This window comes from Aplidium turbinatum, chromosome 10, assembly GCF_918807975.1.
Source record: "Aplidium turbinatum chromosome 10, kaAplTurb1.1, whole genome shotgun sequence".
Taxonomy (NCBI): domain Eukaryota; kingdom Metazoa; phylum Chordata; class Ascidiacea; order Aplousobranchia; family Polyclinidae; genus Aplidium; species Aplidium turbinatum.
This window is the reverse complement of record NC_137481.1, coordinates 22,889,161-23,009,539: the sequence shown is the minus strand read 5'-3', so window position 1 is coordinate 23,009,539 and position 120,379 is coordinate 22,889,161. Positions and strand designations below refer to the sequence as shown.

Here is a 120,379-nt window from a genome sequence, read left to right as displayed (position 1 = left end):
GAATAGGCTACAAACAAGACAAACATTTTTATGGCCTACATCTAAAGGCAGGTGAATTGATTGTTACACTACTCAATGTCCGCTGTCCGCTTATTACTTGCTGACCTTTGAGGTCAGTTTTTGAATTGTTTGCCTTACTTTTGGTGGTTGTTCTTCAGCTTGTGGCCTGCTGGTCACTATCTGGTTCTTACCACAGCAATTAAAGACATGGGTAAAGATCGCATTAAATGCTTCATGGTTTCTGGTACATTCAAGGTTTAACATTTGGCTCAACATAACTTTTGAAAAAAAAACTATGCAAAGAGCTTTGAGAAAAACATTCCCTTGTTGGAACATCTGCAAAACTTTTGCAGCACGTCTGCACCATTGGTAATCATAGTAAACGACTGTACTTCAATGGCAATAATGGCAAAGCAAAGTTTGCTTGGTTCTGACAAACCTCCATGGTCAGCCATTTCAAAGAATTCCTCTTTGAGAGTTTTGTTTATAAATCTGAAATGTTCAAAGCAAGAATGTCGCTAATTCAAACAAGACATCTTCTTTATGAAATGCTGAATGAAATCTTGGTACATAGCAATGTTACACCATTCTAGAACTAGACTACCAGTTGTAAACCAGTAACATTCACTTTGAAGTTAAGCTTAAGAAAACAAAACACCCTGTAAAACTAAAACGTTAAGCTAAAAGTGCAACAGCCTTAATGCAGCTTATGACACTTCAAAAAAGACTTTTACCTTGCAAGTTATACCAGTAGATGTAGAAAAATACTTTATTGTTAAAAGGGATATCAATAGACCAACCAAACTTTCAGCTAGTCCAGTATTACAAAAAGTATTTAATGTGTCTTGTTTAGTTATTGGCAGACTTCAAAATCAATCGTACCTCACTCTTAAAGTTTATGCTAAAGAGAAGCTAACCTACAAAACATGAAAGCTTTCACCTTACCCGGTATGCTAAAGAAAGGTTTCAATCTATGCTTTTGCAAAATTTAGACAAGGCATTGCAATAAAGTTACGCAAATGTCTTACATAATTTTCCCATTTATGACAATCAATTTAAAATGAGCTGTCTACTTTGTGGTTTAACAGTAGCTTACAAAGTATGGTGATCCTACCAGTGTATAAAGTGGTTTCAGTTCAACAGTTGCCAATTCCAAAGTTCTACCACAAAATACGAAAAAATAAACAACCAAAATAATTAAAACACATTTATCTTAAACACACCTTTGTGGGAATTGGGCCCGTCTTGACTTCAAGTATTCAATTGCAACCAACCTGTTGTATTTCAAATACAGGTAATTTTACTAATGTTGTCATATTTTAACTTTTCTTTAAGATAATGTGGTGTTTTTAGAGATGTTTTGGTATAAGGGCCCAGCATCTCATTGGTACCGGGCCTAAATTATCTTTTTAATGGACAAGTAGGCTACACGCAGTAAACTTTAACAACTAAAAAACACATTGTTACTGAAACGCAAAAGTCTATTACCTGTGGGCCCCCTGAAATTCCATCACAAAATAACTACAACACATTTATTTTAAACACACCTTTGTGGGAATTGGGCCCTTCTTGATTTCAAGTATTCAATTGCAACCAACCTGTTTTGTTTCAAATACAAATGATTTTACTAATGTTGTCGCAGCCTATTTTAACTTTGATTCAAGATAATATGGTGATTTTTGAGATATTTTGGTACAAGGGCCCAGGCCCGGCATCTCATTGGTATCGGACCTAAATTATCTTCTCAATGGAAGTACACGCAGTAAACTTTAGCAGCTAAAAAACATGACACTGACGCGCAAAAGTCTATTACTTGTGGGCCCCTTAAGATGGTGGGCCCGGGGGCCGGGCCCCCCTTGGCCCCCCCCTTGACACAGCACTGACTCAAGACACAATTTCAACGTTTCTGTAACGTCATTGACAGAAAGTTTTGTGCGTTCATGTAAAGACTTATTTTGCGAAAGTAATTTAGAGATGATCTGCAACATTGTTTGAGAGGAACGGAAGTAACTAGGCTTACAACATCAAAAGAAACAAAGTAAATATTGCAATCAACAAAGGTATTTTTCATTAATTGTACGTAGACTACTCAGAAGAATTTTTTACAGTGTAATCTTGCTGTAACAATGGCGATAAAATATCAATTAAAAGCTTTAATAGATGATAAGAGGACGAACCGACAAAGGACACGATAAGTCGAAGAAGGGTGAGGTTTTTATGAATTTTAGGCAATCCATAAATTTTCGGAGTTACGCTCTTATTACACAGAGTAGCCTACGTGTGTTCTCATCAGGAATTAACTTACTTAAATCTGCAATATACGTGAAATGCAATTATAAGATAAATCTGACTATGCACTAATCCACTATAATCAGGATTGCCATACCGTCCTTATTTCTAAGATTTGTCCTTATGTTGAAGAGCCAGGTCTTAGAAAACTTAAATGTCCTAATTTCTAAGAAATGTTTTTGTTTTCGACTTGCGTCCTTATTTTGTCTTATTTTCAACAATTACAGAACTTCGATCGTATTCCTCTGGTATCCGGTGTTGCATAATATTCTAACATTATGCTTTTGCTCTGAGATTTTATGACACCAAATGAAAAGTAGCCTACTCCCGTGGCGTACACGTCACAGGATTTGACTTCTCTTGCTCTTCAATAAACCAATGTTACTCCTGCAAAAGTCAACAGCATTGTTTCCAGAACTGGCAGAGATAATTAAATCTTTCAAGATCAAAATATTGCAACGCCAGTGTTCAGGGTTTTTCGGAGCAACAACAGACGAACTACTAAGAACAGTCGATGAAGAGCATGTTAAGGTTCTCAAAGCCAGCTTCCAGGAGTTTTACCCCATTACCTTGGAATATATCAACAAGCGGTATCGATTTGAGAAGCATCCAACGCACATCAACTGGACCTTGGTGAAAGATCAAGCAATCGAGTACGAGGAAGTCAAGGGGTTGGCGAAGCAAGTTGATCCACTAATGGCAATTAAAAATGAGCTGTTGGATGAGGTCTCGGCTGTTAACGCTCTGCTCAAGAAAATTCCAGATGATGTGTTCCGCAAGGATGAACGTGAGGCCAAGTGGTGAAGATCTTTACCGGAAACAACTCTTTTCCGCTGCTCTACAAGCTGGTTAGCATCTCCCTTCCGGTCAGCAATACGTTTGTGGAAAGAGTGTTCTCTCTTGTTTTGGCGCAATGGACCAAGGAAAAGAACAGACTTAGTGAAATGACAGTTAAATCCCAGCTACAAATAAAGGTAAACCTAGACCTGAGCTGCCGTGAGATTCACGAAGCACTTTCTAATAACAAGGAGTTGCTGGTTTGGCAGCAGTGGCCGAGTGGTTAGCGCGTTGGGCTCGCAGTCGAGAGCCTGCATGTTCGACTCCAGCCACCCGCACTTCCTGTTGTTTCTCTGGGCAAGAAACTTTACGATAATTGCCTCCACCCAGTGATCGATTTCGAGTAATAGGCAGTACCAAATTTAAGTCATAAGCAGGGCTTCTGAGAGAAATTTTCACTAGGGGTACGAAGAGTCATTCCGGGCCCCCCTCTCACTCCGGGTCCCCTTTGTCTTGGGCAAAAAGTGTGATGTTTGTTTAGGCGTATTGCACACCACACAACATTTTACTGCAGAATTGGACATCTGTGCGCAATAATAGTATCAGGCTGGGAGGCTGCAATAAAACTATTATTATGTGTTGTGCATATCATGTGATCTGACCCTCGCCAATTTCTGTATTCTGCATTGAATTCGTGTGTAAGTTATTGATGGTGCTGTACTGCTGTTGAGAGGTGTCACTTATTGTACATCTTTAATGTAAAAATTTTAAATTCATTTGTTTATTTCTCTTAGATGTAGCTTATAATTATTTCTGAAGAGGACACTACCGGTATGTCATGTCGAAAACGTTGGATTTAGTAGTTCTTTCATGTTTTTTTTTGTGTGTTTAATGTTAAATCCATTAACGTTACTGAGTGTTATATGTATCTGGTACAAAGCCAAGCTCTCTACCAACGCTCAAACATAACATGTTATTAAAACATAATCAAGCTAATCATCTGACCAATCCTAACCTTTCTTCATTAACTTTTGCATTCACCACATGCCCAGCACTAGCAGAGGTGAACGAGAGAAGTCACTTTTTATGACTCCGGCTCCGGTCCTGCTCCGAAAGTATTCTCCGGCTTATGCTCTAACTCCAAAATTCATTTTGTAGTGAAATAAGCGTAAAACTACCTTTGTCAAATAGCTTTAAAAAAAACAAAAAAGCACCCGGGCTTTTTGCCTGGGTTTTTCTCAAACCTGCTTTTGCTACACTATGCCCCTCCCCCTCTCCCAGGACAAGAGAATAACTAACTCTTATGATTTAATTTAGGATGCTTTTGGCAGAACATTTTTGCACGTGAAGCATTAAGTTACCACTTTGGGCCCCTAATTTCCTCAAAAGGCACTCGATTAGGCTACCTTTCTGGCCCTTTTGCTAGATTACGGATTCCCCAGGACTAAAGAATAACAACTTTTATGCTTGAAATCAGTCGTTTAAAATGGTTTTAACCAAACATTTTTGCGCGTAAACTATAAAATCACAATTTCGGGCCCTCCAACAAACACAGGCCTGGGCCCTCAAGGGTACGCCGTACCCTCCGTACCCCCTCTCATAGGCCCTGGTCATAAGTAGAGTAGACAACCGGAAACAGACATTGCCGTCGGCTGCAGTGTGGGTCAGGTGTACGTCGGAAGGCGTACACCGATGCATAGCGCTCAAGTCCGCTTTCCCGCAATGCAGGATAAATATATGAAAAACAAACAAATGGAGCAGATTGTTTCTGTCAAAAGTATGGAATGTTATATGACACGGCTCGTATAAATACAAAGTATGTCCAAAAACGTTTTTTAAATGTTAATCTATTTTTCGGTAGTCCTTATTTTTGGGTCCATCTCGATGGCAACCCTGACTATAACTTAACTGTAACGACCCTCCGGACTGAAAAACACAAACTGAACAAGGCCTACAAGAATGATTACGAATAAATTATACGGCGGGGACAGATCACCTTAGGTGTAGGTAGGCTAAACTACAGGCATTGAGCAAACAATTAGAACACACACAAAAGGAACAATGAGCCACAGGCGAATAATTGGCTGTTGAGAGACGGATTATTACGTTTGATTCTTAAGGCTTCCATGATCTTAGTCTGAAATTCAGATCTGCCTCGAGAGATGATTTTAAATTGTTCGATCGAGACATTGTAGCCTGAGTGCACGTTACTCAAGGCAATGTGCTTTTTCTTAATTGCCCTTTTGGTTTTGTTAAGTTTGGGTTCTCCCCGGCGTGTCCTTTGGTTTCCCAGCGTGTTCTTTGGCTGATAAACCAAAGAACACGCCTGAGGAAGTAGATTTTAGTTATTTTATAAGCCTACTCTTTTTAGGAAAAGTTTCAACAAGTTTTGCAAAAAGTCTAGCTAAACTTATAAAAAGAAATTTTTATTTGACGCTGACTTTCATCCTGTACCGGTATTAGTAGGCTATATAAAACATTTAAAGTGCACCAATATTTTCAACTGAAGTCGTCTACCCTCTTTTCTCTCTCTTCGAATGTTGTGTATAAGTTTAGTTGTTTGCGTGACGCAAACCAGACATAAGTTACATTGGTATGTCAACTAGACATTAGTTGACAAGGGCTGGGGAGCATTTAAACCCAAACTTAACAACCAAAAGTGCATTTAAAGAGCACATCGCCTCTTGTGTAACGTGCACCATTTGCCCCAACTTTTTACAAGAAAGCCTAACTTTTTTTTACTGGTGAGGTTAGCTTAGAAAATAACTATTCCAAAATTTTGAGTTGATCAGACAAGGTTTGACCCCCCCAGCCGGCCATTATTTAAGGCCACCTACAACACTTTTTGGCGATTTTTACCACTAGAGGGCGATGTGTAAAATACACAACTAACAATTTAATTTCAACAGATGCCTCTCTTCTTACTAAATCATTTAAAAAAAGGGTTGGTTAAAATTGGATGAGAGGATGCAGAAATATAGGCAACTTTTATATATTCTTATGCTTAAGAGCACCTCTAGTGGTGATAATACATTACCAAATATCTTGCTTCTTTCTTATCCAAATCAAATGAAACTGGTGTCTAATCCCCCATTTTTGAGGGTGGAGAATTCATTTTTGATGCTTATTTTACAAATTAGTAACTATAGGGCACTATATCTTCATTCACTCATATATCACTATATCCTCCATCACCTTCAGATCTTGGTGGAATCTTTCTCCTTACTCATCGCTGACCACACCAATGTTTTCCAGGAAATTAGCAAGATGGTAATGCAAAAAATGCGTCTTGATGCTCATGTTGCAGCCGAGTTCTTTGTAGCTTTCCAATAGCCACTGAACAATTTCAATATAATTTTCTGCCCGTGTATTCCCAAGAAATCCCTTAATGATAACCACGCATTTTTTTTCACTTCTGACATTGAACCACAGAATCGTTCATCTTTGATGAGTTGCCGAATTTGTGGACCATCAAATACACCAGCCTTAACTTTTTGTATTGACAGGCCAGGAAAAGCCAAAACGAGGTGATTGAAACAGTTGCTTTCAGTTGACAATGCTTTAACGAATTGCTTCATTAGGCCGAGTTTTATATGCAGAGGTGGGAAAATAATTTTCTCTTCGTCAACAAGGGGCTCATGTAGAATTTTGGGATCACCAGGTTTGAGGTCAGATCTCGGAGGCCAATTCCTCTCCATCCAGATCTGATCTCTGCTGTTCCACAAATAGCGGGGGTACTTTGTGTATCTGTGTTGCTGACCAAGAAGAAAACATACCAATACCATTTTAAAGTCAACACATATGATCCAATTGTGCTTGTAATATTGCAACGATTCCATAACTCTTTTTATGTTTCCGTATTCGTCACTGAATGTGCAATTGGTACTGCACCGTATAAATTGACATTATGGAGAAGGACGTACTAAGCTCCTGTTTGAGCTGTCAATGAACATTCGCCATTCAGTTGAGTTGTAGATCGGAATTCCTAACTCTTCTAGTAAACCTTTTACATCATGGCAATACACAAAGCCACTGTCACTTTGAAAGTACGGTAAAAACACACTTTCTCTTGATCGAAAGTACGATACCTTCGCTTCTTTTCCAAGTAAATTTTTCTCATTTAGTCTGGATGCTAAGTTCCGAAGCTTTTTTCCTAGTCTCAAATCATTCAACTCATGCTGATGGAATACTCCAAGTTCTGAATCATCTTCAATTTCAAAATCTTCATCATTAGGCCTGCCATCAATAAGACATTCATCATGATCCAAATCTTCGAGTGTAGGTGTTTTGAATACCAATTTGTCACGTGTTCCCTTGGTACACATCTGCAAACTCTCGATACACTGCTTGCATACCTTGTGGGGTGCTCAAGACTTATCTTTATCACCAAGTTTTATTTTAAAATATGCAAAGTAGGCTTATTTGACAGATGTACTGACGTCCTTTCTTTGGCTAGGAATAGTAAAACTGCCGCAAATATATATAACAAAAGGAAACCAGGTTATTTAGACACTGACGACGAGAAACAGCAGACGCAGTAGCAGACATGATAGTATTCTAACAAACAAACGGCCTACATACATGGTAGAAAGTGAAAAGCAAATAACTTCAATTTTACCATTCTAATCTAGTTACGTTGGATGATTGCATCCTCCAACCAAAAATGTGGGGGAAAGCATCGACCTAAATCGATGCCTGTGCCTTTGTTGCTTAATAATTCAGTTGACCCTTTTTGTATATAACTTATTATATGATTTGCTTGTGCATTCCTATTACGTATGGAAAAGCTATAAGTCGTGAAAAGTTGCATATTTTGGATGTATGCTGTCGAGCAAAAACTTGGCGTGATAGAAAAAAACTGGCCACAGTTTTGAAATCAGCACACCGGAATTAGCCTAAATCAAGTGTGAAATCAAAGCCAACAAAAGTTTGTTTCAAAATTGTTCCCCAGTGTAATTTGCCTCAATTGAAGTGACAATGATATAGGCAAATTCTTTTGTATATTTATTAGGCTAGTTTATTGCAATAACCAGAGGTTCTTAAACGTTTTTTAACGCGGACCCATTAAAACAAAATTGGTTTGCGTGGACCCCCTTTATGGCCTAGTCCGAGAAACTTTTTTGATCAGCATGAATTGGACATAACGCAATAAAATTGAAATGAATTGGTAACAAAATTTATTTGTATTGAACTTTTAGGATTGGTCCCTCTTGTAGAAACAACAGCAGAGGCAACATTTCAAGCCATTCAAGGTAAGCTGTCATCTTTTGGATTGGATATTAAAAAATGCATAGGATTTTCTTGTGATGGTGCATCTGTGATGCTGGGATCTAACAATTCTGTTTGGACCCGTCTGCAGGAAGTGGCACCACATTGTGCATTGATCAAATGTGTGTGTCATTCTGTAACTTTGTGTGTGCAACATGCTGTAGAAAAACTTCCTTCCAATATCAGTTTCTTGTTAGCAGAAATACCTAAGTGGTTTGCAAAAAGTTCCATTCGACGAGAGTTATTCAAAGATTGGTTCAATGTACGTAATGAACATCGCTGAAGATGAAAACATCAGAGCAGCTCCACTTCCCTTTCAGAAGTATTCTTCTACAAGATGACTTGTCAGGGGTAAAGTGATGTTCAACATTCTAGTACCGTAATCTGGGATGAATTGCTTGCATACTTCGTGGCTGCTGAGTTCTCTGGTTCTATTCGTGGAGATGCCAGATACAAACTAAGGATGCTTAAGGAAATATCAATCTAAATCTAAAAGAGCCTAAATCAAGTGTGAAATCAAAGCCAACAAAAGTTTGTTTCAAAATTGTTCCCCAGTGTAATTTGCCTCAATTGAAGTGACAATGATATAGGCAAATTCTTTTGTATATTTATTAGGCTAGTTTATTGCAATAACCAGAGGTTCTTAAACGTTTTTTAACGCGGATCCATTAAAACAAAATTGGTTTGCGTGGACCCCCTTTATGGCCTAGACCGAGAAACTTTTTTGATCAGCATGAATTGGACATAACGCAATAAAATTGAAATGAATTGGTAACAAAATTTATTTGTATTTGAATTAGGACCTTCTGATCATCCTCCTTTTAGGGTGAAGAGAGTACAGAGTAGTAACTATCTTTGATTTGAGGTAACAAAATTTATGTTTCACTAAATTTAAGAAATAGCGAATGCAGATTGTTTTTCAATATCTTTGATTTAATTTCTTTAATGTGAAGGATGCAGCTGTTCGTCTTCAACAAAAACATGAAATTGTGCCTTCGTCTTTGATAGGGCAACACGCATGTCATTCTTTGCATCCAATCGGTTTCGACTCTTTATTTTGATAGTATTAGGCCTAGTTACCAAGGATGAAAATCCAGACTCACATAAACATGTAGTCGCAAAAGGGATTATAGCAGTCATGGCTCTCTTTACCAAAAACCTTTCACAATCTTAACCGAGCCTAGCTGACGTCTAGCTTAGCTGCAACTGATAAAATTTTGCAATGTTGAAATAACGGTAAAAACAACAATGTGGCAAAGACATCAAAACAACAATTCATTTTTGAAATTATACACTAAGATTTCCATTTGCCTTCATGGACCCCCTAAAACTAGTCCGCGTACCCCTTGGGGGTCCACGGACCCCAGTTGAAGAACCCCTGCAATAAGCCATTGCTTTAGTTCTCCATTAAACATCTCATTTTGTGTAAGCTAATATAAAAAACCGCAACTCTCCGTAATAACACAATTTCATCTTTTGCATACACTAGTGTAAAATAAAAAATATGATGTTTTTGTCATTCAGTACCAAATCTGTTAAAACCAAGCATCAAAAATGAAATCTCCACCCTCGAAAATGGAGGGTTAGACACCAGTTTCGTTTGATTTGGATAACAAACAAGCTACCGGTAGTTATTTGATAATGTAGTATTACCACTAGAGGCGCTCTTAAGCATAAAATTATATAAAATTCCCTATATTTCTGCATCCTCTCATCCAATTTTGACTAATTTTTTTTTTAATGAATAAGTAAGAAGAGAGGCATCTGCTGAAACTAAACTGTTAGTTGATTATTATCCACAGCGCGCTCTAGTGGCAAAAATCATCAAAATGTGTTGTAGGTGGCCTTAAATAATGGCCGGCTGGGGGAGTCAAACTTTATCCAAACGACACAAAATTTTGAAGTAGTCTTTTACTAAGATAACCTCACAAGTAAAAAAAAGTTAGGATGAAATGACAGAAGTTTTAAAATTTTTGGGGCAATGGTGTATCCTAACTCGTGCACTGACAATGTGTTGAAAACATTTGAGTCAATTTTTTAACTATGTTATACTGTATATCTCTTTGTAATAAAACATATATTAAACCCGCTAAAGTTACTTTGTTTTGTTTGTCTAAGATAGGCCTACAATAGGATGAGGTCTATACGTTGTAAAATTTTATGGAGCTGGTTTACAAGCAGTGCTTCCACTTTTACAAAGCTAGATTACCACTTGTATTACCACATTTGTCCTCAGATTACCACATTTTTTACTGTGATTTTTTACCCGATCTTAACCGTATTTCGACTTACTTTTACATTAACACAGTGGCTATTTTTACCCACTTGTTGCCATAGTTAATATCAGGTGTTGTCAGAGTTAGGATTAAAGTTCGTAAGGGTTAAGGTAAGACTTAGGAATAAGGTTAGGGTTTTGATCTTTACCCAGAACTAAATATTTTTCTAAAATGCAAGTTTTTGTTTTCAACAGCTTTAAACTTTTCTCAAATTACGACAGAATTCCTTATCCGGCAACGCTATTATTCGGTTATATTTACACTATATAGTGTAAAATAAGGCCTAAAACAACTACTCAGTTTATTAACAGAACGTCCGAAATAAGAAAGCAAAGTACCGGTACCAGTAGCTTAGCCAGGAATTTTGAAAGGGGGGGTTAGGGTTAGGGTTAGGGCTTCGCCCGCCGGCCTCTTCGCCAAAGGCGACACCCAGCGGCGGAGGTCTGGGGGCCTCCCCAGAAAATTTTGAAAAATTACTTTAAATTTGGTGCATTCTGAAAGCATTTTTAACAAAAATGTGGGTATAAATATTTCTGTAAAATGGTGCTGTCTGGTGGCATAGCAAAAGAATAAGATCATGTTTTCTTGGGCATTTTTCGGTAATAAAGCTAAGTCTCTATGTTTTCTTGTTGCTAATTCCTGGCTGAGATATTTGAATGTTTAGTATTCGCAAAACTCGCTCTTTTAATGCAGTTTCGTTTAAAATTAGGCAAATTTTGTTTTAGAGACATAGAGACTGAAAGCATCTTCTCAATATTGTGACGTCACACGCGTGCCAAAGGGGGGGTTGTAACCCCCAACCCCCCTCCTGGCTACGCCACTGCAAAGTACTGTATTTGACACCGCAGCTAGAATCTGAAAGACATCTTGACTATGAATATGATCACATGGTCAGTGGTCACCCTACCTTCAAAGTCAAAAGTCAGGACGCATTCCAAAATCAAACCGAAAACGGCGGAACATGCTAGTCACATATGCTGTTATAAGTAGTTTTTTGCATATCTGTTCGATTTTGGAGGACAACAGTTTAAATGCTCTTATTTATTGATAATATTTTATGTCAAATTTTCAAAATTTATAATTTCCACATTTTGAAAACATTTCCACACAAAATTTCCATATTACCACAGTTTTACCACAAATTTTTCATTACCACATTTTTACCACAAGCATGATGAAAATTCCACAATTGTGGTAATTACCACAAAAGTGGAAGCGCTGTTTACAAGCTTCCCACTTGGTTAAAAAGGCGATGACGTCACGGAGAAGGTATCCACCAAAAAAATAATACAAAAGTGGGGTGAAATCAGTCAACCATGCGAATAAAACGCATGCAAGTGACCGCCTTTAGTAAATTAGTTGTAATTTGCTTGTTTCTGCTTCAATTTTTACAATTGAACCAGCCCTGCAAAGAAGAAGATCTCACCTATGCTAAGCAATGCAACACAGGCCCGAAAAACACCACATATCTCAATAGAAAAGAGTTAAACTTGACCAAGTTTACCTATTTATCCGAAGATACTTCTAAAGATACCAGCATTTAATCAAGAACATATTGTTACAGACGGTTGTTCGCCTGGTCAAACGTCATGTAGAAACCGTTCGGGTCTACTGAATATTACGTCATGGAAATTCCTAAAACATGAGCCAAAATTGCACCATCGTCCGTAAGACTCGTGTCAGACCGGTTTAAACCTGTTTGGACATGTTGTTGCGTCGCGCTACTGCTCTCGTGCCTTTGAGTTATCACAAATTTTTCTGATTCATTCTTGAAGTTGTTTGTTGGAAGTCGGTCGCACATTTAACTGGTTTATTTGGTGCTTGCTAAAAAAAAATAAGTCCTGGAGAAAAGCTAATTTTAGAAGAACCAAGAAGAAAATTTAATTGTAGTCATATCAAAATCAAAATTTTCAAAATCCATCAGAAAGTTGCAGAGATAATACAATTTGAAGAAACCTTGAGTTAGACTAGCCAACAAGTCAACAGTCATTTTCTGCATTTAAGAAATTAAATCACTGCTGCTAGACAAATCATCAAGTTTTGAAGACAAAGAAAAGTAAGTCAAAAGGACTCATTTTGGCATCCTTTACATTTTCTCAACCGAGCCATTATTTTTTACCCAACTGTAAGTAGCCTAACCTTCAACCCAATCAAGACCAAGTTCAACCATCGACACCAAAGAGGTTCATTTATTGGAAGCTAAACAGTTCAAATTCAGAAGAAAAAAGATTAAATCTGGACAGTTCATCGTACGATACCACTCCATTTTTTTGTTTAATTTTAGCTTGTTATCCTATTAATTTGTACTTCTGCACAATATTGGAGTGATTAGCTAGGCTACTAGGTCAAGACTGACTGCTAATTTTTTTCCCTAAGTTTCATAGTTTGTGACGTAATAATAGTATTTTTGAAATTTTTACCATACATTTCGTTTTCCGACATTGATTGGTATCTTAAACCGACTAAATTAAATATTTCATAACGCAATAATATAGTGTTTATTTTTCAAAGTTTTTCGTCTATCAACTGAAAGTCACTCCGTAGCCTAATCAGTCATATTGTCATTATTCATTGCACATGTATATGTCAGTCATTTTTATTGTGTTTGTTGTAATGTCCACTACTAACATCAATTTCGATTCCAAAAACTACCTCTCTACATCTGATACTAAAAAATTCTTTCAAGAAAGTAAAAAAACAAAGCTCTCCTTGTTCCACTTCAATACCCGCAGTCTAAGTAAAAATAAAGACAAACTCGAAGAGTTTTTGGCCGAAATTAATCACCAACCTGATATTATTGCAATTTCTGAAACTAAAATAAAACCCAATTGTGTTGATAACTTTAACCTCATCGAATACAAATTTTTACACAAAAACTCTCCTACAAATGCTGGTGGCGTTGCACTTTACATTAAAAATAATATTGCATATTCTATACGTAATGATATTAGCTTAAATGTACCAAATTGTGAAGACCTCTGGATCGAGATAAAAAATAATTCTCAAGACAGCGCAGTCGTGGGTGTCATCTACAGGCATCCTGGACCAAATATTGATAGTTTTCAAAACAGGATAATATCAACTATTGCGGAAATTGAGAAGACGAAATCACAATACATCATTTGCGGAGACATCAACATCAACCTTATGCATGAAAATAAAACCCCTAAAGTAAAAGAATATTTGAACTCACTTGTGGCCATAGGTTGTAATTCCGTGATAAGCCATCCAACTAGATTTTCTAAAATTAGTGAACCATCTTTATTGGACCATATTTATACAAACATTGAAAAACAACACAAAACCAGCGGTATCTGTTTATATGATGTTTCTGATCATTTACCAGTGTTCTTGAGCGTAACTAATTTGAATTTCCTTAAAACCAAAGTTCCGAAATTGACACGATGTATGCGGCATTTTGACAATGAAAACTTTTTATCTGAAATGCATGTTGCTATGAACTCCCTTGATTTTACAAAAAACAACGTCAACACACAATTCTGTGAATTCATAGACACGTTCCAAAAAACACTCAATAAACACGCACCTGTAAGGAAATTATCCCGTAAAGAAGTCAAATTGCAAAACAAACCCTGGATCACAAAAGGAATTCTTAAATCCATAAAGACAAAAAATAGACTATATCGAGCGTGCTATAAGCACAGAGACGACATGAAAGTAAAGAAATATAAAGCTTACAATAACCGCTTGGTGCATATAAAAAGATTAGCTAAAAGACAACACTACACTCATTTATTTGAAGCAAACAAAGCTGATGCATCGAAGACATGGAAAGTAATTAACGAATTGATCACTAGCAAATCCAAGTCAACATCATCGCTTCCCACCAATATGGAAATAAATAACATTTTACACAAAACTGAATCAACCCACTTTGCAAACATAATGAATGAGCACTTCACCAATATTGGTACTAATATGGCAAGTAAAATTAAACCAACTGGCGTATCCTCTTCAGATTTTTTAACAACAACATGCCAATCCAGTTTTTTACTTGAAGACATCATTCCCAGTGAGGTTTCAAACATCATAATGACATTGAAAACAAAAACTTCTCCTGGAATACACGATATCCCGACAAAATTCATCAAACTTGCAAACTGTATTATTTCACCCATCCTTGCTCGATTATACAACAACTGCTTTGCTCAAGAGACCTATCCAGATCCACTGAAGCTGTCTAAAATCATCCCAATACCAAAGGTATCCAATCCCACCGCTTTAACCGATCTCAGGCCAATATCTCTTTTGCCCACTTTCTCCAAAATTCTTGAAAAGCTTTTGTACGAACGAATGATCAAATTTCTGGATAAAAATAATATATTAACTCCCAGTCAACACGGCTTTAGGACAAACGATTCGACAGAACTCAGTATAACTCACATATATGATCATTTACTCAAAAACTTAAATAACAATAACTATACGTGCTCCATTTTTCTTGACTTGAGTAAAGCATTTGACACTGTTGATCATGGAATTTTATTGAACAAATTGTATTGTTATGGTTTGCGTGGAAAAATATGGAACTTGATGAAGTCTTATTTAACCAACAGACAACAATGCACCAAACTTAACTCATTATCATCAAACTTTTCGACGGTCAAATGCGGCATCCCCCAAGGGTCAGTCCTTGGTCCTTTGCTATTTTTATTATATGTAAACGATCTACCTACTGCGTCCTCTTTCATGACCACTCTTTTTGCGGATGACACCAGCCTAAACATGACACACCATAATTTGACTTGCCTAGAACAACAAGCCAATGAAGAAATAAAAAAGATTGATGTATGGATGAGAACTAATAAATTATCGATTAATTACACTAAAACTAATTTTATGATCATTTGTAGAAATCCTCCTGTTGCAAAATCGTTCTCTCTCACCTTAAACGGCCAAAGCATTAACAAAACTGATCAAGTAAAATATCTTGGAGTAACGATGGACCACAGATTGAACTGGAACGCCCATATATCTGACCTTTGCACAAAATTGAGTAAAGTATGTGGCATTGCTTACAAAATCAGATACTATGTCCCAATATCCACATTACGGTTAATTTACTTTTCATTATTTCAATCAAATCTTCAATATTCAATAATTAATTGGGGTAGGGCCAACAAAACGTTAATACACAAGGTAGAAGTGATTCAGAACAAATTTATTAGAGCCTGTTTGTTTGGTGACAGGAAAACCTCGACGACCTACATGTACAGCAAATTTCAGGTATTAAAAGTGTGTGACCTTGCAAAGCTGGCATATGCACAGTTCATGTTCAAGTACGAAAATAATTTTTTGCCAGCATGTTTCTCTGGCTACTTTGTTAAACTAGACGACATACATCAACATGATACAAGACATAAGGCTAAAACCAGATTTTTTCTTCCCAGGTTTGAAACAAACTTTGGCAAAAAAACACTCCATTTCTTGTGTGTGCAAGTGTGGAGTGAAATTTCACACGATATAAAAGATTTACCGTTCCAATGCTTTAAAAAAAATGTCAAAAACCAACTGTTACATGAATATACATGCGTACCTTAAGTGCTCAATACAAAGGATAACTTACCTTTACAGTATATCATCATATCGTACTTATTAATCTTTGTTCTCTATAGTTAGTATCAAATTGCCCTGTTTTTGTATGCTTTACATAAAAATTGTTGCAATTCGGTGGTGGTATTCACGTTTTTCCCCGTTATTTCAAGAAAACTTTCGCAAGTGCTGTAGCCTATTATAGCACACAATCACTTATTGGTCGTTGGTTAATTCTTGGTCGCTGGTTTGAATCTTCATCCTCGGCTTACTCAGTTTGAGGATGCAGATTCAAACCAACAGCAGTTGTTTTTCAATCTCAGTGGCGAACCTTTTTATTCAATGAAGTAGTGTGCCTGCCTCTGCACACTATTGTGTATGAATGTGTAGTTAGATTTACTGTGACGGGGTGGTGGCTGACTAGATGACTGCTTATGGTCTTTCGCTACCATCCTGATTGCGCCATAATCTAACCAACAGTTGTACAATGCATTGTTTTGACAACTACATTTTACTCTGATTGTTTGTTAATATATGGCGCTGTTAAAACAAAATAAATTGACTTGACTTGACTTGACTTGCTAGCTGGACAAACTCTCCGTCTTTTATCCAAGTAATCTGTATCGTAGTGACAGTTTTATAGGTGTAGGCATTGCATACCCATTTCGATAGCCGCGGGCTAATTTTACAGAAATACACTGTTTGAAAAGAAGTTCAAGTGTATGTTTCTTCGGTCATTATATACAGACGAACGGATTCGGGAACTTTATGTTAAAATTTTCCCACGAAGAGATTATGGTTTACCGCTGTGACCACATATCTCTGTCGTTTCTGCTTCGATTTATACAATTGAACCATTGCTGGAAAGCACAAGCTATCGTCTACCCAAATAAAGCTAAGCCAGACCCTAAAAGTTAAAAATATTTCCTAAGTAATGAGTTGAACTTGTCCGAGTTTAACCATTTATACGAAAAATTCCTTCAAAGATACCAGCATTTAATCAATGCTAATTTAAAGAACATATCTCTGTCTATTTACAAGCAAAAGTTGAGGTTGAAAGCTTTTTCACAAAGCGAGCAACCGGGCTTCAAACACAAGCAAAAAGCGCCCAATGACTCGTTGCATAGGCCTATCCGAATCGAAGCAAGTATACAAGTCTCCCCAGGTCTGCGATCATTATATGTCTTTATTAAATTAATTGTAACTTGCTTGTTTCTGCTTTGATTTTTACAATTGAACCACTGCTGGAAAGCACAAGCTATCGTCTACCCAAATAAAGCTAAGCCAGACCCTAAAAGTTAAAAATATTTCCTAGGTAAAGAATTGAACTTGACCGAGTTTAACCATTTATACGAAAAATAACTTTAAAGATACAAGCATTTAATAAACTGTAATTTAAAGAACATATCTCTGTCTATTGACAAGCAAAAGTTGAGGTTGATAGCTTTTTCACAAAGCGAGCAACTGGGCTTCAAACACAAGCAAAAAGCGCCCGATGACTCGTTGCATATCCGAATCGAAGCAAGTATAAGTCTCCCCAGGTCTGCGATCATTATATGTCTTTATTAAATTAGTTGTAACTTGCTTGTTTCTGCTTCGATTTTAACAATCGAACCATTGCTAGAAAGCACAAGCTATCGTCTATATAAATGAAGGTAAGCCAGACATTAAAATTTAAAAATATTTCCTAGGTAATGAGTTGAACTTGACCGATTTTAACCATTTATACGAAAAATAACTTCAAAAATACCAGGAATTAATCAATCCTAATTTAAAGAACATATCTCTGTCTATTTACAAGCAAAAGTTGAGGTTGATAGCTTTTTCACAAAGCGAGCAACTGGGCTTCAAACACAAGCAAATAGCGCCCGATGACTCGTTGCATATCCGAATCGAAGCAAGTATACAAGTCTCCCCAGGTCAGCGATCATTATATGTCTTTATTAAATTAGTTGTAACTTGCTTGTTTCTGCTTCGATTTTAACAATCGAACCATTGCTGGAAAGCACAAGCTATCGTCTACCCAAATAAAGGTGAGCCAGACTCTAAAAATTAAAATATTTCCTAGGTAATGAGTTGAACTTGTCCGAGTTTAACCATTTATACGAAAAATACCTTCAAAGATACCAGCATTTAATGAATAATAATTTAAAGAACATATCTCTGTCTATTTACAAGCAAAAGTTGAGGTTGATAGCTTTTTCACAAAGCAAGCAACTGGGCTTCAAACACAAGCAAAAAGCGCCCGATGACTCGTTGCATATCCGAATCGAAGCAAGTATACAAGTCTCCCCTGGTCTGCGATCATTATATGTCTTTATTAAATTAGTTGTAAGTTGCTTGTTTCTGCTTCGATTTTAACAATCGAACCATTGCTAGAAAGCACAAGCAATAGTCTACCCAAATAAAGCTAAGCCAGACCCTAAAAGTTAAAATATTTTCTAGGTAAAGAGTTGAACTTGTCCGAGTTTAACCATTTATACGAAAAATGCCTTCAAAGATACCAGCATTTAATCAATGCTAATTTAAAGAACATATCTCTGTCTATTTACAAGCAAAAGTTGAGGTTGATAGCTTTTTCACAAAGCGAGCAACTGGGCTTCAAACACAAGCAAAAAGCGCCCGATGACTCGTTGCATATCCGAATCGAAGCAAGTATACAAGTCTCCCCAGGTCTACGATCATTATATGTCTTTATTAAATTAGTTGTAACATGGCCACCTGGAGATGCGGCCTGATTTGTCACATTTTGCAGATTTTGATTACAGCTACTGCTAGTGCTTGACTGACATATTTTGAGATGTTTTTATTTTTTGAGGTTTCCTAATGACAAAAAACTTTTTTGTTGCCTTGGGAAAGCAGTAGCAAATGAGAAAAAGTAAGTTGAAAAACGCAAAATCAGACTGTTATTTAAAATTAACAGTCTGACTAAAATTTACAAAATCAAATTTTCTTTGTTTTTCAACGTGTGAGGATGTTAAAACCTATTGTGTCATCTGGGGAAAAGAATAAAGAAAGCGTAAAAATCTAATTTTTAGAAAAAATTACTTAAACGTTCGCCCAAAGTTAGAAAAACCTGTAAATTTCTGCAAAATGTGACAAATCAGGCCGTATCTTTAGGTGGCCATGGTTGTAAGTTGCTTGTTTCTGCTTTGATTTTTACAATTGAACCATTGCTGGAAAGCAGAAGCTATCGTCTACCCAAATAAAGCTAAGCCAGACCCTAAAAGTTAAAAATATTTCCTAGGTAATGAGTTGAACTTGTCCGAGTTTAACCAATTATACGAAAAATGCCTTCAAAGATACCAGCATTTAATCAATGCTAGTTTAAAGAACATATCTCTGTCTATTTACAAGCAAAAGTTGAGGTTGATAGCTTTTTCACAAAGCGAGCAACTGGACTTCAAACACATGCAACGAGTCATCGGGCGATATTTGCTTGTGTTTGAAGCCCAGTTGCTTGCTTTGTGAAAAAGCTATCAACCTCAACTTTTGCTTGTAAATAGACAGAGATATGTTCTTTAAATTATTATTCATTAAATGCTGGTATCTTTGAAGGCATTTTTCGTATAAATGGTTAAAATCGGTCAAGTTCAACTCATTACCTAGGAAATATTTTAACTTTTAGTGTCTGGCTTACCTTCATTTGGATAGACGATAGCTTGTGCTTTCCAGCAATGGTTCGATTGTTAAAATCGAAGCAGAAACAAGCAAGTTACAACTAATTTAATAAAGACATATAATGATCGCAGACCTGGGGAGACTTGTATACTTGCTTCGATTCGGATATGCAACGAGTCATCGGGCGCTTTTTGCTTGTGTTTGAAGCCCAGTTGCTCGCTTTGTGAAAAAGCTATCAACCTCAACTTTTGCTTGTAAATAGACAGAGATATGTTCTTTAAACTAGCATTGATTAAATGCTGGTATCTTTGAAGGCATTTTTCGTATAATTGGTTAAACTCGGACAAGTTCAACTCATTACCTAGGAAATATTTTTAACTTTTAGGGTCTGGCTTAGCTTTATTTGGGTAGACGATAGCTTCTGCTTTCCAGCAATGGTTCAATTGTAAAAATCAAAGCAGAAACAAGCAACTTACTACTAATTTAATAAAGACATATAATGATCGTAGACCTGGGGAGACTTGTATACTTGCTTCGATTCGGATATGCAACGAGTCATCGGGCGCTTTTTGCTTGTGTTTGAAGCCCAGTTGCTCGCTTTGTGAAAAAGCTATCAACCTCAACTTTTGCTTGTAAATAGACAGAGATATGTTCTTTAAATTAGCATTGATTAAATGCTGGTATCTTTGAAGGCATTTTTCGTATAAATGGTTAAACTCGGACAAGTTCAACTCTTTACCTAGAAAATATTTTAACTTTTAGGGTCTGGCTTAGCTTTATTTGGGTAGACTATTGCTTGTGCTTTCTAGCAATGGTTCGATTGTTAAAATCGAAGCAGAAACAAGCAACTTACAACTAATTTAATAAAGACATATAATGATCGCAGACCAGGGGAGACTTGTATACTTGCTTCGATTCGGATATGCAACGAGTCATCGGGCGCTTTTTGCTTGTGTTTGAAGCCCAGTTGCTTGCTTTGTGAAAAAGCTATCAACCTCAACTTTTGCTTGTAAATAGACAGAGATATGTTCTTTAAATTATTATTCATTAAATGCTGGTATCTTTGAAGGTATTTTTCGTATAAATGGTTAAACTCGGACAAGTTCAACTCATTACCTAGGAAATATTTTAATTTTTAGAGTCTGGCTCACCTTTATTTGGGTAGACGATAGCTTGTGCTTTCCAGCAATGGTTCGATTGTTAAAATCGAAGCAGAAACAAGCAAGTTACAACTAATTTAATAAAGACATATAATGATCGCTGACCTGGGGAGACTTGTATACTTGCTTCGATTCGGATATGCAACGAGTCATCGGGCGCTATTTGCTTGTGTTTGAAGCCCAGTTGCTCGCTTTGTGAAAAAGCTATCAACCTCAACTTTTGCTTGTAAATAGACAGAGATATGTTCTTTAAATTAGGATTGATTAATTCCTGGTATTTTTGAAGTTATTTTTCGTATAAATGGTTAAAATCGGTCAAGTTCAACTCATTACCTAGGAAATATTTTTAAATTTTAATGTCTGGCTTACCTTCATTTATATAGACGATAGCTTGTGCTTTCTAGCAATGGTTCGATTGTTAAAATCGAAGCAGAAACAAGCAAGTTACAACTAATTTAATAAAGACATATAATGATCGCAGACCTGGGGAGACTTGTATACTTGCTTCGATTCGGATATGCAACGAGTCATCGGGCGCTTTTTGCTTGTGTTTGAAGCCCAGTTGCTCGCTTTGTGAAAAAGCTATCAACCTCAACTTTTGCTTGTCAATAGACAGAGATATGTTCTTTAAATTACAGTTTATTAAATGCTTGTATCTTTAAAGTTATTTTTCGTATAAATGGTTAAACTCGGTCAAGTTCAATTCTTTACCTAGGAAATATTTTTAACTTTTAGGGTCTGGCTTAGCTTTATTTGGGTAGACGATAGCTTGTGCTTTCCAGCAGTGGTTCAATTGTAAAAATCAAAGCAGAAACAAGCAAGTTACAATTAATTTAATAAAGACATATAATGATCGCAGACCTGGGGAGACTTGTATACTTGCTTCGATTCGGATAGGCCTATGCAACGAGTCATCGGGCGCTTTTTGCTTGTGTTTGAAGCCCGGTTGCTCGCTTTGTGAAAAAGCTTTCAACCTCAACTTTTGCTTGTAAATAGACAGAGATATGTTCTTTAAATTAGCATTGATTAAATGCTGGTATCTTTGAAGGAATTTTTCGTATAAATGGTTAAACTCGGACAAGTTCAACTCATTACTTAGGAAATATTTTTAACTTTTAGGGTCTGGCTTAGCTTTATTTGGGTAGACGATAGCTTGTGCTTTCCAGCAATGGTTCAATTGTATAAATCGAAGCAGAAACGACAGAGATATGTGGTCACAGCGGTAAACCATAATCTCTTCGTGGGAAAATTTTAACATAAAGTTCCCGAATCCGTTCGTCTGTATATAATGACCGAAGAAACACACACTTGAACTTCTTTTCAAACAGTGTATTTCTGTAAAATTAGCCCGCGGCTATCGAAATGGGTATGCAATGCCTACACCTATAAAACTGTCACTACGATACAGATTACTTGGATAAAAGACGGAGAGTTTGTCCAGCTAGCAAGCACCAAATAAACCAGTTAAATGTGCGACCGACTTCCAACAAACAACTTCAAGAATGAATCAGAAAAATTTGTGATAACTCAAAGGCACGAGAGCAGTAGCGCGACGCAACAACATGTCCAAACAGGTTTAAACCGGTCTGACACGAGTCTTACGGACGATGGTGCAATTTTGGCTCATGTTTTAGGAATTTCCATGACGTAATATTCAGTAGACCCGAACGGTTTCTACATGACGTTTGACCAGGCGAACAACCGTCTGTAACAATATGTTCTTGATTAAATGCTGGTATCTTTAAAAGTATTCTTCGGATAAATAGGTAAACTTGGTCAAGTTTAACTCTTTTTTAAGGAGATATGTGGTGTTTTTCGGGCCTGTGTTGCATTGCTTTGCATAGGTGAGATCTTCTTCTTTGCAGGGCTGGTTCAATTGTAAAAATTGAAGCAGAAACAAGCAAATTACAACTAATTTACTAAAGGCGGTCACTTGCATGCGTTTTATTCGCATGGTTGACTGATTTCACCCCACTTTTGTACTATTTTTTTGGTGGATACCTTCTCCGTGACGTCATCGCTTTTTTAACCAAGTGGGAAGCTTGTAAACCAGCTCCAATTTTATTTGTAAATTGTCATTAAAAAATTCCGAAAGTTTGTTTTGATACTCAGAACTGTCCATAATTACTGTAGCGTTCCCTTTATCAGTTTTCATTAGTTTGATGAAGCTGTCAGATTTCAGTTCTTTTAAAGCTAATATTTCTCCTGGAATAAGATTGGGTGGAGGGGGTCTTGCAGAAGTCAGAATTTGAATAATTTTTGACTTGGCTATTGCAATTTTTTCAACATTTTTCTCCACCTATCTGCACATCTCGTCGTTTTCAATTAGCGTTTAAACACGGTTTTGAATTTTTGAAATTGCGCATACCGTAACGGAATATCATATTCAAATTAAAAAGAAAAAAACAGTTTATAATCAACTTTATGATTTCTTAAAGAGCAAGCTATAAAGGTCAGGCCATGTTCAAGATTTACTTCACTACCGCACTCCACAAAAACGCAACTTTCTTCAAATAACTGAACAAAACAAATTTATGAAAAAAGTTAGACACTTTGCGACAATCACAGCTCTCAGAAAGAAATAACACATCGTCTTTGACAAACTTTTGATTAAAAAATTTCAGCCAGAAGTACCTTACTGAAGCTCAAATCAAAGTGTTGAACAAAAGGTCTCAATTCTGCTATTGCGCCCAAGTCAATCCCGAAGTTCGACATTGTAGCGGCAACAGCGTAAGGCCACAGAGGTTTGAGTGGCTGTCTTTAAATGTAGCAAACCTCGCAAACCTAGCAAACGTCGCAAATCACAAGGTTGCCAGATGGTATTTTTTTAATTTTATTTTTTTTTATTTCTTGGCGTTTTATTTATCGAGTGCATTTTTTTTAAAACCCTTTTGATTATGTTATTTGTTTAGTGTTGATGTCTTATTTTTATCAGTAAAAAGATATCAAAATCTCTGCTTTGTTGGTTATGGTTAGTTTTGATATAAATACGTTTAAAGCAATGCCTTTGCGATCAACATTTGTGAGATGTTGAAACTTGAAAGGTAATATTAACGCAATATTTGGTAGTCAGACATTCGAGAATCAGTACTTAATCCCTTGCTTAGACCATGGTTGGGTGAGTTCACTAATCAGTGGTTCTCTAAAAACCGGGCTGCAGACGATAAATAAAACTTAACTTTTGCAGGTGACCGTAGTTCCTGGGCTACGCCGTGTGACACAAAAGGAAGAAGTTCCTAATGACAAGTTTTTGTGTGTGTTTAGAATGTAAGGAATATTTTGTAAACGAAACCGGTTTTTCCAAAAGTTTTGGTCATTTGAAGTGTGTTTAAAATGCCTATATGCTTTGGCTCCTTTTTGGGCTACGGTACTTGCAAAAAAAATTGGTTTAAAATGTGTTTTTAGCTGGGTAATTTTGTGGAATCTGGCAACTTTACAAAGTTTGCTTCTTTAAATATAGCAAACCCGCAAATCTTGAGAAAGGTTTCTACAATTGATGGCCGATGAGGTTTTCAACTGTTCATAGTTTGCACCAAATAGATAGGCCTAGACTACAGACAACCTTATCATTACTTGCTGCTAGTCTAAATCTATCTTCTTTAGGGAGACTATGAAAACCTACTGCGGTAGGCTTTCAAATGCAGAAACCTTCTCAAGCTTTGCGAGGAATTCGGAGTTCGCGACATTTAAAGACGCCCGCTGAGAAAACCTTATAACACAAAAAATATTTTCCCGTAATTGTACAAATGTACATTGTACAAACCTTGTGAGGTTTGCTAGGTTTGCTACATTTAAAGAAGCAAACCTTGCAGAGTTGCCAGATTCCACAAAATTACCCAACCAAAACACGTTTCAAACCAATCCCAAAAACAAACCATTTTTTTGCAAGTAGCCCAAAAAAGAGCCAAAGCATATAGGTATTTTAAACACACTTCAAATGACCAAACCTTGGAAAAACCGGTTTCGTTCACAAAATATCCTTTACTTTCTAAACACACAAAAACTTGTCATTAGGCACTTATTCGTTTTGTGTCACACTGCGTAGCCCAGGGCTGGAACTACGGTCGTCTGCAAAAGTTAAGTTTTATTTATCGTCTGCAGCCCGGTTTTTAGAAAACCAGTAATTAGTGAACTCACCCAACCATGGTCTAACTAAGGGATGGAGTACTGATTCCCGAATGTCTGACTACCAAATATTGCGTTAATATTAACTTGCAATAGGCTATCTCACAAATGTTGATCGCAAAGGCATTGCTTTAAATGTATTTATATCAAAACTAACCATAACCAACAAAGCAGAGATTTTGATATCTTTTTATAGATGAGAATAGAACTTCTGCAACATCAACACTAAACAAGTAACTTGTTCAAAAGGGTTTTAAAAAACATGCACCCGATAAATAAAAAGCCAAGACATTTAAAAGAATACAATAAAAAATACCATCTGGCAACCTTGTGGTTTGCGAGGTTTGCTACGTTTGCTAGGTTTGCGACGTTTGCTACGTTTGCTAGGTTTGCGAGGTTTGCTAGGTTTGCTACATTTAAAGACAGCCGTTTGAGTGATGCAGCTAGTGTTGGAATGGCCAGTTCTGAATATCATAACAAACTTTCGGGACTTTTGAATGGCAATAATATATATAATATTTTACGAGGTAGACCTAATCCTGTTGTATCTAGATTTACATTTTGTAAAAAATTTACAGAAACACAAATCAACACAAAATTTACAGAAACAGTAGGCTATATCAAGGTTGCCAGATTGGCCTTTTACGGCCAAATTTCAGAAATTTGGCCTTTTTGAAAAGTGTTTGGCCGGACAATTTTTGTTTGGCCGCTTGGCCTTTTTTTGGCCTTTTTTATTTTCCCGATTGGCATTTTTTTGGCCTTTTTTTCTTTTGGTTTTTATAGTTTAAGTCCTTGCGACCTTGCCGCTTTCTACTGTAGATACTGTAACTGTATAGCCTACTGTATCAAAGTTTTCAGTCAGATTTCGGCATTGGCGATGTCACCTAACTATGATGTCACAGAGCACCAGGGATCTTTCGGTTGGGTGGTCGGTAATCTAATCCTATTTCAGCTGATCAGGTGTAAACTTTAAGCAGGTATTTGTTGTATTGCATTGAAAAAGCTGTAGCCTAACTGGTTTTGAATGTTTAACATGGCATCTTCAAAGAAGTGGAAGCCTGCTTACGACAGTCAGCGAAAATATAATACTGAGTGGGAAAAACAGTTTCCATGGTTGAAAAAAGCACCCACTGGACTTGATGAAGCCTACTGCAAGCTGTGCCATTGCACTTTGAGACCTAAGCACAGTAGTTTGAAAGATCATCAAGAAACAAGCAAGCATAAAAAGCGCCAACCTAAAGAAGGACAGCAGGTGATAAATCCTATCAGAACACAAAGGGCATGGGTAACACTAAAAGGCGGAAATGCGGAAACGCAGAATAAGCCGAAGTAACTTTAGAATTAAAACAGTCATAGTATTTAATGATCTCACAATTGCTTCTAAATAATATCTTTCAATGATATTTCAACATAAGAAAATGTTCGGTATTGAGTTGTGGCTAAAAATCGCATTTCCGCCTTTTTCTTATTTCAATAAATTCCATTAAATTTCGAAATTTACTCCAATAACTGTGGAGTTAAAACAGTCAAAGTATTTAATGACCTCACAATTGCTTCTAAACAATATCTTTCAATGATATTTCAACATAAAAGTAGGTTCGGTGATGAGTTGTTGCTAAAAATCGCATTTCCGCCTTTTTCCATGTTGCAACATTTCATTCTTTTATGATGAAGTTATCGCTATGTTAAACAATATGGACGCCAAGATCGTACTTCCGCGTTTTCTACATCGGCATTAAATCGCTACTTCTGCGGACAATACGCCATTTCATGCCCGGCTTATTTCCGCCTTCCGCATTTCCGCCTTTTAGTGTTGCTCAAAGGGCATCAAACATAGTGAGTGATGAGCTGAAAAAAGTAGAACTGCAGTTGGCAGCTGCAATGGCTTGTCACTGCTCCATATCATGCATCGACCATGTAGGAGAAATCATTGTAGAACATGGAAAAGGCAGCATCCTTCATAAGATTAAGCTTCATAGGACAAAGTGTTTAGGGCCTATAAAAAATGTAATTGCTCCTGCATTGAAAGAAGAACTTGCTGAAGATGTTAAAGAGAAGAATTTTTCCCTCCTGGTAGATGAACCTACAGATATATCTGTACAGAAATACTTGTGTGTTTTGGTTCGATTTTTTAGTGATCAAAAAATGGCAATACGTACTGAACTTTTAGGATTGGTCCCTCTTGTAGAAACAACAGCAGAGGCAACATTTCAAGCCATTCAAGGTAAGCTGTCATCTTTTGGATTGGATATTAAAAAATGCATAGGATTTTCTTGTGATGGTGCATCTGTGATGCTGGGATCTAACAATTCTGTTTGGACCCGTCTGCAGGAAGTGGCACCACATTGTGCATTGATCAAATGTGTGTGTCATTCTGTAGCTTTGTGTGTGCAACATGCTGTAGAAAAACTTCTTTCCAATATCAGTTTCTTGTTAGCAGAAATACCTAAGTGGTTTGCAAAAAGTTCCATTCGACGAGAGTCATTCAAAGATTTGTTCAATGTACGTAATGAACATCGCTGAAGATGAAAACATCAGAGCAGCTCCACTTCCCTTTTAGAAGTATTCTTCTACAAGATGACTTGTCAGGGGTAAAGTGATGTTCAACATTCTAGTAATCTGGGATGAATTGCTTGCATACTTCGTGGCTGCTGAGTTCTCTGGTTCTATTCGTGGAGATGCCAGATACAAACTAAGGATGCTTAAGGAAATGCTGCTAGACAAATCAAATTATCTCTGCTTTGTGTTCGCAACACCAGTGGTTCAGGAGTTTGAAAAGATCAACTCATTGTTTCAACAAACTCACGCTGATCCAAACTCTCAAATGCTCTCTCTATACATTATCAGAGTTTATGCGATAGGCTTTTCTATTCCAATGGACATGCAAAAGACATTGAAAATGTGGACTTTGGCATGAAATTTATTGACAAATGTCAAAAAATTGTTCAATCAAATGACACAGAGCAAACTCACAACACTGTTAAAGCAGTTATGCACAGATGCCAATTGGTACTGCAAGAAGCAGTTGAGCAGATAAAAAAGAGACTCTCTTCTGCACAAGATGTCTACAAAAATTTGGCAAAGCTTAACCCTCAGGTAATCTTGAGTCAAACCAGTAGAAGTACATTCAGAGATTTGCCATTCTTAAAACTGTTTAATGCTCAGCTACATGTCATTGAAGATCAGTATCGGAAAATCCATCTTGTGGACTGGTAAAATGAAGCAGCTTTTAAAGAAGGCATCCCCAGCAACAGTGAAAAGTTTTTGAGTAGTGTTTTACATCATGCTCATTTCAAAGACCTTGCTAGCTATGCTTTAACATGTCTCGGCATCCCTGTCAGTAATGCAGTAGTACAGAGGATTTTTTCATTACTTACTGCAGTGAAAACAAACCACGAAACAAAATGCAGACTGAGCTTTTGGAAGCGATTTTGCGAATACAAACGGACATGCTGCTGAATGGAAAATGTTGCACAAACTTTGATGCCAGTGCCATAATATAAGGCGTTTCACATCTGATATTGTTTATGGTGAAACTAGCAGTAACAAAATGGCAGAGGCGCTAGCATTCCTAGAATAAGGAGTGTTCATTGTGGAAGGATGTTGGACATAAATGCAATTGATTTCTCTGGTTTTGCAGTGTTGAGTGTTTAATGTAGCCTACAAGTAATTGTATTGGGTATAAATATTGTTTATACTATTTCATATTGCAATAAGTGATATGCCAATATTAACTCTTTTTACCACTTCCTTTGCTCACTAGTCACCAGGGTCTCACTGGTGGACGTTAATGGTTTTTTAGTCTACAGGATGATGCTTAGCCTAATGTTATATATATACATATTTCAATTGTATTGCAATTGTTTCCATACCTATCTGTTTGTATTTTATGGATTGCATTTTTTCTGGAGTTTTACTAAAGCAATTCTTCTTTAACAGATAACATGTAGAACAATAGAAACTGGGTAAATATTATCTAATTTGTTGTTGAAAGTAAGTGCAAAAACACCACTGATTTCAACAAAGAGAACAGAACCTCAGGTTTGGCCTTTTTTTTCTATAATTTGGCCTTTTTTGGGGATGCATTTGGCCTTTTTTGTTTTATCAATCTGGCAACCCTGAGGCTAATCAGATTTACAGAAACATAAAACTATGCAACAAATTAAATATCGAACGTTTTCGACGCCACAAGATGTCCTCTTCAGGAATTACATGATGATGTCGAAAACGTTCAATAGCCTATTTAATTTGTTGCTTAGCTTTGTGTTTCTGTAAATGTACGATAGTAAACTTGAATATGTTAAACTTGATCACGTTGGCTTCGTAAGTTCATATGCCTATGGTTCAACAAGATAAACTCTCTACCGAAGCTCTAACACTTGCAAAAGTAAACAGCTAATGTTATCTGTTCTGTGATGATATTGGTGGCATTCATGTGATATCAGTGAGGGTAGGTAAAAAGACACACAAGAACAATACCAAAAATTATGTTATCGGATTAAAGCAATATTGGTAGGCCTATGCATCAATTCAAAGTGGTAATGAATTTTATTTTTGCTTGGCTGTTACTGTTAGCACAAGAATGGATTTGTGCTAATAACATGTTTAGCTGTATTTATGTGTGACTTGGCTAAGTACTGACACTTTGCTTTGTGAATAAGTGTATAATTTATTTATACATTGCTCTATAAAAACACATTGCACTGGTCAACAGCAAGTTTTATTCAGAGACCTGATTGGGCAAATTTGGAAGGGTTTTTGATACTGATTCCGAAAGTAACCTTAGTTTTTCTCCAGTACTATTTTTGTCTGCTGCGTAGCCGAGTGGTAAGAACGTCTGCGCGACGTTTGAAAGGACGTGGGTTCGACACCGCTCCAGAGCACGCGGCTGTGTCTCGGCTAAGACACTTAATGGCAAGCCAAAATAAGGAGAGCAGCTGACTCGAAGACTATATGTCACTTCCCTGCTTCCTGTCGTCTGTTGTATCGCATCTGTTATCGCAGTGTACCGTACTGTATGACTGTACGCTATGTTATCGCAATGGGCGCAAATAAAAACACGATTGTTGTTGTTGTACACCAGGTTTTTAAGATATTTGAATTTTTATTGTTTAAGTTTTTCTTATATCGACACAAATGTGACACAGTTTGTCATAAAAGTGACAATTTTAATCTCAAGCTTGCACAAAGAGAATTTCACAATGCATTGTGATTACGGTACCGTACCAGTTTGCATTTTAAAAACATTTTTTTATATACAGTAACTAAATACGTAAAAATATCCAGTGCAGTACCTAAAATATTAAAATGCAACTATTTTAAAAATCTGATGTGTTAGAGAAAAACAAACTGGCTATTTTTACCCACTTGTTGCCATGGTTACAATCAGGTGTTTCCAGAGCTACGATTAAAGTTAGGAATGGTTAAGGTAAGGGTCAGAGTTAGGAATAAGGTTAGGGTTTTGATCTTTGCCCAGGACTGAAAACAATTTCCAAAATAAAAGTTTTGTTTTCAACAGCTTTAAACTTTTCTCAAATTAGGGCAAAACTCCTTATCTGGCAATGTTGTTGATGCTATATTTACACTATATAGCCATAATAAAGTAAACATAGCCACAGCCAAAAAAAAAAAACGAGCACAGATTCTAAATCAGCACTGAAAAATTTAGTTAAAATTTGTTGGCCAACGGTGTTATTATTTACAGTATGGTACGCCGGTATGGGTACATAAATTTTCTTATTAGATGGGTTTTATTGCTTTAGTTTACTTTAAAATGGTTAAATATTGATTATTTTCTATGGTAAGTTTTAATGTTACACATTTAACCTTTTTTAAATGTTTGTTTTCGATATTAGGCTTATGTAGCCAAGCCTTGGATACATTAAGCGAATTCAATATCATCTGAGAAAGACAAGTTACAGTTGTTTTTAAATTTTTATTCTGTCTTGTTTGAAGTATGATGATTTAAAGGAATATTAAAAGTGTCATCTTTGCCCACTGCAGCAATGTATCCACACCAGCAGCCTGTTACACCAGGTAAAACAAGTGATTTTTTATTTTTATAATTATATGTGTAATTGTGTATTTTATATCCACTAGCGTGGGTGTTGATCAGTTTGATTGGCTCAATTTGATTGTGTTGATCAATTGGTGTTGATCAGTTTGATTTGATGTTGGGAGCAGCTGACTAGACGACCAAATGGTCTTTCGCTGCTCCTGGTTAATCAGATTGAATTCGTTAACACTGAGCGTACTTATGCTTTCCTCTATGTTCATGAACTGTTTGTTATTGTGATGTAAGCTTGTTGTGTATCGTACTATTATAGAATCTGATTGGCAAATAAAGTTATTTCTCTCTCTCTCTCACAATGCATAAAATGTACAAGTATTGATACTTTTGGTCATTTGTTTTGAAATATCTTGTAGGCTACAAGTAGGCTAATTCTTATAATGAATTTTAAGAGTTTTCTTATCCTATTTCAATTGCTGATAACCAAAGATGTTTAAAAATAGGAAGTGGCTATTTTTACACACTTGTTGCCCTGGTTAAAATCTGGTGTTGCCAGAATTAGGATTAAAGTTAGGAAGGGTTAAGGTAAGGGTTATAGTTAGGAATAAGGTTAGGGTTTTGATCTGTGCCCAGGGCTCAAAAAATTTTCAAAATACAAGTTTTTGTTTTCAACAGCTTTAAACGTTTCTCAAATTAGGGCAGAATTCCTTATCTGGCAACGCTAAATATAGACACAGCCTTGAAAATATTTAGATGAATTTATGTTGGTATTTTGCTTAAACCTGGATACCACACACAGCACCAGATCACTTGATGACTTTGTTTATTCTTTGTCTTGCTATGAGCACTCTTAGACAATGTGCTTGTAAGCTTTTTGCTTAAACCAAACCAACCTATTATACCAACTGTAAACTATTCTATGTGTTTTCTTTTGTGTGCAGGTATTGAATACAGAATGGTGGCAGACTATACGCCACAGGATTTGACAAGGTGTATTTTCTGCAAAGAAAATGATGTAATCTTTGTTCAAAAGCCTTTTCGCTTTCAGTTTATGGTTTGTATTTGTTTTACGTTTTGAATGGCATAATATAGAATGAAATATTTTGTAGAAGTCACGTAAGCCTACAATGGAATTTGCCTAATTTGTAACTTTTATTGAATGAAGGAAAAATGACCAATTTTAGGTAAACTTAGCAGTTAGTATGCAAGCAGATAAAAACTGTAACGAGTCCTGAGTGTGTGCTTTCTTCAAACTCTTGTATATATATAGAGTTATAAGAGAAGCCTTTCTAGTTTGAACAATCAACGGAGAAGGTTTTTCATAACTACGAATGTTTTTTATCTGCCCCGGCAGCCATGCAGTCGACAGTAGGCTACTAGTATTTAAAATATTTTCTTTGGTTTAGGGCACAGAGCATCGACCGGAAGGGTGGCTATATGGTACAAACACAAAATCTAATGAAACCGGTTATATACCAGCAGAGTTTGTTGAATATATTCAAGAAATTATTCCACGGCGACCACCTCCTCCACCAAGTCCAGACATACTAGCCCCAGTCCCAGAAGAGCCCACCAATGATAATGATTCAGCTCCACCGGTTGTTCCCCCAAGAATAGTAAACAACATCAGGTTTGTCCTGTACTTTTGATTGAAGAAAATTCATAAATAAATTATAGTTGTTTTTTTCTAAAACGGCAAGCAGCTAATTATCACAAAACTGCATCATGTCAAAAGCATGAAAGTTATCCTCATTGTAATTTTTATGATTTTGGAAAAATTGTAGTTTGTGTGATTTTGGAAAATGTTACCCATTTAAAATATTAAATATAATCACTAGCATAGGCTTTAGTTTTGTTTTCAATGTGCTAAAGGTTTTAAAAGTAGACCTATGCTTTTTTGCAATGGAAGCACCATTGCCTTGCAAACATTATGCAAGGATTTCTGCACATTGCTCTCTATTATTGGAAAAAATATTAATAGAACCAATACTACACAAATTTGAGCATATATCTTTACAGTCCTGCACTTAAAAAAACATAAAAAACGCTTTTTAAAATCTTAAGTCAGTGGTTCCCAAACTTTTTTGAGCGCGACCCAAATATGAGTTTGGTGAACATCTCGCGACCCAAGACGCAGAAAATCTGTATAAACAATTTCAGCAGTCTATACTGTTTTCGCAATGTTTGCCTGCTTCTTTTTCTTCTCTCGTTTGACTTGTAGTAGCTTAGATTGGCAATGCCTCATCGTGTAGCCATGATACGGTAGTTGGGTCCGGTTGTCAAATACGGTACCGATGTTTCCACTTGGGGGTCGTAAGATGGGACATTCGTGGAATATGTGTAGCATTGTTTGTTCTACCGCTCCGCAGACACATATCGGCGTATTGTGCAACCCCCACCTAAACAGATTAGCTCCAGTGCAGCCAACGTCACATCTGATCCTGTTCAAGGTGACCCATGCCTTTCTTGAGAGGTCTGCTCCAGGAGGGATGGAAAGTGCTGGTATAACTGAAAACTGGGGAGGGATATGTGGCAGCTCGTTCCATTCCTGGGCCCATGTCTCCATGCAGCTAAAGTTCTTATCCACAAGCGGTGTAGCATATCGATGAAATGGTTGATGACAGGCGTTGAAGCCTGACTGGTCCATATCTTTGGGAGTGACTGTGGAGAAGGTGTTGAGGATCGAGTCTTGCATGCAAAGCCAGTTTGTGAGAGGCTTCTTCCCTACGGACATGAGCAGGAGCAATGGCAGCCAAAGTTGGTAGATAAGCAGTAGGTGTGGGGCGGAGACAGCCAGTGATGATGCGCAAGGTGTCGTTAATGCATACATCCATCTTTTTTGTGTTTCTGCTACGGTTCCACACAGCTGTGGCATATTTGGCTGAGCTGTAGACCAAGGCTAGTGCACTTGTACGCAAGGTTGATGCTCGGGCTCCCCATCCTGTTCCTGCAAGGCTTCTCAAGAAGTTATTTCTCAAGGTAACCTTGGCACGGAGTGACTCCATGTGGGGTCTGTAGGCCAACTGCCGGTCAAGTTTTACTCCAAGGTAAGTTGGGTTTGCAGTATAATATGGTAAAGGATTTCCGTTTAGCGAGACAGACATTTGACGCTGGGATTCCCGATTATTTAAATGCCTGCTATAAACAAGATACAGACAACCAGTTGTAGAGTGGTGTAGCCTACTGTAGCTCGTCTTGCTCAGAGAGTAAGTAAAAGTGCTGGATTCGTTGTAGAGTCAAACCGGTTTGGCTTCAGTGCCTCTTCTTGGTGCTTAAAAATAGCCTACGCACATTTTTTTGCACATGTCGGATGTCTCTTCTTGTTCTTCTTTGTATTCGTTTGACAACATTTTATAACACAGCCTACGTAGCGGCTTCCCTGCAACCAGGGTCGCAGATAAAAATTAACTTCAAATTAAAAAAATAGTTCAGAAATCTTAAATTGTCAACTCAGAGAGTAATCTACGTGGTACCCGGTCAATTGGTCGAAAGACATTTGGTCGACAGTCATTTGGTCGACAGACATTTGGTCGACAGGACGTTTGGTCGACAGACAATTGGTCGACAAGACATTTGGTCGACAGGACATTTGGTCGACAGACATTTGGTCGACAAGACATTTGGTCGACAGACATTTGGTCGACAGGACGTTTGGTCGACAGACATTTGGTCGACAAGACATTTGGTCGACAAGACATTTGGTCGACAGGACATTTGGTCGAAAGAACGATTTATTTTAGGGTTAACTAACCCTAACCTAATCCTAATCCTAACCCTAATCCTAACCCTAACCCTAACCCTAACCTTAACCCTAACCTAACCCTAACTCTAACCCAAATGTCCTGTCGACCAAATGTCTTGTCGACCAAATGTCTTGTCGACCAAATGTCTGTCGACCAAATGTCTTGTCGACCAAATGTCTGTCGACCAAATGTCTTGTCGACCAAATGTCTTGTCGACCAAATGTCCTGTCGACCAAATGTCTGTCGACCAATTGTCTGTCGACCAAACGTCCTGTCGACCAAATGTCTGTCGACCAATTGACTGTCGACCAAATGTCTTTCGACCAATCGACCGGCCACCATCTACGTTTAACGTGATTTGTTGAAGGAAGTGACTTGAATGCCGGTAAAACTGTTGGCCATAATTGATTGATAGAAGAGAAGCCAAATAAAAGTGTAGGATGCAATGATACTGTCGATGTTGGGATTAAAATAACTCAATAGAAGAAAAAAAAGTTTCTTTATAAATTAATTTACAACAGTCCTATTTTGGCAGATTTAGATCGTCTCTGCACGACCCATTTTCTGACCCTTCACGACCCATGTTTGGGTCGCGACCCATACTTTGGGAACCACTGTCTTAAGTAAAATATATCATATGTAGAAATGGCTTGTTATTTGTTAATAAATTCCAAGCTACCATATTTTTTGTGGCACCTGGATAACATATCTTGTGAGTTGGTAGGTTTAGATTAAAGCAGCTTATCAATTGAATTCAATTGTATTGGTATTTTTGTTTGACACACCCGATGCTGTTTTTGGTGATCCTCATAGTCTACCTATGACTGTCATATTGTTATCATAAATAGACTGGTGAATTCGTTGTGTTCACAGTGAAGCAGTGCATAACTTGAGACGTGAGCCCAGCTATGTTCATGTGCAACCAACCTTGAGTCCTCAGTCGTCTCCCCATCACAACCATGCTGGATCTCAATTGCTTCAGGTAGTTTTAAGATTATCACTTTCGTTGGAATATTTTCTTCTCATAGTTCATCATTTTTCAACAATTTACAGCGTGCATGAATATATCTGAACAAATGAAAAGCACTATTTTGCAAGAACTTTATCGTCCACTTTCGATTTGGTCCTCACAATGAAAAGAACACGCCTGCTCCTGCTAGTTGAACATTTAGATTAAGTGGGCGGGAAGACGTGGAAGCCAATCTTTATGTTCAACTTTCATCATCATCATCCGTTCGGGCATGCCCAGACAATATCAACGCAGTTTCTCCAACCAATCCTGTCCATCATCAAATTAGAAAGTTTGTGTTTCTGTACTCCGATGTCTTGTTTTAAGTGATGAAGAAAGGTTTTTGCCTGTCGACCCCTTTTCTTTACAAGTGCCGTAGTTTGGTTCCCAAAAAAGAAAATCACTAATTTTCTGTTGGTTTCTAAAGCAGTGACCTCCCAGCTGTAGTCTTCGTCTTCCGATTGTCTCAATGAGAGGTGGAAGGTCATCATTTGGTCATCATTGATTTTTATTTGTGACGTGTTTCCAGCTAATGTTCATCTTTAGACACGGCTTTAATTAATCGTTTTCTTCAAAAACACAGCCACATGCTCTTGAGCGGTGTGAAACCGGGGCTCCACTACCCGGTTATGCAAGCGTTTAACTGCATTTTTATACATCCACTTCACACTTAGCATTGACTTGTTGCGTTGAAAAGGATTTGTAGTTTTCGTTTTTTTACTTTTATATTTTACTGAATATTATTGCGACTGTTTTACCTTTCTAAATCTTTGCAGTGTTACGAAGTTTACAATGATAAATAACATCTAACCATATCATTGACATCGAATACTTGTAAGCGTGTTTGTCAACACTCAACAAGTTAAGGTTTTAGTCATGTCTCTGGGAGAAGGATGAACTTGTTTCCAAATGGAAATTCTGCATTATTATTGATGGGATTAATTTTACAGTCAGGTGTTGTTGGGAATTGCTGCTTCTGCTTCTTCTTCTGGTTGTCGTCATTAGCATGAAAAAGTTTCCAGTTACCAGGATTCACCACGCGGAGCTGTTGCATCACTTTCGGGCTGATGTGAAAAAGATGAAAGCAATGGAAACCTTAACGTTGCAATGTCTATTTGCATTCATCACTTTAATTTTACATCGACTATGTTGCCAGGAGTCATAATTGGAAGGGCATCGGTTTGACACTGCTTAAAAGCATGCTCTTTGGCTAGGCAAGGGCATGCCTGAATGTGTACATGAAGATTGGCTTCCATGCCTTCCCGTCCACTGCACCATCTCTTCAACCACCGGGTTTAAGCCTGGATGCAACAAAGCCAAAAACGTCAGCTTCAACTACCGCCACTTGCACAATACACAACAATAATTTATGATCTCTTAACATTATTTGTTATCTAAAAAAAATTTTCGCTATTGTATTCTTCAGCCAGCACATGTAATACAACACTTAACAATCATAACGAAAACTAAAACATACTGTAGGTCATACAACTCTAAACGTTGGGTAGCAATTCATTAATGAAGTACTTACAGTTGTTGAGAATCAAAAGTTTATTTTTGCAGTCATCAAACAGTGTAAACCGAAAGTGCGTTGCCTGAATTCTAGGAAACAAGTCACGAACTTTTTGCATTGGCAAAGGTCAATCTCTGTTTGCTGCTTTCGATTTAGATTCTGTGCATTGATATACTTAATCCGTCCGCCGAATCGATGGTTGATCCATCCACGACCTAACATCAACTTACAATTGATTGCACAGTGCACACGACTAATCTATTGAAGCATTGAGGCTGCTAGATGGAAACCGCTACAAACAGATCAATATTAACACAATTTGTGGTCGGCGTAAAATGGGCATGTTTGGTTTTCGCCAACTACGTAAGCTTTTCGGTATAGTAGCGGTTACCAACTATCTAGATATGCATTTTGTGGGCATTTAGCTATTTTTGGGGGATCTCGTGACTTCATAATGTATTTTTTATTTGAAATTACTCCCACCATGGCCCCTCTCATAAATTGAATTTCAATTTTTTAAAACGGGCTAGACCGTATTCAATCCGTGGTGAGAAACTTTACTAATATACCGGTAGGTATAAATTCTAATGATTGGTAGTTACTAAGCACTCGATATTCATACTTCAATGTTAATTATGATTATTTCGTTGTTTAGGATCAAGAATGGTATTGGGGCAATGTGTCGAGGGAAGAAGTCAAAGCGCGACTTGTTGACGAACCAGACGGCACCTTCCTTGTTAGGAACTCGACCAACAACCCCAACGAATACACTCTCACATTGTGTAAAGGTAGAACAAGTTATCGAATGACGGTTGATCACATCGGTTTAAATGCACGTGTTATAAATTGTTCATTGTTTCAAATCACAGATTCCTTTCGGCCTTGTCTAGTTTTTCAGGCCTGGTAGGCTTGTTAGAATGCCAAATCCAAATATACCAAGCAAGATTTCAATACCGGTATTGGTTTATTTTCTAGTCTTTTAAAAAGCGCTAGAATACTAGTTGTTCTTATTTTGAATAACAACTAACTTGTTGTTGTTCGAAATACCACAGACATGACAGTGACCTCTTTACCAAAATTGTGTTCCAAATAGGCCAATAAAAAAACGTATATATTGCATATTGTTTTGTCTTGTTCAAATTCACATAGTACAGTAGTATATACATATTTCTAGTTTTTCTGTCACGCCTAATGTCAGCTGATGTGCTAACTAAATATTAAGTAAGTTGATTCGCCTTTTCGACTTCGGGAGGAAAGTGTCTTGACCACATTTATGGATGCTATAAAATTTACTTTTTATTCTAAATTGCGCTAAAACCTTGCGAACCAGTTTTGTAGCAACTGCCTGATCAACGGCAATGCTTTTACAGTACCTGTACCACTTTCTTACGTAGGGTGAATATAAAAGTTGATTTTGGATAAGCCAACTTACCGTAATACTTCTAATGTTTCTCAAAACTAACGTTTTATTTTGTAAACTAAGTTAATTTAATACTTAAGTTAGATATTAAACGTTAACTTGTGTTAGATATTGGCACAGATAGAACACTAGTTCTTACTGGCCCTGCGTACCGTTGGTATGATTATTTTTGTTCTTTTTGTTGAATCATCGTTGTAAGACGTTGAGAATATGTCAAGCAACATCGCTTGTTGTCTGCAAGTGTCACTTCCGTTTCTTGCTAGCTCTGGTGTTCTACTGATCTTATGTTTTGCGAGTTGCCTAAATAAAACAGTGGCCACGGCGACACACATTCCAGGTCGTAGCTAAACACCCAACCAGCAAATAAGATCTTTTTTACATTGATTCAACGTTGAATCAATGTAAAAAAGAACTTATTTGCTTCCTGGAAATGTCTGCCAGAATGAACACGTTGTTTCGTCGTAATCTAACGAGCGACATGGCGAAAACAAGTTGTTTTTCACAGGTGGAAACATAAAGTTGATACGGATCTGTCATCGAAATGGAATGTACGGCTTCTCCGAACCTTTTGGTTTCACATCTGTAGTGCAGTTGGTCAACCATTATCGCCGTGAAACCCTAATACGTTACAATCCTGATCTTGACATCACTCTCAAATACCCAGCTTCCACTGCTGTTCCAGTACGTTCTGTGCTGTTCTGTTACTTTGAAAATCACCTGTAGTTACTTAATGTTAGTAATAAGACTAAAAACTACTTTATTGTTGGAGATGTGGTGCGATGACTAAGTTGGTGAGGCACTTAATAGAAAGATAAGTTCTTGTTTAGTGTTTACATTTATTGAACGTTTGCAGACGTGGAATCAATGTAAAAAAATTAGCCCTAGATGTAAGTCCTTCTTCAAAGTTTGAGAATCATTTTCATAATTTATATTTTCGGATTGGTGGAAACATCAGGTGCAATGGTTCAGGTGACCTGTTTACGTTTTCATGATTGTGTCCTCAGGCAAACTCGTCGATTATAATTTGCCTTTGAAAACCGTTTATTGTAGGCAAACAATATGCAACACTGTGACTGTGTAGTGGCGTTATGGTAAGTCGCTTGGCTTCCAACTACACGATCTCGGTTCGACACTTGGTTAAGGTAGATGTTAAAAACTTGTCTCACCTCTATCCATGGTGTAATCATGCATTGGGTGGTCGTAGTTGCTGAAGGGCAGGCTGCCGCAAGGAGCTGGTCACTCTAATGGTTAGCCTTATTTAATGTAAACCTTCGACCCTTGCACCTGCCTAGTGTGGTTGCTCTGTTGTATGCGAGTATGGAATCGCACCTACTTTTCAGTTGTACTTTGTACTGTATACAGCAAATCAGTCGCGTTTTACATTGAATCAACGTCTATAGACGCTGAATCAATGTAAATCGTGACTGATTGCTGTCGGGGTGTTTTTAGCCTTTAGAAATGTCAATTGTCAATTCTAGACTTAAATCACGTTTTGTTTGTTCAATGTATGTAAATGAAGTGGCGGTCACACCACGAACCTGCAGTGATATCAAGAAAGACTATGCTAAACAAGAGAAGACATCTTTGAATCTATTTTAAACTTTCTGCACTTCTACCTTGCCCCTGTTTTGGAGTGCTTGCCCAGTGTATGTTGGACAGTTGGAGTGCTTAAAAGCATAGGCATAAAAACAAAGTTAAACCTTTAAGGCTTTAACTAGAAAGTTGGAAGCACACCAAAGGCCGGCTATTGTCAACATATGTTGAGTGACAACGCCAAACACTTGTCAACTAAAAGCATTTTAAGGAACCTAAAAGAAAATTCCCAAGAGTTTTCACCTGTTCGAACTTATCCCTATCCCATGAAACCGTTTGTAAAAATCGACAAGTACTTACTTTCTTGAGAGTAAAGATTTCCCTTTGTTTTAACAAGTTTGTACCTTGACACTGGCTTTGATTGCGCAAGACTTGGGTGCAGGCAAAACGTTATTTGCGTTGAAAGCTGACCATCACTTGTCATTTCTGTACCAGGAGATTTTTTTTTCTAAATCAATAAATGACACTTTTCAATAACTTAACTTTGTGTTGATTGGCAGTCAAAAATTTTGTTTTCAAAATTCGTTTGCCTTAATAACGTGCCTCGAGCTTAAAATTCGTTTGCCTTAATAACGTGCCTCGAGCTTTTGATTTTTTTTCATCTGTTTTTGTTTAGTTTTTTTTAGTATGATAGTGGTGTTTTGTAAATATTAAGGAGTGTCATTATTGTCATTATGATTATGTAAAGGAACAAGAGTTGTCAGCGGAAACAATGGATGAGTTGTGGAGATCGTTGCGAGAAGCTGACCAGAGATTCGTCGAGACAAGCAATATTTATCAAGAAGTTTTTAACGATTTCACTGCGAGACAACAGGTAGGCGAGAATTTTTCTCTTTGTAGATTTAAAATCTGTGTTACATTGGCAAATCGATATGATTTTCATTGCTGTTTTCAAAACGATTTGTGATTTAATAAATAACCAAAGGGTACTTTTTTGATTTTAACTAGTTGAACTCCAAGCTTGCGAAGATTTGGATCATGTTATCAATCCATCACCTCACACCATGGACTCTGCTCACGCGAAGCATCGCTTTGAATTTATCTATTTTTATGATTCCTTGTGTCCCATTACTACAGAATATATCATGAACGTTTGGGCCATCCTTTGTAACTAGCCAATTCGAACACAAGACTTACGTGTCATCAGGGGCTCCGGACACTTCCTGAGAGTGGGGGGGTAATTTAAGCAGGGGCGGAAACGATGTTTTGACATCGACAGGGGGCTTATTGGATTATCGCATCACATATACTTCTGGGAGGTCGCCCCCCAGACCCTCCTTTGCATTACTGAAAGCTTCAGTTTCTTATACAGCGTCTTGGGCGGCATGTTTCACGCCGAAGGCGCAAAATTTTGCCTTTCAGCACGATTTAAAATCGAAAAATTATTTCAACGAATCTGAAATCGCGAGCAATGGCTCTTTAACATTTGCCACATTTTTTGAGGTTTTTAGACAATTTTGACTGGAAGAGGGGACGTACGCAAAAACTCCTCTCTGTATTCTTTCTTGGCTCAAGTCCTCCAAATTTTGCACTTCAGACGCTAAATGGTTAGATTTAAAAGATCAAAAGCGTCTAGGTCAAAGCTTTCTATAACTTAATTTATAACCTGTGCCATAAAATCCGCAGTGAAAGAAAAAGTTTTTGCATCTAGTTCTATGGTCTAGGAATACATTCAATTCAGAAAAAAATCAAATAAAAGCTAAAATGCATTAACTTTTACAACAACCGAAAATATAAAGGCATTGAAACAGTGTAACTGTAGTGGGTTTCGTCCGTGAGTGGTAAAAGCAAAATGAAACAGTTTGTAGCAGTGAAAAACTATGACGTCACACATAGCGCATTGTGATACGTATATTTTTGACAGGATACATAGCTTGGCAAAATATGACTTGGCGTTGTCTTGCGAGTTTCCAAGCTAAAACCTCAAAAGTTGTGCAACAAAATAAAAACATGAAAATAAAACACAAAAGTAAAAAATATATTAAAAATGAAATTTTCATCTCTACATTAGTGGGGGGGGGGGGGTGGGGGGTAATTTTGCATTAGTTACCCCCCCCCCCCCCCACTCCAATTGGTGGGGGGTAATCACCCCCGCGGCCCCCCTCAAACGGACCCCATGCGTGTCATTATAAGACTAAAGCTTGACAAGTAATAATACCCTCCCAGTGTAGTTTAACACATACAAACTGTAGTCATGAAGGATAAAGCCTCGACCCCAGAAGCTCAAACGACCGGACCATAGAAAGTGCCTTGTGGCCCACAGATTGTGAAAGTTATTTGGTTATCGTAATCATAATCATTTCACCTTAAGATGAAATAAGATATGAATTAAGATTCACCTTAACTAAGATGAAAGTCACAACAAGTCATTGTATTGGAAATCCGCTTGTTATTTGTAACGTTATGATCAGGTTAAGTGCCTTCACTTCCACTTGTTTCATACAATGTCTTATCTCGTGCAGATAATTGGTATCGCTTTGGAAGGGCAAGGAAAAGGCAGATGTAGAAACATTGAAATTATATCATCCTGGTTCAGCAACTCTGGTATGAATAAAATTGTCTGTCAAACGAAGTCCATCAGACAGCCGTGCCACTGGTGTTGAGCGCCATGGCGCAGACATGTTACGTTAGGGCTTGGCAGAGAGTGCTGCCTGTGAGTGGTGAAGTGCAGACGGCAGACCGCATGAACAAGGATTGCCCGCTGTACAGACCACCTCATGGTATGGAAGGCCTAGTCTCCCTTGACGATGACACCAGGCAGTGGCTAACGGCCGGGGCCCTGATATATAACATAAATACGAGAGAGGAAAAGAGGTGGTGGTCAATTAAACTTGGAGATTGGCAACGTTATAAGGGCGGCCAGCCGAGTAGACAAATTTGATGAGTAGATCTGTAGGATGGTTCATAATGCCTAACTCTGGACGTTCATGGGCAAAACCATGAAATACGCAACATTGTAATTTCACTAGAGATGAACCTTTTTCCACCAAGTTGTGCGTAGAAAACTAACATTAAATCTTAAATGTTGATGTTGACTCGTAAGGTCACAGTTTATTAGATATCTATTTTGTATTTAAAAAAATCAAGTCAGGCCGTAGGAAGCCAAATGAGGGAAGTTTTATCCACTACTTGCTGCACCATGCATTTGTTCAGTGTTGTATAGATGGGGCGCTCGACAGTGAACTGGTCAGTAGTTTGTTCCTTCCTCGCCGTATTTGCAATCTGCCGAGGGATCCAAACCACACTTCTACAATGGATGTCTCATTTGCTAGGATTAACCTCAACATTATGACGCATGACAATTTCTGATGTTACGTAAGAATTCAAGACTTTATTTGTTCATTGCAATCAACATGGGAACCTAAACATTGCAAACAAGCCTATTGCCTTTCTGTTTGGGCTGTGTTCAAAGTATCTCATATTCAAATAAACTGAAATGTTAGTTTGTTTCAACAACATCGAAAGTTCAATTGTCGAGCTCAAAGGCTTTGCTCTGACATTCATCAACTTTCTCATGTTCCCAACAGTCCACATCCCACCAAGGGAATTCAGTTTGATCAATTGAATTACACTAATGAGCAGTGGGACCGCTGTGTTATTTCGCCATTGATAAAGGGCAGTTATTCACCGCATTGCTGTTGACTATTTACAATACGAAAACTTTTTTTCACGCATGGCTCAAACACTTAAGACTTACATAACCAAATGGCAACCTGATACATGAGTTGTTCTGGTAAACAAAAGTGTGACAGTCACAAAAAATTATTATGACGTTGTTCGAAACCTACTGCGAGCACCCGGATGTGTCTTTGGCAAGACACAATAATGCCGTGTGCAAAGATGGACACGATGATGGACTTTCTTTCCGTCGACTTAATTTAAATCTTCAGCCATCGGGTGTTAGCCTGGATACAACAAACAAACTAACAATAACAAGTTCAATTTTTTTAAATATTTTGCCTAATGTGTTTTTGTAACTGTGCTGTAACAAGCATAAGATCCAAACTTAATAGAGAACCGTTGCATACATTATAAGCATAAATAAGAAACAAAGAAAAGCAGTTTCCCTGCATCCCGCCCTGGTTTCTGTGATCGTTTTGTTTCGTGACATAAATATCTTGGAAGTTTTTGCTGACTAAAGCTGCTTGTAAACTCACGACTCTTACATGGTGGGCGCATGCAGTGTGAAAATATGTGAAGAGATAAATAATTGTCTTCGTGTGGGAAACTAAAAAAAAAACAGCAACAAATAGAGGCTTATGTAACATTCTGTGGAGTGTATCATATGGTTGTTGTGATACCAACCAGAAGTGAGACGCTTTGTGTAACTCAAATAAATTTGCATAAACGGATTTTGTATCAACACAAACAGTTGAAAAGTCATCAAAAACAACCAAGCTAATGAAACCCGTGCTTTCAACATCGGTTCAACGTCTAAAGACATAAACTTAATGCAACAACTAAATTAAAGTGAATTTATTTTTTGTTGTCTGCGATTATGTATTATGCCGACAGTCAGCGTTTCGATGTTATTGCACGATCCCATTCAAGGCATGGCCGTTGGAAATGGGAACTTTGTTGCAAAAGAGTTAAAAAACTCTTCTAAATTAGGTTTTACCTGAACGAGGGGAGGAATGCAAAATATTTTGTAAATGTCAGTAGTTGTTTTTTTCAAATCTGTGTACAGTTAAAAAAATCAAACTTGAAAACTGTTACACTTTCAGGACATACATAACAACAAAACCGCCATCATCGGTTACGAAGAAACCATCCAGATGTTCAACGACCAATGTGGGAAGTTGAACAGTTACCTCGACGACGCGAGAGGAAAGCACGACGAACAGAGGTTGTTTGTCTTTATGGGATTCTAGAATGAAGTCGCGTATCGCTCCCCAAGCGTTGGGGCGCCAATGGTTTGTAGGCGGTGTAATGTAGCAGAGTGTGTTTGTGCGAGCTTTGGACATTTGTGTGCGCGTTCCTTGAAATCAAATGCAAATTTTAATTGGTGTGGTACCGCATTATGTTGTCATGTGCTGTATTGGATTTGTGTGTTGCAGCTCTAAGCTTAGGACTGTTACATGAGCCTTCTCGTGTCTGATGATTGCGGCCGTATGTTGCAATGTTTCACTTTTTCGTGGTGTGATTTTGTAGGATACGGTAACATTTCAAAGTATAGTTAGTGGGAAAACTCCAGTTTGGATATTTGGGGGTGTGTGAAGTTGTAAGCAGTTGTAATTTTCATGTTTTTCTATCATGCCAACTGTTTTGCCATGATAAGTTAGTATTCTTTTTGTCTAGTTTATTAATAGTTTGATCGACCTGTTTTAATTGTGTGATTATCACATGAAGTAAGGTTCTATTTGATCCTTAACATTTCTGCAATCTCAGACTCCTGGAAAACTTTCGTCGCATGCAGACCAGACTCAAGTCCATCGTCGGCCAGTGCAAGGAGCTCAAGGCTCAGCTTAACGACGACACAACCCAGAATAGAATTCTCGACCAAGAGCTAAATGCCAGGAAAGCTGAAATGATTAGGCTGAAGAAACTCCGCGACGACAAGATATCGTGAGTTCTTTCCCGACCACGAAATCAGTTTCGTTTTTGTATTGAATCATTCTACAAACCATGAATCAATGAAAAAAGGACTGTTCACCAAATTACCAGTATTGATAACAGTTTTATTTTCGTTCCTTGTGACAACAGACAGCTGGAAACAGAGCCAGACAGTTATCGAATCAGATGCTCCCATGTCGGTATGGCATAAAGTTTCACAGCCCTGTGCTCTCGAACGGTGTCGAACCGACGTCCCGTCGAGGGTAGTGCAGGTATTCTCACGGCTTGGCCACGCAGCTGACAATGAAAGTCGCCTTCAGCTGATGGAAGAAGACCTGGGAAATTGTTTCTTGATATTTCCACATCGGGTTTTAAGCTTTTTTATCAAAACAAACTAAACTTACTGAGTGTTTGGGGTTTGTTTTAACTTCAGTTTGCGCCATGGAACTGGAAAGTGCGATGTTTTTAACTGATTTTGTTCACGCGGCTTTATTGTGACCAAATATAAATCAACCAAATCGCTTTACTTCAGCAAGTAAACGGAAGTTCTCGAAGAAGTCCAGTGACTGACCATACTTGTTCTTCAGTTTCATGAAATCCAATAACGTTCCTGATGAATTGATCAACCAACATCTACAGTTAGACGACGAAGACACAGAGGATGTCTATCATCTTCCAGACTCCGTAGATCTTCGTGAACGCTATCCCGATCATTGTGTAGTGGAGAATTGGTATTTTCCTCATTACGGAAGGTAGGCGCCTCGTCTGACCAACGTCGCTGTTGTTGCATCGTTGCAACGACAACAACCCAGACAGCAAATCAACCGTTTTTTTACATTGATTCAACGTCTCCAAACGTTGAATTCAACACTCAGCATCAGTCAACTAACGGATTTCACAATTCACCGTCACCATTTTTTTCAAAATTTTGGGATTTTCTGGTTTGATATGACGTCACTATTCAGTGGTTCATTAAATTCAAGAGAGAGAAAATAGTGAATTTTATTGTTACGATGTCTGCCGTAGTTGAATCAACGTGTCAAAAATCACACAAAGAAGCGACTTTCCGCTCTAAATTATTAATTTTGCTTGTCCTGTTTTGTGACAAAGTTCAAACTCAACACACTGACGGTCATCCTTCCCGACAGTAAATCTGTCGCTTTTTACATTGATTCAACGTCTACAGACGTTGAATCAATGTAAAAAGCGACAGATTTACTGTATGGGTTGTAGTCTTGTTGGATATTTGCGTTTGTAACCTGCTCCATGCTTTTCAATGTAAAATATTTACAAATCATAATAATCTCTGATGTCACATAACATACAAGTCACTGATGTCACACAACAAATCAATGAAAGCAATAAAAAGGAGATGTAGCCATTGAATAAGCTGCTTCCCTTATTTTGGCATGCCATTAAGTGTCTTGTCAAGATAAAAGTGTACTTTTTAAAAAAGTGTCAATAAAAATGATGATTCTGAACCGTTGAAATAATGCCTTGTTGAGGTTGTAGCTCAGTATTTAGTAGAGAAGTTAAATTTTTGTAAGTGCTTTAAATATATTTTGTTACATTTTTACTTTGCTGTGGAGACGGAATTAGCCTCAAACGTCCAACACTTCTAGCTAGTCAAATCCACCGTTTCTACATTTAGTCAAAGTCTGTAGACGTCTTAGCTGGGGTAGTTTTTTACCGGATGCTATAAACGGTCGTCAGACCACTCGGCATGCGACAACTCAGCAAGTACATTTCAGCTACGGTCAAGTCAGCAAATGAGATTTTCAGTTAGCATCGGACTTGCTTGGTCATCGCTTGCTAAACTGAATATGCTGACTTGTGACATGCCCAGTTTCTGCTTCCTCAGTTGTTACTTGCTCAGTTTCATCGTTTGTCAACTTCAGCCACTTGCTGAAATGTTACTAGCTCTGTGTAGTCACTTGCTCAACTGCTATTTGCTCAGTTCACAACAGCTGACTCGACTTTTTCTTTCTGCGTGTGATTAAATCACAAACACTCATCGAACGTAGAATGAAAGACGTTATTAATTTTTTATCTGTAAACGCCATACCAACGTACAAGTTGATTCACATCCTTGATCTTTCCAGGCAGGAAGCAGCCGAGGCATTGTACGGGGCGGAAGTGGGCACATTTCTAATCAGAGACCGGAACTCTCCCCGTGCCCCCTACGCCTGTTCCTTAGTGTAAGTATTTTTAGTGTGCTCTTCTGGTGTTGGTGAAAAGGGCCACCCAGCCAGAAAATGTCCTTTTTTACATTGATTCAACGTCTGAAGACGTTGTTTTCATGTTAAGTGTGTTATTTATTATGATGTTAGATTTATCTTTAGTTAACGTTAATAAGAATCAATAATTACTTAATTTAGTATTTATAGTATATATTATTTTTATTATACAATAAACACTGCTCTAGCGAGTGATCTAGCGAGTGATCAGCCTTGTGCTGATGGCCGGGAAGAACACCCCTTCTTCACAAACACTACTAATACTACAAAAAGTGCTCAATGCCAAGCAAAAGTCTAAGCAGGGCGAATTAAATCAAATATAGTTATTACTATCTAACTCTCTAAAACCTCCACCGCCTGTTTCACCCTAGCATTAAAGTAAAGGTCTCATACTCAAATACTGAGCTTTGGGGAATGAGAAGATAAGGTTCTCATTATACTAAGCCTTCGGCACTAAGGAGAGTAGGGTGGCCAGTTCCTTTCTCTCGGCCGCCTTTACTTCAGTAACTACACCCACCCAATTTATTACACTCTGGGTAGAGGTGATCGGTGTTTTTGAACAACCAGTTGAAGCCGGGAGTCGAACCAGGTTTGCATGATTGGAAAGCCAACGCCTTATCCGTTGCGCCATCCCACACCCTAGCATTAGAAGGCCTTTATTCAAATAGAATAAATATTATTCAAATAAATTCTATTTGAATAAAGACCTTCTAATGCTAGGGTGAAACAGGCGGAGGAGGTTTTGGAAAGTAATAACTATATTTGATATTATTTTTATTTAATATAATATTTATATATTAATTTATTAGTTTATGCAAGAGATTGAGTTTCGCTTCTAGCAGCATGATTGTTGCTTACTTCACAATGTAGATGTTAACGATCTGTTTTAGCCTGATGTTGCGTTCATTGCAGTAATAGCAGTTTGCACTAGCTTTCAGAACACAGTTTCCTGGTAATGTGCTATGACGGCGATTCCCTTACAGGCTTACAATATATTATTATTCTTGTTTTTTATTAAAAATAGTTTTATTTTTTCGCACAAAAAGAAACTTATCTCAACACAACCAATTTTTTATTGTGACCAAGAAAGTTCATTGTCATGCTCTCAGGGCGAACGGTTCAGTCCATCACTGCCTGATAGAGAAGACTCCGGATGGTTATGGCTTTGCTGAGCCTTTCAACCTCCATTCGACACTGGCCGACCTTGTTCTGCACTACGCCCATAACTCACTCATCCCCCACAATGATACACTGGACACGAAACTGCGCATACCTGTTGGCTGCGTCAGAAGATAGCCCAGGTAGGATTGGTGGGTTAAAACGGTCACTCCTGGGTCCTATGCAAATGCAAAGATTTTGCCTTTTAGCATAAACAAATTCATTTATATCACATCGAGGTTTCTGAAGGGTGGTTGCTGGTTTAAATTAAGCGAGCAAAAAAAAACAAGGAAGTTAGTTTTTGTATCTAAATTCAAGTTTGTTATTGAATACCTTGCCGGGACGCAACTTTTCAAAAGGTACCATTAAAAAATCCCCTTTGAGCAACACAGGAAAAACGCAAATCTTGGCTGAATTAAGTCATCGGTTTGGCATCGGCTGACTCGGCGCAGAGGGTTAGGGCGATTGTAGTCATGTCAATGATGTGGGTTTGATTCTCACCACTGCTGTTGCTGTTTTTTCTTCTGTAATTACCAAACAAAGTTCAAAAGGGGGATTTTTTAATGGTATCTTTTGGAAAGTTGCTGCCGGGACCCTGCCGCCTGCATTAGATAGCCGTCATGTTTTCAAAGAATCGTTAACAACTTTTAAATGACAACCCTGCTTTGCGATGAGAAACTTATTTTTCGCTTTCCGGACGCTCACCCAGCTACACACATTCTTAAATTTTTATTGAGTTAACGTCGGCAAACTTTAAATCATAGTAAAAAAACTAGGCAAGATGGCACTGGAGTTTTATATAAACGTTTAGTTGTTTCATTTATAAGTACACATCTGTTGACCTAAAATATGCCCAAAACAATTTTATAAAATGTTTTACGTGATCTGGTTTTCTGCTGCTCTGAGGTTGAAGTGTCGAAATGTTGTCCTTTTTAAAGGTCAATACTTTATTTATAGCGCGACTGATGACAGCTATGTTCTTTGATACATCGATTCAATATCTGCGAATCTGTTTACATTGATTCAGTGGCTGCTGATATTGAATCAATGCAAAAAGAACGGGTTAGCGCGTGAATGGGAGGAAGGACAACTAGATAGCGCGGTTTATACTTGACTTTATTTTAACAGATTTCTGGGTACATTGGTGAGAACGTGCCTTCTATGCCCTGATTGCTAATTCGAGATTGGTTGCTCTGGACTACATCAATGCCTTGAATTTAAATCAACTTCTGCGTGCTGCCAATGGTGGCGCGTAGTTTTCAAATTTGATTTTGTATGCAGCCATCAAATCGCATTTAACTAACAAACCAGAAACATTTGTATCTGAAAGAAGCAGCAGTTTTCCATGGATTTAATGTCACAGTCTACGATTCAATGTACGTATGCCGACATTATTGATACAAATTGAAAATGGCTGATTTTGTTCGGTTACCTGCTATTTACATTATATCAACATGTATTGACGCTTAAACGACGTAACACTGGCACTTCTGATGTATGATGATGAGCTTCGTCTTTGTTATAATAATTCAATTTTATGATGCAACTTTTTAGATCTTTCTGCTCTTTACCTTCAAATCCACTGTTTTTCAATTTCAAATCGTCACTGGCTGACATCGCTGGTATGCAATAAGAGATCTCTTACCAGGTGGTAAAATGCGTCTTTTACATTGATCTGTCATAAATTTCCATATGTTATACAGCCACCCACATGGCTTCGAAGGATGCGTGCAATCGGAATCTTTTATGGAGGTTCCTGGACATTTAACTCAACACACAAGATTTATTCTTTGTACATTGAATTAACGTTTGTAGATGTAGAAGCAATATAAAAATGACAGAGTTTTGCTAGTTGGTTAGACTTTTTGGGGAAAGATGCACTTCATGCTGCTTTGGTTTCGGGAAAGCATCGCAAGAAAGTTTAAGGAGCCAAAATTCGGTTTTGAGAGAGTGAAAATTTGACTATTTTTTCTTGATTTGTCCCGAACAAATTGCATTTTCCCTTTTCTAATACATCCTACCAAGTGCTTCCTAGATCTGGAATTATTGATGCAGTCTCTTATTGCATACGAGCCTTTGTCATAAAAGAAATCTCTGTGAAATGTAGCAAAACGTTGGCTTTATATTCAATGCTCCCATGGCTTATCGACACAATCGATTTCTTGTGGTATTTAGCCGACGCTGTTTCACAAACGGTTTTTCAACTAAGAATGCTTGTAAAAGCTTCCTATTCTAATGTCTATAAGCGGCCTAATGAACTTATAAAAATAGCGTATTGCGCATAAAGTTTTCTTGCGTGGGGTCGCAGCAAAAGCGTCATAAACTGAAGACATGGTTAATTGTTGAAGTAAACCTAACCTGTTGTCGTTGTCGTTTCAGATACAGTACTTTTGACCGTATGAAACGTTTTTTATCGATTAGTACACTAACAAAATCATGTCTCCTGCGTTTGTTTCAATTTCATTGTTTGATAAAATGCTTTTTAATTACTCAGTAACCTGCATCTTGTATCGTTATTTTTCTGAGAGTCTTTTCAAAGTTTCAATTCTGACAGAACCGTTATTGATTCAGATATTCGGTTTTAGCTGTTTGTTGCTGCCTGCTATCATTAGCCAAAGATGCCTGCGCTGCTGCTGCGTATTGAGTTCATGAACCTCCTTGTCATGTTCTGTGGGAAACTCAGTCTTGTTAACTAGACTATAGGAAAAAAGTTAAACCACAGATTTTGAATTTGTTTGCATTCATCTTGTTTTGGTTAACAATGTTTTAAATTCTATGGCGAGTAGGGAATTGTTTGTTTGTTTGTTTGTTTATCTTTATCCTGCATTGCGGGAAAGCGGACTTGAGCGCTATGCATCGGTGTACGCCTTCCGACGTACACCTGACCCACGCTGCAGCCGACGCAATGTCTGTTTCCGGTTGTCTACTCTGCTTATGACTTAAATTTGGTACTACCCATTACTCGAAAATCGATCACTGGGTAGAGGCAATTATCGTAAAGTTTCTTGCCCAGAGAAACAACAGCAATTGCGGGTGGCTGGAGTCGAACACGCAGGCTCTCGACTGCGTGCCCAACGCGCTAACCACTCGGCCATTGAGGTCCTAATTCCAATCAGCAAATCACTCCTTTTTACATTGATTTAACGTTTGCAGACGTTAAATCAAAGTTAACAGGCTGATTAGGAGGAACTTTTTGTGCAAAAAATTGGTTCGGTTAGCCTTTTCTTCTGTGTGTTTTGGTCGTGTTTAGACCTAGGCTGGATGCCGTTTGTAGCAAACAAATGTGATTACAAAACACATGGATTGTAAAACCGTCGCCATAATACATTTAACCATCTTCGCCTTATTGCTGTTCCCATATTTAGCACAGATAATAAAATACTTAAAGCATTTGTACAGCTTTAGCAAACTTTCTATTCTACTGTAATTTGATATACTCGTAATTAAAACGCTTTTTTAGTTATTCCTCCAATATTTCTTCCATTTAAACGAAAGCCTTGTATGTTCCTGAGTTGAATTATTGTAATTGTGTTTTGTTATTTCAATTTTCTTCTGTAAGAGATATGAAGAAATGCTTAATTGAGCAAGTTGACCAATCAAACAACTGCAAATTAGATGAATTAAAAACTGTACACAAGGAAGGAATTCTCCCTGGACCGATAAAAATTACACAAATTAAGCGAATCGAACAATTAGACAAATTTTGCTCATATTGCTGTTTTCATTTGAACCATCATCTGATATAAAGAATTCAGTAGGAAAGATGCCCCTCCAGCGTATAACTGTTTGTTCAGTTAGGGTTGCGTTGTTTTATTCGAATTACCTCATCATATCACAAATATCAACAAACACAATCAAGAACCATAGATATGACTAGTATTTGTTGTGACGTCAATTTTACATCAGATTTATTTGAAATAATCCGAAACTCAATCAGAATTTGAAGCCAAAATTCACGAGGCACTTCAAATGAAACAACTTAACCTTAAGCTGAACAAGTAGTTATTCTCTGGAGGAGCATCTTTTCTACTGAATTTATATTAAATTGCGTTTGTTTCATGATGTAAAAAAGTAGCTTGTGTTTTTATCCTTAGCTTAACTTATTTATATCAAGTCATCAAATAACTACTTCTGCTCGTTTCACTGTCAAGTCCTCGCTGACGAAGGGAAATCTATCACAATCTATAAAGCAAACTCCCTTATTTTAAAACCATAACTCGGTGCCTTAAATAGAATTTGATGTGTTCAATAGCCTGTTAAACCATTTAGAAAATTCTAATATCGAAGAAGTTGGCCATTTACAAACGTCATTTGAAAGACCCTGCTTTGCTGTCATTGTCAAACAATGCACTTACCATTGAGGATAGTCCATGGAACTACATGGATGGCTACATCATGTGTTTTACCATCTTGCGATCTCGCTTAGTTTAAATTTTCCGGGTTGATCAACCAAAGGTGTCATTACAGTGCATTGTGAAAATGTTGTTTCTATCATCTCAGCCGGCAAATCAGTCTTAATTTACATTGAATCAATGTAAAAAAGTCTGGTTTGTTGACCGGGTTAGTCGTAGTTTTGAAATGTGTTCTCAAAACTGGTGCCATTCGCAATCAAATTTTCCAAGTGATGAAGTTTTTTTAATATATGGCATTGCCCAGTTGAGTGTCTTGCTCAACTTCTTCAGCCTACCATTTTGCTGAGTGATTATTTTAAGCTGTTTGGCTTAATAGATCCTTTGTTTTTGCGTTGAATGTAAGCAGCGGAAGGAGGATGTGAGTAGTCTACTGTACGTTGAATCTGAGTTATTTTTGTGCATTTTCTTTAATCGTTTATTCCAGAATGTTTGATCCGACTGTATGATTGTAATGTATGATTTTGATTGTCGACCTGTAGTTCATTTCTGATGGCAACGCGTCACTTTTGATCACAGGTAATGTAACATTGTGCCTACGTAAAAAAATGTCTATTTGGACGGTATTGTCATAGCTAAGTTTCACAGAAAGCCAAGAAGTGCAGTCATTTTAAGATTAGTCCATTTTCAGGCAAAACGTCAAGTAAGGTTACGTCATTGAAACAATGGCCTAGATTAGGCTACACAGCTTTTATGATAGTGGTCTTCATTCAGTTTGTGATTTTCGTGCTGCTTGTCTGCTGAAAGCATGCACAGAGTTTTAGGCTTACTTGTTCCTCCTCTTTGGCCTATTGCATTAATTAAAAAAAAGTAACCTATAATCGCTTCCCAATTCGCATTTGTCGCAATCAGCAAAAAAGTTCCCTGGGGCAGTCTCGCCGCCGTTGAAGAGTAGTCTTATGACAAAACAATCCTCTGTTTGCATCATACGTTGAATGAGATCAGTTGATGTTTGATGAGACAAAAATCGGTGACATTTGTTCAAGCATTCTATCGTGCACCGCGAACTCGGGGGCGTGCCGCGTAGTCCAGTGTTGTACAATGTACGCGTCAATGAAATAAATTGACGGTGTCAGCGCGAATTGCCTAAAAACTGTACCGATAACCTCTTAAAGAAATTGACGGCGTCAGCGCTATTTTAGCCAGGGTCTCACAAAACAGAAGTATTCGATTTCTAACGAGTTTGGCTTTTGAGACTGTTTCGAGCTGCGAAAGGCGATTTCGTCTTTTCTCGACTCAGGTTAACCCAGGATACGACAAACAAACTTGAAACTGCATAATTGGATAGACGAACAGCTACCACAAAAAAGATTGTTCATTGCTATCAGTCTGAAAGTCGAAACGTCAAACAAAAATTAACTCTCATAATGAAACGAGATTTTCCATGAAAACAAAAAATGGCGCTTGACGCTTAAAATTGGCAAAATATTTGACGGCGCTATCACTTCTGTCAACTAAAAAATAAACTGACGGCGCTAGCCTCAGCGTCAACAAAAGTACAACACTGGCGTAGTCTTTGTCTACTTACCGCTCTGATAGTTGAGAAGGAGCGATCTTCCTGGCGTCAGCACCAGTGGCGTAGCTAGTGGGGGGGCGGCACTTTCAGACTACGATTTTTGATTACGGTATAGATAAAAAAACGCATTTCATTTTCACATGCTTTTTCTTGAAGGGGCGGCAAAATCTGAATCCGCCCGGTCGCCACGTCCCCTACCTACGCCACTAGTGAGCATTACCTGACTACTCACTACAGAACAGTGAGCATTGTGTTTCGCAAACCATACCGGTGTAGCCTCCACACTAGCCATCAAGACTTTTCCCAAAAACATGTGCTTCTCGGCAGTCGAGTGTAGCAAGAACTCAGCGACACACGTGTCTATCGCTTAGTTGTTGCTCCACTCGACTGCCGAGAAATACCGCTCTGATAGTAGCCATGCAATGGTGACTCGGCGGTTCCCAACCGGGTGCTTAAATTATTTTTATGTTTATTTTTATCTGCTTCAATTTTTCCGCAACAAACACAAAAGTGTTCCAGACGGTTGTTCGCCTGGTCAAACGTCATGTAGAAACCGTTCGGGTCTACTGAATATTACGTCATGGAAATTCCTAAAACATGAGCCAAAATTGCACCATCGTCCGTAAGACTCGTGTCAATCCTGTTGAAACCGGTTTAAACATGAAATGTTGCGTCGCCTTTGAGTTATCACAAATTTTTCTGATTCATTCTTGAAGTTGTTTGTTGGAAGTCGGTCGCACATTTAACTGGTTTATTTGGTGCTTGCTAGCTGGACAAATTCTCCGTCTTTTATCCAAGTATAATCTGTATCGTAGTGACAGTTTCAGAGGTGTAGGCATTGCATCTCCATTTCGATAGCCGCGGGCTAATTTTACAGAAATACACTGTTTGAAAAGAAGTTCAAGTGTGTGTTTCTTCGGTCATTATATACAGACGAACGGATTCGGGAACTTTATGTTAAAATTTTCCCACGAAGAGATTATGGTTTACCGCTGTGACCATAAAAAATAAAAGACGATTTTTGTCAGTTGGTAGGTCAAGAAGAAATTAAAGCAAGAAAAATAAAAGACGAGTTCTTGTCAGTTGGTAGGTCAAGAAGAAATTAAAGCAAGAAAAATAAAAAACGAATTTGTTAGCTGGTAGGCCAAGAAGCACTTGAAGGCATAAAAATAAACGACGTGTTTGTTGTCAGCTAGTGCAGAAGAACTAATTAGAAGTACAAGAAATAATAAAAGAAGATTTGTTGGTTGGTAGTCTACACTCTTACAGAAGCAAAGAAAAGTAGACATTTCTTCTCAGTTTGGTACTGAAGAAAAATAACTTTGACATTCATTGGCAAGAAAGAAGATTAAAAGACAATCCGTCTGTGCTTGTAGATTCAAGTGGAAGAATCCAAGCAAGTTTTGTGGACTTTATGACTTCATACTCGTACAGCTACGGTACCGTGCATTTAAATTCTTTTTTGTATTTTTACGGTCTTTGCAGTTAAGTTTTTTATAACTACTGTAGCCTAATAAATTTGTGTGTTTGTGTAACTTAATTTTTTTTAATTGTTAAATTTAGCCCCAACATTTAATATGTCTACACTCGGTGGCGACAAGGACTCGACCGCCGTAGACTCGACTGAGTTTAAGCCTGATGATGTTCTTTGCGGTCGGGCAGGCCATTCTGGGGAGGGACCTATTAACGATGAGGCTAAGTCAGTTCGAGAGGCCCGGCATCTTAGACGGGATATTTTGACTCAAATTGGGAAACTTTCTGTAGCCCTAGGTTCTTTGAGTGATAAGCAGGAACTGTTAATTTTTAGATCTAAGTTATCTACTTTAGAAGAGGAATTACGGCATTTCCATGCTCTTTTGACTAAAATCTTTAACTCTGCGATCTTGGCAGAACTTCGTGATAGGGTAGACCCCGAATTTAACTCGTTAAAAAATAACTTTGAACAAAAAGAAAGTGAGTTCTCAGATATGTTGGATGCTGACATACATCCTGAGGATAGCGCCTCAAATGTAAGCACTAGGATGTCTATGACTTCGTCTCGGATAGTGGCACAAATTAACCTGCAGCTAAGACGAGAGGAGCTCCAGATACAAGCTGAGGCCGAAGCGAGAGCTGAGGCCATTCGAGCTGAGGCTGCCGCAAGAGCTGCTGAGGCCATTCGAGCTGAGGCTGCCGCGAGAGCTGAGGCCGAAGCGAGAGCTGCTGAGGCCATTCGAGCTGAGGCTGCCGCGAGAGCTGAGGCCGAAGCGAGAGCAGCTGAGGCCGCCGCGAGAGCCGAAGCGAGAGCTGCTGAGTTCGCACTCAAAGACGCTCAGTTGAGGGCTGAACAACGTAAAGAGGTAGTTTTAGCTGAATATCGATCAGAGGTGGGCTCTCGGCGTAGCTCTAAGAAGAGCTCTTCTAGGCATTCCAGAAATGAACATCAATCGCAGTTTAATTTACATAACCTTTTCCAAACGCCCGTTCAACCTGTGAGTGGACCAGGGCAATCCACACGTTTTCCAGCTGTTTCAGGAGGTCTCGGGGCCGCGGCTAAGGGTCTTCCGAATGCTGTAGAGCCAAGGTCTGCGAATTACAACCGAACTCCTCTCCCAGAGCGTACAGGTCACGGGGCCGCCATTAGTAGTAATGCTTTGCCCCCTTCACAGTTTTCTGCGCCGCTAGGGTTTGATCGCCCAGCTACACGTAATTTGGGTGGTTGTGAGAGGCGTATTGCGTCTCCTGATTTTAACGTGTGTGAGGATCGTGGTCGGGCTGTGCATGTGACTGAGCCCACTCAGCCCCTTAAGGGATATAGCTTGTCTTCTCCCGCTAAATCGAGTTCTCAACAGCAGGATTGCTTTTTTGAATACCAAAATAGTAGGACGTTTTTAGATAAGGCGGCCTTGATTGGTTACGATGGTAATAATATGCCATTTATCTTCTTTAAAAATCGTGTTACGGCCTTAATGGCAGCTTCGCCCTTTAAGGGGACTTGTTTGACTTTGTTACAAGCAGCTTGTGTTAGAACAGCTGCGCAAACGATTGCTAATTTGGTTTCTGACACCCCTGGCTTGTCAGAGGAAGACAGGATAGAAATGTCGTTAGCTCGCTTGTCCCAGCGTTTTGGGGTTCGTGGAGGTCTTTTTGCAGAACCGGAAATTAGAAAGTATCGCTATGGTTGCAAATTGACTTCGACCTCTTCCAGTGATCTGAAAGAGTTTAAAGATGAATTATCGCAGTGTTTGCTTTACGCGCAAGCTTATGGTCAGCGTGACAAATTAGAAGGACGTTTTGTTTTGGATTTGGCTAAGCGACTCCCGTTTGACGCTAAGCAGCGTTATCTTGACTTTTTAGGTGATCAGTATGGTGGCACTGATGAGCCTACTTTTCAGAGTTTGTTTGAATTTGTAGTACGGGAGGAAACGCGTAAGTCGACTGATTTTAGCATTATGCTAATGGGCGATTCTGGTGAGTCGCAGCAATTTAAAAAGTTTGGCAAAGGAAAATTGCCTTCATGTCCGGTTAGGCAGACGTCCGTAAAACCCCACGATGATGTGATGTCAGGGAGTTCGCAGTACTCGACTGTTGTTGGCGCACCGCGCGGTGGTGAAGCCAGACGTAAAAACCTACCGGCATGCATTTGTTGTTCGTCACGTGGTCAAGTTGAATATCATTTTTTGTCTAATTGTAAAGAATTTTTGCGCTTGACACCTAAAGATCGGAGAGATGTCATTGTGAAAGCTGGCAAATGCTTGAATTGTTTGCGCCAGCATATGGTTAGGGATTGCGTTCATGCAAATAACTGTCGTAAGTGTGGGCCTAACAACGATAGGAAACACTATTTTCTTCTGCATGATTTTTATGTGACGTCACGTGATTCTCTGGATTCGGTTGGGAAAGATGATGCTCGTGCCAGAGTTCCTGTGCGTAATGTTAAGATTGGAAATGTTAAAGCAGCCTTTAACCGCGTTACTGCTGCTCGTGTTTTGAATCCAATGACTGGCAAATCGAAGTTGGTGTATTGTCAGCATGATCCTGGTTCGCAGTTGACGTTTGTTTCGAGTGACTTGGTGTGTGAACTTGATCTTAAACCGTACGATAAAGCGTCGTTTAAAATGGATACCCTGGCTGGTCAGAAAGCTACTTGTGCTGACCTTGTCAAACTCAACATCCAGTCGTTAGAGACAGATGAACTGTTTTGTGATATAACTTCGGTGGTTAACCCAGCTTGGGCTGATGATGTTAAAACTTTACCGCATAAACAAGATTTAAATGGTTTCCGTCATTTTCATGACGTGAATATGTTTCATTTGAATGATTGTAGTACTGTAGATTTACTGATTGGCAACGACAACGCTTATTTAATGTGTGCAAAAGAAGAGCGTGTTGGTGAAAATCGTAGTGAACCGCATGCTTTACTCACTCCTCTCGGTTGGTTGGCTTGTGGTGGTAAGTCACCCTTAGATGAAAGCGTTGCTAAAGTGTGCAGAGTGCAGACGTCTTCAGAGTCGGATGTCATCTCTGGCTTTCAGCGTAAAATTGAGTCTCGTGATATGGAAATAGCAGACCTGAATAAAGTCATTCAGGATTTGACGTTGCAAAATGAAACCTGTGAATTGTCTCGCAATGATAAGTTGGCTAGAGAACTTGTTGAACCGAATATTGAGTTGAAAGATGGTCGATTTGAGATACCTGTTCCGTTGAAGGAAGATATTGATCTACCTAACAATTTTGTGTTGGTGTCAGATAGAGCTGCTGCTTTAAGAAAGAAAGCTTTAAAACAACCTGAACTTCGTGATTTCCTTACTGACACCATGAAAGATCTTAAATCAAATGGCTATATTGAGCGTACTGGTGAAGCAGGAAATGTCAAGGGATTTGAATGGTATTTACCATACTTTGTTACGTCACAATTAAAAAAGCGCATTGTTTACGATGGCAAGTCTGAATTTCGAGGAACTTGTGTTAATGATGTAATGTTTTCGGGTCCTGACTTGTTAAACCCTCTGGTAGATGTCTTGGCTAGATTTCGGCTTGGTAGATTTGGTCTCATGGCTGATGTGACTATAAATGCTTCTTTCAAATAAAGTTACCTGAGTCGCAAAGGGATTTGTTTCGTATATTGTGGTTTGAAGATGATGACCTTGAAAATGGTAGGATGGTACCATTTCGTTTTTGTGTACACCCTTGGGGAATAAAGAGTAGCCCGTATATCGCTTGCTTGGCTATAAAGAAAATGATCGAGCAGAATCCCAGCAGTGCTGGTGAATTGACTCTCTGCAATATTGCAAATAATATGTACATGGATGATTTTATATTTTCGGCTGATAGCTTAGAGGAAGCTCAGCAAATCACTCATGAATCAATTGCTTTGTTTGATAGCCGTGGGTTTAAACTTGGTAAGTGGAGTGCTAACAAGGAGGCTATGATTGTCTTGTCAAATTTGGATAATGAGATGCTTTCACCTTTGATTCGTGACATTGACTTTCAGACTGAAAATATGACTTTGCCATCAGCGAAGACATTGGGTTGTGTGTGGCAAACCGAGTCTAACGAGATGCGTATCGCATGTTCCTTAAAGCCCTTAGCTAAACACACGCGCCGAAGTATGCTCAGTCAGCTTGGACAAAATTTTGATCCGCTAGGCTTTGGAGCGCCATTTTTTCTAAAAGCACGCCTTATACTTCAGCAATTGGCGATAGACAAGTTTGATTGGGACACCGAGGTCCCTGATAGCTTTGTTAAAGAGTGGGAGTCGTGGCTTCGCTCTTTGGACCTGCTTAAGGATTTTTCGTTACCGAGATGGTATTTTGCAAACTCTGGTGTGTGCAGTCCGGATGATATTGTTTCATATCAATTGCATGGGTTTAGTGATGCTTCGGCGCAAGGTGGCGCCTGGGAGGCAATGGTTAAACAATTTAAAATCGCATTTTTTCACATTTTGGACTCTTCAATTCGTAAGCCCAATTTTATTGAACTGCTTACGTACACAGGCAGTGCCGTTCGGATCGTGAACGAACGCCCTTTGGTACCTTTGAGTGACGACCCTAGGGATTTTACTGTCATCACCCCTGCCTCACTTTTGACCCCATACTTAGACCCATACTGTGCTGTTGGGCAACCACATGATCGTGACCAATTAAGAAGGGATTATCGGTTCAATTTGTCACTTTCTCATCAGTTTTGGAGTAAATGGATCGATTTTTACTTGCCAGGTCTTCAGGGCCGGAAAAAATGGCTAAAAATGGCCGAGAATTTGGAGCCTGGTCAACTTGTAGTGGTAGGTTCTCTCCAGGACATTGGTAAACGTGGGAAGTATCAACTTGGGAGGGTGCATGAGGTAGTTCCACAAATTAGGAAAGGGAAGCCTGTGGTTCGTAGAGCTAAAGTTGCCGTCTGCAACTATGATGAGAGTACGGGGAAAGTGAAAGTAGACTATGTGTTGAGGGATATTTCGTGCCTCGCCCCCGTAAAGAACACCTAAGTGTTAGGGTTTGAGCCTGGTTTTGTCTGCGGTGGCCGACACTTGTCTGAGCCCAGAACAGTCGGTTATTATCGCAATCATTGTATATAGCATCATTTTTGCGTGTACCTAATACCTATGGTACCAATTTCATGTATCGTCGTGTTCTTATTGCTGTTCATTCTTTGCATGCCCTTTGTATTTGCGTATTAACTTAAACGTGAGTGATTCAAACAATTTGTGTATCATGTGTTTTTATTCATTGGCTCACAATTGTCGTCAATTCTTTTTTAGTTATGCCATGTCAGACTGTCATAACTAGGGGCCGCTATGTTCCAGACGGTTGTTCGCCTGGTCAAACGTCATGTAGAAACCGTTCGGGTCTACTGAATATTACGTCATGGAAATTCCTAAAACATGAGCCAAAATTGCACCATCGTCCGTAAGACTCGTGTCAATCCTGTTGAAACCGGTTTAAACATGAAATGTTGCGTCGCCTTTGAGTTATCACAAATTTTTCTGATTCATTCTTGAAGTTGTTTGTTGGAAGTCGGTCGCACATTTAACTGGTTTATTTGGTGCTTGCTAGCTGGACAAATTCTCCGTCTTTTATCCAAGTAATCTGTATCGTAGTGACAGTTTCAGAGGTGTAGGCATTGCATCTCCATTTCGATAGCCGCGGGCTAATTTTACAGAAATACACTGTTTGAAAAGAAGTTCAAGTGTGTGTTTCTTCGGTCATTATATACAGACGAACGGATTCGGGAACTTTATGTTAAAATTTTCCCACGAAGAGATTATGGTTTACCGCTGTGACCAAAAAGGCCTATATCAAGTAATTGGCCTAAACAATAAAAACTATTAATAGCCTACTACAAAAAGTGCTTAATGCCAAGCAGAGCGAATTAAATCAAATATTATAGCTTTGGTAGAGAGGTACGTTTTAAAAACCATAGACAGACAATCGATAACAACTTAATAACATTGAATTGCATAATTCAAAATTAATACAGAAATGAAATAAATACATAATTTCAAACGTTTTCGGCAAAACTTTCTGCCCTCTTCAGGAAAATATCTTAAATCATCTAAACAAAACAATTATTCGTGAAATGTTAATAATAAATGGCTGAAATTCAATAAAACTTTTATTGAATTTCAGCCATTTATTATGGTGCTGTCCGGTGGCATAACAAAAGGATAAGATCATGTTTTCTTGGGAATTTTTCGGTACGGTAACTTAATAAAGCTTAGTCTCTATGTTTTCTTGTTGCTAATTCCTGGCTGAGATATTTGAATGTTTGGTATTGGCAAAACTCGCTCTTTTAAGGAGTTTCGCTTAAAATTAGGCAAATTTTGTTTTAGAGACGTAGAGACTGAAAACATCATTCTCAATATCGTGACGTCACATTCGTGCCAAAGGGGGGTTGTAACCCCCAAAACCCTCCTCCCCCTTGGCTACGCCACTGTTTTGAACGTTGCCATTCTGTTTGCTTTTATTTTCCGTGTACTTTTGCATTATCAACAAAAAAACAAAACGTGCTTTCTGAAAGTGCCGCCCCCCAGACGTGCCGCCCGAGGCTGTCTGCCCCCCCCCGCCCCTCCTAGCTACGCCACTGCCTGGGTGTATTTATTGAGAGTTCTCTCTCAGATGAAAATGATATTTCAAGGCAGGTACGCTCTCAGTAGGCCTACTGTGCTGCAAACAAAGCCAAATCTCATTCAGAGATGTAGCCTACGTATACGCCGCATACCTGCGGCGTAGACTTTTTGTTTACGCTATAACGCGGCCACATTTTTTTGGATAGTTTGCGCTTTTGTTTTGTTTTGTTTTATTATTTTTATCCTGCATTACGGGAAAGCGGACTTGAGCGCTATGCATCGGTGTACGCCTTCCGACGTACACCTGACCCACGCTGCAGCCGACTGCAATGTCTGTTTTCGGTTGTCTACTCTACTTATGACTTAAATTTGGTACTACCCATTAGCCTACTCGAAATCGATCACTGGGTAGAGGCAATTATCGTAAAGTTTCTTGCCCAGAGAACGCTACGGCGTAAAAGAACGCTACGCCGTAAAGTTTTCTCGGTTTTTTAGCGCATAGCGTCAACGCATACTTTTTAATGTATTTTTTTTCGCTACAACACGCCAATACCTTCCAGCGCTGCAGTTGAAAGAATGTTTTCAATGGGCAAAGACATATTGGAATCAAAACACAGCAAAATGTCAGATGAACACTTTCAGATGTTTGTGTTTCTTCGTAGAAATTCAAAATAAAACTTGTTTGTTTCGAGTGGTTTATACCGTGTGAATGTTTGGCACTTAGCAAACAAAATTAGTTTACGCTAGTGTAAGCGCTGACGCTGACGCCGCCAACTTGTTTTACAAGTTGCGTTGACGCATACGGCGTATGGTTTTTCGAACATTTGCGTTAACGCTGACGACGTCAATATTTTTTGTATGCGCGTACATCACTGATCTCATTTCGTTAAATGCTCACCCGTTGTAAAAAAAAATTGTATTTCGCTCTTATTGTGTGCCCTTTTACGCATCCCAGTCGTGGAACAACAAGTTTAGATCTTAGCCCATTTAGTGAGCTTTTAAACCGACGGCATCCAAAGTGACTCTCTGTGACCTTTGTGCATTTGCAGTTTGTGTATTATTTCGTTGTTTTGTTTTGGATATGGACAACTTTGTCTGAGGCAAATAAATAATAATTATCAATTGACTTTTCCAAGCACAAGCAAACTTGCTTACTTTTCATCATTCCGCATGAGAACTGAAAGTCAAGCAATGAAACCAGGGATATCTAGAGAAGGGGTTATGAAGGCTTGCAGCGATTGCCTTGTTCTCATGACACTACCAGGGCGGTAGTTTGTAGTGCTTTAAACATGTGGTTCTTTTTAAAATCGTGGAAAGTTTTGTAGTGCAACTGGTACAGTGAGCTACAGGAGACAGTTAGCAAATGTTAAGTAGAGCATATTTAAAGAATACTTGTTCACAAAAACAGTTGAAAAGTTACCAGTACCGGTAAGCTGTTTTTTTTTTAACAAAACCTTTGCAGTAGGCTAGATGTAAAGCAAGTATACGGGTAGTTGAATTAACAAGCAACCATGAGCATGCTCTGAATATCCAGGCTTGATGCTAATAGCGCAATGAAAGTTATCATAACAAGATTTATTAAACTACTATCGGTGCCAATTGTCATTTTACGATAAACACAGATTATTTACGATAAACAAAAGCCCTTCTATTGTCAGACGTAATAAAAGCCTTCGTATCCCCTTCTTTAAATATTCCTGAATGAAACTATTATGAATACCATTTTTTAATCTTTGGTATGACAGGGATAAGGTTTGCTTCAACAAACTGCTGCATTCGAGATGAAAGGTCGTTGAGGTGCCACAAAATATTTTCCCTTTCTGTCGCGTGCCGTACTCGTAAAAAGGTTGAAACCACTGGACTCTAACTTGATACAAAAACATTATTTAAAAAAAAAACAATGCTTTTGACCAGCAAATCCCATCACTGTACGAGGTGGTATTGTCACCATACCGCGCGGGTTTTCTGTGAAGATTTCTTGGGTCAGTCATGCAGACAAATTTTGGGCATGATCTAATTTTTTTAAAAACAATCTTATTTGGCAACATTGAAATTGCAAACAAAAAACTAGTCAAGCGTGTAAAAAGGCAATCGTGCATTCGCTATAACGAAAATACGAAACTAAGGTCTTGTGATAAACAAAACAAAGCCAAATTGGTTAATTTTATCGAGTTTGCCACCCCACATTCTTCTTCAAGAATCTCCCCTCCCTGTGACTGAAGTCAGGACACTCTTTCGTGCCAGCTATGCTTGAACTGACACAATCATAAGATCGATGCAGCATACAGTAACAGCATAAGATACGTACGGTAGCCTACTTGAAATGCAGCATGGTGTGCCACCACCAGTGACCAGACTGAGCCATAGCCTAATAACTCACCCGCTGGCCCCTGCTGAATTGGGTCAAGATAAACCAATTGTTGCACAAGTGGAGTTTAGGTTCCTTAATGGCACGAAGAAACAAACTGTTTACCATGTTAGTGTTACTCTTGTGTGTCCCATTGCCATCTACAGTCAGTCAGTCAGTTCATTTATTTGTCACAAACACAAACATGAAAAGAATACAAAGTATACAATAATTGGTTGTGTGTCATATGACGAGGAGACTGCGAAAAGACCAAACGGTCATCTAGTCAGCAGCCACCTCAAGCTAGGTGATGTAGGCCTAAATAACATATACGTATACAGTAAATACACAAACACATATACAAAAAATCAAGCATTTGGTGATACAGATACACATGTTTTCATTATGCAAAAAAGAAAAAAAAAAAAAAAAAAAAAAAAAGCAAACAAACTAAGCAGGTTTACCATGCTGCTGAATGAATTAATTGTGAGTGGAGTTTAAGAGATATTAATCGACAATTTTAATCAGTAAAAAAAGATAAAAAGCAACATATATATATATACCAAAGAGATGAGCAAATAGAATAGAATAATGTAATTATATAGACAAAACAGTTATTATTCAACAGTGTCGTTTAAATCAAGAAGGTAGTTTTTAAAGTTTCTTTTAAAAGAAGTTGGAGAAAGACTTTTGAGATCACCTGGGACCTCATGCCACACTTTAGGACCCCTTATTAACATCTGCCTTTTACCTAATTCAGTACTCACCCTTGAAACAAAATAGTTACTGCTGGATGATTGGCGCGTATTGTGTGAGTGGCATTCAGATAGTCTGTGGAAGATATTACATTCCGTTTCTGGTAATAAATTTAAATGGACTCTGTGCATGTATTTTGCTATCTCCAGTTTATAAATTTCTTGTATATTTAACAGCTGTAGTTTTTGGAAGAGTTGCAATGTGTGAGCTGTATAGTTGCTGAATGTCATGGTTCTAACAACTCTTTTATGCAGCTTAAATAAATGATCCAGCGCATTGTCACAAGCTCCACCCCAGCTGGATATGCAGTATTGAAGATGAGAATATATAAGACTGTAATACACAGTCTTCAGTGTGTTAGTATCCACATAATTTCTAAGTTGAAGAATGGCCCAGGAGCCTCTAGCAAGTTTTTTACAAACATTTTGAATGTGACATTTCCAGTTGAGAGAGTCATCAATTAATACACCAAAATATTTAATACACTTTTTTCTTTGCAATTTAATTCCGTTTATCGTAACGTGCATCCTTACATCGAGCTTTTGTTTAGTTAGTATCATGTACTCAGTTTTGTTGTAGTTAATGGAGAGCTTGTTCATTTTCATCCAGTTGTCAATTTTGATCAATTCTGTATTGACGTTTTGTTCTAGAGAAGAAAGATTTTTGTTGGACATAGTTAAATTGGTGTCATCCGCAAAAAGGCTCACTGCACCAAGTGGAATGCATGGTGCGGTCCATGATAGCACTGCACTGGATGAAGCTTCTCTGACCAAGCTTTCAACCTTATACCAACTTGAGAAAACGCAAATCAACTGAGCAGTTGCTGAGTGTTATAGTAGGGTGGTTAGTAAATTTTTCTGCAGCAGCTTTAATGAAGTAGGCTATGCTACTGGAATCAATCAGCTGAAATAACACTAGAATAGCTGCAAAACTGTATTTTTTCATGTCAATTCAATTATATTTAGCAGTATTTTGTACCTACTCTAAAATGAGTTTTATTGTATGTTGCTATGTTTAAAATGCATCTGGTTAACTATCCGTTACCATTTGGTCATCGTGTTTCCAGCATAGTGGCATTTTATGTGGCGTACAGCTTAATACACAGCTTTAAATCCAGTTTGTTTTGTAGATTCATTGGGTGTATTTGTAAACAATATTGTATGCTATAGGTCTAAATTTGGAATATCCATGTCTCTTGGTCGGAAAACTGTTTGTGCTGCAGCATTACTGTTAAGTCTTTGGATGAATTCATCGTTAGCTCACAGACATTATGAAACATTGAAATCAGTTAAAAGCTTTGTGCCATCGACGGATCAAGTTAAGGCTGTGGAGTCTCTAATACAACGGTTTATTGGCAAGCGTGCTGATGAAGTACAAGTAAAAATAGTTCCATATTTGGGTACACAACAAGAAGACTATGCTTATGTAAGTCTATAACAACCTACTGCTTTGTAGCAATCATAGGAGAGTTTGTGTGTTGCACAAAAATAAGCTTGTATGTCTTTACTTCCAAACTGATGTTCAATTAGATTTGGTTCTTGTAGATCAAAGTTTTTGATGGTTTGAGTTTTTTTGTCAACTATGCTAAATAATTAATTAAACTACCATTCAACGTTTTATAGGCAAAGAAAACTGCCTATAAAAAGTTGAATGGTAGTTTAATCAATTATTTTGGAAAGTTCCTTGGTTTCATACTATCTGAATATGCTAAATAAATTATTGAAGCAACGATTCAGACCTCTACTGCATAACTGATTGCTAGTAGTGCAGTAAAATCATTAATTGAGTCATCCTGGACTTTGATTTTGTTGTGTGTGTGATTGATTGAATCTTTATCCTCGGACTGGAAAAGCTACTTTGAGAGCTTAATCTTGACAGTTTCGCATACTTGTAGAGTCTTTGAACCATTGACACAGGCCCGGTCACCGAGATTGACAGTGAAGTTTCTTATTGTTGAAGTGTTGTTACCAGGAAATTATTCCATCCATCAGATGCCATTCATTAGTCCATTCATTGGAATGGAGAGCAGTCCTTAACGTGCGTTGCTCAAGCACACACCCGAGAGTTAAACCACCACTGCTTGATCTTGAAGCCTTTTTGTTCATGAAGTCACATGCTATTGCTAACCAACTGAGTTAGAGGGGTGGCCTTTATATTTGTCAGACTTTCAACCAGCTTTTAGTGCCAAACATTTAGCTAGAGAGTTGCATTAAGTCACATATGATTTTCTTGTTTTATAAATGTACATTGTACATCTAACATGGTGATACAGTTTTTGTGGTGATGTGTCAACAACTGTTTGTATTAGTTAAAGGACCTCATATGCAATGTTCTGAAATTTATATTCAGCTGGAGTCTTCAGGTAACATATTAAAGATAACCGGCACAAGTGGTGTTGCTGTTGCTTTTGGATTCAATCAATACTTGAAATACTATTGCAAGTGAGGCATTACTCTATATCAGTGGTTTTCAACCTTTTTGGTGGAACGGAACCCAATGAAACATTCCAAAAGCTCGAGGAACCCCTGTACAATAATTTAATTGCCTTATGCAAAAAACATCGTTTGATTAAAAAAATTAAATTAAAATACTCATGTACTCATATCTATACTTGTAAGGCTGTAAGCAGAATTTTATAAATAATAAAAACAAACCTAATACTGGCAAAACAAAATGATCTCTAACACGTTCACGGGGATTTGACCCACCGGTGTACAAACAAATAAACTTGTTGAAAGAACTCCTTGAAGCGAAGAAAACATGTTGATGAAATTTGGCGGAAAGTTAAAGGTGATCGCACCACAAGAAAACAACAAAAATTTGGGACTGCAGCGAATGTGTTAAAGTGTAGCAAATTTATTATAGTGGCAAACCTAATCAATATTTGATCATGTTTAAACAATGCATATAATAATACAATAGACTCTTGGATTTGAATGTAAACTTGCAGAACTCCTAGACTTACTGGCGGAACCTTAGGGTTCCATGGAACCCTGGTTGAAAACCACTGCTCTATATGATTAAGATAACAGACTTCATGTTTTTAATCAATGTTATAAAAAAAACTTGTTAATAAGTCGTACACATGTAGGGCGTAGGCTATGTTGACAATAGTTCTTAAATTCAGTGAGTTTGCATCACCATATTGAATCGTTATATCTAAATGAACTTTGATATGATCAAGGACAGCATCAGCTGCGTGGAAGCAGTTTAGCAGGGAATCTGGCTGCTTGAGGTTTAGTGAAACGAAGTACAACTGTCAATCTCTACATCAAATCAATCAACAGCAGATTGTTTTTCTGTACTTATTGTACATTTTCCGTATGTATTATACACAGTAAAATATTGCATGTGAGGACACCTTGACTTAGATATAACCGCATGACTTTTTTGATGCCTCCATGGTGTAGCTTCCATATCAATAAAAGTATGGTACTAATATAGCCTATTCTATTTTCTGCTATTTGTACATGAAAAATGAATGTGAAACTACGGTATGCGAAATAAACTTGATTGATTGAAATTTGAATAGGTAAAGTGTCCTAGGGGGAACTGATCACACTCCCCTAAGGAATTAGGTGATAAATATTCAAATGTTGCCTTACTTTTCATTGTTTGAGATGAGCCTTTGAAGCCAATGGTCTATTCCTTATACCAGGAGTCAGCAAATGTTGTGCACTCAACCCTAAAAAATTAGTTCTAACTCTTACGACCCAAACATTTCGGAAACATATAATTTTGTGAACAGTACTTTGTAGTTAATATAAACTTAAAGACTACAATTTTCGTGCACTAAATTTTATTAAACTTAGTTGAGTAACAGTCCATCAAGAGGTAAGTGATTTCATTTGATGAGACGTGTAGGTTATGTGTTTAGAACACAACAAATCAATTAGAGCTGTAATTTGGGAGACGGAAACCCCAAATTTTTTGTCTATTTCTCATCTTCATCTGCATTTGTTTTTAATGTATGATAATGTAGAAAACGTTGTTTTGCATCAATTGCTTCGAATGGTAAAAAAGCATTTATTGTAGCTGCTTATAACTGTGAATATTCATTTCCAAGTGAAATCCAAAATTTGGACAAAGTTTCCATAATATCAAAGGCAATCTTTAAGCGGCGGTCACTTGGCAGGTCATTCAATGAAATAACAACGGCAACAATGGTGTAATAGCATAGTCATTGAAATAACACTCATTCCATCAAATTACAATGTCCAGATAACAATGCAGCACTAATTGAACTTTTGTAAACAGTATCGCAGACTCAATGATCATATTGTGTTTATGGCAAGTTCAAATTGTTTTGCGACGTACAGTCTTACAGTGAAAGGTTTCGCAACCCAAATTCGGATGTCTTTGCATCTTTAGTCTGTTCAACCAAGACATACCAAATGAAAACAAAAATAAATTGATTTGTTACGTGCAAAAAACAAAAATAAAGGAAATATTTTGAAAATATCAAGAAAATTACAGGACAGGAAAGCATGTCAGAATTAACAAAAACTATCATCATCATCATTTTCAGCCTGTGAGAGCCCACTGCAGAGCGTAAGCCTTCCCCTTTTTATGCCAAATTACATGATTTTGTGCTAGTGGTTACCAATTGGTACCAACAAAAACTATAGATAGAACAAAATGGAGGGAATTGATAAGGGAGGCCACAACTGATAAAGTATGATATTGAACAATCTGTTGAAGAAGAAAGGTAACCCTGTATAGTTACTGATTCTGTGGTCTCTTCCTGAGCACTCCACTCCACAGGAGGAGGAAAGTGCCACTCCAGTGATTTCCCAATAGGTGCACAGTGGGGCAGAAAAGCCCGACATCTATCATGATTGCTTTATTATTGCTACTGTTAAAACAAGTCAATATGTCCAAAATTGGTTTGCACAAACATAATTATCGATAGCCATGTGATTTATGCTGAAAATACCACTCTATGATAATAATCGTTTCTATGTTCTTTTACTCAGGAAACATATTTCTTGGGCTGGTGACCAACTGGGTGATCTTCCAAATCCCTTACCTTCTGTTTCTTCGTCTGGGGTGCTAATAAAAGCAGGAGTGAAGTATCGATACTACCAAAACGTTTGCACAGTTAGCTATTCTTCTGTCTGGTGGAATTGGACAAGGCATGTGTCTGTTTTATGTGTGTTTTTTTACATTGTATTGTTTTTGTTTCAACACTCTTTTTTAGGTTGCAGGTATGTGTCTGGACTAGAGAATAGAGATATGAGTCGTTTATAATTGTTTAATATTGTTTTTTGCACCAACAATATGTCTAAAATTTAAATGTTGAAACAAAATTGCATTTTTACTTCTCTGAAATATCTGTTCTGAAATAATCAAGGCATTGATAAGTTACCTACCAAAAGAAAACTTCATTACTAAACTTTTCATTAAAATCTTCTTTTGGCTTCAACTATGCTTCAAAAGGATGCGTAGTGTGATAAAATAATCAAAAAAAGAAAAAGTATTGGCAAATTTAAGTTGCTTAAATTTGAATTGGAAGAACTTGAATGTGCAAATTTGTGTAGTACTCTACTTTTTTATCGAAAGTTAATCTGTATCAGTCGACTAAACTGTAGATTCGCTAATTAGACTTTAAAGAACATCACAATACTTTATACATAATAGGCTATATGCAATGAAAGAAATTGACACAAGCAACAATGGAGGTTGACTGTTAACATGGTCACCGCTGGGAACGAACAGTCCTCATCCAGAATTCTGTTTATTGGTGGATTTAATTGGGGAAAAAAAAAATTTTGCCGATCCATTTCGTGAGTTCGTTTATTTAACCTTGGTTGCATCCCAACAGATGGGAACGGGAAATCGATTGGATGGCTTTGAATGGGATCAACCTCCCGCTCGCATTCACGGGACAGGAGGCTATTTGGCAACGTGTTTACAGCAAGCTTGGATTTTCCGATCAAGATTTGGATGATCACTTTGCCGGTCCTGCGTTCCTGGCATGGTAACACTTTGCACCCTATTTAAGCTTTTCAAAGGCTGAATGAAACCACACAGTAACAGTTAGTTCATTACGGTTGAAAACAGGAATTTTTCACGGGAAAGCTTTGGGCGACCACTACTTTAAAAGGAACTACACTACTACCGAAGCTGTACTTTAAAAGGGTCTGCTACTATTCGGTGAGTCCGATTCGGTGAGTTTCTAACCTCTAACCCCTAACCCTAAAACGGCAATGACAATTAGGCTACGGTACCCAATAATTAAAAAAAATAAATAAAAAAATCACTGAATAGGGATCGGACTCACCGAAACGGGCCATTCCGACTTAAAAATGTCAAAAAATATATGTTATCAAAATTTTAAAAATATCTGGCATCACTTTACCCACAACTTGTCGGATACTGTAACTTAGTTGGTCATTTAGTAATTTTATGAATCCCTGCCAAAACTACAGCAATATTCTCATCAAAGTAATGATACCATCGATGTGTTTTTTCAACGATTTAATGATGACACTGGCTGGGTTGTAGTGTGCATTTTTAGTGGCATGCACTATGACGAAAATGAAAATGGTAGCCATACCCAGTGAGCAAAAATTATCATTTTCACATATTTCAATGTGTGCGGCCGTTGAATCAACGTTAAAAGAATAAATAGTGTACTGTACGTACACTATTTCTCTCGCGCTTATTTTTAACGGGATTAAAAGTAACCATAGTAGAATAAGATCAAACGAACTTCTACTCATCTGATGTGATTGGGGTCGTTGTTGAACATATTATATTGTGTTTTTATGCTGCGCTGTTTCCATCACAAATGTGCTTTGCTCTCAACGCTTTACGAAACGAATTTAGATGATGATGATAACAGTGCATGCTCTCTGCTCAGCTGGATATAGAGGCGCAGTCGAGTGCATTATTATGTTGAATCCATGCCGTTGCTGAGTGCTAAGAAATAGGATTTAGTACCATTTTTAATAAGTTTAATTTGACTTAGCATGGAACCGAACCCATGTTTACCGATGTAGAGGCAAACGCTTCAACCACTAAAGAACCAAGTGGAAATTTATTATTCTTTTTCATCTTTTGTTTCAGGGGACGAATGGGGAATCTTAAGAAGTGGGGCGGTCCACTTCCAGCATCCTGGAAAGAGAGCCAGCTCCAACTCCAGCATGTAATCCTCGAGAGAATGAGATCTCTTGGAATGATTCCTGTGCTTCCCGGGTTTGCCGGCCACGTTCCTGCTGCTGTTACCAAGCTTTTCCCATCGGTAACAATAGCTCATCACTGTATTGCCATTAGTCATCAATGGTTTGTAAATTTGTTGTGAATTCTGCCTATGCTGTGCATCAAGGGAACCGATTTTTAAAAGTAGGTCGCCTTTCACCAGATTACTTTACTACATGTACAAAATACATTACAAATGGCAATTATGCATGTTTATCCGGCATCGTCATTCGTCAAGCCATCAAAGTATATAACCTTGCTCAAGTTTTGTGACTTCATTTTTCTGCGATTCGAGCACATAGTTCACTGTAACGAATCCTACAGAATTTGTGCATATGGCGAGATATGCCAGCTTGGCGATTTATTTCAACAACCCAAAACAACCTTTCAATCGTGTTCTTAGTACGTTAATACAACCCTTGCAGACATTGAACCAATAAGTTGTAACTCATATAGCTTTGTTTGGTGATCTGCTCCAGTTATTGCGACAGAATTTCGTTGAAGTTAATTATTATCTTTTTATCATCATTGATTGGTTAATTTCCAACCAATCACGCTTGGGTGTTGCTGCCATTATACATTATACCTTTATCCATCGGTTTAGGAGCGTTCTTCCTGGTAATCAACACAATATTGAGTACTCATTAGAACAGCGAGCAATTGGGATTCGCTAACGTATCGGTTTCTATCGCTGTCAATTCATGCTACAATTGGCTGCCGAGAAACTTATAATTTATGTACTTGTTGCATATTCGTGCAGGCAAAGGTGTCGCAATTGAGCCATTGGAGTCACTTCAATTGCACTTACTCTTGCACGATTCTGCTTGAACCAGATGATCCACTCTTCAAGTAAGGTCCTAAATCTGTGTCGCTGTAGCGAAACATGTAGTTGTGCTGATTGAAATGCAATATTTTCTCTAATTTTTGTCATGGTTGCATATTGGACGTATGCAATGCACGTTTTTTTACATTCAACAAAAAGTGATGGGCAATTTGTTGTTATTCCATAGTGAACACGAACTTGCAAGTTTCTTGCCCGCATATGTCTGGTTTTCAGGAGAACTTTCTTATGCTTGAATACCCGATGATCTTTTGTTTTTGTGTGTAGAAAGCATCTCCTAACCAGGTGACCTGTGAAATAGCACAATTTTGGAGATAACTGTTCAAATTATCAATGTATCGCAAATTAATCGCTTTTCACGCATCATGTTTTTTTGATTATTGTACCAGTGGATCAGTTCACTCTCTTGATCTAGGACATTGAAGACTACTTCGCAGTCGGTTAAAAGAAAGCTGGCGCTGTCTTCATAGACCTAACAACTGTTTACGATACTGTATGGCACCGCGCTCTTGCCTGCAAGGTGCATCGCTTTCTCCAAGACCGACAAAGGTCCATATCATCATGGAACTTGTCAAGAATAGAAGCTTCATTCTCACTACCGGCACCTCACGGCGAAATAGACTTAGACGCCTGACAAATGGTGTTTTACAGAGATCCTCTTAGCTCGATTTCTGTTCAACACCTACACCCACGACCTGTCAATCACAGTTTCCGCAAAATGCGGAAGTCCTAGCTTAGCCAGCGGATTAGTCTCTTTGCATTGTTGCAACGTCTGCAACCGTTAAATCAATATAAAGAGAGCTTGAGTTTCCGACTGGGAGCAATTCTCTACTGTGTGACATCATTGAGAATTCTAAAAGGCACCCTGAGCCAGAACACAAACCCTTTCAGCTTATCTGCAGAAATGGAGACTGAAACTCAGCGAAACCAAAGCTGTCGCAGCAGCTTTCCATTTCCATAACCGTGAAGCTGATCGTGAGCTGAATGCTAAGAACAACGGAAAACCACTGCCCTTCTGCACCGAGCCGAAGTATCTTAAAGTAACAACACAAATCGCTCACACACCGCCATTACTTGGTGTCACTGCGCCAGACACTTTCCTCGCGCGCCAATGAACCAAATTGAATGCATGGTATAGCAGCACTGGACGAAGCTACACTTACCTAGCTTTCTATCACCTGCCCTAAAATTTAAACAACCCTGTCTCATGCGAAAGAAGATTGAAGCGTCTGCCAAGCTCCGGTTGTGGAGCGAAGGCTGACACATTGTCACGGTTAGTGCTTGTTTACTCTTCAACAGGGTACTGTGTACCTGTTTGATGCCGCAGTGCTCACTGCCACAACATCGACAGCACCATCAACAGCGCCCTGCACACAGTAACCAACTGCCTGCGTCCCACACCATCAGACAATCTCCCCATTATTGGCAACCTGCTGAGCTTTGTAGCAAACACGCCCCCTTGCCATAGGTTGATGATTGATTGATGAGTTTTGGAGCCAAACCACCTTCTTTACTCTAAAGTATCTGCTCTTTTAAATAAGCACCCTTGTTGACTGGAATCAAGACACGCATATTCGTACCAACCGCGCGACTTCTTAACAAAGCTGACAAACAAAACATTGTTACGGCTAATTGAGCTGTCCATAAATGGAAGTCAAGCACAACCTGACCCCGTTCGTTCATCCCCGACACCCTTCCCATCTGCCTGTTTCTACCGAGACAGCTGGACCTTAACCATCTTCGTACGGGTGCCGGGCTTTTCCGCCTAACTATTGACCAACAGCAAGTGGAATTTTCCTTTTCTTGGGAATAAATGTGGTGAGGAACAGACCGCAGACAGTATCATCAACGATTGCACTCTGGGCAGAAGGTCTGCGAGTTCTGGGCGATCAAACCAAAGATTGGCTACTCTGTAACGACATTTTGGTGTTGTCCGGGAATGTGGTCAATTTAGGGTGACACAGCATAGACCCTCGGCCACAGAAGCTCAAAGAAGCCTGAAACGCATGATCGCCACTTGCCATTAACATATGCCGTTCTTTCACAAACTCCTTCTTTTATTGTTGCACTGGATTCCAAGCATTGACTGCCTCTTGCATGAAAAGTTTCGAAGATTCTCTGTTGTTTGCTTTGTGTATTAGGTGTATGTTGGTGTTAGTTTTGTCGGTTTGTTGGTTGCTTTCACAATCATCCGCCCAATAAAATACACTTCACTTGAAATAGATAAGACCTAGCACCTAAATGATTCTCAAGCACCGAAGCGAAAACTCCAATTTGGTTGACGTTAAAGTGCCAACCAGCAAAATGTGATAATTACAACCACCAGTCTTCGGGCGAAACAAGCCCACCAATGTAATTGCGGTGTCATTTGCTTGGTTGTTGGTCACCACTCGCCACTGCGTTTAACTTTTTCATTACTCGTTTTAAGTAAAATATCTCTTTCAGCACAATTGGGGGAATGTTCATTGAAGAGCAGATGAAGGAATACAATGGTACAAACCACATCTACAACGCGGACACATTCAACGAGATGACACCACGATCAGACAACGTTTCGTATCTAGCCAACGCGAGCCGCGCTGTGTTCGACGCGATGGCGATTAAGGACCCGGACGCCATCTGGTGAGTGTGTTGGTAATTGAGGCTGAAGAACCAAATTGTTGTAGTTTTTCAATGAAATCAGAAAGAAAGGATCTGTTTGGAAGGCAGTGGTGGTTAATGTGCTAAATCTTACTGATTCAAGGTTGACGTCATGACGTATCAACGTCATGTGGCTTTGACGTACCAATGACGTCAAGGTAATATCAGACATGTAAGTGACATCAGATATGTATGTACGTACAGTATGCAGACCGCTGTTAGCGTATTTATAATATGCAGTTCGCTGCAGCGACCACGTGATATTGTGAACGCTCTTCTCGAAACTTATTGGTATGAAAGACAGGCAAGACACAACAATGCCTTTCTTTGGTGCAAAAAAGCAAACTTTCTCCCGAAACTACATTGGTATGAAGTAAATTAAACGAACGATTCGTTGTCCGCAGATAGGCGTAATGGTTTGGCCGATGGAGTTTGGAAGGTTGTCATTTTGATGACGTGAATTCGATTCCAACCGCGGCCATTATTGTTTTCTTCTTTTTTAATTACCAAACAAAATTCAAAGGAAGAATCAATTCTCTGTGTGAGTGCTATCGTCGTCGTCGGCTCCAGCTCATGTCCGAGCATTGGTTTGTCTTCAAATCGAATTTGGTTTTGGATGATGATGTCGTATGTGGCTTTGGAGGCCCAGTGTATGATGGAAAAGACGTGGGCAAAAGGCACATTTTATGGAGGGTGGGGAGGCGTGGTAGTTTTAGCTGATCAGCCGCCAATGTGTGAAACAGGGCTGGAGGCTTCCAACTCTACCAAGCCTGCCCCCGTTACCGGTGATATCATCGCCATTGGGCTTTGTTTGGTCCAGGTCCAAATTGAGATAGAGGCCATTCGCTTGTATGTTTGTTTAAGGTGGTCGTGACTACGTGAGGGCTACGCACACACTCTTGGCCTGCTCCTTGTCCACTGCGGTCCAATTATATTGAAACGTGCAACTTCAGGGGAACTGGTTGCAACGGGCTTCCGGGTGCGTTGTTCATCGGGGCCCGTCTTACAGGGTTTCTGCCCGTCAGACACTGCCCTCTTCCGCCAAAAAAATTGTCGGGGACTTTTACGTGTGTCTATTAGCCCCAGGAGTTTCTAGGAGTAAGCCTAGTTTTCAGCCTGGGTTCACCTCTACACCGCGTTGAGGCATCTCCATAAGATGGGGACTGAACAAAGTCAGCTCCCTAGACACTCCGATTTCGTAGAGGTGTGAGTGCTATCTAAGGGTCACAAGGACTGCAGTCAGCTGGTTCATAGGGAAAATTGTAACTTTAAAGTGTTTACCAGTCAAAACACTCCATCTGCTGCAGCGATCTGCAGATTAGAAATACGCCCACCGTGATTAGAAATATCTCCACAATACCAATTTATAATTCAGCAATACCAGTAGTAATAACTTATTTTTTTATTGTTAATATTTGTGCTTTTAGTTTTGTATGAATTTTGTTGATTGTTTGTTGAGCTTGCAGCTAACTTCTCAGTTTCTGTAGCGGTAAGGAACATAGCATTGTTCATCACAATGTTGCCACAGGCCAATATTGAAGCTTTGCTGTTTGTGATTGGCAAGCCGATGACTGGCTTGTTGATGACTCTCTACTGCTTATCTTATAGAATCAGGTTCGATTCCAGGTCGGTTCTTGCCAAAGACTGTAGAATTCGTACTGATTGTGTTTTTTCTTGCGCAAGGCAGCGAGAATAAGCCAGTGCAATAATGCCATCACATCATGGGCTTAAATTTGATGCAAATTTAAAAGAAAAACATGCAGTGTCTTTTGAAGTAAGGTGAAGGTTGTCCCATACTCAGTTACTGAGCTTCGGGAAATGAGAAGATGAGGTTCTTATTACACTAGGTCTTCGGCACTAAAGAGAGTAGGCTGGCCACTTGGCCAGTTCATTTCACTTGGCTACCTTTTCTTCAGCAATTATGCCCATCCAATTTAATATACTCTGGTGGAGGTGAGCGGTGTTTAAACTTTATCAACAACCAGATTTAAAACCTAGGTGTCGACCAAGGTTTGCATCATTGGAAAGCCAACGCCTTATCCGGTATTGAAACGAACCTTTTTTTAACCGTGGCATACGGACAGACCAACCTTCCAATGTATTTATGGCTGACAAAAATACAGGCTAATGTGAACAATCCGGCATACCGGAAATTGTTTTAAGTTATCCGGTAAACTCCAAACATTTTCATTTTTGAGTCATATTGAACCGAACAAGCCAACCAGCAAAATTTGCCATTTTTCAACTACAGACTTTTACAACTTGCCACGTCATCTGCTGGCAGACGATCTCGCAAAGACAAAGACTAACGTTGTCCAGAAATAATGCTTTCAAAACTAAACACTTTAGGCTTGTATCAGCTGTCAGGTGATGTAAATTCAATGGTGCCCCAGACAGCAAAATCCATTATTTTTATTTTTGCATTGATTCAACGTTAAATTTTCAATTTTATCATAATTCTTTTCTTTTGGAACTGAGGTGAACGTTTGCTTCAAGTCTGTGCGGTTCAAATCACCTATCTAGCCACCAAACTAGTCTCTATTTACATTGCAGACGTTGAATCAATATAAAAAGAGCCTGATTTTCCGGCCGGGTAATTGTGTTCACGCTTCGTTTGGTGTGGTTCGCGAGCACTGAGGTTAATACGCCTCAGGATATATTGCGTTGGCAATCTCAGCACATTCCAATGTAGAATGTATGAGCTAGCTTTGGCTGCTTGCTAACGTCAGTATCGGAAATGGCTTCAGCAAGCATCCCAGTCAGCAGTTCAGCCTTTTTTTACTTGTAGCTTGACGTGTGCGGACGTTGAATCAATTCAAAAAAAGGACTGATGGAAGGAATACACGCCCAATAAAGCGCCTAGCTGTTTATATCTCAACGGAATTGATTTGCTTTTTGTGTTAGATTTAGAACGGTATCTTAACATTAAACGCAGCAGAGAGAATTTATTGCTATGGTCGGCTATATGACACCTAGTTATGTCACAGCAGATAGGCGTCGAATCCATGGAAGTTAGCAAATTTCAGAGAGCAAGAAAGTTTTTGTTTAGGTTTGTTGTTAATTCAATCATGGCCTACTTGAATAAGATATATGTTTCATTCAAGTAATATCTTATTCAAGTAGGCCATGATTCAATGAATTATGAAAATTGTTGCGATGTTTCCTTTATCGCTTGATTGCTATTTACGTCCAAGCTTACGTGGCGCTCACTACGAGCCTTCATAGCAGTGGGAGTGGTTATACAGCACAGCCACAGCGTACCTTGACTCAACAGTTTTAGTTATTATTTGTTACCTTGCGTCGCGCGCTGTTGACAGCAGGTCAGGGCCGGATTTACCAATAGGCTAGGCAGGCTGAAGCCCAGGGCCTCGAAATTTGGTTTCGAAGTTTGTAATTCTTTTAAAAACTTGACAAGTTTAAACCCTATCTAAAGTATAAAGTATATATCAAGTATATACCTAAAGTATATATCAAGCTTTTCAGAGTAGAAAGTTCTATACACAACTGGTTTCAACCACCCTGTAAACAGTCATTATTACGTCGTTTGCATCATAATAATGGCAATTATTACGCGCATTCTACTGGCAGCTTCTGCGTTAAAGTACCGTAGTCTTCTCTGCAAAAAACAGTATGGGTAGTTGATATCGGGGCTGCCTCTCCTAGTGGTTTTCCACTAGATCTAGTGATTTTTGAAATAATTTGGTGGTCTAGTGATTTTCTTCGAGAATCTAGTTTTTTTTTTAAATTTTGAGAGTGGCAGCATCAACTTTCCTTCTGTTAACGAAAAAGATTTAGATGATTTGCAAGAAGAATAAGGAGCTTTGCCTCCAGCGTGCAATGCTCTCCGTGATAGTGATGACCTTAGCCCACCAGAGTTTTGGCTAAAACTGAAAAATTATGTGCAAGGAAAAAAATTTACACTGCCTTTCGTAATGTGGAAGCAATATTAAGACTGTTCCTAAGCCTAATGGTCACTAACTGCTCAGGAGAGAGATCTTTCTCAAGGCTGAAAGCATCAAAAATAAACTGAGATCAAAAATAAAATATCTCAAGAAAGGTTGTCCGCACTGAGCATTCTGTGCATTCAGAGTGACAAACTTAAATTTTGAGGAACTTTTGCATGATTTTGCTTTGACAAAAGCTAGAAAAAAAAATTGGTAGCCTAGTCTTACTCTATTTGATGGCTGTAACTATTTCTTATGTCCTCGTAAATAAACTTTACAATTATTGTAACGGTTGTTTGATCAAAGAAATTAAAAGCAAAACTGCCTTAACTAAATTTTTATTCTTTTAATTAAAAATTTGCACCCATGAATGTGGAAAATGAAAAGAACAAAGAGTTTAATGCACTCATATTTTTAACATTAAGCAATGACATGTAATGTTGTTTAGAGAGAAATTCTGAGCTCGAAAATAGGGAGGGGCCTCACTAATGGAATAGCCTAGGGCCTCTCATGGTCTAAATCCTGCCCTGCAGCCGGTCAAGTACTTGAACGCAAACAAGTACATGTACTTCTAGCGGAATGGCCCGTTTCGGCTAGTCCGATTGGGCTGATCCGATTCGGCTATTACCCTTTTCGGCTACAGCCCGATTCGGCTAGTCCGATTTGGCTGATCCGATTCGGCTAGTTCCCTATTGGGCTACAGTCTTTAGCGGTTAGTTCCCTATTCGGCATTTTTTTGAAAATCCAACGATAATCCTTCTGTAATCCAACAAAATCCAACATCGTTTCTTTTGCATTCCGACAAATTTAGCGAAAAATGTTTGAATTATTAAATTTCTTTTATAGTTGAAATTATCGAAGCTTTAGATGAGTGGGGTTTTGACCTAACCATTGAGATCTTAAAACTAAAAAGCGAATTAAATTTATTTTTCAACTATTAATGTTTGCTCAGATGAAATTGACATGTATCATGCGTCGCCGCCTGCATGCAAACTTAGAATATATTAGAATCCTCAACTATTACAAAATTCTAAATCCAACGACGCCTTCTGTTTATTTACAGTAGAGAATTTTGTATTTTGATCTCGAAGCTTTAGATGAGTGGGGTTTAGACCTAACCACTGAGATCATAAATCATATTTATGACACCGGCATAGGCGCCGACTTTTAATTTTGCACGGGGTGGCGGATAGCACAATATGGCAACCTAAAAACTTTCAAACTGCATGTTTTTGTTTTTTACTAAGCGTGTTTCGTAGATGCAATTATCTTTTCACACCTGATTTGTAGCACGATTATTTACAAAACAACTTTACAACAAACCACAGGAAGTATGTCGTGAATTTTATTGTTACGTTGTCGCTCCGACATTTAACATTTGGCAAAAGTATTTTTGCGAACGGCAGCTCTGTCAATCCAACTGTTAATCAACTGGTCAAGTTGTAACCGTTAAGCTTCAGCTTGATAAACATTTAAAATTAGGATGTGGTTCTATCGCTGTTGCGTCATGGTAGATCACAAGTAGGTTTTTATGCGCCTGAGTGCACTACTAAACGATCGCTCCGCCTCGCAGGTGGTGGAAGGCAACGATAAGTATATTTTCACAATGCAGACCACGTTTGGAAGCATTAATGATCTTGTTTCATTGCTTGCAAATAGATCAAACAGTTGCGACAGTTGAACGCTTTTTCGGTGGCATCTTTAAGCTGAATAAAACTGGAATGTCGGGGAAAACTTTTACTGGACGACTTTTTGTAATTTTTTCTATGATGTAACAAGCAACTCCTAACTTATGTCAGACCAATAAATTCCCTCCTCAAACTTTTACAGGACAACTTTTCGTAATTTTTTCTATGATGTAACAAGCAACTCCTATGTAAGACCAATAAATTCCCGCCTCACAATTTGTCACGCATTGACACGCAATATTACATTATTACTGCATGAAGTAGATAACAAAGTAGAAATTAAAGCAAGAAGTAGATGACAGTACACTCCAATTGAAATCGGAAAATACTGTAATTCAAAATGCAAAATCTTGACTAATTAAAAAAGGTTGCTTTCATTATTGGAAATTGGCAGGGGGTGTAGCTTTCCTCGAATAGAATCATGTAAACGTGTAAATTTGCAGAACGTTAAAACTGCTACTTTACTAGGTGCACTTTTTAAATAAAAACTCAAAAAGTTTCGAAAATTGCATTTTTTTTAATAAAATTTGAAAATAGATATTCATTTAGGAGGTGGAGCTATAAATCATCCAGATAAGTTTATTTCCAAGTATTTTATAGCTGGCATAATTTATAGCGATATTATGAGCAGTTTAAAAATTTTTAAAAAAGATTTTTGAGGGAGGCAATGGAAAGATCGCATTTTATTGATTAATAAATCCCATTGTAAACCTAACAAATGTAACAATGACTTATGAAAAGTAACAAATAAAACGATCGCAACAACAACAAGGAAAAAACTCGTAGCCACGTGTTGCGTAATCTTCACGTAGCTTGCTTGATGTTACGCGAGTATCATGCTTGTGACAAAAACAATCATTTTCTTCGCAATACTGTATTGGTTCACCTCTTGCTTGAAGCGAAAACCAATGATCAAAAAAAGATTTAAACGTCCATTCAAATTACATTTATTTGCAGTAAGTAATGTAACCTAAACGGGGCGGCTGCCATCATGCCATAGAGGTTATGGGGTGGCGTGGCTGGCCACCCCGTAAGTCGGCGCCAGTGGATGCATTAGACATTTGCATTTTTGTAATGATTTTCAAGCGAAACAGAAGTGTTTTGTTAGTTGTTCGAGTGTGTTATTGTTCAAAATACATGTAAAAACTTACATACGAGTTATTAATTAGAGATTAGCATAAATTTGATGCTTTAAAACAAAGTCATATATTATCATATATTTCAAAAAATAAAGTCATATTTTTCAATTTTTTAGGTAAAAAAATTGCCCTAGTAATAAGTAATAGCACAACGTCACTATCAAAGCAGTTGTAATTATTAGGGTAGGCCAGTCCGTGGTGCATTCCCAGGTCCAACGTCAATGCAGGTGAACAATGGTTGCGATTATTACAATTCAAGTACTTGACATTTCTTGGCACATTTTCTCAAATGATCAAAATATAGTCATCATAACACACATTATTACCTGATTTGTTGCCACACAAGTGTGGATGCGAGCCTTGCATTTCTCATCACGTCGGGAACAACGCCAGTATTTCTTAAGCCCGTCTGGACTATATTGACTATTGAGCTAGTTGAAACATGTAGCCATCATGTAGAAAAACCTCACCTTTGCGCTGCGTACTAATCGATTCCTCTGCCATGATCAAGTAACATCAACTGAGAGTCTAACGAAGGAACTAACCAAAGGAATTTCAGGTCATGTAACGCCGAAACCCAGGTTTACTCTATACTGCCACTTAGGTTTTAACTTCATCTTTTATGGCAAACGCTATTTGGCAATCTGTCTTTTTTTCGTTGACACGTTTTGGCTGAGACTTCATCTCATTAACCCCTACTGGTAATCATGAAAACTGTTATTTTCATGTAAAACACATATTTTGAACGAACCCAGCCATCAAAACTCGTCATTTTTACATTGATTCAACGTCTGCAGACGTCTGCAGACGTTGAATGAATGTAAAAATGACGGATTTTGCCGTCTGGGAAAGCACTCAAAGGTAAACACTGGATAAAATTCAAGAATGCAAAAGATACGATATTGTCGAATTAAAATACAAAATCCTCTAAATAAACAGAAGAACCGGACATACATTTCTATGTTATCATTTTTAATGTAAAAATTCCTTTTGTGGTCCCTTTGTCTGAAACAAATAAAAACTGTGCTGTTGAAATTTCCGATTGTAGTTTTGGTCTCAATCTCATCAACATGATTCGGAGTAAGCTGTTTGTTACGTAATTTACAAGGCTAATTGTTCTGTGGAGTGACCATTCTGTTGCTCCGGTTTTTTTTGGTAAAGTTATGAATATAGAACGTACCATATCACTAGGGATGTAACCGGTGTCATAAATATGATTTATGATACTCCACTCATCTAAAGCTTCGAGATCAACTATTGTGGAATAAAATACAGAATTCTCTACTGCAAATAAACAGAAGACGTCGTTGGATTTAGAATTTTGTAATAGTTGAGGATTCTTCTAATATATTCTAAGTTTGCATGCAGACGGCGATGCATGATACACGTCAATTTTATCTGAGCAAACATTGATAGTTCAAAAATAAATTTAATCCGTTTTTTAGTTTTAAGATCTCAATGGTTAGGTCTAAACCCCACTCATCTAAAGCTTCGATGATTTCAACTATAAAAGAAGCGATATTACAACATTCTCTAAATAAACAGAAGACGTCGTTGTCCATTTTATGTGAGCAAACAGTTAAATTTAATAGTTCAAACATTTTTCGCTAAATTTCATTTCAATTTGTTTTTCTTTGTCGGAATGCAAAAGAAACGATGTTGGATTACAGAAGGATTATCGTTGGATTTTCAAAAAAATTGCCAAATAGGGAACTAACCGCTAAAGACTGTAGCCCAATAGGGAACTAGCCGAATCGGATCAGCCAAATCGGACTAGCCGAATCGGGCTGTAGCCGAAAACGGTAATAGCCGAATCGGACTAGCCGAATCGGATCAGCCCAATCGGACTAGCCGAATAGTAGCAGACCCTACTTCTAGAATTTAGAAAGTACGTATCCCAGCCAGAAAAAGTTGTCGTTTTTACATCATGTGAACGTCACACTTGCTTAAAACAACGACTATTGCTGGCTGGGGAGGTCTTTTGTTGAATGGAACTCTTGAACTCATCGTCTTTAGGTTTTTTGCTTGAGATAGACATTAGTCTGCTTGCAGCAGGTTGCGCATCATAACTGATCCAAGCGCGGATATTGTTTTCCTAACTTTTTGGTTGTTGTTCACCTCTTTTATTTACCTTTAGCTCACATGCAAATTTTACTAACACCAAATCTTGGTTTTTAGTCTGGCTAATAAACAACTTATGGACTTCATAATTTATTGAAATTGCAAATGGCTGTCGTAGTTAGCAAATGTTTAATTTTTACGTAATCACTAATCAGGTAGTCTTTTGTTATGAGTCATCCTCTGTAGTTTTGTTTACAATGTTGCCACTCTCTTGTTATGGAAAAGTACTAGATTTGACTGAAAAAAAAACACTTAATATGATAAATACTTAATCATCTACATGCATAATGTACAAAAATGACAGCCAATGGCGTTAGTGAGTGTTAAAAGTTCAAAATAAAACTAAATTTCCTTGAAAGTTAGAGCCCTGAAGATACAAATTTCAGGTGTGTGACGTGTCTCTAATAGAGTCATAAGGAATGCCATGTGAATCGCTCCTTTGTTTTACATTGTTGAGGTATCTTTTGTGCGGAGCTTTTACTATATCATCTTTGATCAAGCTCTTTGTTGGTTTCCATGAACAGCTGGCTTCTCCACTCCGTGATATTGCTTGTTTCGCTAACAACCTGTTTGCTTTGCTTTGTCTTCACTCTGTTTACTTGAGAAAAGAATCTCTCCACACATGCTGCGGTGGAGTGTGGCAATGCCAAAAGGTTTGTCATAATCTTTGCCAGCAATGGAAATTTTGGTTTTCCAAAGCCATTTTTTACCAGCTTTAAGTTTCTGCCAAAACCCTGTTGGCAGGTCAGTGATGGTTTCTAGACTCAGTTGCTCAAATTTGATCAGTGCTGGAAATGGCACAGCCAGTGGAATGATGGGGGTATACCATTATAATCCACAACCTAAATGTAAGCGACTAAGCGTACCGTAAGGTGGGTCTACTTTGAACACTTTTCACAGTTATTTGCGTGTATTTTTTAAAGTATTTATGCTAAATATCTCAAATTTGGTCATCATTGGGTGTAACGGACGCGAAATTTTTTTTCCCACGAGATTTCTGTCTCATTGATTTTAGTCACTTTAAAAGTAAGATTTTCCGAAAGTGTTTGAGAGATTGGTTGATTCAGATTGCGAAATAACTATTTGCCAATAAAATTCTGCAATGATAATAAAATATAAGCTTTCCCTAACCCTACTTTTTTGAAAAGCTCTTGTGCACCGCAAAAATTAATTTAAAGAAAAAAAAAAAGTTTGACTTCGACGGGCGTCGAACCCTCGTTCTCACGATTACTAGGCAGAGGATGATACCACTGAACCAACCGTGCCAACGAGAGAATGTTGCATTCACACGGTTTTAATACAAACTGTTACCAAAATATGCAAATGAGAGAGGAATCTCGTGGGAAAAAATATTTCGCTAACCGGACAAACAACTCGCTGCCCAATTTAAAAAGTACTACAAACACATTGATGCAGCCAAACAAAAATAGGTGGGGCTACTTTGAACACTGTCCAAACTTATGCACACCAACATAGCGCTGAATCGCTCAAAAACACTAGATAGCGAAGAAGAACCCTTGATGCAATCCAAAAACACTAGTAGTGGCACCATTGAGTTTTAGAAAGAAGCCCACTTTCAGACTGCAAAGCACAGCTGGTAAAACGTATGCGTTCCGTTAGTTTTGGCCTTTTGGAGGTTAAAGTTTTTGTGGTAAATTTCAGTAGTGTTTACTTCAGTCTAGACTCTAGTCTAGACAAGCGATTTTGATCTAACAAAAATCTTGCCAAATAATTTTGAAACCGTTCTCCATATAAGCCTGATATTTATTTTTGGACGTTTTATAAACTTTGCACACGACAGAAAAATTTACACGTTTAATTGTCCAAATTATCACCTTTAAAGTTTGGTATATTGCAATCCCCTCTTCCCTCAAATAAAGCTTCTTTTTCACAACACACACGTTACTTGAGCGTACTTCAAAGACTGTACAAATGTAGCAAAGTGTGACCTCGTACCATTGTCACCATGCAACTGTTACCATTTCTTGACATATTTTGTTAAAAATGTTCTTTTGATTCAGCAGACTTTAACAACAAAATTAGGAATATTATTCCTTGTGTACTTCTCGACTATAGAGAAATAAAACAGAGTAACCTTAGCGGGTTTAACATACTTTTTTCGCATACAAAAATATAACATAATTAAAATAAACTCAAACGTTTTCGACACGTACGTGCGTCCTCATCAGGAATTAAATCTGCAATATACATAAAATGTAAAATCGTAAGATAAATTTGATTAAGATTTTACATTTTATGTATATTGCAGATTTATTTCCTGATGAGGACACTTGTACGTGTCGAAAACGTTTGAGTTTATTTTAAAACGTTATATTTTTTGTATGTCAAAAAAGTATAACTTATTAAACTCGCTAAGATTACTCTATTTTATATCTCTGTGGTTCAACAATGCAAACTCTCTAACAAAGCTTTATCACTTGACTAATATAGCAAATATATTATCATGTTCGGTTGTAACAAGCAATTTTATAATCTGTGAAAACTTTAATAAAACGTTGAAAACGGAAAAAATGTGCTGAAAAAAACTTTTGACTTAACGATAGCTTTTGACTTGACAAGTGGCAAGCCTTTCATGATATCAACCTAAGTTGTGGACGTTTCATAAGCTTTTAATAAAGCAAACGAGTCTTTAACTTTTGGTTGCCCTAGTAATACGCAAGAGAAAGCACTTAACTAAACGACAAAAACCGGTTGTAGGCAGCCATATGGGGATGACGCGGCACTGCCAAGCCTTGTTGGCAAAACAGCCATTTCCTGCTATCACTCTTGCTTCAGTCAACTCTCGATTCATGCAAAGTATTTTGCTGCTCTTATAAAGCTAGATCGCAGATCGAATGAACCAAAGTGAGGCCGGAAGTTAACTGGGTAACTGCTTTGAACAGTTTTATATCGCAAGTGGATGCAATCTGTAGTACAAAATCAATCTTGATTTGATCTACTGGTAAACTTGTCAAATAAGGTTACAGAGTTTGATAGACTTTTTTCAGGTACAGCTTGCCCGAGTAGACGTCTTTGTGGCTTGGGCGTGTTTGTGATTAATGATCAGGTCTTTCTATTATTGCTGCTTCGTGTAGAACGCATTACGCAGGTACATTTTTTGATTTGTGCAGTGCAGAACAAAACAAAAATAAGATGTTGGATGGATAAAGTAAATTTTCATTCTCCGAGTATAGTTGCCGAGTTGATGAGTTGCGAGGAATGGGAAGTTTTAAGAAAGGATCTGTCATAAGAGACCAATAGTTGGAGCCGACTGAACGTTGAAAAGACAAAGGATGTATCATACATCATTTATGTTATGCCAGTGGTGAGTGCGTGAAACAGTTTGGTAGAGGTATCGTTAGTGAGCAAGTTTTCTGTGTTTGTGAAACTGCGTTATACTAGCCAATACTTTTAAGCTTCCAGCACAGCAGAGATTTCAAGAAACTCAGTATAATTGTAAGAAAACACATACATATATATACGTAAGAAACTGAAATAATTTAGTTAGGTTTGCTAAATAATATTGTAAAAATAATAGAAGAAACTGTTTCAAAGGCACAAGAGTATCAATGGCTTAAAATATGGCCATTTATTGGCCTCATGTGATCGATAAGTCTTGGGAGGAAAACTTAATAGCCGACTTAGTTTTGTGAAAGTATTATAGTATATATAGCTTATTGTAGGCACAATTAAATGTGATGCGTATGCCAAATTACTGTACACTGGTCAACACAATTTTTGGTGCAACAAAGATAAGAGGGGTTTTTGGGGTTTTCGAAGGTGGAAAATCCGAAAATGAAGTTTGTTTTCCCCCTATCAAATGTGTTTGTTCACTGCAGCCATCACATATTGACGTATGATGGCTGCAATAAAAAAAATTGTTTCGGGAAAACGGACCTCATTTTCAAACTCAGCGACCCAAATCTACCTTAAAAACAATCATTTTGTTCATGCAGCAGAAAGTTGGTTTCAAATTGTTAAACAAGAAAATGATCACAAACCTAGAAATTATATTTCCAAATGCAATATTGTGTGATTGTGGCAAAGCCATTAAGCTGACTTCGGAAACGACACCCCATTATTTTGTTATTTCAGCAGTAGTGTTTTTGTAACATTTTGTGTTGCTGAAAAAAAACTTGGAAATGGCATGGAATGCTCACACTGATCACATTTTCAATCAATCTGTAGGTCAAATTGCTTATCTTTATCTGTCTGGACCAAATGGCGGCAAATGGGGTGAAAGTGGCACTTGTGTACCAATAACTGATGGTGAAGTGACGGCTGTGAGGAAATCACCAACTGCTAGTGCCATACTTGCTGGGAAAAAGTATTTCTTCTTGCGACAGCCTGATAACTTTTATTGTTACAACAGTACAGGAAAAGGTGTTGCTGTTTATTTGGCCGCTACATACACAGCTATTGCATTTTCAGCTGAAGGTTATAAAGTAGAACAAGCTGTGAGCTGTTTGGAGAAACTGAAAACTTACCTAGCAACCCTTGGCTACAACTAGACAATCATGTTGAGCATTTTGTGCACATATATAACGTTGACGCTTAGTTTGCAATTAGACTTGGTTGATCAGTTGAATTCATTATTTGCAATAACATTTGCTCATGTTTGTTCTGTATGGAATGTGATATCATTGCAGTTGATATAAAATTTTGACAGGAAGATTACTTTGTTGAAACCTACACGAAACCAAGCAACAACACTTGAATCTAACATGTTAAAAAAAGGAAACGCGTTTGGATTACACCATCTAACCATTTTCTGGCGTTTGAAAAAAATGGTCTTCATTAGATTAGAGTTAGACTAAAATGAGTGATGCCGAAGAAAAGATGACATCACAAAGCAGAAGCTCAACACGTGATGAGTTAATTAAAAACGTGTAACAGTTAAGTTGCTTCAGCAAAAACTTCCTGTTTGAGCGTTTTTGTGTTGAGACCCAGTAATCAAACACAGTGTATTTCAATCAGAGAAGCATAAGCAAGAAAATGATCACAAACATAATTGTTTGCGACGGCAATAGTGTGTGATTTTGACAAAACCACTGAGGTAACTCCGGTAACGATAGGCTGTACATTTATTGTTTCAGCCGTAGCGCATGTAGCATTTTGTGTAGGAGGTGAAAAAAAACTTAAATGTCGTGCATTGTTGTACTGAAACCAACCAAGGCCCAACAGGAAGTTTTTGCCAGAAAGACTCTTATCTGTGACACGGTTTTATTGAATTATCACGTATTAAGCCTCTGCTTTGTGATGTAATCTTTTCTCTCGGATTGCTTATTTTAATCCAATGTATATCATTTTTTCAAACGCCCAAAAATAGCTAGGTGATGCAAGCTGAATACGTTATGGCGTTGCTTTATTTTCAAGTGTTCGTATAAAAAGGTTCAAAGAAGTGTTTTTTGTTTAATCAATATTTAACCATTCACAGCCATATATGCTGATCAATAAATTGTAAAAATGATAAAAATGCACGAACAGTTATACACATGGATTTGTGTACTGTACATTAATTTCGATTTGTATTTGGATTTGCGAATTTTTAGTTGTGCATTAGTTGTGAAAGCTATTCTGTGATGTTGCCGTTTAATCTTAAAATGCAGTCTTTACATCTAAATTATGCCGATCTATAAACACAGGCCATGCCAATGTGCATGCGCAAAACTGCAATTTAACTGCACCAATCTGCTGGTAGCCAAGATCGCTAGTGTAACTTGATAGTTTGAATGGCACTGTAGTTAATAAATATAGACTTTTTGTATTTGTTGAGCTACTTTTTTGCTATAGCTGCCATGCAAATAATGGACTACATTTTAGCACTTGTGCTAGAAATCCGAAAAGCATCTGGCAGTACTGGACTAAAGTAAATGATTATGGAGGAAGGTTTATCATTCTTTAACGTAATAGTAGAAGTTTTGCAGTGATTTCAGATTCAGTGATCACATTTCAGCGATTTGGATTCTCAAAACTATCGTTTCAAAGGGATATACATTAAATTTAACGTGAGTTTAAAATCGAGATTACATCAATGTCCAGTCCGCATGTTGGCAAGGCCTGTGTATATAGATCTCTATAATCTGATTCTAAGCTTACCGGTATGTGTTTTACGAGATGCCTCTCGCAACTATAGGGCGATTTTACGTGGCAATTGTTGATTACCATCATGACACTCCGCTGTTGACTGTCAAATTAAGTGCTTGAATACCAATGCAGTACATAATTGTGTGGAATATAATAATCGCCATGTGTCATGTATTTGTATGCTCATGATCGCAGTCATCGATCAATTAAACAACATTACTGTCCCAACTAAATAAACATATGACATATAAGGAATAGTGCAGTATCAACTGAGAGTAACCAACAAGCTCAGTGCTAGGGGCAAAATTAAACATGACCATGTTCAAAAGGAATATTGAATATTTTGAGGGGTAGGCAAAAACATATGACTATTGACCAACAAGTTGCAAGAATGACGCGCTCCGGACGAGCCTTGTGAGGGCGAAACTCATTAGATCAAAACAGTACCAGTCAAAAAACTGCTTTGCAGTTACGCAGGTTATTGCAGATGATCCTAAGTGAGGCCGGAAGTTAACTGGGTAAATGCTTTAAACGGTTTTATATCGCAAATGTTAATGCCGAAGGCTTAGTCTAATGAGAACCTTATCTTCTCGTTCCCCGAGGCTTGAATCAAGTATGGGACTCACCTTTACCTATATCGCAAATGGATGCAAGTTGTAGTACAAAATCAATCATGTATTGATCTACTGGTAAACTTTGTCAAAGTGGTTCGAGAGTTTGATAGACACATTCACGTACAGCTTGCCCAAATAGACGCTTGCGGCTTGTAAGCGTGTTTGTGTTTAATGATCAGGTCTTTCTATTATTGCTGCTCCAGAATATCGACCTCGTCAGAACGTCGTGTACCGCTTAATTTTGCTATAGGGATTTGCATGCATGAACTGAGGTGCAAGCAACTATAGATCTGTTTGTTATATAAGACGACAGCGGTGTGTATGTATCTGATGTCACTTGAATATCTGATGGTCTGAAATTGTAAAGCTATGGCGTCCTTGTAATGTCAAACATGAATCGACAAGACTCACCACGACTGTCATCTGGAGATCTCTGATTAACTTAAAAGCGGAGAGGAGAGAACAATGCCAATAACATTCGGTTTACGGTAAAGGTTTTCTTTACAACCTGTCCTGGTAACATACGTGCCTTAGACAAGACTTCCGAAGCAAGCACATATTTTTAAAGGTAAATCAGAACTTGAACGTGGTTGACTTTCATCAGTAGGTGAAGATTTGTAATTTCGTTGCTTATCCAAAAGATTTGGTTATGTCGTTTGCAGGTTAATGCAGGGATGGCTGTTTCACAACAACCCAACGTTTTGGAAGAGTCCTCAAATCAAAGCGTTATTGACTGCAGTTCCACAGGTATGCTACTCTTCAATTGAAATTTAGCCTAACCTTTGCGTACAGCTGAGTACATGTAGTACTGGCTCAACTGCACTACATGCAGGTTTATAGAAAACTATTAAACCTAAGCCTGTGTTGTCAAGAACTATCAGGTTTCTTTTATGAATCATTAATCTTTTAATCGTTGACTTAACGACGTTTAACGTGCGAGTAGATATTATCTCTTCAATGATTGTCCACTCTTCAGCAGAGTACTGTGCACCTGTTTGGTGCCACAGTGCTCACTGCCATAACATCGACACTGCCATAAACAGCGCACAGTGACCGGATGCCTGTGTCCCACACCATTGGACAATCTCCCCATTCTCGCTGGCATCCAACCCGCTGAGCTTCGTCGCGAAGAAGCCACTCTGTCCCTCGGTCGACGGGCACTGGAGCCTAACCACCTTCTCCACCACAAGATCTCTGCTCTCCCAAACGAGCACCCCCGTCGACCATCTTCAAGCCACCTAACGGAGTGGAAGGTCTGCGTGTCATGGATGATGAAATCAAAGACCGGCTGCTCTCTAGTAGCCTTCCAGTGTAGTCCGGAAACATCTTGAAACTGGGGTGGTAAAAGGATAGACCCTCGGCCCCAGAGGCTCACACGACGACGACGATCAATGATATAATTCGTTTGGTAAAGAATTTAACATGTCAATTAACGCTAAAAAGACCAAATCAATGATAATCTCAGTGATCAGACACTCCTGTATTTCAAATTATAATTGACTATGAAAATATACAAAAAGTAAAATCTTCTTATCTTGGACGTTAAATAACTGAAGATGGGAGGTGTGACCATGACATTTTTAAGGCGATAGAAACTCTTAAGAACTGCATTTGGAAAAAGGAAAAATATTTCAACGAATCAAAAATTAAATTTAGCAATTCGTCAAATGACATTAAGATGCTACATCTGGTCAACCCTTTTATACAATTCTGAATCTTGCACAGTGTCACAAAAAAATGAAGAAACGAATGGATGTCTTCGACCTCAAGCGAATGCAAAGCAATTTCATGAAAACAAAAGATCATTAAACTAACGATGAAGTATTATCGAAATTCAATTCAAGCAATTTTTTTACAAATAGTTAAAATAAGAAAAATTGAAATATTTAGGACACACAATAAGGCAAAAGTAGTTACAACAACGATATTTAATAGAAGGGAAGGTAAACGACAAAAGAAACAAGGGTAGACCAAGAACTATTTGGACAACAAACATCCCTAAAGGGACAAAATTAAATTCTGAAAGTGCAATACGAACAGCACGTGATCGAGAGCAATGGCTCATTGTATCCAACCCTCAATACCAGGAAGGAACTTAATGAGATATTATTATTATTGAATTGTCGTTGTTTTTAGTTGGACACTTTGTTATTAATAAACTAAACGGCTTTGATGACCATTGCAGGGTCGTCTCTTGGTTCTCGATTTGTTTTCGGAGTCTTACCCACAGTATGAGCGCACAGATTTTTATTTCGGCCAACCTTTTATATGGTGCATGCTGCATAACTTTGGAGGCAACTTGGGTTTCTATGGAAAGTTGGATGTTTTAAACAAAGTAAGGAGATTTATATTTTGAAGTAATTTACCTGTGATTTTTTATAAATCTTATTGATGCGCTGGGTACGTTGATAAAATGTGCAGTTGGAAACTTAGATGGGCATAATTGAGCAACAACATTATCATTGACAGTCTCCTTACCAAGCTCTAACCAGTGCCAACTCCACTATGGTGGGTACAGGCATCACACCTGAAGGAATTAACCAGAACTACATGATCTACGAGTTCATGTTGGAGCATGGCTTCATTGTGCGGTCAAGTAACATCACTGACTGGATCACTAATTATGTTCAGCGGAGGTAACAACTTGAACTTTCTGCTTCACATGATCTGAAAAGAAAAACTTAATTGAGTTATGTGTGATTGGAGGGCAACTCATTTCAGATAATAATTTTAAGGCACCTTGTTACATTTTTTCAAAGCTGTTTTCTCTTTTCAGCCAAAAAATTTTATGACATCAAACAGATAAATAAGTCAAAGATGTCGTAAATATCGTTTATCACATTGCGTTGTATCACAATTTCTGGACCCCTTTTTGTTTAGCTTAGAATTTGTTAATTTCTTACAGGTATAACAGCAATGACAGTGATGCCATAGCAACCTGGTTGTTGCTAGGTAGCACCATCTACAACGACACATCGTCAGGTTTTCCGTCAAAGACAGAAATACGAGGGACTGTTGTTAAACGACCATCCGTGAAAGTGTCTCCCCTGCCTCAGTGGTATGATCGCAACAGGTGGGGGACACATTAGGCTGATAATAAATATTCTTTTGATGCTGCCCCTAGTATCTTCGTTGATTCTTTGAAATTGAAATGGCTGTGTTATCGTCTGCGTCTGCAGACGTTGAATCACAGTAGAGTAAGCTGCACACTTGTTTCAAGACAATTCCTTCAATTTTTCTAAGTCAATATTTCATCAACTAGAATTTGTTGTAAATCTAAATTCAATTAACTGTTTCTGTGTTTTCTCGAGGCATGGTTGAAGTGTGGTTGAGAACTATCGCTCCCTTCAAGAACGAGTTATGTGATTTGATATCTTGATTGTTTTCAGCCTCGCGACTGCATGGGACCGCTTCACAAAGTCCTTGGACAAGTTGGAGGCGATCGAGACTGTGGCTTACGATGCGGTGGATATTACACGACAGATGTTGCAAGTTGTTCATACGGCTATCTACTACGCTGTAGTTCAGGTGAAGACATGATGTTTCGTTGTCCGTTCGAAAATTTAAAGCGTACCGTAGTAAACTTTATCACTTTATTGGTCCTAAATATGTCTTGCGATAATTCACTCGTAAGTTTTGAGGGATGTTTAATTGTTTATAGATTAGGTTCCAAGCTAAGGTCTACTTTATCACTGCTGTGTCTGCAGTCTCCCTTAAGTCTACACTCTCCTTTAAATCTGCAGTCTCCCTTAAGTTCATCTTTTCATCATAATCAGCCAAAGATTTCCATAGGAATACGAGTGGAAGTTTCCAGCGAATGTGCGCCAACTGAGCACTCTCATGCTGGATCTCCTCAACGACTTCGATCGCATCCTCTCCACCGACTCCCACTTCATGATGGGATCTTGGATCAGGGATGCAAGGGCGATGGGAACCACTGACCAGGTTCGTCATATCCGCCTTGGCGCCAAAACTTTAACTTTATTTCACCGCCTATAGATGGCTTAGTGGCAGTGGCGTAGCTAGGGGGGCGGCGGGGGCGGACCGCCCCGGGCGTCACTTTCAGACTATGATTTTTGAATTTGATTATAACACAGGCCAACAAAAAAAAAATTTTTTTTAAAGGCACGACATGTTAGAATCATTTTGGGGTATTTCGAGGCCCCTGATTCCGAAAAATGCAATTGTTTTTTTCGAATTGGCTCTATAGTTTTTGAGATACAGCAAAAACATTTTTTTCACAATTTTGAGACTCTATAGATTTGGTGTCCGACGTTTTTTTCGTAAACAGTTTTTCGTAAAACAATTGTTCGTAAGCAATTGTTCGTAAAATCAATTCTTCGTAAAGCAATTCTTCGTAAAGCAATTCTTCGGGCATGCAATTGACCGTAATACTAATTGTTCGTAAACAAATGTTCATAAAAGTTAGGCTACAGCTTAAAAAAAAAAGTTACAATTGTTTACGAACAATCAATTAGGGTAGCCTATATGCTAGAGATGTGCTAATTGTGTTTAAAGACGTGCTGTAGGCAGCGTGCGATTGAAGGAACATGCAGGCCCGGCAATCCCACATTCTCTCCGTGACATTGTGCTTCCAGTAAAGTACAAGCAAACGTTTGCTGGTGTAACATTCTTGGCCTATGATTCTGGGCCTGGAGATAACTGTATGGTCCTCTTTGCCACTGAAAGAAATCTGCAGCTCCTTGCCCGTTCAAAGCACTGGTATGCTGACGGCACCTTCAAGACAGTGCCTTCACTGTTTGAACAGCTTTACACAATACATGGACTGAAGGAAAACACTTCAGTGCCTCTGGTGTATGCCCTGCTGGGGGACAAAAGGAGAGGGACATATACATTCATCTGCTGCAAAAGATCAAGGAGTTGTTACCTGCTGTTGCTGTTCCAGAGACAATCATGACTGACTTTGAGATGGCCATGGTTAATGCAGTAAGCAGAGAGTACCCACTTTCAACTCACCGTGGCTGTTTCTTCCATTTGTGCCAGTGCATTTGGAGAAAGACGCAATCAAGTGGCCTGAAGGAGCAGTACGAGACAAGTGCAGAGTTTGCTCTGAGGCTGCGCATGTTGCCGTCTCTGGCCTTTGTGCCTATTGATGAAGTCAGCCGGGCCTTTGACATTCTCATTGATGGGAATGTATTACCAGATGTTGCTCAGCCAGTAATTGACTACTTTGAAGACACTTGGGTTGGGCGCCCAGATCGTCGTCAAGGGCGCCGTCCTCCAATGTTTGCAATTCAAATGTGGAACTGCTATGATGGCGTCCTCAGTGGCCTTCCCAAAACTAATAATAGCATTGAAGGATGGCACAGAGGGTTCATGTTCCAGGTATCTGCAAATCATCCAGATATTTGGAAGTTCATATCTGCAACCAAGCGAGAGCAAAACCTAAATGAGGTTTGCATTGAACAGTATGTCAGTGGCCAGGCAGGACCCCCTCCAAAGAAGAAGTACAAGGACAGTGCAGAAAGACTAACTAGAGTCGTCCGAACTTGGCGTCAAGACTTTCAAGATGGTGAAATTTGTGATTTACTTGCGTGGAATTGCACACAATACTTCATACTAAACTTGGCTCGTGGGCAATTTGTACGAAGTTGCTCAAAGTAGTATTGGTAGTGTAACCAAAGAATTGCTAAACACAGACAACTGTTGTATTCCAATAAATAACAAAAAATGCGCTTTTTCATTGTGCTTATTTCTTTGTGTCGTAACTTGGTTATTCAAGAAAATTTGCATTACGCACCTTCATCGGAAATTGCAAGACAGACCTTGCTGTTGCGAAAAATTGTTCACGAACAATTCACCTATCACCTGTTTACGAACAATTCACCTATACGAAGAATTGATGTATACGAAGAATTGCTTTACGAAGAATTGCTTTACGAAGAATTGATTTTACGAACAATTGTTTACGAACAATTGCTTTACGAACAACTGTTTACGAACAATTTGAACACCTATAACCTATAGATTTGACGTCGTGTCGTTTATTACGTAGACAAAACTGAAAGTAATCCCAGGCACATTTCTCAGTTGTATAAACGCTATTTGGAGCCAATCACGTTGATTACAACCCAAACAAACAGCTATTTAACATTTACTGGCCCAGTAACAATCAAAATACGACGTGAAGCAAGCCTGAGGAGGCAAAATGTAGAATATAAGCTACCTGTATAACTTGTGTTTTGCGTTAACCGTATCTGTCACTGCTTCCTTTTGGAGGCAAGAGTTACTGGCCGAGACCATCAGGTCTACGTCTCTCTTATTGCTAATTACTCCGTCGGCTTATATCAAATAACAACGGGAAAAAGTATGCCTTTGGTCAAAAGCCTTATCTATCACTTCAATCAATTTATTTCGCAAAATATATTCGTGATTGTGTATTTTAGGTAGAAAAGGTGATAAAGACTCGGTTTTTGACCTATTTTCGCCATTTCTTGGTCAAATTTCTCAGTTCACATTTTATTTTGAAAGTCCTCTTGCATAGAACACAGAATTTCATCAATTTTGTTTTCCGTTTCTGTACAAACAGTATTCCATGCACTTTTTGCACTACAAAGCAATTTGCGCAAATAATAAATTACCTTCCTAATTGATGTCCGCCAGCAAAGAATGACTCATATCGCGTCAAAGACCAACTCCCTACCCAGACAGCAAAATCGACATTGAATCAATGTAAAAATGACGGATTTTGCTGCCTGGGTGGAGAATGGAATTTTAGCGCTGTCGCGTAATGAATAACAAACACAAAATGAAACCGCACGCTAATAGTAAACTGTCAATCAAGCTATTGAATATCAGGAAATTTCTTGCATTTTATAACTGGCTGTGACAAAAGGTTTATTGTAAACTTCACAATTATCGGATACCAGCATAATCGGGATTAAAAGTTGGGGCAAGAAAATAAACTAAAAGTCAAGAAATCTCAGGTTTCTAGCGTCACTGCTTCTATGTGAAATTGCTGAATTAGCAGAGGGCGAGACCATAAGGTCTACGCAGTGCCGGTCTTTGGGGTGTGCAAACCGTGCGATCGCACAGGGCCCGCAATTTACTCAGAAAATGCAGTAATTTTTGTCATTTTCAATGGAAAAAATCAACAAAACAATAAGCAACAAGAAAACATAGAGACACAACCTATTTCGTCCCCTGAACATTTCGTACCCTGAAAAGACCGAGAGAAAAAAACAACAGAGCCGAAGTCGCTGATCGGAGTTGCCGCAAACATTTCAAAATTTCTCTCGATCTTTTCAGGGGACGAAATAGGTTGAAATTTGATTTTGTTGACACCGGACAGCACCATTTTACAGCAATATTAATACCCAAATTTTTGTTGAACATGCTCTCAGAATGCCCCAAATTCAAAGTAATTGTTCAAACTTTTCTGGGAGAGATCCCCCCAAACACCCCGCCGCTGGGTGTCGCCTTCGGCAAACACACCATCAAGCATCGCCCACCGATCGTCAAACCAAGCCCCTCCCTTTTCAAAATACCTAGCATTGAATTGGATCATTGTCATTGGGGCCCGCAAAGCATATTCCGCACAGGGCCCGAAATACCCTAAGACCGGCACTGGGTCTACGCCAGTAACAGATACGGTTAATATAGTTGTTGACTTCAACAGTATCAGACTTACTAACTAAGCTACTAAGTACAAACAAAATGCATACATTGATTTGCTTAACAAACTAGACAAATAAGCAAAACAAAGCTATCGATGAACAAACGCAACTCTTTATATTGATTGGCCTACTGAGCAACTCTCATCAAGGTACGAAGGCCATTTATATAATTACAAAATACAAAGTTATGTTCTTCATTAAAGTAGCTGCTTAGAATTTTATCTTTGTTACGGAAAAACGTAATCTTGGCCTCGGAGTCAAGAATGCCACGTTGATCGAGATGAGGAACCAAGATTCCAGCTGCCACTTTTGATAACTAAATGTCTAACTACAGGTGGTAGAAAATGGTTTTGAGAAAAAACCTTGACCTTGCTCCAAAACATTGCTGAAGGTATTGAAGTTACTCTCGGTCATTCACGTTTCACTATTGTTTCAAGCAAATCCCCACTTGAAACAAGAGAGGGCAAAGAGAAAACATAAATGGCAACGTCCATGCAATGCCCACCTTGCACGCTTCATGTAAACTTGATGTTCCAACTTCCTTTGTGACGACTTCATTCGAACATGTTCACATTGTTCACCGTACAGAAGTATCAATAAGGTGATTCCACGGCTCTCTTTACGCCATGGCACTCTGAACTTCTTCTCAGCCTTGAGCCCAGAAACGGGTTTGAGTGCAATGTTTGCATACTTTAGGAGGAACCCAGGACTTATCTTGATCAACCAGTTTCATGTCAAAGTAATAATAATAAATCCATCGCAGAATCAGCGCTTTAGAAAGCAGACAATGTCAATGCAGCCGTATAGAGGACAGCATCCTACTCGTCAAAGGCATATTTTATTAGCCAATGCCATTTATTAGCCTATAGATTAAAAAAAACTTCTTGCAGCAAAGACTTGGCCTTAGCAAAGGCTTAGAATAAAATTTCATTTGTACACGTATCCATTTCAGCAGGCCTACCTTTTCAATATAAAGCTGCATTCATAAACACATTTCGGGCTATTTTTCTTGTGAGGTACAACTGTTTTCATTGAGTATTCATGTCTCCCTTACATTAATCACAGTTCATTTCAACTCTTGCTTGCGTTTTGAAGTTTCGTACAATCACAACCAATTGAACTAGACAAGTGCAATTGTGACATCACAATGGAAAGCAGTGCTGAAAATAAGTAATGTGCCAATTGATACCTTTTGAGCACCGATTTTAAAAATATTTTCATTGTCGAATATCTCGAAAACTAGGGCCAGTTCGAAAAAACTAAGTGCATTTTCGGAATCAGGGCCCCTGATATACTCTAAAATGACTCTCACCTTTTGTGCCAAAATTTTTTTGTTGGCCTGTGATAATCTGATAAAAAACGCATTTCATTTTCACATGCTTTTTCTTGAAGGGGCGGCAAAATCTGAATCCGCCCCGGGCGGCACATTCCCTAGCTACGCCACTGCTTAGTGGTAAGGGTGTCTGCCTCTGCGTGCATAGACATGGGTTCGATGCCCTTTCGGGTTGAGTCTACTTATTTGAGGAATTTTGTAGCAAATCAGCCCATATTTGCCACTACTTTTGTTTTACTTGAAATTTTTATTTAATCTAAACATTCCAGGAAGTGGGTCGATTATTTAGGTGATGTCTATTCCTAAATTATTGTCGTCTGTGGTTCATCCTCAGACTGAAAAGGCCATTTTTTGAAACTTGATCTTGCAGTGCAGTCAATGCATAATTACTATGGTCGTTGAAAGTTTGCTAGCTCCTGCTTGACTAAGCTTTGAATTACGTTTTGTTGAAGCATGGACTTCTAAATAGTATCAGGACTGGAAACTCAGTTGACAACAGTAGGCCAAACAGTTGGTACAACAGTTGGCCAACAGCCAAGTAACTAACCCTGTTGGCCCACTGTTGGCCAACTGTTGTACCAACTGTTTGGCCTACTGTTGTCAACTGAGTTTCCAGTCCTGATACTATTTAGAAGTCCATGGTTGAAGCTACACAGGCGGAAAATAAACATAGTTTCGTTCTTTTAACATTGAGCACTTCTTTGCAGGAGAAAGATCTTTACGAGTTCAACGCTCGCAACCAAGTAACCCTGTGGGGACCAAGCGGGGAGATATTGGATTACGCTGACAAACATTGGGCATCGTTGACCGCGCATTATTACAGGTTGGTTCATGTTAGGAGATTTGAACGTTTGTGGCAGTGAGTATCATGACGAAGCCAAGTGCTGATGATGACGTTTTTATCGAGATGTACCCAGTTGACAAACGATGCAAAAACAGGAAAGTTTAACCCATCATAAACTTTGTGGAAGGTTTTGTGTAACAAGTGGGGTGGACGATTCGAATGAAATTAAATTTACATTTGTTTACCGTTTTCATAAGTAACAAAGCACAATCCGAATGTATCCTCCCTTTTGTAAAAGAATAATAAACTATGCGAGGATCTAAGGCAGTGGTTAATAACCTCTTTCATGTCGTTACCCCTGAAATGAACATGATGGATTATTAAAAATTAACAAATTTCAGCTTGCAATCAATTAATAAAAACACACACAAAAATGATGTCACGATTTACTTTCAAATGTCCACTAAAGATATAATTAATGGGAAGACTGATACTGCTTTTTGCTATCGAGCTGTCAAATCTAGACAAGAGTGGAGGATAGACAGCATCTTATCATTTTCAACCGCAAGCTTGTTTCGATATTTCGTTAGGGTGAAGTCTTTCAGTGTCTTAGAAAAAACTATTGTCCTTATTTCTAAGAAATGCCGTGTTTTCGATTTGAGTCCTTATTTTATCTTATTTTTGACAATTACAAAACTTTTAGAAACAGACTTAGTGAAATAACAGTCAAATCCCTGCTATGAGTAAAAGCAAACCTAGACCTGAGCTATCGTGAGATGCACAAAATATTTTCTGCGAACAAGAAGTTGCTGGAACAATATGTTTCTGGCAAAAATATGGAATGTGATATGTCATGGTTCATATAAATGCAAAGATTTGCAAAACGTTTATTTCGTTTCGTATGAAAATTTCAATTTTTGGTTGTCTTTTGGTCCATGTCGAAGGCAACCATAACTAGTATACATAAGACACCATGGTACTATGATGTCACAAAAGGCATAGTCTTACGTCAAACGAAATCTAAACGCACACGAAAATCTAGCTAGACTACGTTCTAATCTATACTATAGGGTTGAAAATACTGTATTTAATTGGAATGTAACCAAAAAACGGTAATCTAAACTACTCCCCAAAAATATGACATTACCCCTTTGAGGGTAATTAGTACCCACAGGTTAAGAACCACTGATCTAAGGGTTTACAATGTAACTGAATTGACAAACGTATATAAGCAACCGGTTTCCGCAACTTATATCATTTATTGCCATTGAGGTTTCTCCACTGAAAATGGCTTCTCGAATAATCTTATTCAAACAGGATTAACACCATCAGTCAACTATTTTTATTCCCAAGGTGTCTGGTGTTCTACTTTACAGTGATGTCATTCATAGCCTAGTTCTCGTTTGCGGATGTTTTCTTAACGATGGCAGAAGTGGTTGGTTTCCAACTATTTTTTCGTCTCCATTCAGTACCATCCCATGCGCCGCCTCCATTCCCTCTTGCTCCTAGCTCATCTCGCGGTCTGGTTGTTGCAAATGTTTTCAGAAGACGATGATGTTGAGAGATGTTTGTACTTTCAGGCCTCGTTGGTCATTGTTTACCACCCACGTCATGCAGGCTTTGATTGACGGCAAGCGATTCGACGACGCTGCTTTCATTAAAGATGTCTTCACAAATGTTGAGGAACCGTTCACTAAAAGCAAAGCTACTTATCCCTACCAGCCAACAGGTACAACTGAGCTTTCGACTTAAGAACCAACACTCGGCTGTTGATTTTCAAGGCGATGTTTTGGCGTAGTTGGAAACATATTGACCTAAAGTTATTCCAGCAATTTTATTTTGCAGAAAATGCTGTACAAGTGGCCAAAGAGCTCTATACGAAATGGAGGAAGTATTTGTCAATGCGCTAAATATTTTCGGATTGAGTATTTGTGTTGCATAGTATTATTATGCATTTGCTATTCCTCTGCTTCTTTTCATTCTTATATTGTGATGAAAAACAGAGTGTCTTTCATTTCGTAAATATTTGTTAAATAATCCATTGTCAAGACTGTGTATAATTATATCTTTTAGCTTTTATGCAGTCCATGCATTGCTTTTATGCAGTCCATGCATTGCTTTTATACGCTTTCATTGTTTTATATGCATTTCACTTTTTCTGATGCCTCAAGTGGATCCAAATTTAAGTTTCTGTACTTTTTATTGTGGGAATGCAAAATGATAAAACGATGTGATGCTATGGACTGGCAGCTTTCCTGTAGCATTTCAGTGTGGTCTGGATGAACATCACCAATATGGGATGGAATAAGGAACAGACCATTGGAATCTCGCCCTCCGGTGGTACTCACCACGAGATTTCAGTGCCACTTTCATTGATGAGATGAATTTGTTGAAACAATTTCTCACCTTCGGATCTCGCCTAACCACTACTTGTTCCGCTCATACCTTATTCGCTTTCTGTATCTGCTCATTTATTATACGCATTAACCATTCAGTGCATGCCAAGTAGTGTGGAGTTGCTATCCGTATTTTTAATGTTAAGGCAGACCTGGTAACGGGGAACTCCCTTATACAACGATTTCCCTATCAGATATTTTAAGAGGGGGAAACAAAGCGGTCAACTTGAGTTATGTTTTTGTCTGATTCTTCTAAAACCCCCACGTTCTGACGGCCTTTGTGGTTTTGATGTTGCGATTACGTCATAACGCGATGAAATATATTATTAGCCCATCGGCCGCTATTGTATATCGGTTTTTAATTGAATTTTGGTTAACATACGGAAATGTTGACGATTTATCAAGGTCTGATTTTAGTTTAATTTATGATGATTGAACTTTTCTTTTTTGATCAACTTGAGCAAAATTGCGTTTTATGTTTACAATAAACTTTTGTTTTATACGACCGTGAGGTGGTGCTAGTGATCAGCCGGCTTCAAGCGCACTTGCGCCACTGTCCAATTACAAAAGATAAGTATTTAATTCATCATTCGTTTTCCATCTTATTTTGACTTCAGAAGGTGCTGAATAGAGCTTTTCAGTGGCAGTTTACAACAAAGTAGCGGTAGATTGCGCTACTTTCAAAGTAGCGCATGCCCACATTGACGATATTTTCAAGAAATCTTACATTTTCTGACTAAATTCAGGCAAATCTATAACTACGCGGAATGAAACTCTGTTCAGTGCCATAGCCCACATCAGTAGCTACAGTGGCGTATTTAGAAAGCTTGGTTTGGTAGAGGGAGGCCAAGACATTGTGTGAGTACTCGGCGGCTGGAGGCCTATGGGGGGTAGTAGGCTACACAGAAAGCTCAAACTTGGTGAAAATGGCTGTTAATTGGTTCAATTTTTTTTCTACTTGGGTTAAAATTAGACTTGTTTGACCCTTTAAATAGGAGGGGGGGTAGTATACCAAAATGTCATATGATGCGTCAGAACGGGGGGAAGAGATTAGCTGAAACTGTCAGATAGGGGAGGAGAGGGTTCAAAATCAAGAGCGAATCCGTAGAAGTAAGTTACTGTTCCAATCAATGAAACCAACAAAAGAATCAAACATTTCAGAATATAAACAATAAGTTAGTCCTTCCGACCTCGAATAACTTACCATTAGAACATTCTCGGCGATTCGCAATGACAATTTACAGTTTAATGCGATTGCTGCGCTTGGCAAATATATCAATGACTGCATCATACTCGAGTACAATATCCTTGTTTAAATACATCTGAGCTAGACCATCCAAACGTGGCTCGGTCTTGGTTGTGCGGTAATAATTTTTCAGGTACTTTAGTGAACTGAAAAAGTCGCTCATTGGAGGCAGTTGTAACTGGAAGCGTAGAAAAGATTCTAAGTAATTTATGGATAATCGGATAAGTGAAAGTGCCGAGCAGCTTGACACGCATCCACAAGAGTCGCAGGTCGTTTATCCACAGAAACTACAAGCCAATTCGCTCTCCATCTTTGCAATTCAATAGTAGCTGCAAAGCAATTACTTGGTTCAACATCCAGCATTTCATGGTAGAAGTCGAAGATCTCGTCGATTGGGCAGTCCTCATTTTCATGAATCAATGAAGGCAGAAATGTGCTGACTTTAAAAGCTACCGAGCAGTGCTCATTAAATCTCTCGTGAATTTGTGCCATGCAATAATTGTCAAAAAAAGGAAGAAAAACTGTTCGTTTGAAATAGATCTCCGCAGTTTCTGCTGGAATGTTAGGTCGATGTTGTTGTCTAGGTGAAAACTCAGAATATTATTAACAAATTAGATTGCAAAAAGAATACCCCTCCCCCCCCCCCCCCCCCCCTAGGATGAATCTTGGATGGATGAATCGTCCAAGCAATTATGAATCCTCCCAGCGCTAGGATGAATCATCCAAGCAATTATGTCTTGCGCTACAAATTTATTTTTTTGTAAAATTTGTATTTTTTTACCTGATCATTAGGGGGGCTTCGCTTTTTATCCTCCCCCCTAAATAGGCTACTGAGTAGCTAGGAGCATCACATTAGGCCTACGATCACAGAAGGGTTAAAAAAATAAAATATTGTTTGTATAAACTAAAGAATATATAAATTTCAATTTCAAAAACAATAAAAACTATTAATAGGCCTACTACAAAAAGTGCTCAATGCCAAGCAAAAAGGCAAAGCAGAGCGAATTAAATTAAATATAGTTATTACTAGGGCAACCAAAAGTCAATAAAGTCAAAATTTTTCTGCCTTGTTCAAAGTTTATAAAACGTCCAGAAACTAAATTTCAGGCTGACATGAAGAGAGGTTTCAAAGTTATTAAGTCAAAAAAAAGTCAAATTTTTTGGTTAGGTCAAAATTTTCTTTTAACGTAGTTTTTCTTCTCTCTATTGATATTTTATTAAAGCTACACAGATACTGATTTTTTGTTGCAATTTATGTTGCTATTCTGACGTAATAATCCATTTGTTGCAATTTCTGTGGTAAAAGTCTTGTTTCGCCTTGCCAAATTGGAAAATGGGACGAGATGATATTTCACCACATTTATATAGCCTGCTGAGGAACTCCCAAGCAGCTTCTGTATCAGTAGTGAGAAGTTTGTCCATTTTAGAAAAAAATTTGACGAGAGACAGGAATTTCAAAGGCGATAATGTGAAACATTACTTGATGTTGAAGTATAATACTGCAGAATCCCCTCAGTAATTTCGGGATATTTAAAGACACTCCATATTTATCTTTTGCAGTTTTTCGAGTGATTTTCGTTAGGCCTACATGTTCGTTAGCTGTGGTGTCATTGAGTCTTCCACATTTTTCTTTTATTTTATTAGAAAAAGAAGATATTCTTACCTTACGGTTTGATTTCTAACATGCTTTGTATTTCGCATTTGGGTTGCAAACGCAGAAAGTTATTGGTCAAAATTAGGTCAAAATTTGTAAATTATAAAGTCAAAATTTTAAGTTTTTAGGTCAAAAATTTGGTTGCCCTAGTTATTACTATCTAAATCTTTAACAGCCTGTTTCACCTTTAACGGATCATCAGAAGGGTCTTATTCAAATAGAATCACTAAAATAAAATATTTTACGTTTTATTTGAATAAGACTCTTCTGATGATTCGTATAGGTGAAACAGGCTGTTAAGGATTCAGATAGTAATAACTATATTTGATTGAATTAAATTTCAATTTCCTAATTAATATGAAATGTGCACTCACATTAAAGCTTACTCGGTGTATGAAAGAAAGACGAATCTAAAAAATCGCCTGCCGCAGACTGCTGTGGTTCAGTAGGCTATATTGGTAAGCCTGTCGTAAATTTTTGAAAATCAAACCATCGCTGAAAGGCAACATAGGTTGGTTGGTTTTGAATCTTTATCCTCGGACTAACAAAGCCTTGATAGGTTATTCTTGGTAGTTTCGCATACTTGTAGAGGCTTTTGACGCAGGGCCGGTTACCGAGATTGACAGAGTGAAATTTTCCGATTGTTGAAATGTTGTTGCTGAAAAATTGTTCCAACCACTAGATACCGCTGAATGAAGAGCAGTTCTTGAAATGCATTGCTCAAGCGCACACCTCGGGAACCGAACCAGCGCCGCATGATCTTGAGTTGGGCGCGTAACTACATAAAAGTAAAATCCGGTTAAAAAGATACGGAAAGCAATAAAATAAAAAATGCTTTTTTTATTTTATTGAATATATTTTATTTTATTTAAAAAAGAAAGACATTTTAGCATTTTTGAGTGTCCTCCGAGAACAATTTATTTTTCTTTTAAAAGTAGGACTAATCCTCCAATGCGATGACATATAGATCACACAGATCCTGTAGACTAAAGTGTAGATTCTACAGGTAGGCTAATATCTACTGTAGATTCTACAGGATCTGCGTGTAAAACATTTTGCTTCTCTATGACGTCATAAATGTGGTTTAAGCCATTTAACCTATTTAGTTTAGTTTTTATAGAGACGACTAGTTGAGGCTTATGCTATGCGACATCCGCTGGTGGTAGCCCTTTAATTTTTGAGATTCTTTTATTGCAAACAATATTAAAATTATAGCTAACATTTAAAAAGGTATAAAATATTATCGATTTATTATTTAGCATATATTTTTCAGAATCTTCTGATGATCCCAGTAAGGGTGAAAAACAGCCTGTTCAGGTTTTTAGTGAGTAGTAACTGCATTTGTTGTAATTCGTAACTGTAGTCTGGTCTAAGAAGAACGAAAAAAAGGTTTGGTGAAAATAAACATTGCTGAGAGCTCTAAGAGCCATCTATTTTGCTTAAAAATACAATAAACCTGTTGAAAAGGTCTGAGCGCAAAAATCGCCCCAGTTACTTTTGCTATAGAAAGCTATTTTTATGGTATTACCTCACAAGAAACTAGCCTGCTTCGGTGGATTTTCACAATAATACCTCAGACTGAATATACGCTGACATGACTTCATACCTAATTGGGCACAGTCATAATTATTTTTGTGCAGTGATAAACCAAAGTTGTGCAGTAATATACACTGCAAAATGAGCAGTTATAAAATAAGTGTTTATTGGCCGAATAATAAACAACGCATACAAAACACAAAGCAGATTTCTAATATGTTGTCAGTTTCACTTTTTTCAACAAACTTATTAGTGTAAAATAAATTTTGTTTGAAGTTGTCTGATCTATAATGTAGAAAAGTAGGGTAATATGGCCCAGGGCCAGTTGGTAATATGGTCAACCCTCGTTTGGAGTATTTGAAAGGGACTTGTTTTCACGGTTCCTGAACAACTTGAAAGAAACTTGACGACAAAGAAAGAAACGCAAAGTTTGATGGAGGTTTTGTTTGCGTGAATGCAGCATAGTGGAAATTGTTATAATTTTTGACTTAACGCAAAAACGGTAAAGTGTTGGAGGTAATGTGAGTAGAAAAATAGTTGAAAGCTTAAAACATTCACAGAACATTTGTGCATAATGTAGCACAGGGGTCGATAACTTATAGCTCGCGAGCCATATATGGCTCTTTAGACGACAGCATCTGGCTTGCAAAAAAATCTAACCTTCTAAAGTGCAAACCGCGAAAGTTTTATCTTAACTTTTCATTACAATTTAGAGCTGAAAATACGCTCAGAATGCACCAAATTAAATGTAATTTTTTGAGGGGAATACCCCCCAAACCCCTTACTGTTTTTCTCGTCTTGCGAAGACGCGTTCCCACTTTCACAACTCACCAGTGTCACCACATGTTAGTTGTATTAAGTGTTAAACAGGGTTGGAAGTCGTTAGTCAAAAAGCAATGACTATTTCACTATTCGATAGTGCCCAAAAAGCAACGACTTTCCGTTATAGACACTTGAATATACCACCGCTCTTTGAATATAACCCAGGGTCTGCTATTTTGAGGTGGATGGGCGATAAAGATCGCAAAGTGTAAACAACGCCAAAAGCAGGAAAGCAAGGGTGGTTTGCAAACGTTTTTCATAATAATGACAAAGGTGAAACAGACGAAACAAAAACAATTCAGCGCAAATCTTGGGAAAGTTAATTTCCTCTTTTCTGCCTAAGATGTCATACAATGTGCAATTGTACATTGACATGACATCGGTTTCGTGATATTTAACCTATAGTTCTCCTGCTTCAAACCTCTTCTGTGTTTTCAAAGTTGTTCTTGGTGTGACAACATCACACCAAAAGCGGCTTTAATTAAACCAATCAATAAATTTTAATATATTTCATCAGTTTTACTTATCAAAATGCAACTTGAATGGTTAATCGGTTATCGCCTCTCCTCGATTTCACAAAAAAAGGATTTTGTACACTGCAGGCTACACTGTACAGTAGCCTAATCAGGGCTTCCCAAACCGGGGGTCGCGACCCCGCAAGGGGTCGCGTAAAGAACTTCAGGGGTCGCAGAGAGTATACCAATTTTACTCAAAGTACTGAATATTAACACTTCTGTGCAAGTTATTAACTGCATTGAGAGTCGAACATTCAGTACGAGTATTTTCGCAAATTGATGTGGTAAAACGGAATCGGAATTTAAAACCATTTTATTGCAATGTGAAGTACGATGGCTTTTAAAAGTTGAAGCTAAAAAGCTTATTAGTGTTGAAAACTGAAGTCGTGATTTTTCTAACGGAAAAATCCAGACTTTGCCCACTATTTTCGCAATGACATCTGGTTCTTGAAATTATGCTATTTATCAGATTTACTTAAAAAACTGAACGAGCTTAAGTTGTCCCTTCAAAGAGAAAACATCTATGCTTTTACATCGAAATCTAAAATTAAAGCGTTCATCTACAAATTAAACGTCTGGAAACAAAAAGTTGAAAATGATTCATTTGAAATGTTCTTATTTGCTGAAAAGTTTTTGGTTACCAATGATGTGAAATCAAATGTTAAGCCTTTGGTTATTAAACGTTTTTCAAATCTGTTGAAACAGTTTCAGAAGTATTTTCTTCAAGAATTGGACAATACCAAATTATATTGAATTCAAAACCTATTTGCAAGGCAAAAACAAAGTAGCTAGCCTACCGAGCACTTCTCTCAGGAAGATATTAGGCTACTGATCTATCTTCTGACCTGACTTAAAGTTTAAATTTTGTGGAAATTTATAAATTTTATGCAGAACACCTTCACACTCTTTGGCTTAACGTTAAAGCGGAATATTTACCATTACCTGATTCAGCAGTAGGCCTAATCGCACTCCTGTCGTTTGTTTTGACGTATTTGTCTTGAAAATTTCCAGCAGAAGAAACTGAGGGAAATACTGGGTACGGTAGCCTTCTTGTAGAGCAGAGGTGACGAACCTGCGGCCCGCGGGCCGCATGCGGCCCGTCAAAAAATTTTGTGCGACCCGCAAAAAATTTGACAATCGTTCATGCATTAAAGACAAAAGACATTTCAAAGTTGTTTTATGCCTTCACTGGTACACCTTTCCTTTGCTATTTTCTTAAGTCGTTACAGGTCGAGTCTGACAGATGAAAATCTTAGTAGGCTATATGCAGTTGAGAGTTGCCACATCGTCTGTTCGACCAAATATTGAACGCTTAGTCAAGCAAAAAAACTTTCCAAAAATCCAACTAAGCAAAAAAATTCAATGCTTCAATGTCATTTTTTAATACTTTATGCTTTAATGTTGCATTAGATAGCTTCAGCTGTATGATTCGCATGGGCTTTTGTTTGTTGTTTGAAAAAGAAATTTCATTAACCAATTTGTTGTTTCGGAGCATAATGGTCGAAACATTTCGTCAACTTGAATAGGCCTAAAAAAAGGATGGAGCCAAAAAAAGAAGAAATCATACACATATGAAAGCAAACGCTTCGAAAATTAAACTGTCTTCATTATCGGTGCAAGTAGGCTACTGTTGCTCTATCCTTTTCGCTCAAGTTGATTAGTTTTTATTTTTTACTGTTGTATGTTTCGATTTTGCGTAAGATAGTTTCAACTGTGTGGGTTTTATTACTTTCATCTGCAGTTTGTTACTTTTCATGAATAATATCTTGAGTCGCTTCTAAACGATTAAAAAGTTGTGTGGCCAGATAACTCATGTGTAATTGACAAAGTGGCCCGCGACCGCAAAAAAGTTCGTCACCCCTGTTGTAGAGGATCGTCTCATCAACGACGCAATTACTGAGATCAGTTAAAGTCTCCCTCAACCCAGGAAACATTGATTTAAAATCGTGGGAACAACTTACCAGTGATAGGTCAATCTGGAGGAAGAGAACGAGGGAAGGCACGAAATTTTTTCGAAAAAAAAACAGGATACAAAAGGCTCAGAAAAAATAAAACATTAGAAAAAAGCTAATACAACCACGTTCCCAACTCTCAATACAATGTGATTTTTGTCCACGTCTTTTCCACTTAGACTAGGCCTCCGAAGCCACATCCGACTGGAAAATAAAACTAATGCTCGGACACGAGCTGGAGCCTACGACGACAATTTGTGCGAGTCAGCTTTTTCAACGTTGACGTACAAACACCATCAAAACTAAGCAACTTTGAAATCGCCTTGGAACCAACAAGCCACGGCTGGACTTGCTCTGTAGCAGAAAGCGGTCGCATTCATCACATTCACATCCATCTGAATAAATGTGTTTGGTTCTTTGTTTTATTTCCAGTAGGCTGCGTGTAAACTGTAAAGTAACAGTCATTGAGTACTGTTAGCTTGTTTTAAGTTCACATTTGAATTAAACCTTTCCATCAATATCACAAATGTAGGTTATATTTCGCACTGTTTATTATTTGAACCGTGGGGGTCGCGAAAAATTTTAGGAGATTAAAAGGGGTCGCGAGCAAAAAAATTTGGGAAGCCCTAGCCTAAATGAAACTGTGCTGCACAGCAAGCAAAACCAAGAGCGAGGTTACCGGAAAAGTCGCTTACGCAAGAAAAACGCAAGTCTGAACGCTGCTGGCTTAGAGAGACCTGATAAGCCTTGTAGTTTTGGGGAAATATTTATGTGTAGCTTATTAGATGCACCGTTAAAAGAAGAAAAAATGGTGCCTGTGCCAAGTTATAGCCTAACCAAGAAAATCACCGCAAACCTAGTAATTACCTTTGCAAATGTAATGCGTGTGATTGTGGCAAAACTATTGACTCATGTAACGCACCCCATTCTTTTGTTATTTCAGCTGTAATGTTTGTAACATTTTGTGTGTAAGCTGAAAAACTTGGAAATGGCATGGAATGCTCAAACTGATCATATTTTCAAACATTCTGGAGGTCAAATTGCTTATCTTTATCTGTCTGGACCAACTGGCGAAAAATGGGGTGAAAGTGGCACTAAACTACTAGTAAATGATAGTGATGTAAAGACTGTGAGGACATCACCAGAAACTGGTCTCATCGCTGGTAAGAAAATGTATAAATTCTTGCGGGAGGTTGACCGACATTACATTTTTAACAGATCATGGCAAAGTGTTGCTGTTTATTGTGCCATCCAATACACAGCTATTGCATTTGTAGCTGAAGGTTTTCAAGCAGAACAAGCTGTGAGCTGTTTGGAGAAACTGAAAACTTACCTAGCAACATTTGGCTACAACTAGACAGTCATGTTGAGCATTTTGTACACAAATGTAACGTTGAAGCTTAGTTTGCAATTAGACTTGATTGATCAGTGAAATTCATGATTTGCAATAACATTTGCTCATGTTCGTTCTGTATGGAATGTGATAGCCTATCATTGCAGTTGATATAAAATTTTGAGAGGAAGATTAGGCTACTTTGTTGAAACCTACACGAAACCAAGAAACAACACTTGAATCTAGCATGTGTTTTCTCGGCAGTCGAGTGTAGCAAGAATTGACGGCGATAATCGCTCATGAGGCTAGGCTCATCAGTATCGCACCACTAATTCTTGCCACATCGTTAGCTAGTGTGGAGGCTACATCGGTATGGTTAGCGAAACACAAAGCTCGCTGTCCTACAGTGAGTAGTCAGGTAGTCCTGATGCAAGGAAGATCGCTCCTTTTCAACAGAATCTAACATGTTAGAAAAAAGCGAACGTTTTTGGATTACATAATCTAACCATTTTCTGGAGCTTGAAAAACTGGTGTAGGCCTACATTAAATGTTCAATGTACATTAAGTTGCACTTCCAGCAAATAACTGCCTGTGGAGCTCTGTTGCGTTGGGACAAAATAACCAAACACAGCAGTTCAGCGAAGTTGTGACCCAGCAAAGTACCGGTGGCGGTATAGTTGGTCTTTTCACCTCGCTTGACCTTCGTCGGCGTTAATTTTCAGTAAATTTGTACGTTATTTCAACGTACGCACGCGATGTATATGGTCGATATTTGTTAGGAATCTTCCATTTAATAACTAAAGCTCAGGGAGAAGAACTCATCGAGCCTGCGTTGCCTGGAAATGATGATTTTGCGTTGAATATCACTTACATGGTTCAAAAGAAGTACATCAAACACATAACTTCTATCTACATAAAAGCTACACTGAAAAAAAAATAGAGTACTGTTATCAAAGTCAAGGTGCCCCACAAATTTTAACTACAAAATCTTCAGCGATACACTAGAAAAGAAAGTAAGCTTGCCCGGCTACAAACTCCGAGTTCGCCTCGAAAACACCACCATCCTGAGTCTAAAAGTACCCCTACTGACGATACCTTTGAAGCCATTGCAAAAACGAAAAGGTTATATGCAGTAAGTCAAAAGCTCCTGACGTTAAACATAAATTGCTAATCAACATACAGTAACACGAAAAACAATCATTTCAACGCGTCTCGCTGAGCAGGGGAGCCGGGCGGATTTTTGACTGGGGAAGGGGCAGGATTATGAATAAAGGGCACTTTTGTTGCTGAAAGGCCAATTTTTTTAGTTTTAACATAAGATATAGCAATAATGCTCATCTATCAGCTCATTGTCGAGTACTGATACAAGTGTCCGGTATAATAAGAACAATGGCACGGAAGGGCATCATGCCATTATAATTAGGCTAAAAGCTAATTGTAGAAATTGTTATAAATCAAATTGTGCACTAGCTTGCATGACCTTAAAAGGGCACCATTGCCCCCTCTTCCCCTTCCATCCACAAAAAAATAGAGGGCAGAGGGAGCATTCGCCCCCCTGCTCCCCCGCCTCCGGCACCCCTGTCGCTGCGTTTCCCAATCAACAAGTGTTGAAGTTGTTAAGAACTTTGCTGAAAAACTTTTAAGAACTTGCAAGTGTCATGTGCTTGGATAGTTCAAGGCAATAAACAATGAAAGCGAAAAATAGAATTAGGAAGGAAGACCCAGTTATAAAAACAAACTATTTTGCAAGAATATGCTACGTGAAAATTCCTGTCCAACTCCACAGAAGTAACCTTTTGTTTCTTCATTTAGCATCATCATTGCTAGACTTTAAAAAGATGTAAAAAGTAACTTTTACTTTCGATCATCACAAAGCTGCAAACCACTGTCTTCCTCATGTAATATTAATAAAATGATAAAGGGATCACTGCATATTTAATATGGGCTTTTAGTCACTTGTCACCTGTTAGGCCTATTCAAAGATAGTTGGCGCATAAAAGTTTGATACCGTATTACTGCACCATCAAAGTAAGTCTCGAACTGCTCGTGGTAGACTACTAGTGCGATTGGTGAAATCCACTAAAGCAACCTGGATTCAAGTTTGTAAGTGCGTATAATACAAATAAATACTTCTACTCGATAGTTTATCGAAGAATGGAGAGGTGGGAATACTTTCATGTGGTTTTGCTTTCGGAATTGACACAAGATCCCATATTGACTATCGCACTAAAGTGACCTTTCGAAGCAGGTATCTTCAGTGGAACTGAGTGAAACGTGTTTTGCTGCCGACCCATTTGAACAGGAAATCTTTGACTTCGTGACAAATCTAAGAAATAGTTTTGGAGGCACCAAATTTCTGAAAAGCAAAATTATAAGAGAGACTAGACAAAGCAAAAATTTAACTTCAAAGAAGCAAAGATTGCAATTGGAGGGGTGTGGTTGCTTTCCCTAGGAATTTTTAACAAATTTTACTTCTTTTCGTTCCTTTTTAAGTGTTCTGTAACCAATAATAATTTTTTGCTTACTACCAACAGTTTGTATGTGGTCATAATAATCAGCAAAGCTAGATTTCTGCAGAACCATAAGCACACAAATCCCAGCAACGCGATCAAATTTAACATAGTTAAGTAGTATGGTAGTTTAGTAGGCCAGTTTTAATCCAGTGATGTCCCCGTTACCGAGGGTGGCCGGATTCATCTCCAAGTTTATTACAATAATATTTACCGACGCCAAAAAAGAAAAACTACATAGAAACAAATTATAAACATTTTCAAACACAAATAAGACCACTTAACTTAAAGTAGTAGAACGATAAATGCTTTTATTTCCAAACGCTTCATCATTATTTCTCGTACGTGAGTGACGCATGACCAAACTCTTAACCCTAAAACCGCTTCTGATTTGACACAAGAGTGCCGTGTGCCTTATGTTGTCTGTTAGATTAATACACAGTGAATGAACGCAAAATTCAGCAAAAATTTCTAGTGAAAACCTAACTTGCATGTACGCTTAGTACTCTCGGTTTCTCGGTTTGTAGGGGGGCACGTGACCCTAGGCACATCCCTAGATTCACTACTACTTTGGCTCAAATGAAACTGCATTCGTTTCCACTTATCACATGAATGGCATGTCGGCATAGACTTCATATTTTGTTGACAAAATAAAGATGGCAGCTGAAGCTATAGTTGTGATGTGCTGAAAGAAAAAGCAGTCTACTCGATAACATCAACAAATGTACAGTAGTCTACCGCAAAGTAATTTAATATCCGTCATAACAACGTGATGGTCCAATAATGATGATATTTAGGGTGGTAGCAGTGCCGGTCTTAGGGTTTTTCGGGCCCTGTGCGGAATATGCTTTTGCGGGGCCCAATGACAATAATCCAATTCAGTGGCGTAGCTACTAGCTAGGTATTTTGAAAGGGGAGGGGCGGCGTGATCGCCAAAAACGACAACCAGCGGCGGGGGGTGTGGGGGGCCTCCCCCAGAAAATTTTGAAAAATTACTTTGAATTTGGGACATTCTGAGAGCATGTTCAACAAAAATTTAGGTGTGAATATTACTGTGAAATGGTGCTATCCGGTGGCATAGCAAAAGGATAAGATCATGCTTTCTTTGGCATTTTTCGGAAATAAAGGTATGTCTCTACAGTATGTTGAGTCTGGATGCAACCTATTTCGTCCCCTGAAAAGATCGAGAAATTTTGAAATGTTTGCGGCAACTCCGATCAGCGATTTCGGCTATGTCGTTTTTTTTTTCTCGATCTTTTCAGGGTACGAAATATTCAGGCGACGAAATAGGTTGAATTCGTTGAGTCTCTATATTTTCTTGCTGCGAATTCCTTTGCTGAATTCACATGTTGAATTTTTCCTTTGAAAATGACAAAATGACTGCATTTTCTGAGTAAATTGCGGGCCCCCTAATTTGCGGGCCCTGTGCGATCGCACGGTTTGCACATCCCAAAGACCGGCACTGGTGGTAGCGTTGCAGTTAAGCTGCAGGTGGTGCTACAGTTTATGAAAAAGCAAGTCTTGTTGTAGGCTATACGTCGCTTCAACGTTTCGTGAAGTTTTCCAACAATGCAAGAGTTCTCTTGTTTCAAAAAAGTTTCTTGGAAACAATAAAGATGACTGTGTGTGCAGTCCGCATAGGCTACGCCTTCAGTTTTTTAAATAAAATACGTAAACAGGCTATATGTTGATAATAAACACTGTGAATATATAAATGCAGTCAGAGAGGTAGCCACGGTGAAGAGGGGGCTTGGAGAGGCATACGCCGTCCAAAATTTTATCTTACCTCCTCCAAAAAAGTTTTAATACTATTACAAAGTTTTAATAGTATTATAATTCATGTTGAATGACCTTTCTCCTCAACTGTTGTTTTTGCCCCCTAAAGTTTTCTTTCTAGCTACGGCAATGAATGCAGCTTAAGCAAGAAATAGTTTTACATATTTTTGAAAATTTTCTGGTACCGTATCCAAACAAATGAACGAATGTTATATTGTTATTGTTAATCCCTCAAAAATTTTAAAAGTTAGAAACTAGAGGCTAGAGCAAACTATTGTACAAAAATATGTTCAAGTATGAAAGCAAGCTATCGTGCGCAAAAGTTAGGTCTCACTTACTTTTGTACTGTATTGTACCAAGTTTTGTTTTAGTAGAGTTATGTTTAGAAATAAATTATATAGTGTATAAGAAAACATTGTTTTGTCAAAATAGTCGGAAGAGAGGAAACACATTTAGCTTTATAGTAGTTATTGTGTGTGCTCAGTTTCAGTCCATTACTTCCAAACTCGGTCAAAATTTTATTTGATTGATGATAAATATATAGGAAACACAGCGAGAGTCACTGAAAAAAATTGACTGAGCTATGCAGGCTAGCCCATTTTTAGTGTTCTAATTACTCAAAAGCACAAAATTGCTCCACTTTTCCGTTAAACTGCTGAGACGCTTAACCGCAGTCCGCAAGAGGAAGGCAGTCTATGAATTATGAGATTAAATTTCAAACCGAAGGAAAGTCGCCTATCAGGGTTGAACGTATGGTTTGGTCTGTGAAAAGCTACCCCCTCTAATTCCTAGCAAAACTTTGCTTGTTGGCTGATAAATCGTCCAATGCCATTTGTGACCCATCAAGCTGATAAATTGTCCAATGCCAATTGTGACCAATCAAGCTATGTTGTCGGCTGCCTAGCCGAGTGGTGAGAGCCCTGGAACGGCAATCGAAAAGGCGCCGGTTCGATACCGCTCAAGAGCATGCGGCTGTGTCTTTGGTAAGACACTTAAAGGCATGCCTGAAAGTGGACACGAAGATTGGCTTCCTTGCCTTCCCGTCCACTTAATCTAAATCTTCAACTACTGGGTGTAAGCCTGGATACGACAAAAAAAAGCTATCATGCTTTGTATATACAATTCCGTCTTAATTGTCTCATCCAGTGGTGGCCTTAAGGTTTCGTGGGTTCTGGGCAAGAAGTAATATGAGGGCCCCCTACAGCCCGGTATGCTGGTTGAAAAAATATGCAAAACCGACTCTAAAAAAATAGGGTTGCAAACTTTAAACAATGGTGGAAAAGTTTAAGTTAGCCTACTGCTTTCTGCTAGTACTTAATGTAAATTTTATTTATGCATATTTTAGATAAGCGCGTGCCCCATAAATTTGCGGGCCCTGGGCGGTCGCCCAGTTTGCCCACCCCAATGGCCATCACTGGTATCATCAAATACCGCAGTAGTAAGTAAGCTGAAACATCCAAACAGAGTTAACAGATCAAGTGACTTCCCAACAGGCCGAGAGTGTATCTGGACAAATTGCTGGAAGAGGCTATATTGCTTTCAACGTCGTATATAAGACTAACATCTAGGGTAAACTGGCAGTTTTTGAGTTTTAACAATTGTGTCAAAAGAGAGACAAAACTTTGTACGGCATACCGTACCACCCTGAAAGAAACAATATCTTATTGCGCACATCGCAGCCTACAGTTCATGCACATCCTGTCCGTAGGAAAAGCAGTTTGTATTATGTCAGAGAATAATTATAGTGATAATAATTGTGTTTTTATTTGCGACCATTGCGATAACATACACAGTACACTGCGATCACAGATGCGATACAACAGACGACAGGAAGCAGCGAAGTGACACATAGTCTTCGAGTCAGCTGCCCCCCTTAGTTTGGCTTGCCATAAGTGTCTTTGCCGAGACACAGCCGCGTGCTCTGGAGCGGTGTCGAACCCACGTCCTTTCGAACGTCGTGCAAACGTTCTCACCACTTGGCTACGCAGCCGGCAGAACCCATTTAAATAAAATATTTTACAGGGTTGCCCCTGTTGAAAACGTGTAAGTCAAGTGACCTGCCAGTGACAGCAATTACTCGTTTTTAAAATATCACCACCTTCCGGTCAACCTCACGATAATGCACACTACTTAATTTGAGTCACATTATTAAACCACGGAACCTAGAATAGGTTGAATCAGCCTACGTAATAATGCTTGCTTGAGATTTACGTATCAATATTAATCTT

General features: G+C 38.3%; 2 protein-coding genes across 3 annotated transcripts; both read left to right on the top strand.

The window, feature by feature from the left end:
* Positions 1-30,986: 30,986 nt before the first annotated feature.
* LOC145778491 (phosphatidylinositol 3-kinase regulatory subunit gamma-like) lies at positions 30,987-54,268 on the top strand. 2 transcript variants are annotated; one of them, XR_014290441.1, is made up of 14 exons: positions 30,987-31,105; positions 32,021-32,133; positions 32,486-32,709; positions 35,696-35,804; positions 38,000-38,132; positions 39,270-39,445; positions 41,046-41,171; positions 45,082-45,203; positions 45,746-45,922; positions 46,498-46,662; positions 48,013-48,108; positions 49,257-49,448; positions 50,434-50,681; positions 50,860-50,881. XR_014290441.1 is itself a non-coding variant. In XM_082589978.1 (13 exons), the coding sequence occupies exons 1-12, from the start codon at positions 31,075-31,077 to the stop codon at positions 49,441-49,443; spliced, it is 1,659 nt and encodes a 552-aa protein (XP_082446104.1). In that variant the 5' UTR covers positions 30,987-31,074; the 3' UTR covers positions 49,444-49,448; positions 50,434-54,268. The 2 variants fall into 2 exon arrangements, 1 of the variants encoding a protein (XP_082446104.1); XM_082589978.1 differs by having other exon boundaries at positions 50,434-54,268.
* An 11,125-nt stretch (positions 54,269-65,393) lies between these two features.
* On the top strand, positions 65,394-105,312 carry LOC145778734 (alpha-N-acetylglucosaminidase-like). The gene is made up of 17 exons (XM_082590294.1): positions 65,394-67,223; positions 67,550-67,805; positions 68,730-68,821; positions 71,357-71,515; positions 72,205-72,360; positions 73,452-73,626; positions 74,344-74,432; positions 76,870-77,046; positions 93,320-93,404; positions 94,843-94,992; positions 95,127-95,293; positions 95,563-95,730; positions 96,047-96,185; positions 96,450-96,602; positions 102,335-102,450; positions 103,992-104,140; positions 104,257-105,312. Exons 2-17 carry the CDS (start codon positions 67,569-67,571, stop codon positions 104,319-104,321), a joined length of 2,277 nt encoding a protein of 758 aa, XP_082446420.1. The 5' UTR covers positions 65,394-67,223; positions 67,550-67,568; the 3' UTR covers positions 104,322-105,312.
* The last annotated feature ends 15,067 nt before the right edge of the window (positions 105,313-120,379 follow it).

Excerpts from the sequence above, each read along its gene's own strand:
- LOC145778491 (XM_082589978.1), top strand. The coding sequence starts at position 31,075 with ATGTATCCACACCAGCAGCCTGTTACACCAG. Across the intron at positions 32,710-35,695 it reads AGAATAGTAAACAACATCAG|TGAAGCAGTGCATAACTTGA; the intron begins GTTTGTCCTGTA and ends TTGTGTTCACAG. Across the intron at positions 48,109-49,256 it reads CCCTACGCCTGTTCCTTAGT|GGCGAACGGTTCAGTCCATC; the intron begins GTAAGTATTTTT and ends TCATGCTCTCAG.
- LOC145778734 (XM_082590294.1), top strand. The coding sequence starts at position 67,569 with ATGTCTCTTGGTCGGAAAACTGTTTGTGCTGCAGCATTACTGTTAAGT. Across the intron at positions 93,405-94,842 it reads TATTGACTGCAGTTCCACAG|GGTCGTCTCTTGGTTCTCGA; the intron begins GTATGCTACTCT and ends TGACCATTGCAG. Across the intron at positions 96,186-96,449 it reads TCTACTACGCTGTAGTTCAG|GAATACGAGTGGAAGTTTCC; the intron begins GTGAAGACATGA and ends AGATTTCCATAG.